This window comes from Saccoglossus kowalevskii, chromosome 9 (assembly GCF_978046115.1).
Source record: "Saccoglossus kowalevskii chromosome 9, keSacKowa6.1, whole genome shotgun sequence".
NCBI classification, from domain to species: Eukaryota; Metazoa; Hemichordata; class Enteropneusta; family Harrimaniidae; genus Saccoglossus; species Saccoglossus kowalevskii.
The window spans coordinates 18,200,031-18,344,209 of record NC_140649.1 but is presented as its reverse complement, the minus strand read 5'-3'; the positions used below and the strand labels follow the sequence as shown (position 1 = coordinate 18,344,209).

The 144,179-nt window shown below is 35.3% G+C and overlaps 5 protein-coding genes, 3 long non-coding RNA genes and 1 other non-coding gene across 14 annotated transcripts in view; 5 read left to right on the top strand and 4 right to left on the bottom strand.

The window, feature by feature from the left end:
* LOC100369089 (E3 ubiquitin-protein ligase TRIM23-like) overlaps positions 1–16,757 on the bottom strand; it is a 21,890-nt gene extending 5,133 nt beyond the window's left edge. Inside the window, exons 1-8 of the mRNA XM_085503258.1 lie at positions 16,671–16,757; positions 10,397–10,678; positions 9,619–9,894; positions 7,372–7,554; positions 2,890–3,105; positions 1,817–1,951; positions 1,021–1,150; positions 649–759 (exon numbers count right to left, since the gene is read on the bottom strand). Of these exons, the coding sequence (XP_085359384.1) occupies positions 649–759; positions 1,021–1,150; positions 1,817–1,951; positions 2,890–3,105; positions 7,372–7,554; positions 9,619–9,894; positions 10,397–10,678; positions 16,671–16,745 (1,408 nt within the window). The 5' untranslated portion in view covers positions 16,746–16,757. The remainder of the gene's footprint in view (positions 1–648; positions 760–1,020; positions 1,151–1,816; positions 1,952–2,889; positions 3,106–7,371; positions 7,555–9,618; positions 9,895–10,396; positions 10,679–16,670) is intronic.
* Positions 16,743–36,529, top strand: LOC100368944 (trafficking protein particle complex subunit 13-like). Its single transcript, XM_085503259.1, has 10 exons — positions 16,743–17,041; positions 18,672–18,840; positions 19,333–19,548; positions 23,463–23,535; positions 23,866–23,910; positions 31,691–31,824; positions 32,617–32,797; positions 33,204–33,304; positions 34,091–34,241; positions 35,075–36,529. Exons 1-10 carry the CDS (start codon positions 16,999–17,001, stop codon positions 35,177–35,179), a joined length of 1,218 nt encoding a protein of 405 aa, XP_085359385.1. The 5' UTR covers positions 16,743–16,998; the 3' UTR covers positions 35,180–36,529.
* On the bottom strand, positions 17,366–17,437 carry TRNAE-UUC (transfer RNA glutamic acid (anticodon UUC)). Its single transcript has one exon. It is a non-coding gene; the product is annotated as a tRNA-Glu (tRNA).
* Positions 36,530–40,692: 4,163 nt separating the features above from the next.
* LOC102808227 (palmitoyltransferase ZDHHC21-like) lies at positions 40,693–57,409 on the top strand. Of its 2 annotated transcripts, none has more exons than XM_085503256.1 (8): positions 40,693–40,765; positions 43,526–43,815; positions 45,571–45,669; positions 46,066–46,177; positions 47,639–47,783; positions 49,500–49,616; positions 50,382–50,452; positions 55,688–57,409. In XM_085503256.1, exons 2-8 carry the CDS (start codon positions 43,566–43,568, stop codon positions 55,851–55,853), a joined length of 960 nt encoding a protein of 319 aa, XP_085359382.1. In that variant the 5' UTR covers positions 40,693–40,765; positions 43,526–43,565; the 3' UTR covers positions 55,854–57,409. The 2 variants fall into 2 exon arrangements, with proteins under 2 accessions (XP_085359382.1, XP_085359383.1); XM_085503257.1 differs by having other exon boundaries at positions 49,500–49,534; positions 55,688–55,820.
* A 9,885-nt stretch (positions 57,410–67,294) lies between these two features.
* LOC102808102 (nuclear factor 1 X-type-like) lies at positions 67,295–106,227 on the top strand. Of its 5 annotated transcripts, none has more exons than XM_085503252.1 (13): positions 67,295–67,553; positions 67,944–68,484; positions 79,372–79,437; positions 92,167–92,247; positions 94,220–94,519; positions 95,369–95,548; positions 96,533–96,681; positions 97,159–97,281; positions 97,440–97,635; positions 98,612–98,781; positions 99,105–99,282; positions 99,803–99,874; positions 100,320–106,227. In XM_085503252.1, the coding sequence occupies exons 1-13, from the start codon at positions 67,545–67,547 to the stop codon at positions 100,409–100,411; spliced, it is 2,157 nt and encodes a 718-aa protein (XP_085359378.1). In that variant the 5' UTR covers positions 67,295–67,544; the 3' UTR covers positions 100,412–106,227. The 5 variants fall into 5 exon arrangements, with proteins under 5 accessions (XP_085359378.1, XP_085359379.1, XP_085359377.1 ...); XM_085503253.1 differs by having other exon boundaries at positions 95,366–95,548; positions 97,440–97,626; XM_085503251.1 differs by having other exon boundaries at positions 95,366–95,548.
* On the top strand, positions 79,446–83,726 carry LOC146738933 (uncharacterized). The gene is made up of 2 exons (XR_014930388.1): positions 79,446–79,817; positions 80,674–83,726. It is a non-coding gene; the product is annotated as an uncharacterized LOC146738933 (long non-coding RNA).
* LOC146738932 (uncharacterized) lies at positions 83,827–85,125 on the bottom strand. The gene is made up of 2 exons (XR_014930385.1): positions 84,767–85,125; positions 83,827–84,273 (listed from the first exon to the last, which is right to left on the bottom strand). It is a non-coding gene; the product is annotated as an uncharacterized LOC146738932 (long non-coding RNA).
* On the top strand, positions 85,217–89,719 carry LOC146738931 (uncharacterized). Its single transcript, XR_014930387.1, has 2 exons — positions 85,217–86,066; positions 86,352–89,719. It is a non-coding gene; the product is annotated as an uncharacterized LOC146738931 (long non-coding RNA).
* Positions 106,228–107,287: 1,060 nt separating the features above from the next.
* Positions 107,288–135,629, bottom strand: LOC102807974 (uncharacterized). Its single transcript, XM_085503250.1, has 10 exons — positions 135,346–135,629; positions 133,694–133,808; positions 132,420–132,537; positions 128,858–128,983; positions 128,576–128,641; positions 126,309–126,603; positions 122,594–122,660; positions 120,156–120,329; positions 119,831–120,060; positions 107,288–112,364 (listed from the first exon to the last, which is right to left on the bottom strand). Coding segments are annotated over exons 1-10 (3,891 nt in total). The 5' UTR covers positions 135,348–135,629; the 3' UTR covers positions 107,288–109,666.
* Positions 135,630–144,179: the final 8,550 nt, after the last annotated feature.

Below are 144,179 nucleotides of genomic sequence, written 5' to 3'. Positions count from 1 at the left end.
GCTCATGCAAGTGTGTATAACAATTGTTGTCACTGAGTGTTGTTTACAGACGCCGACAAATGAAAACACTCAAGACAAAACAAACACCAGAGTTGCATCTTTATCACTATTAAATATAATTGTAGCCGATCCCGGCATTTATTTTGCGTAAATCAAAATAGTACTCGCAAAAACTTCATGTATACACTGGCAACTTGTGGTTACTTGAAATCAGACATGCGCACTTCTCAGGTCCCATGCCTACTATGACACGTAAAAGTGAGCGTAGTCCCTCATTACCAGACGCGCCCATCTTACAAGGTCATAGGGTTCAAACTGCGTGAATATTTAATTAAATACGGTTGCGTCATTTTCAACAAACGTCCTGCTCATGTGAATCCAGATTGGATTCTTTAACTTAAGTTAGACCACAGTCCCTATATCAGAGGTGATAGAGGGACTGTGCCACGCTTACTTTTAAAAGTGAGTGCACTCAAGCTTTCCATTGTTTGGCTCCACGCTTACTTTTGAAAGTGAACGCACGCTCAACTCGTATCTTCATGAAAACTGAGACGCTTAGTTACCACGCTCAACTACCACATAGAGACCTATTTACATACATATGACCTTGGTCTGTAGCAAACAATCCAATACAAGATGACTACTAACCTTGTGTATTCAGATAGTAATGTTTCCATAGGGGGCGTAGCTTAGTATTGCCACCAACATCCCAAATAGTGAACTTGAGATTCTTGTATTCCACAGTCTCAACATTAAAACCTTTAAATAAACACACAATAAATATAAATATAAGAGATAGTATGCATAATGTTCCCTCCCCTTTCAAATAATACATTACAACAATTTTAGTTTTGAGCATTCAGGCTAATACTAGTTGTGTGCCTGCATGTGATTTTTTGGCATGAATTCCGGGCAAAAATTTTATTTGTAAATATTAAATTTTTAAAACCAACTAACTTCTAGAATAAGAACCCATTTCTGGAGACAGAAGGTTTTGTTGTACACGTAAGATTAACTTACCAATAGTAGGTATAGTTTGTATGAACTCATTCTGCTTCAGTTTAAACAATATAGTAGTTTTGCCAGCATTATCCAACCCCAAAGTCACCACTCTCATTTCTAACTTTGGACCAATATGAACTCTATTGTCCTGTATTTAAATCACACAAAAGAATTATTTATTTTAACAAAGAACCAAGGAAGCCCAAGCTCTTATAAATCCTTTAAATACCACAGTTGTTTCTACCTAATTACTGTGTGCAATACTGTAAAATACTTTACTTTAGCTGGAATTAATTGTCACTGAAAAAACTTTTTGGGTGTTTTGTATGGAATTTACTTTCACTGATTTTTGACGAGTGGAATGTAAAATACAGAAAATAGCGAAAATAAAGTATTTCACAGTATTTTGCATATTGTTAGGTATTTTTCTCTAATTTCATTGTTCATTTGAACTAAATACATGCACACAGTTTGCATCAATAAATTTAGTAGGATGTTATGTCTTTGACGGCCCACAGCTTAACAAAGTAACCACTGTATTAAATACAGGTACCATATTTACTACGAAATATTTACTACATATTTATTACGTAAATAGATATGATACAATACCATATTTTTTGTTTTAGTAATACCGGGTATATGCACTTACATAAATGACAGAGGTGTGTCGATGTTCACACAAAGTTATATTTTAATGATCCAGCATCTAATTTTGGGTTTGTATGTTTTTCTTACTGGAGACTCAAATTAGATAATATGGTATCATTAGATTCTGAGCACATGGAAAGCTGTAATAGTAAGTGATGCTTACCTTAGTAAATGTCATTGGTATAGTAGCATCTACTGGGATATGCTCTGATAACTCTGTCAACAGCTGTTGTTGTTGATGCAAAGTTTCCACCAAGTTATTCACATCATGCTTAGCCATAACCACTCTGGCATTGTCCTGTACATGGAGTTACTACATTAGTTATTATTAGCAACTTTCTTTACATCATAAACCAATTCATGAATTTCCAAGATCATGACTTTCACAAAAATAGAGATATCTTCCCCAAATGAACAAATCTGTATCTACATTGTGAATCTCAAAGCAATCTGGCAGGAGGTTTTGGAGAAGAAGTAAAAAATATGCAAAAGTGAGCACAAAAACCCAAAAAATATTTATTAAAAATAGACACTTGCATATGGTCTCATAAAATTAGTAAATCAGAGTCTAGTACATGTCAAGAACGTTCATGCCAAATTTCAATGCAATCTGACAAGCAGTTGTTGAAAAAATCATTTTTGAACAAAAATATTCCCAACAAATAGAGATTTGGATGTGATGTCATGAAATGAACAAATCTGACAGAGGACAACCTAAGGTAGCTGTGCTATATGATTTGGGAGAAGAAGTTATAAAAGTTGACGGACGGCATATGCTGTACAATAGACAGGCGACGACTAGTCATCTTTGATGACAGCGGAGCTCAAAAAGCAGTATGTGAATCAATCATCTGTAATTACTGTATCGTGTTTACCCGGTAATTGAAATTAAACAAAAAATCAACAAGAACAATAAGATGGGATACCATTTTGTATTATATTAAAAATAGCCTATAGTCGGTCAAATTTTACCAAATCCAAAATTAAAATTGGTTAGTTCATCAGAATTCAAAAGTGCAGCTTTTATGAAGTACTTGTTCATTTTTTACCTTTGTTCTAAGAGTGTCCTAGATGTGGAATGTTTATACAAAGTTTGAATAGTATTGCCTCAGGCACTCCCAAGAAACAATAAATGACAAAATGATTTTTGTTCACTGATGAGCGCAGATCTAGCAGCATAGTCAGTTTGCGGTGTGCAATGTTTAAAGGGAATATGATTGGAAGCAAACGCCTTACCTGCTGTAATACCCTTTCCCATTGTAAGCAAATAGCGCTAGTTTGAGACAGTACTATAGCCAAGTCTTCTTGTTGTTGTCGCAAAGTTCGCAATTTCTCTCTCACATGTGTATCCACTACACTAATAGCAACCTCTTCCTGTCTATAGAGTGCTTCATGTAATTCATTAAAATAATCACGCACACGAGTTCTAGACATCTCTGCGGTACCCGTCACCTATAGTATCATAATATAAATAGGTAAAAGATATAAATATGCATTGTGTAACAAATCATTGTAACTGACTCTAACAATAATTTAGCGTCCTTTGACACCAAGTAACTGAGATAAAAAGCAATTACAGACATCATTTCAATATTTGGATACAAAGATGTTTTTGTCTAAAATGGCTGCTGGTTGGCCATATTCAATGTGATCACAAACTAAAATCATGAGCATAGGAATTTTAAAATGTTCAAGCACCATTATGTTAATGTAATCAACTCTTGCCACTTTTCACACAATAAACCAACTTAATTGATTTTATTTTTTTCAATTTTGAGCTGCAGCCTATGGAAACATTACATACCTACATTTGGTTGAAAATTAATAATAATAATAATAATAACTTTATTTAATTAAGCGCAACAATTCCAACATATGAAGATCAAAGGCGCTGATACAATAAACAATCAGTCAAATATTAAAAGCACATTTAAATAAGTGCGTTTTCAGTCTGGATTTAAAAATGTCTACTGAAGGACTAGAACGAACAGACAGAGGTAATTCATTAAAAAGTTTAGGACCTAAATTTTCAAAAGCACGGTCTTTGTATAACACCTTGGACTTTTTACTACACACCTGACGAGTTTTAATAAGAAACTTTGATTCAGATCTTAAACTACGACTAGGTACATAAAATTCGATTAATTCACATAGATAATTTGGGGCAAAACCATACAAAGATTTATACACTAGTAAAAGTAATTTGAAATTGATTCTTTGTACAACTGGTAACCAATGAAGTTTAATAAAAATGTCTGTAATGTGGTCATATTTTCGAGCACGAGTGACAAGGCGGGCTGCTGCATTTTGTACACGAATAAGAGGTTTTATCTTAGTTACAGGGAGACCAGACAATAATGAATTACAGCTGTCTAAGCGAGAAGATATGAATGCATGTACCAACTTTTCAGTATCAGATTGGGATAATGATTTACGAATACGATTAATATTTCTTAGATGGGAATATCCAGATCTACAAATAGTAGAAATGTGTGTTTCCATAGATAGCTGCGAATCAAACAAGACACCTAAGTTTCTAGCACTTGACGAAGCACTAACCAATTCTTCACCAATTGCGATACTAGACAAAGGACACGAGTCTTGTGAGAATCTCCGAGACGACATGCACACAAATTCAGTTTTCGACACATTCAAAAGTAGGAAATTACAAGACATCCAATCGCTAACGTCTTGAATACATGTCTGAAGTATCACCCGGGCGCGAATTTGATCATCTTCAGAAACCGATAAATAAATCTGTGTGTCATCGGCGTAAAAATGATATTTTACGCCGTGACGTCGCAATAACTCGCCCAATGGACGCATGTACATTGAGAACAATAATGGCCCTAAGACGGAGCCCTGTGGAACACCGGTTTCTAATATAGACGTCATATCAGAAAATACATTTCCAATTTTCACTTTTTGAATGCGGTTACTCAAATACGACTCAAACCATTTGATGATGAGACCATTTAAACCAAAATTTGATCTCAACCTATCGATGAGAATCCTGTGATTCACAGTATCAAAAGCGGCTGAAAGATCCAAAAGTACGAGAGCAACTGAATTCTTAGAATTATCAATACTGCAATACTGCAATACTGCAAATTAACAAAGAAATTATAAAATAATATGGAAAAATATTGAAAAAGTTAAACCCAAATGTTGGCAGCATTCCAAGGGTTACATTTGTTAGAAATATTTGGTTAATTGCTAGCTACATGTAGAGTACTGTAAAAGACTTTATTTTACCTGGAATTTATTTTCGCTGAATAGACTTTTTGGGTGTTTTGTATGGAGTTTATATTTACTGATTTTTTGATGAGTTGAATATAAAATATAGGAACAACAGTATATATTTAGTGGATTTTATTTTCACTGAATCATTCCTTCAGCAAAAATTAATTCCAAGTGAAATCAAAGAAAGCTTAGAAAGAACTCCCGTGTGCTGAGAGTATTGAAGACATATTAAAAATTAATTCAAAATTACTTGTACTTGAGATATTGATGGAATAGCTGAAAACTAATTATGTAAATCAGGTAACTGATATGAACAGATTTAAGTGTAAAACTAATAAGGTCTGCACAATGTACCAAGTTTCATTGAAATGTGATTAGAACCCAAAAAATATTAATTATTATGCTAATTAGAGAGTTAATATGAACAGATTTTAACCCAAAATTAATCAGGCTGCCTATTGTCCTAGAGCATTTATGTACCAAGTTTTATTCAAATGTGATGATCAATACTTGAGATATCAGTATTAATTAATTATGTTAATTAAGTGATTAAGAAGCATACATATTTACCAAAAACTAATATGGTGTATAGTCCTAGGTTCATTGAAATGTGATGGGTACTCTTTAAAAGTTTCATTGAAATCCAATGAGTGGTTTGTAGACATCAGTGCAACAGCCATAGAACAGCAAAACATTAACTCATTATGCAAATTAGGTAATTAATAGGCACACTTATTTATCCCAAAATTAATCTGGTCTCTGCATAGTCCTAGAAAATGTCACAAGTCTCATTGAAATGTGATGATTAGTATCAGGTGAAAAGCTAAAAATTAACTAATTATGCTAATAAGGTGATTAATATGCACAAATATTTACCCAAAAACTAATTAGGTCTCTGCACAGTCCTCAAGTAACTATGTACTAAGTTTCATTGAAATGTGATCATTACTACTTGAAATATCAAAAGCTGAAAATTAATTAATTATGCAAATTAGGTAATTAATATGTACTGATATTACCCTAAACACTACCAGGTCTGTGCAGTGTCATATGACATCTATGTACCAAGTTTTATTGAAATGTTATGATTAGTACTTGAGATATCAGTGGAAAAGCCGAAAATTGATTAATCATTATGTAAATTAAGTAATTAATAATATTAACAGATTTTTACCCAAAACTAATCAAATCTGCGCATTAGTTCAGAGCATCCATGTGCCAAGTTTAATTGAAATCCAATGAGTGGTTCTTCAAAAATCAGTGGAACAGTCATAGAACAACTTAAAATCAGTTAATTATCATGCAAATTAGGTAATTAATATTTATAGATTTTTACCCAAAACTAATCAAATTTGCGTATTGGTTCAGAGCATCCCTGTGCCAAGTTTCATTGAAATCCAATGAGTGGTTCTTCAAATATCAGTGGAGCAGTCATGGAACAGCTTGAAATCAGTTAATTATCATTCAAATTAGATAATTAATATTTATGGATTTTTACCCAAAACTAATCAAATCTGCGCACTACTTCAGAGCATCCATGTGCCAAGTTTCATCAAAATCCAATGAGTGGTTCTTCAGATATCGGTGGAACAGTCTTGGAACAGCTAAAAATCAGCTAATTATCATGCAAATTAGGTAATTAATATTTATAGATTTTTACCCAAAACTAATCAAATTTGCGTATTGGTTCAGAGCATCCCTGTGCCAAGTTTCATTGAAATCCAATGAGTGGTTCTTCAAATATCAGTGGAACAGTCATGGAACAGCTTGAAATCAGTTAATTATCATTCAAATTAGATAATTAATATTCATAGATTTTTACCCAAAACTAATCAAATCTGCGCACTACTTCAGAGCATCCATGTGCCAAGTTTCATCAAAATCCAATGAGTGGTTCTTCAGATATCAGTGGAACAGTCTTGGAACAGCTAAAAATCAGCTAATTATCATGCAAATTAGGTAATTAATATTCATAAATTTTTACCAAAACCTAATCAACTCTGCGCATTATCCCAGAGCATCTATGTACCAAGTTTCACCAAAATTTGATTAGTGGTTCTTGAGATAACAGTGGAACAAAAACAGTGACATACATACATACATACATACATACATACATACATACATACATACATACATACATACATACATACATACATACAGACAGGGTAACTGCAAAGACTCCCTTTTGTGCTTTCGCACACAGGAGTCAAAAAAAGTATCCTACAGTCATTTATCAGAGATCAGCTATACAGTGCTCTCTATTGAAGATTATGTAAATTCCCTTGTGTTGCATTTACATAATGTCAACTAGTAGTACCGGTAGCCTCATTCTGGCTTTCTCACCATAATGTGACATTTTTCATACCCCAGATACCATTTCTTTTCTACCTTTGAGTGTGTTGGCGTATTTGTAGCATTTGACTCCTTGAATACAGGAAATTGTTTGCAAGTTACAACTATGAGGTGACTGACCTGTCTGAGCTCTGCCATTCCATCAGGCTGTTCTAGCATTTGCATTCCCCCCTCAACCTGTTGTATAATTGTAGTTAAGCGTTTTGCGGATTCTGTGACTTCTTCAGTAAAGACTCGGATATGCTGTGTTGCCTCAATAATAGACGTACGCACATTGTCAGCCTCACTTTCTACCAGCGTATGCTGCGGATATAAACAGAAACAATTTTATTGACAGTCTCCACTAATGCACTAAACGAGTGGTATAACAATAGCCAAACAAATAATACTGTAAATGTATTAATTATTCACTGGGTTTTAATTTTGCTCTTTTTGCTGATAAGTAAACTCATTGCTTCTGTGACAAAATTGTGAAATTAAAAACATAGTAAACATGCTCAAAACATCAAAATAGTGAAATTAAATGTAAGTGAAAATAAATGGTTTTATAGTTTTTCAATAAGGGTGTGTTAATAAGGCTGTGCAAAACTTTCTGTTTGCAAAATTCTTTGTTTGACGTCAGCATGTTCAAAGAACTCAAATTTTGGGAAAAAGAACAAGTTTGCAAATAAGGTCAGCATACTGTTAAGTAAGTTTGTGATAAATGTAACAACTTATTAAACAATGACATACGTGTATACATGAGTATGTACTCATAAATTTAATAATTTTCCCCATATCTGAGTACCCATAATGTAATAATTTCCCCCATATCTGAGTAGCCATAAATTTAATAATTTTCCTATATCTGATACCCATAATGTAATAATTTCCCCCATATCTGAGTACCCATAAATTTGATAATTTTCCCATATCTGAGTACCCATAAATGTAATAATTTTCCCATATCTAATACCCATAAATTTAATAATTTTCCCATATCTGATACCCGAAAATTCAATAATTTTCCCATATCTAATACCCATTAATGTAATAATTTTCCCATATCAGAGTACCCATAATGTAATAATTTTCCCATATCAGAGTACCCATAAATGTAATAATTTTCCCATATCTGAGTACCCATGAATTTAATAATTTTCCCATATCTGAGTACCCATAAATTTAATAATTTTCCCATATCTGAGTACCCATAAATGTAATAATTTTCCCATATCTGATACCCATAATGTAATAATTTTCCCATATCTGAGTACCCATAAATTTAATAATTTTTCCCATATCTGATACCCATAATGTAATGATTTTCCCATATCTGAGTACCCATAAATTTAATAATTTTCCCATATCTGAGTACCCATAAATTTAATAATTTTCCCATATCTGAGTACCCATACATTTAATAATTTTCCCATATCTGATACCCATAAATGTAATAATTTTCCCATATCTGATACCCATAATGTAATAATTTTTCCATATCTGATACCCAAAAATTTAATAATTTTCCCATATCTGATATCCATAATGTAATAATTTTCTCATATCTGAGTACCCATAAATGTAATAATTTTCCTGTATCTAATACCCATAAATGTAATAATTTTCCCATATCTGATACCATAAATGTAATAATTTTCCCATATCTGAGTACCCATAAATTTAATAATTTTCCCATATCTGAGTACCCATAAATTTAATAATTTTCCCATATCTGATACCCAAAAATTTTATAATTTTCCTATATCTGATACCCAAAAATTTAATAATTTTCCCATATCTGATACCCATAAATGTAATAATTTTCCCATATCTGATACCCATAATGTAATAATTTTTCCATATCTGATACCCAAAAATTTAATAATTTTCCCATATCTGATATCCATAATGTAATAATTTTCTCATATCTGAGTACCCATAAATGTAATAATTTTCCTGTATCTAATACCCATAAATGTAATAATTTTCCCATATCTGATACCATAAATGTAATAATTTTCCCATATCTGAATACCCATAAATTTAATAATTTTCCCATATCTGAGTACCCATAAATTTAATAATTTTCCCATATCTGATACCCAAAATTTTTATAATTTTCCTATATCTGATACCCAAAAATTTAATAATTTTCCAATATCTGATACCCATAATGTAATAATTTTCCCATATCTGAGTACCCATAAATTTAATAATTTTCCCATAAATGAGTACCCATTAATTTAATAATTTCCCCATATCTGATACCCAAAAATTTAATAATTTTCCTATATCTGATACCCATAATGTAATAATTTTCCCCAAACCTGAGTACCCACAAATTTAATAATTTCCCCATATATGACGATGTGCATCTTATTTTACCTTATGTCCTCGATGGCTTCCATAATCTTTACAGAATATACAGATGAGAGGATTTCTTTCACAATCTTTCTCAAGGCAGCAGAATTCTAACAGCTGTGTTGGATGGTCTGGACATGTTGGCCTCTCTCTCGGCTTTTCTGATAATGGAACTCGTTTATGTTTGGCTAATGTTCGTGTTGAATGAGATGATTCAGAGCACTCTGAACATAGATGTGTACTGCAGATTAAACAATAAACACTAGCTGTGTGTTCTTCATTTTCATCGCAGGAAATAACCTAATAATTAAAGCAAACAAAAACAATGAAATGCCAATAACCATGGTAACATATCTAGGAATTAAACCTGGTACAGCAATTGGGGAGAATAATGCTAGAGTATGTGTATTATCTTTGATTTGATTATTTTATTTGTCTCTCAAATTTATAAGAGATTAACATAGACCCTAGAACATCAATGCATTAACACATCGTGGTCCACAACCTTAATTAATATGCTTTAAATAGTACCATATATTGAATGATATATTACAATCATATCAGAGTTATTGTGATGTGGGGTTTGCAAAATATAAAAAAATTACGAGTTTGAGCTAAAAATTTTGTAAACTTTCAAAGGCAACATGGATACCTAAATACCATGGATACCTACATGCTTCTTTTACAACCCAAGCTGTTGACCTGGAAATGAATCAATGTAGATCACCCCCCTTTTTATAATACATATGGTAGCTACGGTACAAGATAACCCAAAACCAAGCACTGAAAGGAAAGTACATACCTCATTGTCATTGGTGCTCTCATTTTGCTCAGCTGCTGTCAGATCTCGTGATAACTGCAGTTTTTCCAATAACTCCAGAAGGGCAAAATTCTTCTTTAAACCCCATATTCCAGAATCACCAAGTTCGGTGACTTGTCTGTCAAGTGGGCAGTGAAGCGATCGTCCATGTGTTGGTAGTCTTGTCAAACAGTCATGGCAAAATGTGTGTCCACATAGTAATAGTCTTGGCACCTTATCACCTTGTAATGTGAACACCTCACCACAAACACCACACTCCAATACCTATGTAGAGAAATTACAATGGTTATCACCTTGTAATGTGAACACCTCACCACACTCCAATACCTATGTAGAGAAATTACAATGGTTATCACCTTGTAATGTGAACACCTCACCACACTCAAATACCTATGTAGAGAAATTACAATGGTTATCACCTTGTAATGTGAACACCTCACCACAAACACCACACTCCAATACCTATGTAGAGAAATTACAATGGTTATCACCTTGTAATGTGAACACCTCACCACAAACACCACACTCCAATACCTATGTAGAGAAATTACAATGGTTATCACCTTGTAATGTGAACACCTCACCACAAACACCACACTCCAATACCTATGTAGAGAAATTACAATGGTTATCACCTTGTAATGTGAACACCTCACCACAAACACCACACTCCAATACCTATGTAGAGAAATTACAATGGTTATCACCTTGTAATGTGAACACCTCACCACAAACACCACACTCCAATACCTATGTAGAGAAATTACAATGGTTATCACCTTGTAATGTGAACACCTCACCACACTCCAATACCTATGTAGAGAAATTACAATGGTTATCACCTTGTAATGTGAACACCTCACCACACTCCAATACCTATGTAGAGAAATTACAATGGTTATCACCTTGTAATGTGAACACCTCACCACACTCCAATACCTATGTAGAGAAATTACAATGGTTATCACCTTGTAATGTGAACACCTCACCACAAACACCACACTCCAATACCTATGTAGAGAAATTACAATGGTTATCACCTTGTAATGTGAACACCTCACCACACTCCAATACCTATGTAGAGAAATTACAATGGTTATCACCTTGTAATGTGAACACCTCACCACACTCCAATACCTATGTAGAGAAATTACAATGGTTATCACCTTGTAATGTGAACACCTCACCACACTCCAATACCTATGTAGAGAAATTACAATGGTTATCACCTTGTAATGTGAACACCTCACCACACTCAAATACCTATGTAGAGAAATTACAATGGTTATTACCTTGTAATGTGAACACCTCACCACACTCCAATACCTATGTAGAGAAATTACAATGGTTATCACCTTGTAATGTGAACACCTCACCACAAACACCACACTCCATACCTATGTAGAGAAATTACAACGGTTATCACCTTGTAATGTGAACACCTCACCACACTCCAATACCTATGTAGAGAAATTACAATGGTTATCACCTTGTAATGTGAACACCTCACCACAAACACCACACTCAAATACCTATGTAGAGAAATTACAATGGTTATCACCTTGTAATGTGAACACCTCACCACACTCCAATACCTATGTAGAGAAATTACAATGGTTATCACCTTGTAATGTGAACACCTCACCACAAACACCACACTCAAATACCTATGTAGAGAAATTACAATGGTTATCACCTTGTAATGTGAACACCTCACCACACTCCAATACCTATGTAGAGAAATTACAATGGTTATCACCTTGTAATGTGAACACCTCACCACACTCCAATACCTATGTAGAGAAATTACAATGGTTATCACCTTGTAATGTGAACACCTCACCACACTCCAATACCTATGTAGAGAAATTACAATGGTTATCACCTTGTAATGTGAACACCTCACCACACTCCAATACCTATGTAGAGAAATTACAATGGTTATCACCTTGTAATGTGAACACCTCACCACAAACACCACACTCAAATACCTATGTAGAGAAATTACAATGGTTATCACCTTGTAATGTGAACACCTCACCACACTCCAATACCTATGTAGAGAAATTACAATGGTTATCACCTTGTAATGTGAACACCTCACCACAAACACCACACTCCATACCTATGTAGAGAAATTACAATGGTTATCACCTTGTAATGTGAACACCTCACCACACTCCAATACCTATGTAGAGAAATTACAATGGTTATCACCTTGTAATGTGAACACCTCACCACACTCCAATACCTATGTAGAGAAATTACAATGGTTATCACCTTGTAATGTGAACACCTCACCACACTCAAATACCTATGTAGAGAAATTACAATGGTTATCACCTTGTAATGTGAACACCTCACCACAAACACCACACTCAAATACCTATGTAGAGAAATTACAATGGTTATCACCTTGTAATGTGAACACCTCACCACACTCCAATACCTATGTAGAGAAATTACAATGGTTATCACCTTGTAATGTGAACACCTCACCACAAACACCACACTCAAATACCTATGTAGAGAAATTACAATGGTTATCACCTTGTAATGTGAACACCTCACCACACTCCAATACCTATGTAGAGAAATTACAATGGTTATCACCTTGTAATGTGAACACCTCACCACACTCCAATACCTATGTAGAGAAATTACAATGGTTATCACCTTGTAATGTGAACACCTCACCACACTCCAATACCTATGTAGAGAAATTACAATGGTTATCACCTTGTAATGTGAACACCTCACCACACTCCAATACCTATGTAGAGAAATTACAATGGTTATCACCTTGTAATGTGAACACCTCACCACAAACACCACACTCAAATACCTATGTAGAGAAATTACAATGGTTATCACCTTGTAATGTGAACACCTCACCACACTCCAATACCTATGTAGAGAAATTACAATGGTTATCACCTTGTAATGTGAACACCTCACCACACTCCAATACCTATGTAGAGAAATTACAATGGTTATCACCTTGTAATATGAACACCTCACCACAAACACCACACTCCATACCTATGTAGAGAAATTACAATGGTTATCACCTTGTAATGTGAACACCTCACCACACTCCAATACCTATGTAGAGAAATTACAATGGTTATCACCTTGTAATGTGAACACCTCATCACACTCCAATACCTATGTAGAGAAATTACAATGGTTATCACCTTGTAATGTGAACACCTCACCACACTCCAATACCTATGTAGAGAAATTACAATGGTTATCACCTTGTAATGTGAACACCTCACCACAAACACCACACTCCATACCTATGTAGAGAAATTACAATGGTTATCACCTTGTAATGTGAACACCTCACCACACTCCAATACCTATGTAGAGAAATTACAATGGTTATCACCTTGTAATGTGAACACCTCACCACAAACACCACACTCCATACCTATGTAGAGAAATTACAATGGTTATCACCTTGTAATGTGAACACCTCACCACACTCCAATACCTATGTAGAGAAATTACAATGGTTATCACCTTGTAATGTGAACACCTCATCACACTCCAATACCTATGTAGAGAAATTACAATGGTTATCACCTTGTAATGTGAACACCTCACCACACTCCAATACCTATGTAGAGAAATTACAATGGTTATCACCTTGTAATGTGAACACCTCACCACACTCAAATACCTATGTAGAGAAATTACAATGGTTATCACCTTGTAATGTGAACACCTCACCACACTCAAATACCTATGTAGAGAAATTACAATGGTTATCACCTTGTAATGTGAACACCTCACCACACTCAAATACCTATGTAGAGAAATTACAATGGTTATCACCTTGTAATGTGAACACCTCATCACACTCCAATACCTATGTAGAGAAATTACAATGGTTATCACCTTGTAATGTGAACACCTCATCACAAACACCACACTCAAATACCTATGTAGAGAAATTACAATGGTTATCACCTTGTAATGTGAACACCTCACCACACTCAAATACCTATGTAGAGAAATTACAATGGTTATCACCTTGTAATGTGAACACCTCACCACACTCAAATACCTATGTAGAGAAATTACAATGGTTATCACCTTGTAATGTGAACACCTCATCACACTCCAATACCTATGTAGAGAAATTACAATGGTTATCACCTTGTAATGTGAACACCTCATCACAAACACCACACTCCAATACCTATGTAGAGAAATTACAATGGTTATCACCTTGTAATGTGAACACCTCATCACAAACACCACACTCAAATACCTATGTAGAGAAATTACAATGGTTATCACCTTGTAATGTGAACACCTCATCACAAACACCACACTCCAATACCTGTGTAGAGAAATTACAATGGTTATCACCTTGTAATGTGAACACCTCACCACAAACACCACACTCCAATACCTATGTAGAGAAATTACAATGGTTATCACCTTGTAATGTGAACACCTCATCACAAACACCACACTCCAATACCTATGTAGAGAAATTACAATGGTTATCACCTTGTAATGTGAACACCTCATCACAAACACCACACTCCAATAACTATGTAGAGAAATTACAATGGTTATCACCTTGTAATGTGAACACCTCATCACAAACACCACACTCCAATACCTATGTAGAGAAATTACAATGGTTATCACCTTGTAATGTGAACACCTCACCACAAACACCACACTCCAATACCTATGTAGAGAAATTACAATGGTTATCACCTTGTAATGTGAACACCTCATCACAAACACCACACTCCAATACCTATGTAGAGAAATTACAATGGTTATCACCTTGTAATGTGAACACCTCATCACAAACACCACACTCCAATAACTATGTAGAGAAATTACAATGGTTATCACCTTGTAATGTGAACACCTCATCACAAACACCACACTCCAATACCTGTGCAGAAGCATTGAACGTCATCGGATTAGTGGAGCTAAAATTGTGTGATTGATTGCTTTTTTTTTTTCCTTGCTTGAAGTTCCCTGGCCAATCAAAAATCATGATTTACACAAAGGTAATATGATTAACATACGACACCAGTTTTACCATAAAAAAGCACTTGGGTTTATCCAATAGTGATTTTCAGACAGTTTGAAAATTTCAGGAAAAATAACTTTAGAAAAGCAATTTGCCACACTAAAACATGCCAACATTTTTGAAAATAGTAATTTTAATGACAGAATCTGTCTGCTCTATTTTCTCTAAAACGGGCAAAACATGTGCTGACCAAAAACAAGTCGGTGTAGCCATTTCCGGCACAGGTGATTTTCAGACAGTTTGAAAATGTCAGAATAATGACTTTTGAACACTGATTTGCTAACTAACAAACGCCAACATTTTTTAAAAACTTTGAAACTTATATATATGCATACAAAATAATCTTGTGTTATTTTTTTGGCACATATTTTTTGCAGTGAGTTTGCCTCTTTGAAAAAGCTGCATTTAACCAACTTACATGACATTCTATGTTATTTCTACCCCAGCATTTGAAAAACATTATTTTCAACACAAATAAAACTCCTGCTACCTTAAATTACCAATATTATGATGCTGGCTATTCTGAAATCATTTAGTGCATATTATAATGTCACTCACTGAGAACCAAAAAAAAAAAGTTGAGGATTTTTTTAATTTCATTGCAGCAAACAGCACGATTAGTTTTGTTTTATATTGTTTGTGTGAAATTTTTTAATTTCTAAATCGAACCACTGATCATAAACTTAATTTTGATTAATAACATTTTTGTATTTACTAAAGTCAAATATTGGTTAGCTGCAGTTATGAAGCTCGCTTGGTTTCTCTGTGGATCATTTCGTTTGTCATGGTGTTAACTTAACGAACGAAATGATGTATCCATTGAAAACATGTCGAGCAGCTTCGAAAACTATTTTGTTATATCCAATTTATTTAAAAAAAATATTTGGGCATTTATCTATTTTTTGTTCTGATGGAGTGTATAAGACGTTAATCGACTGGGATCTGAATGAAGAAGCAGGAAAGATTACTATAATAAACTATACGCATACATGCAGTATGAATGATAGCAAGTGAATTGTCATGGAAGTAAATAACAACACAGTTATTGGGGGAGGAGGCTGTGTTTGAGTTATGACGTCCGTCAGATGAGCCACCGGCCTCGGGTGCAAACGTGGTTATTGTCAAAATGAAACCGTGCATTATGAAGAGGTAGATTAAAAACGCGTCAAGATTATTACAACTTACGTTGGTGTTTCCGTTTCTCGACCTACGAGCCGAAAATCTGCTGCCACAGCTCACTTGGCCGAGAGCGGCAGCCATTTTTGCAATACCACTTAACTTACTGTAGAAACTCCGAACACATCATCAAAGCCAACGTCGCCAATTTGCGTAGCGCCTATTGTCCAGAGTTCTGTCTTTTCACTCGCCCTTCTGATGTTTTAGATGTTGAACAACGGTATATCTAAGATTGGTGGGATACAAAAAGGAAGAAAAGATAGAATATTAGAGTAGTAGAAAAAAATAAATAATACAATTATTTCAAGTAACTTAAGGTGCTTCACAAATAACCAAAATGGAGGGCAGTCGAGAAAAAGAGCACTTGCTCGCTCTCAAAGGTTTGTTTTTTTATTTATTATTTTTAAAATTGAATACATATTAGGTGCTCAACTCGATACAGTCAGACACCGACAATTTGAAGTAAGTAAATATGTGAGACTAGGGACCACAGCGAGTATGCTTTCATAGGTACTTAAACGTTAAGTTAATCAATATTCAATACAACACATTTATTGACTATCAGTATCACACGCGCACTGATCGAGAGGGTGGAAATGGTTACTTCGGGCCCCTCACCCTTAATCATAATTAAAAATATATTTTCTCACAAGCTATCTTTAGCACTTTAATTTCTCAAGAGATGATAACTTGCAAAAAGTTAATTCCCTAGCCGGGAATCGAACCCGGGCCCTGTGGGTGAAAGCCACATATCCTAACCACTAGACCACTAGGGATATCTTAAACCTACTCTTTACCTTGTCAATCCAGTGCCCTCCCTCCCTCCCAAATATTAATGCAAACGATGGATGTAAAGAGGGTATAAACAACTTAAAAAAGAAAATTATTCACAACAATGCCATGAACTTTCTTATGTTACTTTTTGATGAGCTTTTTATCAGACCATTTATTACGTATGGCAGTAATGTTTGTGGTGATGAAAGTAGTATAAAATCAGGAATGTGGATCTCTCATTCTGCAGATTTGTACTTGGCATCTCTTAAAAACACATGAAAATTGGCAATCAATGTGAGATATTCTGTTCAAATATTAATTAAAAATAAATAATATGACCGAATTATATCTTCAAGTGTGATTCTTTCAACATCATGCATGCATAAAGTTCACACGAAATTAAATAAATTATTTGGCTGTAATAGACTGCACCATATGTGATTAGCTTTGGCCAATGAAATATTGGACATAAAACTAAAACAAGTAACTTCTCAGTATCCTCATTTTTTTTTTATTATTATTCTGAAGTTGTCATTAAATTTATAATTTTTTATCAAAACTGATTTTTTCTTTCTGTTCTGACTTAGAACAATCCCAACAAGCTTTAAGGCTTATGACATTTGGTGGGGGGTGAAGGGACTGGGGGACGGTCGATTCGTCCCAAATCACATTCGTCCCAAGTCGTTTCGTCCCACAAGTTAATTCGTCCCAAGTCGATTCGTCCCACAAGTTGATTCGTCCCACAAGTTGATTCGTCCCAAAGTCGATTCGTCCCACGCACTGTTTTTGCCGACGTTATATACAAATACACCTTATATGCAACGTAGAGTTATTAGTTAATAAAAACAAATACACCTTACACGCAACGTACAAGTTATTAGTTAATAAATACAAATACACCGTACACGCAACGTAGAGTTATTAGTTAATAAATAAATACAAATACACCGTTCACGCAACGTGGAGTTATTAATTAGCGTGTCAGTAACAGTTGGCATAGAAATTGACCCTGCTCAAGATCGTAATGCTGACCAAAAATTAAATAAATTGGACGAATGTGAATTGGGACGAATGTGAATTGGAACGAATCGACTCGTGGGACGAATGTGAATTGGGACGAATCGACTTGTGGGACGAATGTGAATTGGGACGAGTTGACTGTGAATCAAGGGACTTACACAAATTAGCATGAAATCCAAGTTTGATTGACACTGTACTATTATTCATATATTTTAGTAATGAGGTTGACAAAGCCTTCATTTATGACAACTATACCAGTATTATCAGAAGATAGGGATCTTCCTGGAAATCTGTTTCTTCAAGCTTTACAAACAGACTTGTCAAGTAATAAAGGAATTGAAAATTTTGCTATGGGAGAACTGTTAACACTGCCACAAAATTTTGGGTAAGTACCATGGAAATACTAATAAAGTTATGTCTGCATGACACTTTGTAAATCACAACTGTAATTAGTGTACCTGATACCATGTAAATCACAGCCATCTTGGATGTACCTGTGAAGTTGTCTGTACCTGGTACCATGTGAATCACAGCCATGTTGTACGTAACTGGTACCATGTAAATAATAGCTAAGTTGGATGTACCTTGTATTATGTAAATACAGCCCTGTTGGATGTACCTGGTACAAGTATTAAAATCATAGCGAAGTTGGATGTACCTGGTAAATCACAGCCATGTCGGTTATACCTGGTACGATGTAAATTTCTGCCATGCTGGTTGTACCTCATACCCATGTAAATCATAGCAAACTTGGGGTGTACTTGGTACCATGCGATTCATAACCAAGTTGAGTGGACCTGGTACCATGTAAACTCAGCTAAATTGAGTGTATCGTTGACTATATCAATTCAATGACTTGTTTTTTTCTAATGTGTAGAAATATATTCCTAGGAGAGACATTTTCCTGTTATATCAGTGTACATAATGATAGTAGCCAGAGCGTCAGTGACATATTGGTGAAAACTGATTTACAAACAAGTTCACAACGATTAACGTTATCTGGTGGAAATGTCTCACCAAGTCCAAATTTATCGCCTGAGAATTGCATTGATGAAGTGATACATCATGAAGTCAAAGAACTTGGTACACACATGTAAGTTTATGATCTAAAGTAAATTTCAGTTCATCTATGCTAATTACATAACACAGAGTCAAAGAACTCAGTACACACTAGAGAAAATTCATCTATGGCCATTACATAACAGAGTCAAAGAACTCCGTACACACTAAAGAAAATTCATCTATGGCCATTACATAACACAGAATCAAAGAACTCTACACACTAGTGTAAATTCATCTATGGCCATTACATAACACAGAGTCAAAGAACTCCGTACACACTAGAGTAAATTCAACTATGGCCATTACATAACACAGAGTAGAATAACTCTGTACACACTGGAGTAAATTCATCTATGGCCATAACGTAATACAGAGTCAAAGAACTACGTACACACTAGAGTAAATTCAACTATGGCCATTACATAACACAGAGTCAAAGAACTCCGTACACACTAGAGTAAATTCATCTATGGCCATTACATAACACAGTAAAATAACTCTGTACTCACTGGAGTAAATTCATCTATGGCCATAACGTAATACAGAGTCAAAGAACTTTGTACACACTAGAGTAAATTCAACTATGGCCATTACATAACACAGAATCAAAGAACTTCGTACACACTAGAGAAAATTTATCTATGGCCATTACATAACACAGAATCAAAAAACTCTACACACTAGTGTAAATTCATCTATGGCCATAACGTATTAATACAGAGTAAAATAACTCTGTACACACTGGAGTAAATTCATCTATGGCCATAACGTAATACAGAGTCAAAGAACTACGTACACACTAGAGTAAATTCAACTATGGCCATTACATAACACAGAGTCAAAGAACTCCGTACACACTAGAGAAAATTCCTCTATGGCCATTACACAACACAGAATCAAAAAACTCTACACACTAGTGTAAATTCATCTATGGCCATAACGTAATACAGAGTAAAATAACTGTACACACTGGAGTAAATTCATCTATGGCCATAACGTAATACAGAGTCAAAGAACTCCGTACACACTAGAGTAAATTCAACTATGGCCATTACATAACACAGAATCAAAGAACTTTGTACACACTAGAGTAAATTCAACTATGGCCATTACATAACACAGAATCAAAGAACTTCGTACACACTAGAGAAAATTTATCTATGGCCATTACATAACACAGAATCAAAAAACTCTACACACTAGTGTAAATTCATCTATGGCCATAACGTAATACAGAGTAAAATAACTCTGTACACACTGGAGTAAATTCATCTATGGCCATAACGTAATACAGAGTCAAAGAACTACGTACACAGTAGAGTAAATTCAACTATGGCCATTACATAACACAAAATCAAAGAACTCTACACACTAGTGTAAATTCATCTATGGCCATAACGTAATACAGAGTCAAAGAACTATGTACACAGTAGAGTAAATTCAACTATGGCCATTACATAACACAGAATCAAAGAACTCTACACACTAGTGTAAATTCATCTATGGCCATTACATAACACAGAGTCAAAGAACTCCGTACACACTAGAGTAAATTCAACTATGGCCATTACATAACACAGAATCAAAGAACTCTACACACTAGTGTAAATTCAACTATGGCCATTACATAACACAGAATCAAAGAACTCTACACACTAGAGTAAATTCATCTATGGCCATTTTGTAACAGTGAGTCAAAGAACCCTGTACACACCGGTGTAAATTCATCTATGGCCATTGCATAACACAGAATCAAAGAACTCTACACACTAGTGTAAATTCAACTATGGCCATTACATAACACAGAGTCAAAGAACTCCGTACACACTAGAGTAAATTCAACTATGGCCATTACATAACACAGAATCAAAGAACTTTGTACACACTAGAGTAAATTCAACTATGGCCATTACATAACACAGAATCAAAGAACTTCGTACACACTAGAGAAAATTTATCTATGGCCATTACATAACACAGAATCAAAAAACTCTACACACTAGAGTAAATTCATCTATGGCCATTTTGTAACAGTGAGTCAAAGAACCCTGTACACACCGGTGTAAATTCATCTATGGCCATTGCATAACACAGAATCAAAGAACTCTACACACTAGTGTAAATTCAACTATGGCCATTACATAACACAGAGTCAAAGAACTCCGTACACACTAGAGTAAATTCAACTATGGCCATTACATAACACAGAATCAAAGAACTTTGTACACACTAGAGTAAATTCAACTATGGCCATTACATAACACAGAATCAAAGAACTTCGTACACACTAGAGAAAATTTATCTATGGCCATTACATAACACAGAATCAAAAAACTCTACACACTAGTGTAAATTCATTTATGGCCATAACGTAATACAGAGTAAAATAACTCTGTACACACTGGAGTAAATTCATCTATGGCCATAACGTAATACAGAGTCAAAGAACTACGTACACACTAGAGTAAATTCAACTATGGCCATTACATAACACAGAGTCAAAGAACTCCGTACACACTAGAGAAAATTCATCTATGGCCATTACACAACACAGAATCAAAAAACTCTACACACTAGTGTAAATTCATCTATGGCCATAACGTAATACAGAGTCAAAGAACTATGTACACAGTAGAGTAAATTCAACTCAGGCCATTACATAACACAGAATCAAAAAACTCTACACACTAGTGTAAATTCATCTATGGCCATTACATAACACAGAGTCAAAGAACTCCGTACACACTAGAGTAAATTCAACTATGGCCATTACATAACACAGAATCAAAGAACTCTACACACTAGTGTAAATTCAACTATGGCCATTACATAACACAGAATCAAAGAACTCTACACACTAGAGTAAATTCATCTATGGCCATTTTGTAACAGTGAGTCAAAGAACCCTGTACACACCGGTGTAAATTCATCTATGGCCATTGCATAACACAGAATCAAAGAACTCTACACACTAGTGTAAATTCAACTATGGCCATTACATAACACAGAGTCAAAGAACTCCGTACACACTAGAGTAAATTCAACTATGGCCATTACATAACACAGAATCAAAGAACTCTACACACTAGTGTAAATTCAACTATGGCCATTACATAACACAGAATCAAAGAACTCCGTACACACTAGAGAAAATTCAACTATGGCCATTACATAACACAGAGTCAAAGAACTCCGTACACACTAGAGAAAATTCATCTATGGCCATTACACAACACAGAATCAAAAAACTCTACACACTAGTGTAAATTCATCTATGGCCATAACGTAATACAGAGTCAAAGAACTATGTACACAGTAGAGTAAATTCAACTATGGCCATTACATAACACAGAATCAAAGAACTCTACACACTAGTGTAAATTCATCTATGGCCATTACATAACACAGAGTCAAAGAACTCCGTACACACTAGAGTAAATTCAACTATGGCCATTACATAACACAGAATCAAAGAACTCTACACACTAGTGTAAATTCAACTATGGCCATTACATAACACAGAATCAAAGAACTCTACACACTAGAGTAAATTCATCTATGGCCATTTTGTAACAGTGAGTCAAAGAACCCTGTACACACCGGTGTAAATTCATCTATGGCCATTGCATAACACAGAATCAAAGAACTCTACACACTAGTGTAAATTCAACTATGGCCATTATATAACACAGAATCAAAGAACTCTACACACTAGAGTAAATTCATCTATGGCCATTTTGTAACAGTGAGTCAAAGAACCCTGTACACACTGGTGTAAATTCATCTATGGCCATAACATAACACAGAGTCAAAGATATTAGAAATTCTATTATATTTGGTGGCAGAGACATAATAATAGCAAGTGTGATAACAACTGAAAGATGCACATACCCGGTATCACACAGTAGCTGTATCTTGAATGAGAAATATTGTTATTTATTACAGACTAGTATGTGCAGTGAGTTACAGTATAAGTAGCGGAGAAAAAATGTATTTTAGAAAGTTTTTTAAATTTCAGGTATGTATAAATTGAAATTTCTGTGAGCTATATCATTAGATTATCAGAAAAAAATGTTATTTTTACACTGGCTTATATGATGAGATTATTAGTTTCCTCAAAAGAAGTTCAAAAACGAGAACTTATTTGGTCTCTGTTCGTCCCGAGTCGTATTTCAGAACCCTCTGGACCTAATTCATTCATTCTTTGCATGTGCCTAGTACTTTACGTGTGACATATGCACATACAGTGGTTTAGTGATTTGATCCAAGCCATTTTGTCAGTTTTTGTTCAAATTTGGTGTTGTATGCATGTATGCATATATAATGTATATTATATTACTTTCTGTAGGTACTAAAACCATTAGATGTCAAAACTAAATTCTACAATGCTGAAGTAAGTATAATGTTATAAATACTTGCTGTTACCTCTGTTGGCCTATCAGGAATAATAATGGATATCAGATCAGATTTCCTCACTTCGACCAGAAGCCCCCAATTTAGAAAACTTAAATTATAGTAATTAATTTTTTTTTCATCTTTGATCTTGACAGCATATTTAGCATTTAAATATTTTTGAAATGTATCTATTTTTTCTAAGATTGTATTTTCATTCAAAAAATTAAAACAACGTTTCATATTTCTTCATCATGTATGAAATTTGAAACATGTATTTCAGCTGACTTTCTTTTTGTTTGGTTTAATTTATAAAATTGTTGTTCGACACACAGGTGCCTGATACTCATGAAGAAGGAACAATTTTTCTGACGGGCTTACTGACACACCTGCTTGCTTATGCTCTAACAGCTAAGACTTCAGGTTAAATGCTATACCTATAAAGTCTGCTGATCTTGTATTTGTGCTGCTTTGATTTGATTGGATGGCATAGTATTGAAATAAATCCTCTGTTTTAACTCGTTAGTTAATGAATTAGTATGATTGTGCAATTATCATGTATGATAGATCTAATATAGGATGCGGTGAACAGTATATTATTTTGCCACTAGAAATGTTTGTGTTTTACAGTGAAGATTGCTGAGATTCTGTCGGAGATTGCTCTCGATGTTGTAAAATTAGAACAACTGATCACCTAGTTCATTTTAAAATATTGTTGATTACCTACAGACTTTTCAGTATTTACTTTTATTTCTATGTGAAAATATGTCAGGACCATGGACAAAGTCTGTTAGTAATCAAGAATATTTTGAAACAAAGTAACTACTTAGTAATCAGTTTTTCTAATCTAACAATATCAAAAGCAATCTCAATGACAGAATCTCAGTGGTTTTCATTGTTGATATAAATGGCGACTGACATCTCATCGTGAGCAAGGGTGCCATGTGACTTGTTTACTCTCCCATCATCATGTCCATGCACTGTTACAAATACAATGAATTACCTACATGTACTTTAAAACGCTTTATTTTTGCTGGGAATTAATTTTCGCTGAATGAATAATTCAGTTAAAATAAAATCCAGCGAATGTGCCTTTTTTCCCATATTTTACATTCCACCTGTCAAAAATCAGTGAAAATAAAATTCAGCGAATATGCCTTTTTTCCCATATTTTACATTCCACCTGTCAAAAATCAGTGAAAATAAAATTCACCGAATATGCCTTTTTTCCCATATTTTACATTTCACCTGTCAAAAATCAGTGAATATGCCTTTTTTCCCATATTTTACATTACACCTGTCAAAAATCAGTGAAAATATAATTCAGCGAATATGCCTTTTTTCCCATATTTCACATTCCACCTGTCAAAAATCAGTGAAAATATAATTCAGCGAATATGCCTTTTTTCCCATATTTCACATTCCACCTGTCAAAAATCAGTGAAAATATAATTCAGCGAATATGCCTTTTTTCCCATATTTTACATTTCACCTGTCAAAAATCAGTGAAAATATAATTCAGCGAATATGCCTTTTTTCCCATATTTCACATTCCACCTGTCAAAAATCAGTGAAAATATAATTCAGCGAATATGCCTTTTTTCCCATATTTCACATTCCACCTGTCAAAAATCAGTGAAAATATAATTCAGCGAATATGCCTTTTTTCCCATATTTTACATTTCACCTGTCAAAAATCAGTGAAAATAAAATTCAGCGAATATGCCTTTTTTCCCATATTATACATTCCACCTGTCAAAAATCAGTGAAAATAAAATCCAAAACACCCAAAAAGTCTATTCAGCGAAAATTAATTCCAGTTAAAAAGTATTTTACAGTAAAAGTGGAAATGATGAGGGGAGAGAAGTGTTATTTTTAGTGTTCAAATTTGGGCACACTCACAAAATCAGTTTGCAATGTACCCCGGTATACCCCAGCTGTTTATTAGACATGTATTACACCAGTAGTTTTTGTGAAGGCATTTATTAGACTAATATATGTACACCAAATGTAATGGCTAATTTACTCTTGAGTGTTAAAATGGCTGTGAAGTTAGCATCCAATTCAGTTTTAGCATTGGATTCTAATTGTGAATACATCATGCATGCTTTGACCGACTGGTTAATTGTAGAATAGGGCAGAATAAAACCCAATATAATTTTAATAACTGTAGTTATGCTAACTGTATTAACAATATATATATTTAATATTCTTTCCTGAATTTTACAAATGATGATTGTCTATATCTAGGACTGTGTAGTAAGTTGTAGTCTATCATTTAGATTTAATTCTCTCTTTTTCTTTCTATCTTTCTTGGATATCTTCACATAGATTGTCTGCATGATGCTTGATGTTATTAGTAATCCCCTCAGTACAATTACTGTAGTATAAAGAATGCATTATTATTCAAAGCATGTAACTTACATTGCCACATAGGGCATGAGTATGATTTGAATAGAGCTGATATGTGACTTATATTTCCACATAGGGCATGAGTATGATTTGAATAGAGCTGACATATGACTTGTATTGCCACATAGGGCATGAGTATGATTTGAATAGAGCTGATATGTGACTTATATTTCCACATAGGACATGAGTATGATTTGAATAGAGCTGACATGTGACTTGTAATTCCACATAGGGCATGAGTATGATTTGAATAGAGCTGACATGTGACATATTGTTCCACATAGGGCATGAGTATGATTTGAATAGAGCTGGCACGTGACTTATATTTCCACATAGGGCATATGAGTATGATTTGAACAGAGCTGACATGTAACTTATATTTCCACATAGGGCATGAGTATGATTTGAATAGAGCTGACATGTGACATATATTTCCACACAGGGCATGAGTATGATTTGAATAGAGCCGACATGTGACTTGTATTGCCACATAGGGCATGGGCATGAGTATGATTTGAATAGAGCTGACATGTAACTTATATTGTCACATAGGGCATGAGTATGATTTGAATAGAGCTGATATGTGACGTATATTTCCATATAGGGTATGATTTGAATAGAGTTGACATTTGACATATATTGCCACATAGGAGCATAGTTATGGATTGCATCAAAGTGTCATTGTGAGAATGTTGCAATTAATTTATCAAGGGGTCATTGTGAGAATGTTGCAATTAATTTATCAAGGGGTCATTGTGAGAATGTTGCAATTAATTTATCAAGGGGTCATTGTGAGAATGTTGCAATTAATTTATCAAGGGGTCATTGTGAGTTTGTTGCAATTAATTTATCAAGGGGTCATTGTGAGATTGTTGCAATTAATTTATCAAGGGGTCATTGTGAGATTGTTGCAATTAATTTATCAAGGGGTCATTGTGAGATTGTTGCAATTAATTTATCAAGGGGTCATTGTGAGTTTGTTGCAATTAATTTATCAAGGGGTCATTGTGAGATTGTTGCAATTAATTTATCAAGGGGTCATTGTGAGATTGTTGCAATTAATTTATCAAGGGGTCATTGTGAGATTGTTGCAATTAATTTATCAAGGGGTCATTGTGAGTTTGTTGCAGTTAATTTATCAAGGGGTCATTGTGAGATTGTTGCAATTAATTTATCAAGGGGTCATTGTGAGATTGTTGCAATTAATTTATCAAGGGGTCATTGTGAATTTGTTGCAGTTAATTTATCAAGGGTATTTGTGAGTTTGTTGCAATTAATGTTTCAAAGGGACATATATTATCTCATTTGCACCTATACATGGTAGAATATTCTAGTATGGATATCAAAAACTGATGTAATACTTTTTATTGTCAAATTTAAAGCTCAAAATCTTAAACTCTTACAAAAGAAGGTAAAATCTATTACATGATTTTAAAAAGGCATTCAACATCCTATAGATTGAGAGACATATGATTATGCAGACAGTCTATGTGTTATCTGGTAATAGCTGGTGATGGAAATACTACTTCTAAATTATTTGGTTCATTTGTAACTATTTATTTATGGTGCACTCTAAGTGGTGATATAACATATGGTGGACATGTCAAGTATTATGTATTGTTTTATTCAAATGTATACATTATGTGTCATTTTATGGTGAATTTTGGTTTATTTTGAAAATTAAATTCTCAATATAGCTTTAGATAGTTGTATGTTCATCATTGTATCTAAAATATGATGTACAATACAGGCTATACAGGTACCTTAGGTTGTATACTGTATCGTTGTATCTACAATATGATGTACAATACAGGCTATACAGCTACCTTAGGTTGTATACAGTATAGTTGTATCTACAGTATGATGTACAATACAGGCTATACAGCTACCTTAGGTTGTATACTGTATAGTTGTATCTAAAATATGATGTACAATACAGGCTATACAGCTACCTTAGTTTGTATACTGTATAGTTGTATCTACAGTATGATGTACAATACAGGCTATACAGCTACCTTAGGTTGTATACTGTATAGTTGTATCTACAATATGATGTACAATACAGGCTATACAGCTACCTTAGGTTATATACTGTATAGTTGTATCTATAATATGATGTACAATACAGGCTATACAGCTACCTTAGGTTGTATACTGTATAGTTGTATCTACAATATGATGTACAATACAGGCTTCACAGCTACCTCAGGTTGTATACTGTATAGTTGTATCTACAATATGATGTACAATACAGGCTATACAGCTACCTTAGGTTGTATACTGTATAGTTGTATCTACAATATGATGTACAATACAGGCTATACAGCCACCTTGGGTTGTATACTGTATAGTTGTATCTACAGTATGATGTACAATACAGGCTATACAGCTACCTTAGGTTGTATACTGTATAGTTGTATCTAAAATATGATGTACAATACAGGCTATACAGCTACTTTAGGTTGTATACTGTATAGTTGTATCTACAATATGATGTACAATACAGGCTATACAGCTACTTTAGTTTGTATACTGTATAGTTGTATCTACAATATGATGTACAATACAGGCTATACAGCCACCTTAGGTTGTATACTGTATAGTTGTATCTACAATATGATGTACAATACAGGCTATATAGCTACCTTAGGTTGTATACTGTATAGTTGTATCTACAATATGATGTACAATACAGGCTTCACAGCTACCTCAGGTTGTATACTGTATAGTTGTATCTACAATATGATGTGCAATACAGGCTATACAGCTACCTTAGGTTGTATACTGTATAGTTGTATCTACAATATGATGTACAATACAGGCTATACAGCTACCTTAGGTTGTATACTGTATAGTTGTATCTACAGTATGATGTACAATACAGGCTATACAGCTACCTTGGGTTGTATACTGTATAGTTGTATCTATAATATGATGTACAATACAAGCTATACAGCTACCTTAGGTTGTATACTGTATAGTTGTATCTACAATATGATGTACAATACAGGCTATACAGCTACCTTAGGTTGTATACTGTATAGTTGTATCTACAATATGATGTACAATACATGCTATACAGCTACCTTAGGTTGTATACTGTATAGTTGTATCTACAGTATGATGTACAATACAGGCTATACAGCTACCCTGGGTTGTATACTGTATAGTTGTATCTATAATATGATGTACAATACAAGCTATACAGCTACCTTAGGTTGTATACTGTATAGTTGTATCTACAATATGATGTACAATACAGGCTATACAGCTACCTTAGGTTGTATACTGTATAGTTGTATCTACAATATGATGTACAATACAGGCTATACAGCTACCTTAGGTTGTATACTGTATAGTTGTATCTACAATATGATGTACAATACAGGCTATACAGCTACCTTAGGTTGTATACTGTATAGTTGTATCTACAATATGTCGTACAATACAGGCTATACAGCTACCTTAGGTTGTATACTGTATAGTTGTATCTACAATATGATGTACAATACATGCTATACAGCTACCTTAGGTTGTATACTTTATAGTTGTATCTACAATATGATGTACAATACAGGCTATACAGCTACCTTAGGTTGTATACTGTATAGTTGTATCTACAATATGATGTACAATACAGGCTATACAGCTACCTTAGGTTGTATACTGTATAGTTGTATCTACAATATGATGTACAATACAGGCTATACAGCTACCTTAGGTTGTATACTGTATAGTTGTATCTACAATATGATGTACAATACAGGCTATACAGCTACCTTAGGTTGTATACTGTATAGTTGTATCTACAATATGATGTACAATACAGGCTATACAGCTACCTTAGGTTGTATACTGTATAGCTGTATCTACAGTATGATGTTTAATACAGGCTATACAGCTACCTTAGGTTGTATACTTTATAGTTGTATCTACAATATGATGTACAATACAGGCTATACAGCTACCTTAGGTTGTATACTGTATAGTTGTATCTACAGTATGATGTACAATACAGGCTATACAGCTACCTTAGGTTGTATACTGTATAGTTGTATCTACAGTATGATGTACAATACAGGCTATACAGCTACCTTGGGTTGTATACTGTATAGTTGTATCTATGATATGATGTACAATACAAGCTATACAGCTACCTTAGGTTGTATACTGTATAGTTGTATCTACAATATGATGTACAATACAGGCTATACAGCTACCTTAGGTTGTATACTGTGTAGTTGTATCTACAGTATGATGTACAATACAGGCTATACAGCTACCTTAGGTTGTATACTGTATAGTTGTATCTACAATATGATGTACAATACAGGCTATACAGCTACCTTAGGTTGTATACTGTATAGTTGTATCTACAATATGATGTACAATACAGGCTATACAGCTACCTTAGGTTGTATACTGTATAGTTGTATCTACAGTATGATGTACAATACAGGCTATACAGCTACCTTAGGTTGTATACTGTATAATTGTATCTATAATATGATGTACAATACAGGCTATACAGCTACCTTAGGTTGTATACTGTATAGTTGTATCTGCAATATGATGTACAATACAGGCTATACAGCCACCTTTGGTTGTATACTGTATAGTTGTATCTATAATATGATGTACAATACAGGCTATACAGCTACCTTTGGTTGTATACTGTATAGTTGTATCTACAATATGATGTACAATACAGGCTATACAGCTACCTTAGGTTGTATACTGTACAGTTGTAGCTACAGTATAATGTACAATACAGGCTATACAGCTACCTTAGTTTGTATACTGTATAGTTGTATCTACAATATGACGTACAATACAGGCTATACAGCTACCTTAGGTTGTATACTGTATAGTTGTATCTACAATATGATGTACAATACAGGCTATACAGCTACCTTAGGTTGTATACTGTATAGTTGTATCTACAATATGATGTACAATACAGGCTATACAGCTACCTTAGGTTGTATACTGTATAGTTGTATCTACAGTATGATGTACAATACAGGCTATACAGCTACCTTAGATTGTATACTGTACAGTTGTAGCTACAATATGATGTACAATACAGGCTATACAGCTGCCTTAGGTTGTATACTGTATAGTTGTATCTACAATATGATGTACAATACAGGCTATACAGCTACCTTAGGTTGTATACTGTATAGTTGTATCTACAATATGATGTACAATACAGGCTATACAGCTACCTTAGGTTGTATACTGTAAAGTTGTATCTACAATGTGATGTACAATACAGGCTATACAGCTACCTTAGGTTGTATACTGTAAAGTTGTATCTACAATGTGATGTAAAATGTACATATCAAACTATTTTTGTCTGTTTCTAGTCTAATGAGGTTTACCTTGAAGCACAAATACAGAATATTACTAATAGTCCAATGGTTATGGAAAGAGTCACATTAGAGCCATCTATCCTATATAATTCACAGGAATTAAATAGCATATTGAGCAAAGAAAACAGGTATGATAAATGTTTAAGAAAATTTCATTTGTCATGTATCACCTTTGATGCGTAATTCATAGACTGCTTTATTAGGCATGCCATACTTAATACACTTGTCTACAAATTTTCCATCAATTTATTTTGAGTGGCAACCACAGTAAGCTTTGTTGATCATTGTGCATTTGTGGAAATTATGATAATAGATAATAAGTTGTTAACACATGTCATCAGTGATCTATGACACAAGAGACTTGTTCAGTGTAGAATCAGCTTGAAGTAAAATAAGTTGGAGATGCACCTCTGTTTTGAGAAAACACAGAAAAATTCATAGAACATATAAATGAACAGAAAATATAATAAATCAAAAAGTGACTAGCCATTATTCTTGAAAAAAAATGATCTTCTCTTCTGTAAATAATAAAGATTATTGCAACCATTTCTTCGCCAAGAAGAGCTATTGATCATTGATGTTGATGCATTAGAAAACACAAATGTGGGTTTTGGTGGGGTGGAGTCTACTAGGGGCATATTTAGAAGAGTGTGTCTCAACCTAAAGCTATCACTACTCATTCACCCAAGTACCACAACATTTTAATGATGTTGATGTAGATGTTTTGATTTTGACACCTTTTTCTCTTTCTTGCTCTTAAAAATTTACTGCCAAATACGATGCAATACAGGTAGTATTTTATTGGTGATTTGTGTAAAACATTATTGAATATGTATGTCAATTGTATAAAAGTGAGATTGGGTCTTACTATTCTTAACCAGTTGCATCTGTTTACATTTTATAAATCATTTGGTTTACAGTGAAACAACTTTTGGTAATTTAAGTTATTTGAATGCAATGGATACAAGACAGTATCTGTATTGCCTAACACCGAAATCATCTGACAATAAAGGTGTGACTAACATCGGAAAGTTGGATATTGTCTGGAAAACCCATCTTGGGGAAAAAGGCAGATTACAAACAAGTCAGTTACAGAGAATGGTAAGATTATACTTACTGAAGTATGCTACCCACTACGCTACGCTACGCTACGCTACGCTACACTACGCTACACTACGCTACACTACGCTACACTACACTACACTACACTACACTACACTACACTACACTACACTACACAACACTGCACTACATACACTGCACTACATACACTGCACTACACTACATACACTACACTACATACACTGCACTACACTACACTACACTACACTACACTAGCTAAATTACATTTATACTCCTCTATACTACACTATGCTACACACTGCTGTGCTATGCTACAATACTACACTCTATAGTGCTTGATTACATATCATCAAAGTACACTGTACTTATTTCTACATGTATACTAATATACATAATCATTGCGTTTGTATTTTTATTTGTTTAGGCACCTGGTTATGGTGACATAAGATTGACTATTGAACAGATACCAGATGGTGTGCAATTAGAAAAACCATTTACAGTTATTTGCAAAGTTATAAACTGTTGGTAAATAAGTAATGTATGGATTCTAATATATTACACCCAGAGTAGGTATGTTTGTGGCACAAGCACAGTAGATCATTATAGGGCTAGTGTTCACTATGCTGAAAGTCTCTCAGTCAGTGAACCTGTGTGAGTGAATTTTCCAAAGAGTTGCTTCTGTTTCAACATTTTCAAATTTAAGATACCCGGTAGTTTGTATGTGCCTCCTGGTTTTTCACAGTGCAGTTGTAAAGCAATTTTAACTAGGCACCAGAGAGTCTGTTTGCTTGATCTTGTAATCTTCCTGATAACAACGGAATATGCAGAACAATCTCTAGCTGGCAAACCGTTTTTATTTCCCATAGATAGACTTATAAATAGACCATTCCCACCTATATCTTTGAAATGCTTAAACTGATTATGTTCAAACACAGATACACCATGCATTTTGTGGTACCTATGCATGTTCACTCATTTTATGTTTCTATTCAGATTCAGAATTTTTAAATACACTAGAAATTATTGATATTAGTTGTGACGGGTTGCATAGAATGATTAATATAAAACCAATATATTAAAAAGCATGTATTAAAAATCAGGGTACCTGAACTTTTGTTTGTATGGAAACAGTGACTTTGCGATTTGCCTGTAGCATTTTAAATGCTACTTTGGCAGCCATTTTCATAATTCAAAATCTAGTTTTGAAATTTAAAACAACCAATTATGAAGGAAATTTAGCAAAGTTTCAGGAAATTCCTATTCCATAAGTATTTTAGTTTTAACCATTTATATCTTATTTCTGTTTTTCAGTGAGCGTACCATGGATTTGTTATTAATATTAAGGAATCATAATCCTGGCCTGCATTGGTGTGGTATATCTGGTAGGCAGCTTGGAAAGCTATCACCCAGTGAAAGTATGATGCTTACTTTGAATTTACTTGCATCAGCACCTGGTCTTCAGGTGAGTTAGTCTTAGTAATGAAAAGTTATCACCCAGTGAAAGTATGATGCTTACTTTGAATTTACTTACATCAGCATCTGGTCTTCAGGTGAGTTAGTCTTAGTAATGAAAAACTATCACCCAGTGAAAGTATGATGCTTACTTTGAATTTACTTGCATCAGCACCTGGTCTTCAGGTGAGTTAGTCTTAGTAATGGAAAGCTATCACCCAGTGAAAGTATGATGCTTACTTTGAATTTACTTGCATCAGCACCTGGTCTTCAGGTGAGTTAGTCTTAGTAATGAAAAGTTATCACCCAGTGAAAGTATGATGCTTACTTTGAATTTACTTGCATCAGCACCTGGTCCTCAGGTGAGTTAGTCTTAGTAATGAAAAGTTATCACCCAGTGAAAGTATGATGCTTACTTTGAATTTACTTGCATCAGCAGCTGGTCTTCAGGTGAGTTAGTCATAGTAATGTAAAACTATCACCCAGTGAAAGTATGATGCTTACTTTGAATTTACTTGCATCAGCACCTGGTCTTCAGGTGAGTTAGTCTTAGTAATGAAAAGTTATCACCCAGTGAAAGTATGATGCTTACTTTGAATTTACTTGCATCAGCACCTGGTCTTCAGGTGAGTTAGTCTAAGTAATAAAAAGTTATCACCCAGTGAAAGTATGATGCTTACTTTGAATTTACTTGCATCAGCACCTGGTCTTCAGGTGAGTTAGTCTAAGTAATAAAAAGTTATCACCCAGTGAAAGTATGATGCTTACTTTGAATTTTAGTATACTTACTTATGCATCAGTCTTATTTTACTGTTATTGAGTATTTATCATCTTGTCTTTCAGAGTATATCAGGACTGAGACTAACAGACACCTATCTGAAGAGAACATATGAACATGATGACATAGCACAAATATTTGTATATTCACAAACTGATTCAGCAATGTAGTATTCAGTCTACAGTGTGATAGCTGTATCTTTGGTGTATAATCTGATCGCAGTATCATTGGTCTACTATCTGATAGTATCCTACATGTACAATCTGTTGACAGTATCATTGGTCTACTATCTGATAGTATCCTACATGTACAATCTGTTGACAGTATCATTGATTCTCAGTCTACAATCTGTTGGAAGTATCCTCAATATACAATCTGATTGCATCTTCCTCGGTCTGCAATTTGTTAGCAGTATTCTCAGTCTACAAGTTGTTGGCAGTATCTGCAGTCTACAAGTTGTTGACAGTATCTGCAGTCTACAAGTTGTTGGCACTATCTGCAGTCTACAAGTTGTTGGCAGTATCTGCAGTCTACAAGTTGTTGGCAGTATCTGCAGTCTACAAGTTGTTGGCAGTATCTGCAGTCTACAAGTTGTTGGCAGTATCTGCAGTCTACAAGTTGTTGACAGTATCTGCAGTCTACAAGTTGTTGGCCATATCTGCAGTCTACAAGTTGTTGGCAGTATCTGCAGTCTACAAGTTGTTGGCAGTATCTGCAGTCTACAAGTTGTTGGCACTATCTGCAGTCTACAAGTTGTTGGCAGTATCTGCAGTCTACAAGTTGTTGGCAGCTAGTATCTGCAGTCTACAAGTTGTTGACAGTATCTGCAGTCTACAAGTTGTTGGCCATATCTGAAGTCTACAATCTCTTACCAGTACCTGCAGTCTACAATATGTTACCAGTATCTGCAGTCTACAATTCGTAGTACCGGTATCATCCGTCTGTGCTATTAATTAGACATGAATATATTTGTCCAAAACTAGCCATTTTATACAAGATTTAAAATTATGTATCTCACAATTGTTACGGTATATATTGGACATTTGCTGAGTGACATATTGGTCCTGTGTGTGTGATAGGACACTGTATTGCAGCCTTTCTTTTACAATATTCTACGAATCATCATTTTAAATTCCAATTCTTGTGTATTAAAGTATGAATATATTACAATTATAATCATAAATCATTTCTTTCTGTTTGTATTTTTTGGGGGTCCTGAATATGAATTTTCTCAGAGTGCATGTTTACCAAGACCTCAATACATTTATAGGAATAATCAGAAGAGTACAGCTTTAATTATAGTGACAACACTATACTCTATATCATCCAAAAAATAATGCCTTCTTCATATGCAAATTGTTCTTACCCACCACTGTACTGTGATCGTGATGTCACTTGGTAACACACATTGAACTTTTTTTAATGTTAAGCCAGCTACTACGATTCCAGTCCTCTTTCCCTAATTTTATGTTTTTGTTCTTTCTAGTGTGTATGATTGAATAAAATAGAATATGAAATTATTCTTCTCACAATACTCACTGAGAATTTACAGTCTAATTTGCTAATACATTAGCAAAAAGTGTGATTTCGAAATCTCTAACTTAGTAAGTCCTTGAACAATATGAGACCATAAAGGAATATATAACTGTCATTCTATATTTGACTGGGTGAGGAATGTATGTGGCTTTTTGCTTTTTATATCTTGTTTTGTACTGAGTAAAGCTGCTCGGGTCATGACTACTCGTCCACATTTTATCTTCAGTCTATTTCCCTCCTTTCTCACACAATCACCTGTAACATGTATAACTGTCATTGTACCATACTGGCCCCACATTCATTGGAAATATTTATGGTAGTAATTACTGTTGCCACCATGTATACACGTGTTGAAACTCTCCTGAGCAAAATGTTGAATATAATTAATCTGTGTTCTATTGCATAAGAATTGAGAAGAAAAAATCATTGATATTATACATATGCAAACACTCCTGTTATCCCTTTCAGTGCTCTGGTTCTTATACAAACATGTGCTATGACTTTTAACGAATCGTTTAAAATCATTTTGTTGGACAATATAGTAATTTACACAGTTTCTCTGTCTTCCTCCTTACCAAAGTTTCTAACTGTATCGCTCACATCGTCTTTTACTCAGTATCAGACAAAGTTTATATGACAGTATTTGGTAATTGTTGTGCTGAGTAATTGCATGAAGTATCAACATCTGTTTATTATACAAAAGTTCAATTTTTCACTTTTCAGTTATTTCAACTGACTAGTTAGTTCATTATTTCATTTCTTAACAGAGTTCTCGTATATGTATAGAAAGTGGGGAAAAGGGGACTCTGAAAGTACTATCTGAAGTTCTATTCCAAGAAACAAAACAACTTTTGCAGTATATAATGTTAGGATTTGAATTAGTAAATTATTCCTTTCACATAATACATATAACATTAACAAAATGTCTGGCAAAACTTGACCAGAATATTCATCTTTCAATCATGTATACAACAGGATAAGTAATTTTAGTGAATACTGATGGTTTGTTTCGGTTAAAACAGATTATTTCTTACGATGTTTATTTTATTCATGTTCTTCTGAATGTCGGCTTTACCAATAGCTCACTGATTGGCTAACAAAGTAGCAATATTGATAGTTGACATCGTGTAATGTGTACCGGTAATCAGTATTTCTATTTTGTTAGCTATATTCTTTAATGCTGGCTTGTTTTTTTTGTTCACAGTAACAAGCTTGCATGAAAGTAGAATATATCATCCTGTCATCGGTAGTTCCCTAAATTGGAAAATATAAATGTTATCGACCATCTTCTAATCACGATGGAGGATGTGATCATTATGATTGTCAATATTGATTGTTATTGGGTATTTTCAAACACAATCATGATTGTGACTAGTTCACTTACAATCGTGAACACGCCTCTGATCCCGTTCTAGCAGCATTTTTGAGATAATTCAATTTTTGCAACTCGCATAAAGTGAGTCTTCGCAGAAAATGTGTCTGTGTATGTATATGTATATAACAGTCATTGGTAGCATAGTGATTGTAGCATCAGACTCATTATCGGTAGACCTAAGTTCAAATCCTACCTCAGGCTGAACATCAAAAGGGTCAACCCCTACCCTGGGTGAATGTGCCACAGACTCAATGGGAAGGCCAATTCCATTTCACTAACGAATGCGACCTTATCAGTCAGGTTAGGTCGAACTGACTTACGATGGGTATAATGTAACCTCGTGCTACCTACCTCATAGCCATATTGTCCAAGCGATTGAGCAATAGGCAACTCACCAACCCGCATTGAACCAGCGTGGTGAGTTACGGTTCAACCCCACATAATAAAGCTGTTGTGGAGGCCACCCGCCAGCAGTGGCGTGAAAGGCTGAGATGATGATGATGCATGTATGTATATGTATAAAACAATACTGGTAGACAAAAAAAATATTCAAACTCTGGGAACAATGAAACCACAATTGTTTGCACACAATGACACAGATAGGCCAAAAATATCAAAATGTGAGCCACACTGTAAGTGGCCTTCAAAAAACGAGACTATTTTAATGCTGCATAATACACCAGACAGCTGTCAATAGACTTCATTTAAATACATGCTAATCAGTAAGTATGACTTTCATAATGGTGTCCTCTGTGTAAAAAAGACGATGTGAAATAAAGAACTGATCTCAACTATAGAGGGCCTGAATTACTGAGTATTGTTTTTAAGAAATTGTATTGATATATATAAATCTGTTCCACCAATATTTCGAAACCAAATTTGCAGACCTGTTTAGTATTTGATTGATATCTATGCATATTAATGACCTAATTTGCATATTAATAATTCAATTTAAGCCTTTTAACTTTTTTTTTTGCTGAAGAACTACTTCACATATTTAAAGAAGCTTGATACATAGATGGTCAGGAATAAAGTGCAAACCTGATTAGTTTTTGGTTGCATTCTACATATTAATTACCTAATTTGCATCATTTGGGAGAAAGGTAGAACCCAAGTATCCTCATGCCATGGACAAATAGTCAAAAAATATGGTGGGGGTGGTGTTATGTCGGTCATTGGCTGTAGTAGATACGTACATGAAACTATGGTTATCATGAAGACATCCGACAAAAAGTATGACTAACATATCACATTACCATATATGGTCATTTGATATTAATAATAACTATTACAGATACACTTGTACAACTAATGCTATGATTGAGGCATCAGATAAGAGATGACCATATATGGTCATGTGAATAGGCATAACTTTAATATCTCCGCAGCATATACGCATGCAACCAAGGCTATAATGAAAGCACTGGACAGGAGATGATTTATATGCCTGTTGACAATATATGATGTCATTGACATTGTAGCTATATTTAATTATCTAATTTACATAAATTAGCTTATGTAAACATGGTCTTTCCACAGATATATCAATAACTAGTCAGATTTGAATGAATGAAACTGGTTAAATATGTGCTCTCGTTTATAGTTGAATTAACCAATTTACATAAATTAGCCCACTGATATTTTCACATTTCAATGAAACTAATTAGTACTTTGAGGCTCAGCTATAATTTATAACCATAATAATGTCTTTATTGCATCCTTAGAAATAACATTTTTCTATTCGTTACATAGCAATATGTATATAAACGTGTACCTCTGGTATACTTTTTATTAAACACATAAAATTCCCCAGGGGGGATTAAAATGGTTACATTTACACTAAACAAAACTAGACTAATAATACAAAACACTAAGACTAAAGTAGACTGTAGTGATTAAAAAAAAATAATAATTGAAATTAAAAAAAACATGAATAGTAATATATCCATCAATAGCAATAATAAAGGTAGAAGAAACCATTGTTAAAAAGTAATAACAATAATAATGCGTTAATACATTAAGGGTTACAAATCTTGGCTGTCTTAAGTCGAGGGCAGTTTTAATGAATTGTCCAAGTGTGATATGTAACGAGGTTAACTTATTGTCAGTGCAAATTTTTCATCAATTATAGAATTATTAATTTGTTTCTTACATTTCTCAAATATTGATTCTCTTTGGTTATTGTAAAATGAACAAGTCATTATGAAATGTTGTTCGTTTTCAATTTGATTTTTTGTGCAAAGTTCACATATTCTTTCTTTTACAGGTGTTTTTGGTTTGGAATGTCGTCCTGTTTCTATTTTTAAGTTGTGGTTGCTTAGTTAAAATTTACACAATGTTTGTCTTCGTTCAACATTTTTCAGTGATATCAAGTAGTTTTCTAATTCGAATTCATTTTTAAATTTTCTACCCTCTCGGTCATTATTCAATTCTTCTTTCCAGTATTGTTTAAACTGTTTTTCCAATTTTATTTGTAAATTTTTGTTTTCAGCAGTTCAAGTTGTTATTCTGTCCAAATTATTTGTGTATAAATGAAGGTAATAGTAAAAAAAAAGTCCTTGATTCAATACAATACTCAGAATTTAATACAATTACAATACAGTACAACTCCCGGATACAACTACAAACAAATCAGATGGTGGTGTACCAAAGAAAAACAACTTCTTCAGTTCAGAGGCGTAAATTTATCCTCGAATGTCTGTTATTTACATTTTGCAACCGCTTTACTCCCAAGATGCATTCGTAACATTTGACCCGAGGACAAAGTTCACATGACTGTGCCGTACCAGTATTTGTGAACACCTTGTTGATTTAAAACCAAGTCGGGACAACAAGCGACAGAAAGGTACGTATTCGGGATTGTCACGCTTAGTTGGTCGTCCAAATCCGTACAGCGTGACCGCCCGTTGTGTGCTCCGGCATACAATAAAATCTAACCGGGGTCGTGCAGCGTACAGTGCTGTGAAATAGTAGTAGTCGGACTTGCAGTTTAGCAGCTCTTATTGGCCGCTTAAGAGAGCTGCATAAACTGCAGCAATAGTCGGACTCGTTAACACCATGTAAGGTACTACCTGCCATGTTAACACCAACAGCCCGGCTTGCCATCCTACTTAGCACAGGGTGTGATCATGATAATGACCAACGAACTAAATCCATATTGTTTTTTTTCAAATATTGAATGTTGTTGATGTTTAACCCGAAAATTGTAATATTTAACTCACCGATTCAATGCATATAGCTAAGAGATGTCAACTTTGGGGTCAATCCTATATTTAGCCATTCTGAGTTGCATGTTTTTTAGTTCACGTCTACTGGGTGTGTACAATTTACTGGTAGTATACACAGCATAGGAAGTCCGCTTTAGCAATAGGTAAGGGGGAATATTAAATTGTGTTTTGTTTAAAAACAAACAGATGGGTGTGATTTAATTATCATATAACAAAAACGTTTGTTTTGGCAACAAGAATAATAGTAATGCATGCTTACATGAGTCATGGAGGTTTAAATATTTACCTTATGAAGAATTAATTAAGTGTAAAAAGTTAAAAATTCATCTATGATTGAGACATTCTTTAAAAACAATTGTAAAAGATGTACTAAGTTTCTGAATGATTATCACAGTGCCTATGACTTACCAATTTTTGTCTAAGGGATTACCTGGTGGCTAATTTCTTGGTAAATTTTTGATTATTTTTACTATTGAAAAAAAAAGTTTTTCAAAGTCTTAGTGCCCTGAATTACATGCGACGTTCATAATAATGTAGGCTGAATGATCGCATCTCATTTTTCTTTATTTGACTTAATTAGTAACCAAATAATTATGGGCATGCTACTAACAACTCATTGGACTGTTTTGATAGGTTGTAATTAAAAACTAAAGCATAAATAAGCAAAAAAACCAAGATTGGTTTCTTGTATATCATCACAAACAACTGCTCACCACACTTTTGAATGAATCTTGAACTACGAAATTAATAGTCAGGTAATCCTTTAGACAAACATTGGTAAGGCATGTATCACTGTATTCGTCTATATCTAAGCTTTCAGAAGGTATATAGGTTGTTGTAGTAGCATGCTAAGTTACTTTTTGAGAATCTTTGAATCACAACAATTTTCAACTTGTTTTTACCGCTGTTGCTATATTAATGTTGTACCTTTAAGTAATGGCCAGTTTGTTTGCACCTCGATCCATCTGTGAAGTACGGTACATACTGTATAGTAATTTACTGTAAAAAGGTTATTTATTCACTGCGTTTTAATTTTGCTTATTTCACTGACTGGAAAATGCGCTAAATTAAAACCCAGTGAATTATGTAAAATTTAGCATAGAACACATTATCTAAATGATAAAACTGTGAATTCGCCTGAAATGGTAAATCAGCGAAATTTAAACCCCGTGAATATCAGTCATTTTACAATAATTTGTAAGAGACAAAATTTCACAAGTCAGCTGAATTTTGTAGTACCGGTAGTGAAAATTTCTCTGAGATCCCATGACATGAAGTGTTGGTGACTTTTGCAAAATGATGTATTCACAGATGCCCGAAAATTACTGGCAGGAAAAGTTGAATGGATTACAGTTTTGGTTTCACAAAAGCACTTCGTCACCATGTTTTATTATTTTATTACGAACCGCCTATCTCATGTCAGAAGGTCGTAGCACCAGTCTCGCTATCTACAAGATGAGACTTAAATGGGATCTTGGCATGATGTCACCATACAGTACTATGCGCGTTGCAATCCCCAAGTAATGTACCTCTGATTATATATATACGTAGATGTCTACAACTTCTCACCTGCTGGCTTTCAGTTGTTTTTGTCTGTCATTTTAGACAAACATTACACATTTAAGACAAGTACAAAAATTGATAGGCAAAATGTCTACAAACAATTTCTACAAGTTTGGTTGAAAATTACCAGTAAATTACAAAATAATCATAAATAATTGTAATTCCGTGGTTACAGTTTTGGAACTGCAATCTTGATAACTCTGCCGCTCAATCACTGGTAGCATAGTGGTTGATGCATCAGACTCATGATTGGTAGACCCAAGTTCAAATCCTACCTTAGGCTGAACACCAAGAAGAGTCTACCCCTACCCTGGGTGAGTGTGTCACAGACTCAATGGGAAGGCCAATTCCACTGGCAGAGATTTATTCACTAACGAATGCGACTTTGGGGGAACCTTGGTTAAGGTCCACAGGTGCTTGTGTTCGACTGAGCCTGGTTGACGCCAGAATAACGCATTCAATTGCCATTTGATAGAGAGATGGACGCACAGCCCTGTCATGTGTGTAGTCTCAAAACATGAATATGGCTTCTGTGGCAAAAATGCACTATATGTCTCACTGTAGCAGTGTCCAGAACTGTAGCCGGGCACACAAAAAATTTAAATAAAAAAAAAAACCCTGCCGCCCACTCTTGAAGTCAATGCTGATTGGATGATGCTGAGCTAACTGATTTAAATAAATCTCACCATGATGTCAAAATACTATTTCTGGATTGGTCATTTAGAATTCTATAACATCCTTACTAATGTGTGTTTTTTTTAGTCTAAATTTTGGCCTATAATATTATACCGTTTCTTGTTTGTATTTTTTGTTAGATTCTGATGCTGGGCTGTTGAAGATTGTTGTCATAGCAACATGGATTCAGCTGGAGGATTTCAGTCTTCTAACTTAGTAGTTTCTAATTTACTGGTGTCTGGACAGAAATCAAAACCGAATGTCATCAAATTACCGTGTGGATTGTATTTTCTTAAAGATCCTGATCTAAGTGGTTATTATTGTCTGGGATTCATTGTGTACGGACTTAGTTATGGCGCCTATGTACTTCCAAATATTGTTATTTACCCAATGTATCAACAAGGAGTTATTGATGTGGTTATCGTATCTGGTGAGTTTTTATTTTATTTTTAAAATAATTATTGTCAAGTCAGAGTTCCAAGACATAATGCATGTCACTGTTGTCTTTCCCAATTTTTTTTAATGTAAATTGCAAGTGCTAATGGTACATTCCTACATCCCTTCAGATTCACGCAAATTCCATACAAGGTTTCGACTATTTTGCAGTCAAGTGAAGTGTGTATTAACCATTTCCAATTGTACAGACTGTTGCTTCATGGAAAACACTTATTCAAAATAGTGACGCTCAAAAAAGTTTGGCTGGATTATGTTAATATTCAGTTATTGGCGTCGTCCGGGGCCAATATCAAGAATTATTGTCCTAAAGTGACTGTTACTGCTTAGAGGCTATAATTCTTGATATTGGCCAAAGCCAAGGACCATAACTGTTTTATTATCCTGAAAGAGAACAACAGTAAGCGAAGCAAAACTGATATGAAACACAAACTTTCTCAGTTAAAATCAAAATTATCCATCAGTAGAGAAATGCATCTGAAAGTGTCATCCAATTTTGTTATCGCAATGACAATCTGAGTGTCCCGGATTTTATATATAACAATAACACAGAACAGGATGTCAGAGGAAACTAACATGCTGGGAGAAGCCAAATGATCATGTGACCACTTTTGACCAATAACATTGACTGTCATATTGACTCAAATTGTCATATATCAGCTGAGAAGCATGTAATAAAAATATTATAGCCTGAATATTGGCTTTCATGCCATCACACAAGGAAATGATTTGTCCTCATTAGTCTGGCAATTGATTCCGTTCGCTCTGACACAATTGTGAAATGTCTATATTTGGCTAGAAATGTACAATAGTGCACTATCATCCCAGTTGAATACACTGTCATTGCTATATTTGTTTTCTGACATCAAAACCACAACATTGCCAGCTAATTTGTTAACTGGTTTCCTATGCACATCTGCAGATAGTTGTGAAAATGGAACAAATTAGATCAAATCAACTTTAGGAAATGGCAAACTAATAATAAGACGAACATGTTGAATATCAATAAAAGATACAATTTCCATTCAAATTATTTCATCTACATGTTATTGTGTAAATTGATGTATGTAGGATGCGTTCACATGTGTATTTCAAAAAATGGATCTATATCTATGACAGACAATGTTTGTGGTTGCTTTGACGATGTGAATTAAAGAACCTGTTCATTTTACAATTGACATTCATGTACAATTTGCAAAAACTCAATCCCTACGTCCATTCAAACCAATGGTTGTACTACCCTATTCACTCTTATCATGCAGCAATTGCTGAAAAATTTGTGTTTGAAGGTTTGCTTTTGGGTCTCCTGCAATGCTTCAATCTGTAAAATTCACTGCTGATAGCATTCATTTATGCAGAATTGAGTATTAAAATGCATGATTAGAGCGAAAAGGTCCCCCCCCCCATTGATGAAATATTTAATAAATAGTATATACACTGATTCAGTGAATGACACTTTGGGTGAATGTAAATAATAATGTATTGGTTTGCGTTTTTACGCAATTATAATTATAAAAATGTTGAAAATGGGAACCCCTTACCCTTGACAATTTCAAAAAGGGACCCCTGCCTATTTCATAGATCCCTCGGGTGCCTTGCATATACCTGTAAGTACCGGTATAAGTAGATTCCTACTTGTGATCTCCACATATTTTTCTCACAGGTTAATGTATTTTTTATGCTCAGTCTGCAAGACAAATGTACAAACTCTGTGCTGTTTATATTTCTACAGGTTATTTTTTTGTTACATTGATGACATTGATATCGTTATTCCGAGCAGTGACCAGTGATCCTGGTCGTATTCCACTTGACACACGGACTACCTCACCAGGTTGGTTACATGATGAAAATTTTTTGTTTTGAGGAGGTTCATACTGAATAAAAATTATAGTTTTCATTATTATAGGCTAATGTCACCGGGATACTGAAAATGAAAAAAAAGTAAAACATGTTATGGAATATAATAACAAATTTTGCATTTTTGCACTGGTTTAAAAAAAAAAATATCTAAAAAAAATTCCTATAATATTGATATGAATCCTAATTTTAAAAACATTATGATAACTTAGTGAGTTTCCAGTGTGACCATAGACCACCCGGTGGATGCTTCACCAGGACTAATTTCACTACCATACTTTTTCTGAATGAAAACATTTCTAGAGTTTATAGTATTCAATTTTGCCACTGAATGATGTACGGTATATTTCATATGAATGTTCTGTTTCAGAGAATCTCAATTGGACCCATTGCCAGAAGTGTTTTATTGAAAGGCCTGTCAAGTCACACCATTGCAGACGATGTGCTCAGTGTGTACGTGTTATGGATCACCATTGTCCGTGGTCAGTCTTGTTCATTTCAACTTACTTTTCCTAAGCCACAAAAATCCTATTTTGTGTAAATTCCATGCACATGTCATCCGATTGATTTCTGATCAATGGCGTCTCAGAATTGAGTCAATGCTTGGGAAATATGCAAGATTATTGCCCTATTCTAAAAGACGTGAGTAACAAATGCAAATTTGGCTGCTATCAAGCGGTTTTCTAGTAAAAAACTGCAAGAGGGAGCACTTAAATTCAGCGATGCCACCAAGTGTGGGAGATAAAGTTCTCCCTACCGTGTGTGGAGTTTTTGATAATTCTAAGATACAATTGAGCATTCTATGGCTTCCTTGGGGCCAAAATTACTACCAGACAGGTCAGGTCACAGTTGAAGACTGTGGCCACATATGATTCCTGGTCATTCAGAATTTTATGGTTGCCAGAGAATCTGCTCCCCAGGGTAAGGGGGTGTATGGCCATGGCATAAACAAATCTCTGGTGCTATTAAAAAGACTAACACCAACCAATTTTTTGACATGCTTAATCACTTGCATATAGTACTTGTAGAAATATATATTTGTCTTATTACTATAGAATCAATTTGTAATTCTTGTCGGGATTCAACAGTATCCCAGAAATCCCCGGGTTGTACCAAGGTTGGATAATAAATAAGGGTCTGTGATACGTGTGAAAGAGATGGCTAGTTTTTCTAGCGTCCTTACATATTTAGAGAGTGACGTCATGAGTATGGCAATAACCTTGTTCATTTAAGTTGTCACAATAAAACTTTAAGTGTTAAGCGTTCATGGTATTGTATGATAAAATTTATCAGAACAAATATTGGTTACCTTGCACCTGGAACTCTCACAGAATCTTATATTGTTATATATAGTCATAAAATTTTCATACTATTTATCTGTTATCTACCTTTTGGTACTGCAATTACCTAAAAACAGGGGAGTCATTATCTGAGCATGAAGCAGATATTGTTTACCCATGAGCCTTTGCATTTTAGGAGTGCATTGTTATCATCACTTAGGACTCAATTACCGCATGCCACAGTTGACAACCCCTTTGCTTTAAATTTAAGACATTTCACCACACATGCACGAGATATATGGTCTCATATAAACAAAGATGGCGACTTTGGCTGTTGGCGCAGATTAACGAGTACAAACTGAGACGCTACGAAGCTTTAATTAGAAATTTTTAGGTGATTGGAAGGTGTCAAAGAAGTCATCGGCGGTAATCAGTGCAAGTCTCACCCAGGTCAAACCTCATACATGTGATTGCCATTAGAAGAGCACATTGGATTGTGGAAAAATCAATGTTTATCAACACAAATGTCGCACATGCGCAGTGCAACAACCACCGCCCTTTAATGATCAAACTATGATTAGTAAGCACAATTATTTTTGTTTGTTTTTAATAGTTCTACAGTATAATTGTATGTAAATGGTATTGTATGTTATTGTTTTCCAGGATAAACAACTGTGTTGGAGAGGATAACAAGTGGATCTTTGTTTTATTGGTGTTTTATGGTGCTTTAATGAGTTTCTATGCTCTTATTCTTATTGTCTGTCATTTTTATATTTTCCCAAAATGTCAAGTAGATATATGCAATCCAGTAAGTAATATTTATTTATTTGTTTATTATACTCTCTTCTCTATCAATAATGCCTTCAATAGTACTATCAATTGTTTTGTCATTATCAAAAATGCCCTCTATGGTGCCAATAATTGCCTTTTCATTATCAATAATGCTCTCTATGGTGCCAATAATTGCCTTTTCATTATCAATAATACTATCTATGGTTCCAATAATTGCCTTTTCATTATCAATAATGCCCTCTATGGTGCCAATAATTGCCTTTTCATTATCAATAATGCTCTCTATGGTGCCAATAATTGCTTTTTCATTGTCAGTAATGCCCTCTATGGTGCCAATAATTGCCTTTTCATTGTCAATAATGCCCTCTATGGTGCCAATGATTGCCTTTTCATTGTCAATAGTGCCCTCTATGGTGCCAATAATTGCCTTTTCATTGTCAATAATGCCCTCTATGGTGCCAATAATTGCCTTTTCATTATCAATAATGCTCTCTGTGGTGCCAATAATTGCTTTTTCGTTGTCAATAGTGCCCTCTATGGTGTCAATAATGCCCTCTATGGTGCCAATAATTGCCTTTTCATTATCAATAACGCCCTCTATGGTGCCAATAAATTGCCTTTTTCATGGTCAATAATGCCCTCTATGGTGCCAATAATTGCCTTTTCATTGTCAATAATGCCCTCTATGGTCCCAATGATTGCCTTTTCATTGTCAATAGTGCCCTCTATGGTGCCAATAATTGCCTTTTCATTATCCATAATGCCCTCTATGGTCCCAATAATTGCCTTTTCATTATCAATAATGCTCTCTGTGGTGCCAATAATTGCTTTTTCGTTGTCAATAGTGCCCTCTATGGTGTCAATAATGCCCTCTATGGTGCCAATAATTGCCTTTTCATTATCAATAACGCCCTCTATGGTGCCAATAATTGCCTTTTTCATGGTCAATAATGCCCTCTATGGTGCCAATAATTGCCTTTTCATTATCCATAATGCCCTCTATGGTCCCAATAATTGCCTTTTCATTGTCAATAATGCTTTCTATGGTGTTAATAATTGCCTTTTTATTATCCATAATGCCTTCTATGGTCCCAATAATTGCCTTTTCCTTGTCAATAATGCTTTCTATGGTACCAATAATTGCCTTTTCATTATCAATAATGCCCTCTATGGTGCCAACGATTGCCTTTCATTGTCAATAATGCCCTCTATGGTGCCAATCATTTCTTTTTCATTGTCAATAATGCTTTCTATGATACCAATAATTGCCTTTTCATTATCAATAATGCCCTCTATGGTGCCAATAATTGTCTTTCATTGTCAATAATGCCCTCTATGGTGCCAATAATTTTCTTTTCATTGTCAATAATGCTCTCTATGGTGCCAATAATTGCCTTTTCATTATCAATCATGGCCTCTATGTTGCCAATAATTGCCTTTTCATTGTCAATAATGGCCTCTATGTTGCCAATACTTGCCTTTTCATTGTCAATAATGCCTTCTATGGTCCCAATAATTGCCTTTTCATTATCAATAATGCTCTCTATGATGCCAACATTCCCTATTGTGTGTCAATAATACCCTCTACATTACCACCACATATTTTCCAATGGTTGATCACTGCAGTCTAACAAATCATGACTACAATTTAGATAAGGCTTACAACATTAGGAGAGTTCAAAAGAACATCTCATACAAAGTTGACTAACAAGGTATTATTTTGTATTCACAGGATGTGTTCATGTTTCGACATCAACGTTGGTTTATGTATGTTGGTTTTATACTAGATTTAGCTTTATTGCTCATATGTTCAACACAGTTTCTCACTCAAGTTATAAATATTTTTCTAGTATGTATTATATATTTTCTAGTATGTATTATATATTTTCTAGTATGTATTATATATTTTCTCATTCTCATATTGTATATTTAAGTGACAATAGCTGTGATTTTGAACATTTTGTTGTTGAAATATAAACATAAAGATGTTATAGTCACAATTGCATGGACAATAATGACCCTACACAAGACTATATCACATAAAATGGCTGACTAGTCGCCATGGTTGAAATCGGTCACATGATAGAGGCCATAGAAAATTATGACACACGATGAGCACAAAATAAAAACATCATTAAGAGGCCGTCAGAGAGAGACTTAGCAACTTATTTTACATGATTTTGCCCAGGGCCCCGGTAAGTTTTCATCTTGTACTATGATCCCTGAGATTTGCTTGACAAGACTGGATTTCAATAGAGGGTGCCCTCTGGAGACCTGGGTGTAAACAAGCGGCCATCTTTTTCACTTGTGTATAACCATGGTACCGGTATATAGCATATATGCTATGACTTCAGAGTCCCAATTACAATTACAATTCGGACTAATGACAGAGGAAATATTTAATTAAAAATAAAAACTAGAGAGAAAAAAACAGATTACTTACTGACGTGCATCGTACTTTGGAAACTCATGAACAATTTGAATGTGTTTTTACATGTGTTGTAGTGGGCCTAATCATGAATATGAAACAGTATGACGACTATAGCATTTTAAGTATTTTGAGATTGTTATCGTACATGACCAACTGCTGATATTAATTGATTTATATTCACAGAATCGTACAACGTTGGAACAGATTATAGAGTCAGCCAATTATTACAGGCGTATGCAGCAGGGACAGACATGGTGAGTAAACTAGATTAATATTGGTCAAGTTCAAGCATCATTTCAAGTTCAAGATTTTGACTCCCGCTATGAAGATTATTCTTTGAATTTGAATTTGAAGAATGCCCACTTGCGAGTATCTTGCATCACGTCTTCCATCTTAGTAGCTATATATAAATGTCCATGGATAATTGAATTATGCACATGATAAATTCCTGTCTTTAAAATGTGAGAGGGTGGTTACAATCTGATTAAAATCTGATCTAGTGTACGGGCTTTAATTATTTTGGCTATAAACTTATTTTAATTTGTTATTACTTTTGTTATTAATGCCTTTTTATTTTATTATTTTACTTTGATTTACTTTGATTCCACCCTACCTACATCTGATCCGACGCTTATGTAAGTCCGGTTCAAATCTCGCGTAAATAACAGCCAATCACAGCCTCCCTTTTATACAGGCTGTCGGTTGCTTACTTTTCAGTGTAGCGATACTCTACGGGCAATCTTTCTGTACATTATATATTGCCCACTTGAATAAACCATTAACAGAAAATTGCTAGTATATTTTTATTTACAAAAGAAATTCCACAGCATTTTACAATTTTTGTCATTACATTGAATATTGTTTTCAGCCAAGGTTCGTTTATTCAGTCATCGCTTCAATTTTACATAAAAAACTGAGCATAATTATCTAGAATGGAAGCAAAAAAAATAAGTAAATCGTAATGATTAGAACACTGTAAACAGCTATAGTAAACAACGCAAACTAAATTTTATTATAAGTGGTGTACCAGGGAGTATGTTACAATTCAACTGCCATGTTTTCTGAACTTAAAATTTTGTCATTAAATGTGAGGGGCTTGGGTCGTTGCAAGAAAAGGAAAAATGTGTTTAGGTGGGTTAATAATCAAGGCTCTAGTATTGCTTTTTTGCAAGAAACGCATAGCAGTACAGATGTGGTTAAATTTTGGAGTAAGCAGTGTAGGGGAAAGATGTTTTTTAGCCATGGTGTTTCCAACAGTAAGGGGGTGTTGACTATCTTTCGAAACATCGACTATGAGGTTTTAGATACAATATGTGACCCAGGCGGCAGGTATTTAATTCATGATGTTATGTTATATGTTATATGGTCCCTCATATTGGAAATTGAATACTAGCTTATTGAGAGACACTGATTATATTGAGCTTATTGAAACCCAGTTCCCTAGTTGGCTAAAAGAAGGCGAGGATATTGAGGACCCGCGTATGGTATGGGACTGGCTTAAATATTGTATTAAGAAAACCTCAATAACTTTTAGTAAAGAAAAAAAGAAAAAACAAACAGTAAAAATAGAAAATCTGGAGCGAAAATTAAAAATTCTAGATGATCAAATTTGCCTAAACCCTACTGCTGAAGTATTACATGAATTTAGTCAAATAAAACAATCATTACAACAGGAATACGACGAAATAGCAGAGGGGCAGATTGTTAGAGCTAGGGCCAACTGGCATGAGTTAGGTGAGAAAAATACTAAGTATTTTTTGCAATTAGAAAAAATGAACGCTAGGAGATCTCAAATAAACAAACTTACTAGAGCAAATGGGTTAGAGGTGAGGTCCCAGAAGGAAATAAATAATGAAATTAAAATGTATTATGAAAATTTGTATGCCTCTAAACTTGACCAAAATGAAAGGGCGAGGAAGGAAAATGCTTACTTTTTTGATAATCCAGACATTCCAAAACTCACTGAAGATCAGGCAAACATTTGTGAAGGCCTCATCTCTGTCGAAGAAGCCTGGGAGGTGATTAAAACTTTTGTACCAAATAAAACTCCAGGTAATGACGGTCTGCCAGCAGATTTTTATAAAAAATTTTGGCCATTGGTTAAAAAATTTATGGTGAAGGCTCTAAATACGTCCTTTGAGAAAGGCAGGCTATCCACATCTCAACGACAAGCTGTAATAATATTGCTGGAGAAAAAAGGAAGGGATAATAGCAAGATCCAAAATTGGCGGCCTATATCACTCCTCAATTCAGATTATAAGATTGGTACAAAATGTATAGCTAAAAGATTAGAAAAAGTCCTTCCACTGTTAATACATATAACCCAATCGGCTTTTGTCAAAAATAGATTTATAGGAGATGTTGTGAGATTGGTTGACTGTGTAATGGAGTACATGGACGAGGAGGACATCCCTGGTTTGTTACTAACAGTAGACTTTGAAAAAGCTTTTGATACTGTGGAGTGGCCTTTCCTCTTTAGAGCATTGGAGACTTATAATTTTGGCCCAAGTTTTATAAAATGGATAAAAGTATTTTACTCTGACATCTCCAGTTGTGTTATGAACAAAGGCACCAGTACAGGATATTTCTCTCTGGGGCGAGGAGTTAGGCAGGGGGATCCAATTTCTCCCCTGTTGTTCATTTTGGGGTTGGAGATATTTCTGTGCTCACTGCGGTCCAGTCAGGATATTGAAGGGGTTGTGGTTCCGGGTTTTGGTTCTTTTAAAAGTGCAGCGTTTGCAGACGATCTGACATGCTTCCTTAGTGACCTCCCCTCATGTAGAAAACTGTTTGAAATATTGGGCAATTTCAAAAAAATATCTGGGTTAGCAATTAACCAGGATAAGTGTGAAGCAATGTGGATTGGAAACAAAAGCAAATGTAAAGAGAAACCCCTTGCGGTAAAATGGCCAAATATGATTCAAATTGTTGGTGTTTACTTTTCAAATGACAGAAAAATGGCAACGGATAGAAATGTCACAATCCCCATAGAGAAACTAAAAGTATCTTTACACTTCTGGAAAATGAGAGACCTAACACTGCTTGGCAGAATCCAAATTATTAAAGCTATGGGTATTTCAAGAGTTCAGTATGTTCTTAGTCTCTCAGATTGCCCTAATAGATACCTGAAAGAAATAAACAAAATGCTATTTGCATTTCTTTGGAAAGGGAAAGATAAGGTGGCCAGGAAAACAATGATAGGGGACATTTGTGTAGGTGGCCTAAAAATACCAGATATTTTTGCAATAGTGAAGGCTCAACGAATAGATTGGCTACGTCGTCTGTTTGACAGTGATATAGTCCACCCTTGGAAATGGATTTTGCAGAAGAAACTGTCTCGAGTTGGGGGAATAGAAACTCTTTTAAAGAGTAATTTTAATATTAATGTTCTTCCCATTACTGTGAGGGGTTTCTTTCGTAGTATGTTAGAGTCGTGGCTAGCAGTCACGGCTCCGCCAGATGGTGAAAAGCATCCCCTAAATCATATTATATTTTTGGGAGATTTCAGTGAGGCTGGTTTCCACTATGTTGGAAATCTTTTTGATAATAAGGGCCAACTTCTTCAGTGGGGTGAAGTGGAAAAAAGGGGAATACCTCGCAAGAGATTTTTGGATTGGTTTGGAATTGTGGCCGCACTACCACGAGAATGGAAAAGGGAAGTAGATATAAACAAATTTGCTAACCCTGAGGATGATATTTGTGGGCGTTCAAATTCATTTGAAACAATGTAAAACTAAGTTGGTGACCCCTGAAGTGATAAAGCAATATTTTATTTCGCCAAGATCTGATATTTATCATGTTAAAACATTAAACTCCAATATTACTGAATGGGAAAGTATTTACTTAGCACCATTTAGACTTACAATAGAGTCAAAGCTCAGGGAATTTCAATGGAAAATCAGCCACAATATCCTGGTAACCAACTCTGTTCTTTGTAAGATGACCCCACCAAAGATTGAATCAGGAGCCTGTACGTTCTGTAAGGGGCCTGATGAAAATCTGCTTCATCTTTTCTATGAATGTCCAGTAGTAAAATTATTTTGGGATACATTCTTTGAGATATGGGGGACAAAACTGAGTTTCCCTCGGGTGAACGACCCAGAATGCTTCTTGTTTGGTGATAGTCTTCTCCCCCTCCTGTTAAACTTTTTGCTTTTGGTAGCCAGGAGGTTTATTTATATTTGCAGATGTCGGGGTAACAAACCAAAATTTTAGGAATTTAAAGACTTCGTGCAGAGGGTACAGAAAACTGAGTACTTGATTGCAAACAGAAAAGGTAAATTGGGAAAACATTTAAAAAAATGGGGAAAATTTATGAAAATTGTAGCAACGACCCAGCATATCAGCATGAATTCCTGAAAAAATTGTAATATTTTTGTGAAGACTTTGTACTTTGTTGTGCAATGTAATTTTTTTGGTACACATACATGTAACTACGTAAAGTGCTTATGTAAATTGACTCAATAAAAAAAAAAAAAAAAAATGTTTTAAATACAAAAAAAAAAAAAAAAAAAAACAACAACGCAAACTGATTTTAAATTGTATAACGGTCACCGGCCCACGGCATTGACGCAGAAAATTGGAGAAAAACAATATTTCCTGATCAATTACGATGTGTTCCAAATAAAAAATATTTTATTCCAGTCCAAATCAGCTCAATTACTTTAATAAAGAGTTATTGTATAATGTACAAAATGTTGACACATTTTGATGAATATTTACAGCTACGGCTTCAATACCGTAGACAATTTTGGCCCGATCGTCAACAAAACATCACCCGTCTCCAGGGCAAGCGACTGGAAAAAGACACCGGTGTTTGGTCTAACCGGTGGAAACAAAATCGTCACTCCCAGAGTAACTACGTAACTACTATGATTTAAACTCAAACCATTCGAGCCACAATATTAACATAAAAATGACTTTTGTTGCATTTGACAATAATAAACCTACCGAAAAGCCGTGTTATTCTCGGTCGCTAACGTCGGTATAATCCGCCATTTTATTTGAGTGTGTTTGCCACCTGACTCTGCCCGGTGACGTCATCATGTGCACTAAAGAAGGAGGTCTGTGATTCATTGACTAAAATCGACGATAGTGGGTCTCGTTGAAATCCTGTTACATAAGCATTGAATTGAAAAAAAAACACAAAATCAAAATCAAAGTAAAAATTAATAAAATAAAAAGACATTAATAACAAAAGTAATAAAAAATTAAATTAAAATAAGTTTATAGCCCAAATAATTAAAGCCCGTACACTACATCAGATTTTAATCAGATTGAGGATGGTTAGCGATCAAATGATATTGCAATTTAAATAAATTCCATTTTCCACATATTTTCACCACTTGCAAACTTCATGGGGGCTGGGTTATGCGAATTATTCTTGGTCCCTCCCTAAGTGGTCTCTGTACAGATTTGACCTTGAGTCTTGTACATATATGGAATTTGTAATTTCTCTGTACAAGTAATTCTCATTTTTTTTTTTATAGCAATCACTCGCACAAGAGTGATAGCGGGCGAATGTCAGCATTTGAATCATTCCAAGAAGTGTGGGGAAGTGGAAACGTTTTATGTTGGTTGAATCCATTACGACGGAGGAGAGCATCACCGCGTTTTGTATACAATGAACATGTACATGCATTACAGCATGTCTAACGCATCAAGCATTGCAATGTACACACTGATGACATATTGTCTATCTGGTGGTATCTATAAAACTCTATTCGTGGCTATATTTGGATGAAACCCACAAAACTGCAGGCAATTACTGACATGGTGTGGTTGTCTGTAAATTATACTGAAAAATGAACATCCCACTGGCTCAAAAATCGCAATTTTCATGGGTGTTTTGACATGTGTGAAAAGTAGTACGGTGACCATACTTTTTTCTCTCAAGATTTTGTGATCAAAACCATAAGATAAAAACTACATGGTAAGTAAAAGCCAAGGTAATCTGGGGATTAGATTTAAAGGTAGCCTCCTACATTTATATATTTTTTCATTCAAAACAATATTGGTAATGACAGTGCTACTGTTGATTGTCAGTGCTACTGTTGATTCACCTTGTAGATGATTGAGTCATGTATTGAATGGTGTCAAGCGCCCTCTATCGATGGATGTCTACTAGTTGGTCTTAATGCCAATTGCCATTGATCACTGCAATATTTTTTTAAATCAAATCTAACTTTTCTGTGATATTATTAAAATTTATTATTAGTATATTAAATAATATATTTTTCATCTGGTCGAACCAAACTGCTCAGAAGGAAATAAAAATTAAATGTGTTTATTGCCACTAGAGGGCGCTATAACAAATACTGGTAACTACCTTTTTAGCTCCGCTGTTGGCTTATTCAAAATCCATCGTTCGTGTAAACATTTTTTTGACTTCTTGAAAACTACAAGCCTGATTGCTTTGATACCTAATTTATATGTACCTTGGGCAGACCTCGCTTTGATTTGTTTATTTTGTGACAATATCTTTAATTTAATCTCTAATTTTGATGAATATTTTTGTCATTTTTCGTAAAAAGTGATATTTTCAACTTTGTTGAAAACCGCGAGTCTGATTGTTTTGATATTATACACATAGGGAACTACAGGTAGGCCCCTGTTAGATTTGTTCATTTCTCTAATTTTGATGAATAGTTTTGTAATTTTTTGGTAAAAAGTGATATTTTCTAATTCTTGTAAAAAAAACCAAGTCTGATTGATTTGATGTTATAAACGCAAGTACTACAGGTAGATTTCTCTCAGATTTGTTCATTTTCTAGTCGATATCTTCAGTTAATATCTTTAATTGAAACGTGTATTGCTGACAGCGGAGCTATCTCAGCCGAGAGGCTGCTTGATTTTACTGAGGTCTGTATTTTCTAAATGTTGATATCCTTCAATTTTGTATTCATTTTTTTCATTTAAAGTGGGAAAAGTATTGAGAATCATGCTGACAATTGTTGTAATGGATTTCATTTCAGCCTCAGTTCACAACCCTCTATATGTTTTTTTCTCTAATTGGAAATCTTATTTGTATAGCAATGGAATTCTAGAGCACTAGACTGTTTACTAAATGCAAACTAATCAAGAATTAGTTTTTATTGAAGTAGAATTGATACAAATGTTTAGGGATTCATGCTAACCCAATGAAGCCTTATAGATCATCAATAATAATGCAATAAAATAAATATATTTACATATTGTAATGATTATAAGAATTTATTTGTGTTACTTGGAAATATCCACATTTAGCCATGTTAACGATCCTCCATGCTTTCTTGATAATAGCCATATGAATATTCCACTGAGATTCCTTAAAAATGGCCATATGGACATTCCACTGAGATTCCTTAAAAATGGCCATATGGACATTCCACAGAGATTCCTTAAAAATGGCCATATGGACATTCCACTGAGATTCCTTAAAAATGGCCATATGGACATTCCACTGAGATTCCTTAAAAATGGCCATATGGACATTCCACTGAGATTCCTTAAAAATGGCCATATGGACATTCCACAGAGATTCCTTAAAAATGGCCATATGGACATTCCACTGAGATTCCTTAAAAATGGCCATATGGACATTCCACTGAGATTCCTTAAAAATGGCCATATGGACATTCCACTGAGATTCCTTAAAAATGGCCATATGGACATTCCACAGAAATTCCTTAAAAATGGCCATATGGACATTCCACTGAGATTCCTTAAAAATGGCCATATGGACATTCCACGGAGATTCCTTAAAAATGGCCATATGGACATTCCACAGAGATTCCTTAAAAATGGCCATATGGACATTCCACTGAGATTCCTTAAAAATGGCCATATGGACATTCCACAGAGATTCCTTACAAATGGCCATATGGACATTCCACAGAGATTCCTTAAAAATGGCCATATGGACATTCCACTGAGATTCCTTAAAAATGGCCATATGGACATTCCACTGAGATTCCTTAAAAATGGCCATATGGACATTCCACAGAGATTCCTTTAAAATGGCCATATGGACATTCCACTGAGATTCCTTAAAAATGGCCATATGGACATTCCACAGAGATTCCTTAAAAATGGCCATATGGACATTCCACTGAGATTCCTTAAAAATGGCCATATGGACATTCCACTGAGATTCCTTAAAAATGGCCATATGGACATTCCACTGAGATTCCTTAAAAATGGCCATATGGACATTCCACAGAAATTCCTTAAAAATGGCCATATGGACATTCCACTGAGATTCCTTAAAAATGGCCATATGGACATTCCACGGAGATTCCTTAAAAATGGCCATATGGACATTCCACAGAGATTCCTTAAAAATGGCCATATGGACATTCCACTGAGATTCCTTAAAAATGGCCATATGGACATTCCACAGAGATTCCTTACAAATGGCCATATGGACATTCCACAGAGATTCCTTAAAAATGGCCATATGGACATTCCACTGAGATTCCTTAAAAATGGCCATATGGACATTCCACTGAGATTCCTTAAAAATGGCCATATGGACATTCCACAGAGATTCCTTTAAAATGGCCATATGGACATTCCACTGAGATTCCTTAAAAATGGCCATATGGACATTCCACAGAGATTCCTTAAACATGGCCATATGGACATTCCACTGAGATTCCTTAAAAATGGCCATGTGGACATTCCACAGAGATTCCTTAAAAATAGCCATATGAACATTCCACTGAGATTCCTTAAAATGGCCATATGGACATTCCACAGAGATTCCTTAAAAATGGCCATATGGACATTCCACAGAGATTCCTTAAAAATGGCCATATGGACATTCCACTGTGCTTCCTTGAAAATGGCCACATTAACATTCCACTGTGATTCCTTGAAAATGGTCATATGAACATTCCACTGTGCTTTCTAGAAAATGGCAATATGGACATTCCCCTGAGATTCCTTGAAAATGGCCACATCAAAATTCCTCAGACTTCTTTCTTAAAAATGGTCATATAAACATTCCACTGTGATTCCTTGAAAATGGCAATATGAACATTCCACTGTGATTCCTTGAAAATGGCCACATTAACATTCCATTGTGCTTCCGTGAAAATGGCCATATGAACATTCCACTGAGATTCCTTGAAAATGGCCATATGAACATTCCACTGAAATTCCTTAAAATAAGATTCTGAAACTAACAAAATAATAAGTTTATTCACCGGCCTTTGAGTACAAGAAAACTTTAATCAGTAAATGGTCGTCCGCTAAATACAGATAATCAGAAATCTGTAATCAGCGAAACAAGAGTCTTACACGTACAATATTCACAACTGTCCGACGAAACATGACCAGTATATTCACCTTTCAATAGTATATATAACGACATAAAACATATGCCGAAAATATTGGGTCTTTAATTAGTAACGGTTCGTTTCGCTAATTACAGATAATCAACATTCTGTAACCAACAAGGGTCCTACAGGTATATTATTTACAGCTGTTGGACGAAACTTGACCAGTACATTCACCTTTCAGTGTTTTTGTTAACGGGGTTGAAAAAAATAGAACGTCACATTGCAAAAAAGAAAAGGAAATTGGGTAAGCACAATAAAAACGTGAGGGAATCTGCGACTCATAGACACCGACCAAACCATTGAAGACTGAATACTAGTATTGTACAATATTTTTCTTGTATTTCTATTCACACAATTGTACTATAGATACAGCTCCAACTCGTATTTCCACGATTCCTATGTCAGAGACGACTCAATAAAAATGTTTAAAACACAAATAAATAGTTCTAAGTAAATATTCAGCAAATTATAAGATTTCACATTCTATGAAACGAGTGGGGTGGGTGGGGCTTGACTTTTCAGATTGTATATAAATACACCGTGATACCTTCCCTCTAAAGATGCTGCCCTGAAAGCAATGAAATGGTCATAAATGTTTCATCATTTTATTTGATACCAGTGAAATTGGTACAATAAATGTTGGTATTTATGTTCAAGACGCCTTCAATGATCCTTCTTGTCCTATTTGAGGAAGATGCAGACGTTTTAGCAAATCAATTTCAGGGTACAGTAATTGTTTTCATAGCAGAATTGTTTTAAACTATGTCAATCGATATATTTTATGAAAGCTTATACTTAAAAATCAATGTGATATCTGATGTGGCCAGCATGTGCCAATTTTCTTCGAAATAGAGCAACAGAAAAATAATCATTATGTAATTTATTTAAAAATTTCATGTCTCTATTTTTATATTCTAGAATACTCTAGAACTTATAAAGAATTGTAGACATGGTATTGTTCAATTATGCCACAACTACAGTCTCTGAAAAAAGGTGAAGGAATCCGGTACGTGTTGGTTAAGTTTCACTCATTTGATTGACGACGTGCGTCACGGTGCGTGTGACCCATCTTGAATTGTCAGAAAATGGAATGAATTTAAACCCGGCGATAAATACATGAATAGTTAACACTGACGTATCCTGAAATTTGTTGCTATTGAATCTCCTCAATTTCTTATTTTTATTTTCTTTGCGAGCCGACCGGGCAGAACCTGACAGGTGTTTTAATTAGTTAATTAGGAAACCAAGATGATCTCCCGTGTCCACAAAACTATATATTTTCGGAAAGCTTATTGTATGAATTTTAAAATTTTGTTAGTATTTTTTTTTTATGGACACTGTAGTTTGAAATATGCACAAAAATGTGCTTTTTTGGTCAAAAGTGATTTAAAAAAAAATAATAGCTTCTAGACCATGCTTCTGTTTCCTGTCACAACTGGTTTATGGGGACATCTGTTTACTATGAAGAAAGTGCCGTCTTGAAAACTGTCTACCAGTTGTCAATTTTGCAGGGCAGCAGCTCAAATTTCACTACTTCAAGTTTATGCATAAATTAACACCCAGGCTAGTTGTCTGTACGATTGTTGTAACATTGTTCAACCAAAAACAATGCCCCGACGACGTTTTGAAGATAAACACATTGTCAATCATTTGTGAACATTTCAAAACAAAAGCGTCTAGGAGCTATTTTTTTTTAAGTTCTGGAATGTGCACTAAAAAGCAGCTGAGATAATTGCTAATTTGCATAACAATTCACTCAGTAAGAAGTTTGCTCATAATTAAAATGGCTGTAACAGTTCCAAATTTAAATGTATTATCGGTTTATTAAAAGTCAAATATAGTGCATAATATGGAGATCCCGTCATTTCTTTTTTTCACCATGTTTCTTTTTTATTATTTATGTACAGCCTTGCTAAATCTTGCTAAGCATTCAAAAGTGAGAATGTTTGCACCTGTTATCTATATTTTAAAATCGTGTTTTGAGTATGCCCCACTATTCACAATTCTACAAAATTTTAACAGTCTATATACTGTCTCTACCTTAAATCCGTGCATGGTTACGGGCACAAACCCACAGTCTACTGTTTAACGTTGTAAATTGTATTAATTCATTGTTTTTGGTCCTTTTCGTTATTGGAAATTTCTGTAACATTAAAGTATAACAGTTCAATATCGTTCGTATTATTGTATTATTGTGGCTTATAAACAGGGTTAATAAGTTCGTTGACTAAAAAATGATAAACTATTTGGAGTTATAATTATAATTTTCATGTGATATCGATTATCAATTTTGGCAGGAAGGACTGACTCGTTATTTTAAACCAGATCTGTAAACAAACAAAAAATACAATACACCTTTGAAACAAGCAGGCATAACTGGAATAATGTATTCGAGGATATTTTTTGAAAAAAATCTAATTACTACTAAACAGGTTATATGTAATCGAGCAAAATTGCTGTTTCCGAGAAACGAGTCAATTTGTCATGTTCAGGCTTAAAGCGGGGGGGGGGGAGTCTTCGCCTACGCATGTGTCAAGTGGCCATAGCGTGTTATTGTTTACAAACAAGCGTCTACCCATGAGCCTTTGCGTTCTTAGCGTGTGTTGTTATCATCACTTGGGACTCAATTCCCGCGCGTGCGCAAGTGACGACCCCCCCGCTTTAATATGTCGCTGAATATATTATTTGTATTACTCCTATAAAATTTTCAGTTTCATTTATCTCTGTGCTTTAAGCTTATAAATTTTGTCAAATGTTATGCATATTTTATAGCATTATAGTACATGTATATATACTTCATTATTGTATTATATCTAGCTTACATAACTTTTTTACCATCTGGAATATCAAATATCATTTAATACTTCAAGAAAGGAATCAATTTGGCAACTATCGCATTGTTCCACTGGCCTGACGAGTCGCGTGAGTTGCGCCCTCTGCGGTGCTCCAAGCCCAACAGGTCTGATGCCGTTCGGTCGTCGAGGGCCTACTCACGCCTACATGTCAGGCTAGCCTTTCCACATTCTAACGTTAAACTAACGTATATTCGTAGATAGAAGGTAATATTACCTTCCATGATGAACGTAAGCAAGGTCGTAACGTTCCAATGATTCGCGCCCTTTAGTCAGGAAGCGCTGTTGTGGCGTTGTGGGGGGACACAAGGGCCGTTCAAAGCGTCGATGTAGTTTTGATCTGCAGACGTCCGAGGTTTATGTTTATGAGTGATTTTACTATAGTGGGTGGTGAACGACTACATAACTAAAACCAGTGGTTGATTTAAACGACATTGCGTTCACCCATACGCGTAACTTTGACTGACGTCACGAGAAGCATTCCGACGCTGGAGGGCATAACTTATTTTAGCATAAAGTATAGATCACTTTTCCGGAAATCGAAGATACGGCATTTCGCATGCGCGCGCATACCGTTTTGGGATGTAACGTAAACTTAGACGCGTGACATTGTGTTTTCTGGGTGTACCAATCGACGTCACAGAGATAAAATTCCCTTCTATTGACTACCAGCAAACTGGCATGTTTGTATTTTCTGCCATGACAAACCAGGAGTATTTTTGCGCCCCAGTCCCGCTACTTTCGGGAAAGTGGTCTATTACGCAGTTTTGTTGACGAGACACAGATAGATTGTTCAAAGGTTAATGAATTGTAAAACAGGACACCCAGATACCCAACTAAAGTCGACAAAATGGCATTATCTCACATTGTCCGTTGCTTACAAGTTTTTATTTTAGCAAAAGTGAAATTAATCACGAACATGTTCGCGATCACTCTTTTCAAACACTGCTTTCGTATTTATTATTTCGTATTTTTTGCAATATTTATGTTTTTTTTTTAATATTCGAACAAAACAAGACGAGACGAAGTGGGTGTTGTTGTTTTTACGTTTTGTGTTTCTGTGGTATCGTTTAATAGGTGTATTTTGCATATATTCTTCGAAAGCCTGCATTCTTCCGAATGCCTACCATTCAAAAATAGTTAACGCGTTTGAAGGGTCATTACTCCGTGACAGATCAGTTGTTTTCAAAAACCTCGCATATTTCAGTGCATGTTTGAGTGGTATAACTAAAGTACCCATCGATGCACTCAAGCCTTCTCCAAAACAACAGTTCATGGGTGTTTTGATTTTTTCAAACACGCTTTTGGGCAGCAGCTCGGCCTAATTTGAATTTGTTGAAAAAAAGTGGCCACCGCGTAAACAAACATATTTTATGTATACAACGTATTTTATATGCGTTGTATACGTCGCTATGAGTCCCATATCGAACAAGACGCGACGCGACGACCATGGCCATTTAAGCGCATTGTATACATCGCTATGTGAGTCCCATGTCAAACACGACGCGGCGCGACGACCACCACCCTCAAAAGAATATGTTTATTAATACAGCCCGAGACATTAAAATACATCACTAAATACAAGTGCGGGCATTGACCCTACAATATTCTAGAGTCTATGGTGTTAATGGGATTCCTTTTTCATCTTAAAGGGCGGTGGTCGTCACGCAGCGCGTGTTCGAATTTCAAGTAAATAAACAATGTATTTTAAACGCGTTGTGTACGTTGCTATGAGTCCCATATCGAACGGGACGCGGCGCGACGACCACCGCCCTATAAATGATATCAATTAAATTCGATGTATTCATAAAGTAAACAGCATGGCCATTCTCATCAGTGAGCCAAGCAGATTTGGTGTGATTAGCGACCAATTTTGCAGATTGACTATGCTCATCAGTGAACTACTCAGATTGTCAGCAGTGAACCAATCAGATTGTCAGCAGTGAACCAATCAGATTGTCAGCAGTGAACCAATCAGATTGTCAGCAGTGAACCAGTCAGATTGTCAGCAGTGAACCAGTCAGATTGTCAGCAGTGAACCAGTCAGATTGTCAGCAGTGAACCAATCAGATTGTCAGCAGTGAACCAGTCAGATTGTCAGCAGTGAACCAATCAGATTGTCAGCAGTGAACCAGTCAGATTGTCAGCAGTGAACCAATCAGATTGTCAGCATTGAACCAGATTGTCAGCAGTGAACCAATCAGATTGTCAGCAGTGAACCAATCAGATTGTCAGCAGTGAACCAATCAGATTGTCAGCAGTGAACCAGTCAGATTGTCCGCAGTGAACCAATCAGATTGTCAGCAGTGAACCAATCAGATTGTCAGTTGTAAACCAATCAGATTGTCAGTTGTAAACCAATCACTGACAGATAGATATTCTCAACAGTGAAGAAATAAAACAACCCTTCCCTAACAGTCATGATATGCCAATCAGAGAGCAGTTTGATTGGTGTATCAAATTATGGCTTGTATATAAGCTTCGACTGAAATGTGAAACGCTTCCAACATCGCACGGACATCCACCCCCACAATTGTTACAGGTATCAGGGAACGTGGACACTAAACAAGTGAATAAAACTTGTATTACAAAGATTGGCCTGTGGAAGATACGCCCACAGGCCGGGCTTATTGCCTAACATGCCTACCCACTATAGAAGACGAAATAGAAATGAACATCAGCCTAAATTTGGGTTTAAAGCGCGGTGGTCGTTGCGCAGCTCGTGTTCGAATTTCAAGTAAATAAACAATGTATTTTACACGCGTTGTATACGTCGCTATGAGTCTCATATCGAACAGGACGCGGCACGACGACTGCCGCCCTTTAATCTGTCGACAAAGCTAGTTTATAATAACAATGTTAGATTGTAATGGTAATTTATAATAGTAATTTAATCAGTTAATAATGGCAACGGTAGATGGTCATTGTCGTTTAATATGATATCATAATATTTTTTTATAATGATATTTTCTTTTCATAATAAATTTGGTAAAGTTATTTTATAATGATCGTGATAATTTCAAGCTTGCATAGTTTATAATGGTCATCTATTTTCGTTTATAAAAATACCCAGTATATTGCAAGTAATGCTGATTAATACTAATTAAATAATCCAAAATAATGGCGACTTTAGTTGATAATGGTAATTCTATTTAAAATTCCAATACTAATATATCATGGTATTGTAAATGTGTAATGGTGATGGTATCTTAAAATCACAGATAATGGATGACGTCATCGTCAGGCAATTGTAATATATGACAATTCCATTTCTACTGCCTGAAACAGGTCGGGTCTGAATCTCAACCTCATCACCTATCCCGGTTATTGTGAGGTCACAAAATACACATGTATCAAAAGTACTACTTAAAGAATACAGTAAGAATATACTATATACGATGATGTCACCATAGAGTAAACGTGTATTATATCTGACGTGGTCACGGAGCTTTTCAGCTCAATGCTGTGGTTAGCAGTAGATATATATTGTATTTGGAACATGTATGTCTATTAGCATTTATCAGAGAATGCGATTAAAGGCATTAGCAATGTCGTCCATTAAACGCTCTGGCTTGGGAGATGATGATGGAAAACTGTGTAGACTTTAATTTTAAACTAGATCCCCGAAATACGTTGCTGTAATGGCGTTGTTTCTCTATCAAATGTATTTCTTGTATATAAATAACTTATTTTGAATCATTTGTCCATGCAGATTCTCTTTTTAACCCCCCAGTTTCCAATCATGGCAACTTGTCACAGCACAAATAGGTGTATACATGTATATGACGTACATGAAAATTAAAAACCTCAAATAGAATAACGCAAATCGTTGTATTTATGAAAGTGACTGAAAGTACACGCAATGAAAAAGTATTGAGTATTCCGAATTAACATAACATATAGTTGTTCCTTAACTTACAGTCCCTCAATGTGAAAAGTTGTATTTCATATCAATAACTTTTGTGTTCAATCTGAAATCTTGTGATCGCGGTTTATTTTCAATTTGACAGTCTTCTAACTAATGTATGAAACCTATAACCTATATAATCTGCACCTTGGTTTCGTCAACAAGCTTTTGTATATATCGCGAAACACAGTCCCTCAACAACGTGGGACTGTACGCGAAATTAACATATAATGCTGGGCGCGTTTCCAAAACCACAGCTTCCTGTTTACCGCATAGCTCTTACGAGTTGTACAAAATGGCTTCAGTGTTCACAAACTTTGCAGCGTACAAGAGTCAATGACATCCAAAGTAGATTCAGTTACGAACCAGCTCTCTCACATCAGTTACATGGTGAGTGGTTGGTTGCTTAAAAGTGGGCGTGACCGTGATTGAACGCCTAGTTTGGCACAGTGCCACGGACATGACTGCACATACACATTTTCGCGGCACTCGCACGTGTCACTGACACGATGTGCGAAACAAACCGGTGTATTTAAATTTATAGGAACGCATCTTTCGGAGGTTAAACAGACCACCATCGGGTGCTCATAAATGATTTGAATGATCCATGTAAAATGTCTCAATAATAACGTAGATACTCCGAACAGAAAATATTAACCGCTACGTTGCTTAATCGCCGATAGTTGCGCCGATAGTCAACGAATGGAAGAATTCTAAAAAGTGACAGGCATAAAGTCTTGATATTGCATATAATCAGTTGATTCTCCCTTGTCGGATGTGTAGCAATGCACGTATATCATACGATCTACAAAATTCAATGACTAGTGTTTTAACTGGACAATGGGGTGCATCGCAATTAACTGTTTTGTAATGTAAACACAGTGATCAAAACGTCAATTCTTCTAATGTCGGTGCGATCGATAAAGTGTCTATCAAATATTATAATGAGTAAACGACAGACTGAGACTGATCTGTGATTGGCCAGAGAAGCGATTGATATGCAAATTAGGTCACGGGAATCAACAACAAGAGGAAAACAAAAGATTGCAACACATAACATTTATTCTTACTACGCCATCGAAGACTGAACACATCGTCCTCTGTTTGGGCGCGATTATCGAGAAAACTGTCAGTTTGATCTACAGCCGACGTTGTCAAACCAACCGTCCACCTCGTGATCTCTTATTTGACGTGGAATTCGAGTCGGTCAAAGGCGGAATAACCATGAAACGTTGCGTCTAAAAATAGTTGATGTCATCATAACATGGCGATGGTAGGTGCTTCATGTGTTTGTCATAGTGAAATTACACCGATGTGCCGAAATTTTTTCTGTATATGCTCTGAGGGGTTATTGGTTGAGCCAGTTATGATGCCATCTGGTCGACCATATGATGCTCTATTTTTGTATGTATTAGTTTTGAAGATATCATGGAAATAAGTACCGAACAGCGGCCTAAAACTTGAGGTCCATTGAAGGTCATTTCAAATTGTGTCAGGAATTGTGTATCACCACAACTCGCCGGCATTTGCCGGGTGCCTTCCCACTGAAATCAATGTTATTGCACATATTATCTTTCTCATTATTTCATACTAAATATTTCATATGGCGAAGTTTTATTTGCAAATAATATTTCGTATTTATTTTATTTTATTTATTTTTTAGGATGAATTTCATCCTTTCATCGAAGCCCTTCTCCCACATGTCAAAGCATTCGCATACATATGGTTCAATCTGCAAGCCAGAAAACGAAAATACTTAAAGAAACATGACAAACGTATGTCACCCGAGGAAGAGCGTCAGACCAAAGACGAACTGTTAAATGAAAAACCAGAGGTGAAACAGAAATGGGCTTCGCGGTTGCTAGCCAAACTGCGGAAGGACATACGTCCAGAATTTCGTGAGGACTTCGTATTGAGTATTACAGGCAAAAAGCCACCGATGTGTGTTATGAGCAATCCTGACCAAAAAGGGAAAATAAGGCGAATAGACTGTCTTCGGCAAGCTGATAAAGTTTGGAGGTTAGACTTAGTAATGGTGGTGCTATTTAAAGCAATACCGCTCGAGAGTACAGACGGGGAGAGACTTGTCAAGTCGCATTCGTGTCATAACGCACTTTTATGCGTGCAGCCAGATCATATAAGTGTCTCTGTACGAGAACTCGATTTATTTCTGGCAAGTTATATCATACAGGCACCTGGCACAGGTAAGTTTCTGTATATATATTCAATACTTTGTGTGTGACTCTGTGGACTCTGAAGACTGTTACAAATTTATTGGCGGTATACATGTACATACATGCTTTAGTTCTCCCCACTCTACGCCCAGCCATTGTATTGTTTGTTTGTCTTTCGGTATAACAATGTAAAACTAAAGGTACGGCTTGGGACGAGTACACTGAAGCCGGTTACGATTATGCAGGTGAAAATAAAATAACAATAGACAACAATTGAAGTGAAACTTGGTAAAATCTCTGAATATAATTATTGTAAAATGGCAAAATTGACAGCAATTTTGATGCTTGAAAATTCAATATTGTTGAACTTTGGGTGGTAGTTTCATTTGTGATCTGTGTTACTCAGAAATATTTTTACTGTGGAGAATGTAGTAACTGCTGCTGTAATACTCTTGTTGCAACAACGAGCAGAGACGCAGTAAATAATTTAATTTAAGACGCAGTAAATAATTGGACTTTCGATTTGCTTTTTTACAAACTAAATGTAGACATGATGTCTATTGTTTTATTACTTGCCTGGTGTGATCTCAAGGGGGATAGGTAAACGTTTCAACTTGTTTTAGGGGTCTCATTACAAGCAATTGAAATAACTGAAAATACTAGTAATCAATGTATTGTGTTAGCATCAAGACAAGTGCCATTGTCACCTGTGCTGATTGTTTTATTTGCTTCTACAAGAGTACTTTACAAGGTTGTAGGAATTATTATTTAAGTTCACTGTGACATGATTTAACTTGACGTCAGGATTTAAAGTTTTTTATATTCAAATTATAATAAAAATGATTTCTGAGAAAGGATTAGTAATTTGTAGGATTAAAATGTAAAAAAATAATAATAAAAGTAGTGGCAGTAAAAGCTGTCACATACTTGGTGCAGCACTAACTAGTTGTTTTGCCAGTTGGGCTTTGACCTCTCACATTTGTGGTTCATTGGTAATTTTGAAGTATTTGTTAAGGCTACACCACCGCTGATGAAGTTGTAATTCGGGAGTTTAGCAAGTTCTTTTTTTTTAAAACTATTTGTACCCATTTATAGGTCACTGGGTCACTCTGACTACTATATTTGGATCATTCTATTCACTATATTTAGATGTAGGCAAGGTTCCAAAATTATTGTACAAAGAAAACAATGTAGGCGCAAGGAAGTGGGGAAGAGTGCCAAGATGTGGGTACTATTCTTGTCTTATTATCAACGCAACAATGGTCCTACTACGTTGCATACTGCATGGGTTTATATTATCGTCGCCTAGTAATACAAGGAATTTGATAATATTTATAAACTATGTCTTACTTTTTTACTATTTTGTATACTTGTCTTAAACTAGTAAGATTTTATAACATGTGAAATCTTTCTTCGTATCAATACTTGCATCTATGTATTTCCCTTTTTTTTTAGTTACTACAATCTCTGACGTTTAGTAATCCAGGTGATTAGAGTTTGTGAATTGTTTTTGGTATTGGTTTTAAAATATCAGGCTCTGCTTTGAGCCTATTTCTTGCTATATCATGGCAGCTAGTATTAGTTGAGAAAAAACATTTATAGAGTTGGATAGTGTATTTTTTTTTTAGGAATTTGTTGCCTTTCGATTGTGTTCCATTGATGGTGTCAGTTTGCTTTTATGTAGTCATGTGACACATGGCAGTGTTTGCATAGTTTGCAATACTGTGAGCGGCTTCTAATTTGGGATTTTTTTTTAGTTGAGTTGAGTGAAAAAATGGGATAAGTTGTAGCAGTGTAGATTTCACTGGGATCCTCTTTGTCTGGGAATAACAGTATTTTTTTTAGATTTTGTATGGAGCCACAGCAACTTTTGCAACAGTCACATTTTGTCCCTGTGATTCTTTTCAAATTATATAATAGCATTTCTAACAGTGAAAATTTAACTGTTTACACTTATAACCACACCCCTCATAATGTGGCAAACTGAAAGCAGATTATGTAGTGCATTTCAAGTGTTCTAGGGGAGCAACTGTCCAATCCATCCATAGTGCGTAGGAGAGTAAGACCCCTTATCTAGTTCACAAATAACTTTTGTAAGCTGAGACACTTTTGTTAGTCAATTATTAGTGCATACCAGCGGCTCCTTGGTGAATCATACATGTTTCGTTTTCAAAGGTTACAGTTGATGTGAGAGGAGGTCCTTTTGTTTTGAGAACGTTCACTGCACAGCACTTTCTGGTTTGATTGAAGAAAGACTGACTGTTTATGCACATCGATAATTCTAGTTTCATTTTACAACTGAGTAATTACTTCATAAGTTTTCATTGATACTTTATGAGGAAAATTGGAAAGTAAAACTAAAAGTTTGAGAAATCTAAGATTTACTAATATTGTTAATAAATTACCTAATATAAAACTGTAAGTTGAAGTTGTTTATTGAACTCTGCAACAGAGTAGAAATGTGGATGTTTTATACCAAGTGATGTAAAACTTTTGAAATTTGTTGATTAATTTTGCTCAGTTTAAAATATTTGTGTGTGTGCATCCTTATGAGATTTGTAGTTAATTTATCAGTTTTCTCATTTAAAATATTGTTTATGCAGAAAAGTTAAAGAAAATTACAATACAGTGTTATAAAAATGTTACAAAATACATGATGACATGAACGTTTTTAAATATAAAAAACTTATAAATATTATATTAACAAAGAAAAATACCTAGACATGTACGAAATGTTGCACTGCAAATAATTGCATTCAAAACATTAAAGCTTTGGATGGAGATAATATTATTGTCTGTTTATATGTGATTTGTCTTGTTTTCCATATTGTTTTTTAAATGTTTCTGTGCCAGGCGACAGTTCCACATATTGAATGTCACTGTTGTCTCTCCCAATTTTTTTTTTGTATGTGTAAATTGCAAGTACTAGTGCTGACACATAGTGCATTTTAGCACAGAAGCCACATTTATGTTTGGGACTACATGACAGGGATCTCTCTGCGCTATCCTGGCATCAACCAGGCCCAGTCAAACACAAGCACCTGTGGATCTTACCCAAATCTTTCTCTTCAGTACTTAGGTGATACATTCTCTATTTCTGTACTTTCTTTGTTAATTTTATTATTTCCCATTACCAATAAGTTCAGATCACAAATTTCTAAAAAAGTATGAAAAACAATTATGCAGGTTTATTTTGTAAAAATAAAGGTGACAAATGTTAACATAGTCTTTCAACGGGTTTAAGAAGAGCCTGTCTGTCAATCCCTGACCATTGTGGGACACCAATGTTAGTATTGTGAACATTTTTTTTTATTTATTGCCTTGGAAACATGAGTGATGACTATAATGGAGTTTGGCCTCTAATAACCAGTGTGAGTAGAGAGAATTGACGTATACAGGATGTGTATGCTAGTATCCATTTCAAAGAGGAAACAGAGAATTATAGGGCAATCAGTAAAAGCTGTCCATGCAGCATCATTGTCATGGCCATGCTTGCACAATAACATTTCATTTTATATTTGTATTTCAAGGTCAAAGATGTTAGTGTAATCACAGTGATATATTCTACCGTCAAAAAGATAATTCTAAGACCAAATCTAATATTTTATTTTATTAGTGGTGTATGCATTCATGACGTACATGTATGTATATTACAGGTGTGTTTCTATGGAGAAAATAAGTTTCAAGTTTATACCACATTTATTTTTGATTTATATGTGCCTATGATTTGAAGCAAATATAGAAAAATCTGTCTAATCTGAACCCTGTGTAAAGTACAGATTTGTCAAACTGAACACATGTTTTTTATGGTTATTCCCAGTACTTCAAATATTAGACTGTATCCTCTATACACAGTGAGATTAGGTTGAAATTTCTCAAAATTGAGTACCACACACCAGGACTTTTAAATGTCATAAGGCCTGCCAGAGTTACCAACCCAAGATTATTTTTCATTCTAAATTAAGTTAATTTTTCAGTCATCACTTGCATATAGATCTGAAAAATATTGCATTCTCTATTTCATGATCAAGTCATCGGAGAAGAACGACGACGATCAATTTCATCCAATAATACTATTCAGTAAAATTGCATTTCGAAATTTTAATTTAAGCAGACCATCTACCAATTTTTAATGTAAGTTTTGCTGGTCCCAGTGGAAAGTTGCTCATTTTGGACATACATGTACAGGCAGTCAGAAATTTCAAACACCCGTATGCTAGAATACGCAATGATGGAATTTAATGTGAAATACGAACATTATAATATTAAGTCTTTGTGTCCATAGTAACAACGACAGACAATATAAATTTATAATAATTAAAATGAATTGCAATCTTTTATTATTCGATGAATGTATTAAATCATTACACCAAATCATCATGTTCAGTATGAGTCCCATGCGATGTATACAACCCACATAAAATAAGTTGTTAGTTTATTTGAAATTTGGTAATGCTGCATGATTGACTGGTGATTGAGTCATCAGTAACACATAGACATGCACAAGGCTTGATCTCTCTGTAGATAGACGCGATAGTTTAATGTTTTCCCCACATGTGCAGTGGCTGGTTGGTGAGTTCCAGCCATTCGCATCTGGTTATTCTTATTAGCTGTTATTAAATATACATGTGACAGGTTAACATAAAAATGTATGGACAACGTTGTCATAGTAGATTGTGATCCAGCGCTAAATTGTGGATGATATTTATTGTGCCTGATCGTTAGTGGGTTGTATATAAAGAGACTGTTGTCTGTTACTGGTCCGAAAGTGCGTTGCACATACATGAAAACATAATTATCAGACCCTATAAATCAGCCGAAATGCTACTTTATAATCCCTTTACGTGCATCCATCATGTTTTTGCATCAAGCGTATGGCTATCGGATGATGTAAGCAGCAAACAAAGAACTGACAATATATTGTGTGTATATTTGTCTCAAATTTGACCTTTTCATGTATTGAAATGATGTTCCCTTGCTATAGCTAATGTTCCTTACACATGTGTTTTTTTTGGCTAGCACATTACTTTAGCTAATTCAGCTGATCCATAAATTAAGATGTCGCTAATTAGAATAGAGAACATTCTCACAATGAAATTATTGGCGCTTACGCTAAATTAATTCGTGCATTGCGTCAAATTCGCTAAAATGGCATGTAGCTATTTCAAAGTGTTTTACAGTTGACTGCAACACACACCTTAGTTTGTTTTGTCTTATTCAGTTACATCTTTCTCTGAGCTTTATTTTTGTTTCTAATTTAACCCTTTTCATTTTTTCTGAAGGATGTTTCGAACAATGTGTGTGATGTGGATTCATGTTAAGTTTTATTAATCACTTATATTTGTCTTGCTTCGAACAATGTGTGTGATGTGGGTTCATGTTAAGTTTTATTAATCACTTATATTTGTCTTGCTGTGCATCTTCAACTAAATGCCCAATCCTGGTGACTAATTTGCATAATATTTGCATCCAATTTGCATGTGTATTACAAGTAAACTGTATTTTATTGTAAACGTGGCTTTAACCACAGGATTGATTAATAAGACCTTGGGAGAACATTACAATGATGTTACCATATATAATCTTGTTGTTATCTTGATGGGGCTTATCAGTGTGATTATTACATAATGGCTACTACATTCTGGCACATGTCAATCAACTATTAATCAAATTAATTTCCTGATAAGATTACCCACAATGCTTTTCTGTTGATCCTATATATTGAATGTTGGTACCATATTTGCTCTATTAGAAGCGCATACATTCATGTGAATGATACAGACGTGGGACTATGGTCAGAATAAAGCCGTATTTTAATGATCCAGTATAAATTAAAGGAATTTTTGTCTTATTTCTAAATTGCGAATGTGCTTCTAATAGAGCAAAAGTGTTAAATTGTGATTTCTCTGTAAAGTATATAAGGTTCGATGAGGGTACTGAGTTAATGCCAAATAAGATGACATTGACTTAGCTTATGTATTGTATTTTATTCTAAACCATAATAGAAATAGAAAAGCAATAAAGATGATTATGACCACTAAAAATAATGTTGGAAATATTTAGACTTTTTTGCAAAGAACACTAAGGCATAACTCTTTATGGGTATACACTGCAGAAGCAAGTTCTTTCTTCTTTTTCTTTGGAATGTAAAGTTGAATATTTTTGAATCACAAATAAAAAAACAGAAATTCGTCTCTTAAGTAAATTCATAGTTAATTTTAGATGACCCAGGGGCTGGTTTAGTGGTTAGTGGGACTTGTCACTTTGACCTTAATGAACTATGTGTTGTGTTAACTGTTGTGCATTATCACTACCCTGACATTACATGTACTCTGCTGAATGACCTTGAGTGAAAACAGCTGATGAAATAAACATGCTACACTCACTGCATAGTAATGTGTATGTCTTCGTTATAAAACCTTGAATATTTACATCATTTAAATGCCAAGTACTGTACCATATTATTACAAATGGCACTGCATTTCAAACAGTTACGGAAATAATAAAAATTTAAATTTTTTTTTTCTTCAAAAATTAAAGTCTCAATCATAAGACCACTATGGCAAAATAAGGTCCAATAGTGAATACATTAAAATGGGTGTAGATATAATGACATTAGTGTTGATGCCTACAGTGTGTGTCCATTTTATTGTGATCAACAACAAATATAATACAAAGGCCTTTCTTTCTTAATTGGAGCCTTTATAGAGAGCAAAATGAAAAGATAGATTATACTTTTTTACATAATATAATAATAATAATAATAATAATAATAATAATAATGATAATAATAATAACTTTATTGCCTCAGTGTAAAAAGATTTACATAAGATAAGTACAGCAAAAAAAGAGTTGATTATTTAATCAGCATCTGGCTGTCTCGAATTGTATAAAATAACAAAGCAATTATAGAATTTAAAGTTTCTTGTTTGAAACAAGATAAATAGAATATTTGCTGCATCAACCAAATAACCCATAAACTGTTATGGACAAGTGATGTAATATTTGTAGATGTATTTTTATTGAACACTAGTTAGTCCCCCCCCCTTCTGTAGATTGCTTAGTCCTTTATGAGTAGCCCCTTCCTCCACTATGGACTGATTGGTCTATTGTTAGCAGTGCCCTCCTCCACTATGGACTGATTGGTCCCTTGTGAATAGTACTCCTTAAAGGGGCACTTCCAATTAAGCCTAATCTCACAACAGATTTACTCTCTAGATTAAAATTACAATGAATAACAAAAGATAGATTAACTTTGTAAACAACATAAACAATAGTGTCCCATGATTCTTTGGTGCAATCCCTGGGATTGAGCTGTTCCCCTTTAAGTATGGATTGATAGGTTCCTTTTGGGTATTCCTTTGTAATATAATTTAGTCTCCCTCCACCACTATTGATTGGTTGGTCCCTTGTAATATAATTTAGTCTCCCTCCTTCACTGTTGATTGGTCTTTCCTAATTAGCTGTCCTCTTCACCACTATGGATTGATTGACTGGATGTGATGTGATTTAGCCTCCCTTCTTCACCATAGATTGGTCTGTCATTTTTGAGCTGTCCCTCCTCCACCATGGATTGATTTGTCCTTAGTGATATGATTTAGTTTTCCTCCTTCACTATGGGTTGGTCTTCCCGAGTGAGCTGTCTCCTTCACTGTAGATTGATTGGCCCCTTGTGTTGTGATTTAGTCGCCCTCCCTCCTTCACTATACATTGGTCTGTCCCTTATGATTCACCTCCCCCCTACTATGGTATGATTTTTCCCTTATTAGTGGATCTCTGAGTACATGTCTGTGCTATGAAGCCACAGGAAATGGCCTTGAATCGGTCATTCACATGTCTCTATCCCTTGTAATATGGATGGCCTTGAGAACTGTAAACCATACATCTATGTGGATGGACCAGTAGAACTGAAAATAACATATCACATGTCAATAACTGGTTATTGCCAGTAAACACCTTTTATTCATTTTAATTATGAATATTCATGAGTTCATACTGAGCATGCTCAGTTGGAAATTCAATTCTATCATTGTATTCCATGAGGAGGGATCAATTTGCATATAACTTGCACATCAGTGTCAATATAAATGTGGCAGAAAAAAAATATAAACAAAGTCCTATCACTTTAATTGACATACCACTCTCACATTAACTTTTACCAGTTATATTGATGATGTCACTTTAATTATCTTCATAAATAAACAATTTGTTGTTGACAAACTGTCTATCAACTTAAAATAGTTTACAGGGAGAAACATTCTCAAAGATACAAGCTGTGTATAGATCGTATAGCTGGCAAGTTCTTATAAATATTGCATTACAATACTTATGTCACAGTTGATATTCTAAAATGAAAGTTTTTGTAGTTAGCTGACTTTCAAGTACACTAAATAAATAAAATAAAATAAAATGAACTAATGTGTAATTTAAAAAACAAATAATTTAATCTTTAGCTGCTTATAACTGTTATTTGTGTCACATTGCATGATGGGTATTTTTGTAGGTACCAAGGTAAATACAAGATGGATACCATCATCATTATGCGATCCTAATTTCTACCATAGACCCTCCACTTACATACTAGTACTTGTACTGTAGTGGGTTTTTTTACTTGAAATATTAAACTATTGTTGGTATTCCTGGTATATTTTTTAGGAAGCTGTGATGTTCAATATAGACAAGTGTCAAAAAAAATGTATTTACATCAATGTCATTTGTCAATCATTTTGTGATGATATCTTCAATTCTCTAATTTTAATGATTATTTTTGTCTTTTTTGGTAAAAAGTGATATTTTCAACTTCTTTTTAAAAACTGCAAGTCTGATTGCTTTGATACTACTTTTTTAAGTACTACATGTGGATCTCTCTCAGATTTGTTTATTTCGAGATGATATCTTTAAATTCCCTAATTTTAATGAATATTTTTTTTTTGTGGTAAAAAGTGATATTTTCGACTTCTTTTTAAAAACCTCAAGTCTAATTGCTTTGATACTATACCAATAGGTACCTCAGGTAGACCTCACTCAGATTTGTTCATTTCATGATGATATCTTCAATTCTATAATTATAATGAATATTTTTGTCAATTTTGGTAAAAAGTGATATTTTTGAATTCTTGTTGAAAACAGCAAGTCCGATTGCTTTGATACTATACATATTGTTCATTTTCTAATGATATCTTCAGTTTTTTAATTGAAATGTGCATTGCTACGGCGGAGCTATCTCAGCGGACAGACTGCTTTTAAAAAATTACTTTTTATTCATTTCAGCAGCTGTGACAATGCTGGTGAAAATAAATGAACTTTATGGTGAATATTCCTTCTAGGTCATGATGACCTTACTGTTTTCATGCAGAGTTGGCATATCGCCAATTTCGTGTACACTTCTGTTGATGATGATGACAGTGATTTGCTGTAGTAATCTCTTGAATGATATCATTTATTTTGAAATGTATCTGTACAGTTTATTGAACTTAGCTACGATGTAATGACATATACTGTCGTATTGTTAAAATTCAATGACGAATATATATTAGTGTCGAATATTTTCACCTGTATTTTATTTTTTAGAGAGGTGTTATCATTAATTAAGCATCAAAGTCGACTTTTGTTACCTTTACGAAAATAAAATTCACTTACAGTGTATTTGTTTTTCATATTTTTTCCCCCCGAAATTTTGATTCAGCCAATAGGAAATTCTGTCTATAAGGTCTAAAATTAAGTGAGAGAAAAATACATAAAAGTTTGCAAAAATGTCAGCCTAAATTTCGATTGTTATTTCACCCAAAAGGTTAATGTTTTGACAATGAAGTTTGAGATATCTGATCAGTTTGCATATTCTGCAAAATTAAAGTCAATAATACATAAAATAATAGAAACAGCCATCTTCTTATGTTTATACCCAAATACTGTGGTTATTTTGCATAAAAATCTACTCTAATTTAAATATGTATTTTGTAACAATAGCAAAATTAACATATCAACAACTCTAATTGTTTCATAAAACATCAAGCTTGCAATTTCTTTGACCAAGTATGGTATTTCCATCATGCTTAAAACAGACCTGAGTTTGTTTTAGTCCTCTTATTGCTAGTTACTGAACAAGCTGCTCTCTGATTGGTCTGATCGTTAGATGTCAGGATTAGGTAGCCAATAAGGCACAATCTTGTAAATAACTTTGATTCAACATTGAATATGAAGCTTGAACTGTAAAATTATTGTCTCTGCAAAACTATATTTTGATGACTGGAGGTGTGGGTACCTTGAAGTAAATTTGCTATGAGAATAATTAAGTTTAACCTGGAAGGGGGGGGGGGCTTTAAACAAAATGCTGTAACAACATGATTATGTTGGAAATATAATTATGTAGTTATAGTCAAGGAGAGCACCACTATTTTAAACTTTGAATGAAAAATGTGTGAATGAAAGAGAATGTTTGGACTCTTAAAGCTCTGCATGTGTAGGAAGCCAGGTTAATACACTCTTTTGTGTCACCCATTGTATCTGTTGTTCATTTATTAGTAATGGACTTTGTAAAGTTAGCCATAAACTATGGCCTCACCTAGTGATCTGTCATGACTTGTGTGACCTGACCTGACCTCTCAGTGTTAAAAGTCACAAGGGTCACAGTAAAAGACCTTGAAATACTTTTTCCCATTGTTTTTAATCTTTTTGATGAATTGTTTATTGTATCACCTGATTTGTCGATCTAGGTTGGTTGATCTACTTTTGGATTAATGTATTGAGTCACGTACATATTGTTCTTGTTCTATATACCGGATAAAGCACATCTGAAATGACCGTGTCTTAAATCCTGAATGATGTTGTGCTTGTACTTTAGTGATAATATGACATATATTAAAAATGCATTTAATTAAGTAGACAATATTAAACAGTTCAATTTTTTGTCTTTTATAGAAAATATTCCTGTTCAGTGTGGTATGAATTTATCCATGCGAAGCAGTAGTGATCCTGATATGGCAGGTAATTAGGGGAGAATGGGTATAGATGGATATAAAGACTCGGGATGTACCAGGTCATAGGCTGAACTGATTGAGGGAGGGGGCTTATAATGACAGGTAATTAGGGGAGAATGGGTATAGATGGATATAAAGACTCGGGATGTACCAGGTCATAGGCTGAACTGATTGAGGGAGGGGGCTTATAATGACAGGTAATTAGGGGAGAATAGATATAGATGGATATAAAGACTGGGGATGTACCAGGTCATAGGCTGAACTGTTTGAGGGAGGGGGCTTATAATGACAGGTAATTAGGGGAGAATAGATATAGATGGATATAAAGACTCGGGATGTACCAGGTCATAGGCTGAACTGATTGAGGGAGGGGGCTTATAATGACAGGTAATTAGGGGAGAGTAGGTATAGATGGATATAAAGACTGGGGATTTACCAGGTCATAGGCTGAACTGTTTGAGGGAGGGGGGCTTATAATGACAGGTAACTAGGGGAGAATGGGTATAGATGGATATAAAGACTGGGGATGTACCAGGTCATAGGCTGAACTGATTGAGGGAGGGGGCCTGTAATGACAGGTAATTAGGGGAGAATAGGTATAGATGGATATAAAGACTGGGGATGTACCAGGTCATAGGCTGAACTGATTGAGGGAGGGGGCCTGTAATGACAGGTAATTAGGGGAGAATAGGTATAGATGGATATAAAGACTGGGGATGTACCAGGTCATAGGCTGAACTTATTGAGGGAAGGGGCCTGTAATGACAGGTAATTAGGGGAGAATAGGTATAGATGGATATAAAGACTGGGGATGTACCAGGTCATAGGCTGAACTGATTGAGGGAGGGGGCCTGTAATGACAGGTAATTAGGGGAGAATAGGTATAGATGGATATAAAGACTGGGGATGTACCAGGTCATAGGCTGAACTTATTGAGGGAAGGGGCCTGTAATGACAGGTAATTAGGGAAGAATAGGTATAGATGGATATAAAGACTGGGGATGTACCAGGTCATAGGCTGAACTGATTGAGGGAGGGGGCCTGTAATGACAGGTAATTAGGGGAGAATAGGTATAGATGGATATAAAGACTGGGGATGTACCAGGTCATAGGCTGAACTGATTGAGGGAGGGGGCCTGTAATGACAGGTAATTAGGGGAGAATAGGTATAGATGGATATAAAGACTGGGGATGTACCAGGTCATAGGCTGAACTGATTGAGGGAGGGGGCCTGTAATGACAGGTAATTAGGGGAGAATAGGTATAGATGGATATAAAGACTGGGGATGTACCAGGTCATAGGCTGAACTGATAGAGCAAGGGGGCTTATAATGACAGGTAATTAGGGGAGAATAGGTATAGATGGATATAAAGACACGGGATGTGCCAGGTCATAGGCTGAACTGATTGAGGGAGGGGGCCTGTAATGACAGGTAATTAGGGGAGAATAGGTATAGATGGATATAAAGACTGGGGATGTACCAGGTCATAGGCTGAACTGATTGAGGGAGGGGGCCTGTAATGACAGGTAATTAGGGGAGAATAGGTATAGATGGATATAAAGACTGGGGATGTACCAGGTCATAGGCTGAACTTATTGAGGGAAGGGGCCTGTAATGACAGGTAATTAGGGGAGAATAGGTATAGATGGATATAAAGACTGGGGATGTACCAGGTCATAGGCTGAACTGATTGAGGGAGGGGGCCTGTAATGACAGGTAATTAGGGGAGAATAGGTATAGATGGATATAAAGACTGGGGATGTACCAGGTCATAGGCTGAACTTATTGAGGGAAGGGGCCTGTAATGACAGGTAATTAGGGGAGAATAGGTATAGATGGATATAAAGACTGGGGATGTACCAGGTCATAGGCTGAACTGATTGAGGGAGGGGGCCTGTAATGACAGGTAATTAGGGGAGAATAGGTATAGATGGATATAAAGACTGGGGATGTACCAGGTCATAGGCTGAACTGATTGAGGGAGGGGGCCTGTAATGACAGGTAATTAGGGGAGAATAGGTATAGATGGATATAAAGACTGGGGATGTACCAGGTCATAGGCTGAACTGATTGAGGGAGGGGGCCTGTAATGACAGGTAATTAGGGGAGAATAGGTATAGATGGATATAAAGACTGGGGATGTACCAGGTCATAGGCTGAACTTATTGAGGGAAGGGGCCTGTAATGACAGGTAATTAGGGGAGAATAGGTATAGATGGATATAAAGACTGGGGATGTACCAGGTCATAGGCTGAACTGATTGAGGGAGGGGGCCTGTAATGACAGGTAATTAGGGGAGAATAGGTATAGATGGATATAAAGACTGGGGATGTACCAGGTCATAGGCTGAACTGATTGAGGGAGGGGGCCTGTAATGACAGGTAATTAGGGGAGAATAGGTATAGATGGATATAAAGACTGGGGATGTACCAGGTCATAGGCTGAACTGATTGAGGGAGGGGGCCTGTAATGACAGGTAATTAGGGGAGAATAGGTATAGATGGATATAAAGACTGGGGATGTACCAGGTCATAGGCTGAATTGATTGAGGGAGGGGGCCTGTAATGACAGGTAATTAGGGGAGAATAGGTATAGATGGATATAAAGACTGGGGATGTACCAGGTCATAGGCTGAACTGATTGAGGGAGGGGGCCTGTAATGACAGGTAATTAGGGGAGAATAGGTATAGATGGATATAAAGACTGGGGATGTACCAGGTCATAGGCTGAACTGATTGAGGGAGGGGGCTTATAATGACAGGTAATTAGGGGAGAATAGGTATAGATGGATATAAAGACTCGGGATGTACCAGGTCATAGGCTGAACTGATAGAGCAAGGGGCCTGTAATGACAGGTAATTAGGGGAGAATAGGTATAGATGGATATAAAGACTGGGGATGTACCAGGTCATAGGCAGAACTGATTGAGGGAGGGGGCCTGTAATGACAGGTAATTAGGGGAGAATAGGTATAGATGGATATAAAGACTGGGGATGTACCAGGTCATAGGCTGAATTGATTGAGGGAGGGGGCCTGTAATGACAGGTAATTAGGGGAGAATAGGTATAGATGGATATAAAGACTGGGGATGTACCAGGTCATAGGCTGAACTGATTGAGGGAGGGGGCCTGTAATGACAGGTAATTAGGGGAGAATAGATATAGATGGATATAAAGACTGGGGATGTACCAGGTCATAGGCTGAACTGATTGAGGGAGGGGGCTTATAATGACAGGTAATTAGGGGAGAATAGGTATAGATGGATATAAAGACTCGGGATGTACCAGGTCATAGGCTGAACTGATAGAGCAAGGGGGCTTATAATGACAGGTAATTAGGGGAGAATAGGTATAGATGGATATAAAGACTCGGGATGTACCAGGTCATAGGCTGAACTGATAGAGCAAGGGGCCTGTAATGACAGGTAATTAGGGGAGAATAGGTATAGATGGATATAAAGACTGGGGATGTACCAGGTCATAGGCTGAACTGATAGAGCAAGGGGGCTTATAATGACAGATAATTAGGGGAGAATAGGTATAGATGGATATAAAGACACGGGATGTGCCAGGTCATAGGCTGAACTGATTGAGGGAGGGGGCTTATAATGACAGGTAATCAGGGGAGAATAGGTATAGATGGATATAAAGACTGGGGATGTACCAGGTCATAGGCTGAACTGATTGAGGGAGGGGGCTTATAATGACAGGTAATTAGGGGAGAATAGGTATAGATGGATATAAAGACTGGGGATGTACCAGGTCATAGGCTGAACTGATTGAGGGAGGGGGCCTGTAATGACAGGTAATTAGGGGAGAATAGGTATAGATGGATATAAAGACTGGGGATGTACCAGGTCATAGGCTGAACTGATTGAGGGAGGGGGCTTATAATGACAGGTAATTAGGGGAGAATAGGTATAGATGGATATAAAGACTGGGGATGTACCAGGTCATAGGCTGAACTGATAGAGCAAGGGGGCTTATAATGACAGGTAATTAGGGGAGAATAGGTATAGATGGATATAAAGACTGGGGATGTACCAGGTCATAGGCTGAACTGATTGAGGGAGGGGGCCTGTAATGACAGGTAATTAGGGGAGAATAGGTATAGATGGATATAAAGACTGGGGATGTACCAGGTCATAGGCTGAACTGATTGAGGGAGGGGGCCTGTAATGACAGGTAATTAGGGGAGAATAGGTATAGATGGATATAAAGACTGGGGATGTACCAGGTCATAGGCTGAACTGATAGAGCAAGGGGGCTTATAATGACAGGTAATTAGGGGAGAATAGGTATAGATGGATATAAAGACTGGGGATGTACCAGGTCATAGGCAATCTGATTAAAATCTGATGTAGTGTACGGGCTTTAATTATTTTGGCTATAAACTTATTTTAATTTTATTTTTTATTACTTTTGTTATTAATGCCTTTTTATTTTATTATTTTACTTTGATTTTGATTTTTTTTAATTCCGCCCTACATACATCTGATCCGACGCCTACGTAAGTCCCGTTCAAATCTCGCGTAAGTAACAGCCAATCACAGGCCCCCTTTTATAGAGGCTGTCGGTTGCTTACTTTTCAGTGTAGCGATACTCTACGGGCAATCTTTCTGTACATTATATTTTGCCCACTTGAATAAACCATTAATAGAAAATTGCTAGTATATTTTTATTTACAAAAGAAATTCCACAGCATTTTCCAATTGTTGTCATTACATTGAATATTTTGTTCACTTCCAACAAATGTGTACACTTCCTGATACATCTTCGCCAGCCAAGGTTCGTTTATTCAGTCATCGCTTCAATTTTACATCAAACACTGAGCATAATTATCTAGAATGGAAGCAAAAAAATAAGTAAATCGTAATGATTAGAACACTGTAAACAGCTATAGTAAACAATGCAAATTTTAAATTGTATAACGGTCACCGGCCCACGGCATCGACGCAGAAAATTGGAGCAATAAAATATTTCCTGATCAATTGCGATGTGTTCCAAATAAAAAATATTTTATTCCAGTCCAAATCAGCTCAATTACTTTAATAAAGAGTTATTGTATAATGTACAAAATGTTGATACATTTTGATGAATATTTACAGCTACGGCTTCAATACCGTAGACGGTTTTGACCCGATCGTCAACAAAACATCACCCGTCTCCAGGGCAAGCGACTGGAAAAAGACACCGGTGTTCGGTCGAACCGGTGGAAACAAAATCGTCACTCGCAGAATAACTACGCAAAGTAACGATCTAAACTCGAACCATTCGAGCCACAATATAAACATAAAAAAATGACTTTCGTTGCATTTGACAATGATAAACTTACCGAAAAGCCGTGTTCTTCTCGGTCCTAACGTCGGTATAATCCGCCATTTTATGTTTGAGTGTGTTTGCCACCTGACTCTGCCCAGTGACGTCATCATGTGCGCTATAGAAGAAGGTCTGTGATTCGTTGACTAAAATCGTCGACAGTGGGTCTCGTTGAAATCTCGTTACATAGGCATCGGCTCAGATGTATGTAGGGCGGAATTTTAAAAAAATCACAAAATCAAAATCAAAGTAAAATAATAAAATAAAAAGGCATTAATAACAAAAGTAATAAAACATAAAATTAAAATAAGTTTATAGCCAAAATAATTAAAGCCCGTACACTACATCAGATTTTAATCAGATTGGGTCATAGGCTGAACTGATTGAGGGAGGGGGCCTGTAATGACAGGTAATTAGGGGAGAATAGGTATAGATGGATATAAAGACTGGGGATGTACCAGGTCATAGGCTGAACTTATTGAGGGAGGGGGCTTATAATGACAGGTAATTAGGGGAGAATAGGTATAGATGGATATAAAGACTGGGGATGTACCAGGTCATAGGCTGAACTGATTGAGGGAGGGGGCCTGTAATGACAGGTAATTAGGGGAGAATAGGTATAGATGGATATAAAGACTGGGGATGTACCAGGTCATAGGCTGAACTGATTGAGGGAGGGGGCCTGTAATGACAGGTAATTAGGGGAGAATAGGTATAGATGGATATAAAGACTGGGGATGTACCAGGTCATAGGCTGAACTGATTGAGGGAGGGGGCTTATAATGACAGGTAATTAGGGGAGAATAGGTATAGATGGATATAAAGACTGGGGATGTACCAGGTCATAGGCTGAACTGATTGAGGGAGGGGGCCTGTAATGACAGGTAATTAGGGGAGAATAGGTATAGATGGATATAAAGACTGGGGATGTACCAGGTCATAGGCTGAACTGATTGAGGGAAGGGGCCTGTAATGACAGGTAATTAGGGGAGAATAGGTATAGATGGATATAAAGACTGGGGATGTACCAGGTCATAGGCTGAACTGATTGAGGGAGGGGGCCTGTAATGACAGGTAATTAGGGGAGAATAGGTATAGATGGATATAAAGACTGGGGATGTACCAGGTCATAGGCTGAACTGATAGAGCAAGGGGGCTTATAATGACAGGTAATTAGGGGAGAATAGGTATAGATGGATATAAAGACTGGGGATGTACCAGGTCATAGGCTGAACTGATTGAGGGAGGGGGCTTATAATGACAGGTAATTAGGGGAGAATAGGTATAGATGGATATAAAGACTGGGGATGTACCAGGTCATAGGCTGAACTGATTGAGGGAGGGGGCCTGTAATGACAGGTAATTAGGGGAGAATAGGTATAGATGGATATAAAGACTGGGGATGTACCAGGTCATAGGCTGAACTTATTGAGGGAAGGGGCCTGTAATGACAGGTAATTAGGGGAGAATAGGTATAGATGGATATAAAGACTGGGGATGTACCAGGTCATAGGCTGAACTTATTGAGGGAGGGGGCCTGTAATGACAGGTGATTAGGGGAGAATAGGTATAGATGGATATAAAGACTGGGGATGTACCAGGTCATAGGCTGAACTGATAGAGCAAGGGGGCCTGTAATGACAGGTAATTAGGGGAGAATAGGTATAGATGGATATAAAGACTGGGGATGTACCAGGTCATAGGCTGAACTTATTGAGGGAGGGGGCCTGTAATGACAGGTAATTAGGGGAGAATAGGTATAGATGGATATAAAGACACGGGATGTGCCAGGTCATAGGCTGAACTGATAGAGCAAGGGGGCTTATAATGACAGGTAATTAGGGGAGAATAGGTATAGATGGATATAAAGACACGGGATGTGCCAGGTCATAGGCTGAACTGATTGAGGGAGGGGGCTTATAATGACAGGTAATCAGGGGAGAATAGGTATAGATGGATATAAAGACTGGGGATGTACCAGGTCATAGGCTGAACTTATTGAGGGAGGGGGCCTGTAATGACAGGTAATTAGGGGAGAATGGGTATAGATGGATATAAAGACTGGGGATGTACCAGGTCATAGGCTGAACTGATTGAGGGAGGGGGCCTGTAATGACAGGTAATTAGGGGAGAATAGGTATAGATGGATATAAAGACTGGGGATGTACCAGGTCATAGACTGAATTGATTGAGGGAGGGGGCCTGTAATGACAGGTAATTAGGGGAGAATAGGTATAGATGGATATAAAGACTGGGGATGTACCAGGTCATAGGCTGAACTGATTGAGGGAGGGGGCCTGTAATGACAGGTAATTAGGGGAGAATAGGTATAGATGGATATAAAGACTGGGGATGTACCAGGTCATAGGCTGAACTGATTGAGGGAGGGGGCTTATAATGACAGGTAATTAGGGGAGAATAGGTATAGATGGATATAAAGACTCGGGATGTACCAGGTCATAGGCTGAACTGATAGAGCAAGGGGCCTGTAATGACAGGTAATTAGGGGAGAATAGGTATAGATGGATATAAAGACTGGGGATGTACCAGGTCATAGGCAGAACTGATTGAGGGAGGGGGCCTGTAATGACAGGTAATTAGGGGAGAATAGGTATAGATGGATATAAAGACTGGGGATGTACCAGGTCATAGGCTGAATTGATTGAGGGAGGGGGCCTGTAATGACAGGTAATTAGGGGAGAATAGGTATAGATGGATATAAAGACTGGGGATGTACCAGGTCATAGGCTGAACTGATTGAGGGAGGGGGCCTGTAATGACAGGTAATTAGGGGAGAATAGATATAGATGGATATAAAGACTGGGGATGTACCAGGTCATAGGCTGAACTGATTGAGGGAGGGGGCTTATAATGACAGGTAATTAGGGGAGAATAGGTATAGATGGATATAAAGACTCGGGATGTACCAGGTCATAGGCTGAACTGATAGAGCAAGGGGCCTGTAATGACAGGTAATTAGGGCAGAATAGGTATAGATGGATATAAAGACTGGGGATGTACCAGGTCATAGGCTGAACTGATTGAGGGAGGGGGCTTATAATGACAGGTAATTAGGGGAGAATAGGTATAGATGGATATAAAGACTGGGGATGTACCAGGTCATAGGCTGAACTGATTGAGGGAGGGGGCTTATAATGACAGGTAATTAGGGGAGAATAGGTATAGATGGATATAAAGACTCGGGATGTACCAGGTCATAGGCTGAACTGATAGAGCAAGGGGCCTGTAATGACAGGTAATTATGGGAGAATAGGTATAGATGGATATAAAGACTGGGGATGTACCAGGTCATAGGCTGAACTGATAGAGCAAGGGGCCTGTAATGACAGGTAATTAGGGGAGAATAGGTATAGATGGATATAAAGACTGGGGATGTACCAGGTCATAGGCTGAACTGATTGAGGGAGGGGGCCTGTAATGACAGGTAATTAGGGGAGAATAGGTATAGATGGATATAAAGACTGGGGATGTACCAGGTCATAGGCTGAACTTATTGAGGGAGGGGGCTTATAATGACAGGTAATTAGGGGAGAATAGGTATAGATGGATATAAAGACTGGGGATGTACCAGGTCATAGGCTGAACTGATTGAGGGAGGGGGCCTGTAATGACAGGTAATTAGGGGAGAATAGGTATAGATGGATATAAAGACTGGGGATGTACCAGGTCATAGGCTGAACTGATTGAGGGAGGGGGCCTGTAATGACAGGTAATTAGGGGAGAATAGGTATAGATGGATATAAAGACTGGGGATGTACCAGGTCATAGGCTGAACTGATTGAGGGAGGGGGCTTATAATGACAGGTAATTAGGGGAGAATAGGTATAGATGGATATAAAGACTGGGGATGTACCAGGTCATAGGCTGAACTGATTGAGGGAGGGGGCCTGTAATGACAGGTAATTAGGGGAGAATAGGTATAGATGGATATAAAGACTGGGGATGTACCAGGTCATAGGCTGAACTGATTGAGGGAAGGGGCCTGTAATGACAGGTAATTAGGGGAGAATAGGTATAGATGGATATAAAGACTGGGGATGTACCAGGTCATAGGCTGAACTGATTGAGGGAGGGGGCCTGTAATGACAGGTAATTAGGGGAGAATAGGTATAGATGGATATAAAGACTGGGGATGTACCAGGTCATAGGCTGAACTGATTGAGGGAGGGGGCTTATAATGACAGGTAATTAGGGGAGAATAGGTATAGATGGATATAAAGACTGGGGATGTACCAGGTCATAGGCTGAACTGATTGAGGGAGGGGGCCTGTAATGACAGGTAATTAGGGGAGAATAGGTATAGATGGATATAAAGACTGGGGATGTACCAGGTCATAGGCTGAACTTATTGAGGGAAGGGGCCTGTAATGACAGGTAATTAGGGGAGAATAGGTATAGATGGATATAAAGACTGGGGATGTACCAGGTCATAGGCTGAACTTATTGAGGGAGGGGGCCTGTAATGACAGGTAATTAGGGGAGAATAGGTATAGATGGATATAAAGACTGGGGATGTACCAGGTCATAGGCTGAACTGATAGAGCAAGGGGGCCTGTAATGACAGGTAATTAGGGGAGAATAGGTATAGATGGATATAAAGACTGGGGATGTACCAGGTCATAGGCTGAACTTATTGAGGGAGGGGGCCTGTAATGACAGGTAATTAGGGGAGAATAGGTATAGATGGATATAAAGACACGGGATGTGCCAGGTCATAGGCTGAACTGATAGAGCAAGGGGGCTTATAATGACAGGTAATTAGGGGAGAATAGGTATAGATGGATATAAAGACACGGGATGTGCCAGGTCATAGGCTGAACTGATTGAGGGAGGGGGCTTATAATGACAGGTAATCAGGGGAGAATAGGTATAGATGGATATAAAGACTGGGGATGTACCAGGTCATAGGCTGAACTTATTGAGGGAGGGGGCCTGTAATGACAGGTAATTAGGGGAGAATGGGTATAGATGGATATAAAGACTGGGGATGTACCAGGGCTTATAATGTGGTATTGTAAGAATATTACACAACCAAACCATCTGTGTGAATAGTATGGTAAATGTAACAATCATTAATGGTAGGTAATTAATTAGAAACTTGTGTTTGGATTAATGTGTGTCCCAGGTCGATTGTTTTAGGGAGTCAGGCTTATAATATTGTACTGTTTCTTCAAAGGAATTGACGAATAGTCATTAATGTATCCCACAATGCAATTTTCATTTGACCTCCTTTTGGTTGTTGATTTAATGCTTCCATTGATCACGTCTGGTCCCATGCCAGCTGAGCTGCTCATCTCAATAGTGTTATAAAACCTGCTTGTCAGCTGCCAGCAAAATATATTACCATACAAGTCATACTTGATTAATTCCTGTGGGCATTTACACTAGTCATGTGCTGTTTTGTTAATCTATTGAATATATGACTTAATTGTTTTCTTATTGATAATCACACTGCATATAACTGCACCATATATAAGTAGGGCTTTGCATCTGTTCATTTGCATGTTTGCAACACAGTTGCATATTTATATATTCACAACACATGTATGCTTAAATTAAATGGCCGTGTGCATCGTGCAGTGTATTTTACACACGTTGGATTTGTCATGTGGGACTGATCCATATAATTCATTTCATAATAATTCTACATTCATGACGAGTAGACAGAATTAACAGCTTTCTGAAACTACAATAGATTTGCTAAGAAAACGGATCATGGGGACTCATTGATAGCAATTACACTGTCAAATCTCGTTCAAAAATATAGTGGATTCTGATTCACCAACCAATACACCACTCCATCAACTAGAATAAGAATATAATCTTCATTTATTCAACAATAATGTGATAGATATCTCAGTGGAGCTGGTTGAACTTCTCGTTTTGCTGAAATCGCTACGAGAGAAGCCTCATGAGGAGGAAGAAAAATTCCATGGATGAAAAAAAACCTCCTTGTGTGGTTTTTTTGTCTAGTGAATTGCTTTTTTGCACCATCAAGCACTCTTAATAATGAATGAATTAACTACATCTTTGTATCTGTCATTTCAACCTTTTTAACTTTTTATTGTGCCTGTAGTAAACACTAAAATTCACTATAGTTATTATTTATAAAAAATATTAATATTAAAATTAATAAAATTAAGCCAAAGAGTCAAGAGACCTTTTTTTCCCTTTCGAACAATGTTCTATTATCTATACTGTCATTGCTTCTACTGTTCAATGTAAGTATGGTAGATTCTATTGCGATTTTAGAGAAACCTTTAGCTTATATGTTCTACAAGTGTTTGTGTTCAAGTCTTTGTTGGCATCATAGTAGAAGAAAATATATGATTTCTGTATGTAGAGTTTGCACTTCACTTGTCGCTTGCACATGAACAAAAAAACAGCCATGTCAGGAAACAGTACATATATTTAATGGTGTTCAGTGTTCAGAGCTGTTTCACACAACGAATACAATTTTTCAGGCAGCCATGCACTGCTGATATCTGTTATTTCATCCTATCACTATTCATTATGTTTTTAATCTGATTTTTCTGGCACTAATGTCCTCAACTTCAGGCATTTATAATTTAATTGGTGAAATGTTTAGTCTTGTAAAGACATACACAATCTTCCACCTCCTCTATACGCTAAATGTCTAAAGTTGATACTTACTTCGTGTATATAGGGGGGTCCACATAAAGATCGAACTGGTTTCACTTTATACTGCACAGTTTTTTTACATGCATTATGTACTTGTTTGATTAATATTCAAATTGTTAAAACATCATATCAGTTTTGAGAGATAGAAAGCCATGGAAGTCAAATCTAAAAACAGATAGACGTACTACCCATTTTATCATTGAATTAATCTTAGGTTTGTGTTGAACCAGAAAATTCAAATATGTGGTGTTAACCTTTTTCACCACCAGAATTTCTCACCCAAATTTATCTGCACTTTTTTCTGATATTCTTCAATATTTCTGGAAATAAACTCTAATTTTAGAGCCAACAGACAAAATTTGAGCCAATTTTCAGTTTTTACTCAACAAATTTGAATATTTTTGTTCAAATCTTCTGAAGCAAAGTACAGACTATAAACAGTATACTGTAGAATACTTTATTTTCACTTGGAATTTATTTTCGCTATTTTCGCTGAAAGGATGATTCCGTGAAAATAAAATCCAGCGAATATCCTTTTTTTCCATATATTTCACATTAAACTCATCAAAAATCAGTGAAAATAAATTCCATACAAAACGCCCCAAAAGCCTTTTCAGCGAAAATTAATTCCAGCGAAAATAAAGTATTCCACAGTATTTTGTGATTTTGTGATGAAAAGAGAAAACTGGTGGTAAAAATGGCAAATGATGAGATAGTATAGCTAATCTGGTATCTCTTTTGTACAATTTCTAGTGATGAATGGTCACTGTGGAGGTGAGAACTTCAGCTCCAGTGGTGTATTTACAGCTCAAGAATTAACAAGAATTACGAAAAGTAAGTATATTATTGCTTTCTTTGCATGGACATGCATGGATTTGTTTCCAACTTGGCATCACAGTTCACTCAAGTAAACTGAGCAAATATACCACATTTATCTATTAGAATTACATCTCATTTAACGTATTGCATGCAATGAATCACCAAAATATGACTTATTTTTATCATAGACACTGCTGTGTTATTTATGTATAATCACACTACAAATAGAGCAAATACAGAATATATGCTATTTTTGCAAACTATTATGGCGGACTGGTTACCATTTTGTTCTTTGAAAAGCACTTGTATTTATATTGTATGCTTTGATCAATTTGAAGTATAGCACAAAAAAATGTCATCTACCGTAGTTTTACAGTATGATCACGTTGGTGGTTGTTTTGTTATTAAAAATGCATTTGTTAAATTCTGCCTATGTGCCATTTTGATTGAAATATGACTGAACAAGGAAATGAATAAATTTGCATTTTGTTTTTGAAAGTACATTTTCATTTAAAACTTAGCACATTATTTGCCATTGACTTTTGGTTTATTTAGTATTATCGTTTGTCATTTGTCAATTTGTCATTGGTGATTCATTTGATAGCAGCATTTGTCATTGATAATTGAATCATTTGATAATGTATTCTTTGATGAATTATTAGTCCTCGTTCAGACGAAGTCCGAAAACGGGGACTTATAATTCGGTCTGTCCGTGCATCCGTGTGTCCGGAGTCATATCTCAGAATCCTTTGGACCGATTCCGTTCATTCTTTGCATGTGCCTAGTACTTTATGTGGGACATATGCACATGCAGTGGTTTAGCAATTCGATTCAAAATGGCCGACTAGCAGCCATCTTGTTTTTTGAAAATGTTGTATTTTGGACATGCTTTGTCAGTTTTCATTCGAACTTGGTACATTGATTATATATGTTAGGATACATGTCCATGATGATTTATTTCACAATTGAATCAAAGATGGCCAACTGGCAGCCATCTTGTTTTTTGAAAATGTTGTATTTTGGACATGCTTTGTCAGTTTTCATTCAAATTTAGTACATAGATCATACATGTTAGGATACATGTCCCCGACCATTCGTGAGTTCTTGAGTCTGTCTGTCCATCCGTCCATGTGTCCGTCCGTCCGTTCGTTCGTCAGTCTGTCCAGAGTCATATTTCAGAATCCTGTGGACCGATCCCGTTCATTCTTTGCATGTGCCTAGTACCTTATGTGGGACATATGCACATGCAGTGGTTTAGTGATTCGATTCAAAATGGCTGACTGGCAGCCATCTTGTTTTTTGAAAATGTTGTATTTTGGACATGCTTTGTCAGTTGTCATTCAAACTTGGTACATAGATTATACATGTTAGGATACATGTCCATGATTGGATCAAAGATGGTCGACTGGCAGGCATCTTGTTTTTTTTTTATGCGGCATCTTGGAGGTGCTCTGTCAGTTTTCATTCAAATTTGGCACATATATGTATTTATACATGTTAGGATGCATGTCCATGACAATTTGTTTCAAAATCTGGTCAAGGTAGGTCGATTGACAGCCATCTGACTTTTTGGCCTTACTACTATTATATTTGCACAATTTATGTACCATTTCATTCGTATTTGGCACATACATCATACATATCAGTGTGTTTCATAATCAGATCAAAGATGGCCGAATAACGGCTGTTTTTATTTTTGGCCATATTACTACTACACGGAACACATGTTTTGATGTAAATAAATAATCTGTTGTATATGCCACTTGGAACTCAAGTTTCAAGGACACGCTTGCGACAACCCCTCTGCTTTAATATGACAAGCACAAAGAGAACTTTCAAAAATTTAACGGGGACTGTGTCATTTTCAATGACTTGTTGATTATGATTATCATTGGCTGTTGACTCATTTGGTGGTGTCATTTGTCATTGATTTATTTGGTAATTTTGCTCATTTGATTATGCTTGTCCTTGTTTTTTTTTTTTATAGCTCCAATAATGGAAAACAGTGGTGCTCATCGTATGTCATCAACGCTTGGTGAATTAGACAGTCCTACTTTCTATAATTACAATACAGATCAATCATTGTCTCGCAATGTTGGTTTACGTCGCAGTGTATCTACTGCACAACCACAGAATCTTAAACGTATTAAGAGAAATCCTAGTAATCTATCTACTGAAGATGATGCTGATAGTGTCGGAGAAGAAACAGACAATGTTAACTTTTATGGACGATCACCAAACTCCCTCTCCAGTCAGTCTTCCAGTTGGCATAGTGATGTCGATCCAGGTTAGCATCATATAAAGTACTTATTAGTCCCTGTTCGAACGCAGTCCGAAAACGGATAATATGTAATATGGACACATGCCACTGTAATATGGACACATGCCACTGTAATATGGACACATGCCACTGTAATATGGACACATGCCACTGTAATATGGACACATGCCACTGTAATATGGACACATGCCACTGTAATATGGACACATGTCACTGTAATATGCACGCATGCCACTGTAATATGCACGCATGCCACTGTAATATGCACGCATGCCACTGTAATATGCACGCATGCCACTGTAATATGCACGCATGCCACTGTAATATGCACGCATGTGTAATATGCACGCATGCCACTGTAATATGCACGCATGCCACTGTAATATGCACGCATGCCACTGTAATATTCACACATGCCACAGTAGTATGCACGCATGCCACCATAATATGCACACATTTCACTACTGTGCTACACACACAGGCCACTGTACTACGCACACAGGCCACTGTACTACGCACACAGGCCACTGTACTACGCACACAGACCACTGTACTACGCACACAGACCACTGTACTACGCACACAGGCCACTGTACTACGCACACAGGCCACTGTACTACGCACACAGGCCACTGTACTACGCACACAGGTCACTGTACTACGCACACAGGTCACTGTACTACGCACACAGGCCACTGTACTACGCACACAGACCACTGTACTACACATACAGGCCACTGTAATAAGCACACATGCGACTGTAATAGAAATACAAGTGGCTATATGTTACACACACTTAGTTAGCATTGTGTTTTAGGTTTGAATATTAATGTGATATGTCATTTTTTTTAGCAGGAGCTAGTCCTGCCATGCCGTCTCCTAATGTTGCACATGTCACTAAAGTGAAGACTGAAAAAGCCAGTAGTTTTACCCAGACATCAGCTCATCCAGCACATAGTCCACACACAACCGCAGCTCCACAACCCATGTCTACACTTGATGCCCAGCAGCGAGTACAAAGTAACCGGATACCAGGTAATAACCATTATAACCATCAATATATACTTCAAAGTGTCAACAAATAATAATAAATATATCTATTAGAATACAATAACAAAGATTACATTATCCATGATTACATTGCAATTGTATAATTTGTTTTTTGCATCTACTTAAACAATTGGTATTGACTTTGTAACATCCAGGAAATAAAAAACAACAACACTAAACAGTACATGGACTAGTTGTTGCTTCCAGAGGCCAGTTGCGATTTAAATTTCCATTTTAGTCCTGACAAAGAATGAGCCAATCAATGAGTATGAATTTAAGTGATGAATGGGAAGGACTCAGAAGTTATGCTCAGGAAAAGTACAATACAAGCCATATTGTAGTTTTACATGTCTTGTTGTTTAAATGGTGATGATCGCTGTGCAGAGAATTTTTGAATTCCATGTAAATGAACATTAGGTTTACACACGTTTTCTATGAGTCCCATATCAAGTAGGACACGTTACTTTTTACATAGATAAGAGTAAAAGCAAAGAACGTTACCTCAGAATATAAAGTATCCCAAAAAACTCTAAAAATTTCGACCACTTTTAAATAATTGCGTTTAAAAAACAGTTGGGTTTTTAGAATACAAAATAGTGATAAATTTTCAGCCAGTGGATTTTTTGAGAGTAAAAATCCAACAAATATAAAAGTTGGGTTATATACAGTTGCAGAAATAGAATAGTTATAGAAAGTCATGTCTTTAAACAAATTTGAGTAAAAATAAGTGAACAATTTCTGGTGAGGTCAAAATTTTTGAGGTCAATAAATTACAAAAAACCGCCAAATAATTAGATGGTTGAATTTTTAGAGTAGGTGAGTTTTTACGGTACTTGAGACACATCATTTCATGCTACTGAAATGTCTCCAAATCCCTTCTGTTGAGTTGTTAATAAAACAAAGTATTGTCTACGTCTTTTTGATTGTCTACCATAATAATAACAACAACATTGTGTTTTATTTACTCAGCGACAACATATAGTGATTTCCAGCCGACAGGCTATTACCAGCAGTATCGTTTACAGCCCGTGCCACCGTCGCATACAGATACTCCATTGTCGGACTTTGTACAACTGGTATGTCAAGATGCTGCAAATCAACAAGCCTCCCAAAATCAGGTTAGTTAATAACAAATTCCGTCCATGAATATTGTATTTTAATTTTTTAAAAATCAACTTTTGTCATCATTCACATAACAAAATTTTACACTTTTTACTTTTTTTTCTCAAAATTTTGATAAAGACATGTAACTAATAGAAGATTAAGTCCATTTGGTCCAAAATGATATTATCGAAATATACTGTATATAAATAAGCGTATACCCCGCACTGTCTGGTAACCTATGATAATCAGGGGAGCACAATTTACTGTTTTCGTTTTAATAAATATTTGTCTGAGCTATTTTTCTTTCAAAATGTGTCTTAAATGCACACACATTTGTGAAAGTTTGATGAGTTTTAGACATTAGCTCTCAAAACAAAAATCCTGGCTGCTTCACTGATTTGTACAGCATGATGTCTTTTTTTACTGCTGCACTGGTATTTAAAAAAAAAAACTAACCCTGCAGTAACATGTACCTAATTGTATTTTCACAGCTGACTAAATCTACTAATGATGTGCCCACAACAAGTAGCACTGCAGCTCAATTGTCTGGATTCATACCTGTATCTGTACCGTCTTCACTTCGTAGTCTGCCAATCGATCTGCTCTATCATAATGTAAGCTACAGTTACTAACTGCTTGGCAATGGTTAGGTTACACAATTCGTGTAAAATTTTTTTTGCTTTTCATGTCTATTAGCATCATTTCAGGCTTTGCTGCCATCCAGTTCAAAACTTGTGCAATGATTAAATCACTTACGTGTTTGTTTTTTCAGCAAGCTAAAGGGACTCATTCTCCCAGTCCAACAAAAATTACAGGTTTCATCCCTGCGACAATGTTACCACCACCCCCTCCTCCACCAGTAGCTCGACCCGTTGCTATTGTATCTGGCGGTATAACACAGGCATGTAATACGATGTCAACTGCATCTTCAAGTGGAAGTCTCAATTTAGTAACAGCTGGTATGTATTGTAAGTTGGTTACAGTAAATTTGATAATTCATGGGGTATCCGGGGTGGGGGGAGCTAGTCACAAGATGTTGCTACGACGCGCACCACTGTACATGCATTTCTATGGGCTCTGTGCGCGCTGCTGTGGAACGCCGGTCGAGCCGGTGCAAATTCGAGAAAACAACACAAACTCAACTTTGAAGTAATCCTGAACAACCAAATTTATATAATATTACACATGTAGGGCTAATCTTGTTACACTGTTCAGAGGAGTCTCAACAACATTCTAAAGTACCGTTTTCTGCGAGTTTTGGGCCTTTGTTTTCACCGCGAGGGTTGCCAGGCGGTGAAAATACCCGGATGTCTGCCCCTGAGGATAGCAATGGCATTTTCTACTTACATCATCAACACATAGGTCAACTTTTGTTATCTTTTATAAATGTAAACTTGTCCACATTTGATATACACATTGATCAAGACTTGCCCTTTTGTCACCAAAATTAACTAAGAAGTATAGAAAGATACATACTAATGTTGCAGAAAACTTTAGACGGGAAATGATATGGTGAATGGGAGGACTCTAATGCTTGATACATGTAACATGATTATACTGATTATGAAACATGATTATACTGATTATAGAACATGATTATACTGATTATAGAACATGATTATACTGATTGCAGAACATGATTATACTGATTATAGAACATGATTATACTGATTATAGAACATGATTATACTGATTGCAGAACATGATTATACTGATTACTAAACATGATTGTACTGATTATGAAACATGATTATACTGATTACGATTACAGAATATGATTTTACTGATTACGATTACAGAACACGATTTTTACTGTTTACAGAACATGACAACTGATTACAGAACATGATTTAACTGATTATAGTACATGACTGTACTGATTACGAAACATGATTGTACTGGTCACAGAATATCACAGTAATAGAATATCTTATCTGTTACCAGGTCCATGTGTTACTACATTCAATACTACAAATACAGTGGCAGGTAATAGTGGTGTGAACAGTACTTCATCATGCCAATCCACTCCATCCCCGGGTAGTAGAACTATTATGACCAGTCCATTTACCGTATTAGGAAGGTCAGAAAATGGATTTGTACATGCACAGCAACAGGTGGGTATGTTTGCGCAAAGCGACATTGAATTTGTGCAAATTGGAATGCAAGAGGTGATGGTACATGTAGTACAATTGTCGCATAAAACTTACTTATGTTTTGGGAATACATGAAAGCTAGGGCATTCAACAATGCCCAGTAGAACACAAGCACTTGCAGACACTAACCAATATTCTCAGCCAGTGATTTCGATCCTCCGCATTGGGGCTTTGATGCACTTACATTGGGTTGACCAATTCTTGTTTTTTCATCAGCCTGTGTGCATTTGCAGGTCATAATTGCAATGAGATTATTTATTTATGACAAATATTTCTTATTTCAGCTGTTAAATTATCCTAATATAAGTCCTGTGAATATGCAAGCAATAAGTCCAACTACAATAGGATTATTGGCATCACCAGTGGTAACACCAAGAACAACACCACGATCTACTCCAATACCACGATGGACAACTCCACTGATTTCATTGGATGAAAGCAGTGATTACGCACTGTTAACTGGTAAGTACATGTAACCATGGGCACAATAACATGACGTGTAGTATAAAATCACTCACAAAATCTAGTCTTGGTATGTGATGTATGTCGCTCATCTCATGTGATATTTGACTTTTCATGTGATCCAAGTCATGTCATGTGGTGATGTTTGTCTTGTCATGTGATGCAAATCATGTCATGTGATCTAAGTTAACTAGTGTAATATCTTGTTTTGCTCCTGTAGAATATGACTGTAATTGTAGATGTAAAAAATATAAACGTTTCAATTTTTTGCTATAAACAAAAGAATAATGTCAGCTATAGTTTCTTGGAAAAAAAATCTGGTAATAACACTGTATTTATTGTGACACATGCACGGTGTTAGATAACTCACCTAGGTATGTTAAATTGAATAAAGTCTTGACTATTTCAATTTTCATATAGGTATAATCCCAGGAATGACAGCTGATGAGCCGTTCTTGGACCAAGGTGAGACACCTTGATTTTTACTGATCATGATTTTATTTTTCTCTTTCATCAAAAGAAAACAACGCATGGCAGTTCTGTACAAATGATCTTAAAGGTGATTGGCAGGCATTTTTGACAGCAAATTCAGGTATAGTTATGCTTTATGACATTTGATGTGACTGGTGATGGTCACATGGCTGTACTGATTGGTGGTTTTACTAAGTGGCCTAATTTAATGTGACTGGTGTTGGTCACATGGCTGTACTGGTTGATGGTTTTACTAAGTGGTCTAATTTGATGTGACTGGTGATGGTCACATGGCTGTACTGATTGGTGGTTTTACTAAGTGGTCTAATTTGATGTGACTGGTGTTGGTCACATGGCTGTACTGGTTGATGGTTTTACTAAGTGGTCTAATTTGATGTGACTGGTGATGGTCACATGGCTGTACTGATTGGTGGTTTTACTAAGTGGTCTAATTTGATGTGACTGGTGATTGTCACATGGCTGTACTGGTTGGTGGTTTCACCAAGCTGCTGCAATATTTCACAACTATTTGTAATGTAATGTAATATTTTATTCTAAACTTGCAGAGCGATCTGGATTTGTACCTGTGCAAATGCAGTCGGAGCCTATGGATACATCTGGTGGGGGTGGAAGTGTTCCAAGTACACCAACTAAATAACCACATCCAGTATATTACTGCTAATTAACAGAAAAAATTCTCTTTTTGATGTGTTTTTAATGATATGATTTGCAACATTTTATTTGTTCATGAATTGTACCATTTGTATTAGGAATACCCTACACTGGTTGTAGTTAAACCATACACCGATGGCGTATTACATCCATTTTCAGTTTTCACTGATACTTGCAAATGATAATTCCTTCATTTTAGTTGAGGTTTGTGTTCATGCAGTATCCTATTACTTATACAATGATTACTGTCATGTCAAATTTTATTGGAATAGTATCCAACACTTTGAAGTTAACATATTTGCATGAAGGTTAAAGGTCAAGGTCTTTCCTATTTGCATAGCAATAAATTTATTCAACAGGTATTCAATACTAAGAGGGTCTTTGTCGCTATTAGTGGTCCATGTATAGTAGACACTTAACTACAGACAACAGAAATGGAGTATAATAATGAATGAACTTAAGTACTGGGAATATTCAGAAAGAATTGCTGTATATATATATATATATATATCTATATTTGGAGAGTGCAATCTAGTTATCACATAGTGCTATGAAGTAAAATGATAGATGTTACACGGCTACATTGTACAGTGCAAGATCACACAGTGCATTAATCCTGTATTACCCAATGCAGTGCTGTTTGTATGTATAGTGTGGTATTGCACTGTGCTGTTTTGCGCAATGCAGTAATACATGGTGCTTTATTACACAATACAGTATTGCAGTGCTATATAATGCGGTATTGCACTCTGCTGTATTGTACAATGCAGTAATACATGGTGCTTTATTACACAATACAGTATTGCAGTGCTGTATAATGCGGTATTGCACTCTGCTGTATTGTACAATGCAGTAATACATGGTGCTTTATTACACAATACAGTATTGCAGTGCTGTATCATGCGGTATTGCACTCTGCTGTATTGTACAATGCAGTAATACATGGTACTTTATTACACAATACAGTATTGCAGTGCTGTATAATGCGGTATTGCACTGTGCTGTATTGTGCAATGCAGTATTGGGGTTCTGTATATGTAATACATAATATTGCACTGTGCTGTATTACACAATATAGTATTTCAGTGCTGTATAATGCAGTATTGTATTGTGCAATGCAGTAATACATGGTGCTGTATTGTGCAATGCAGTATTGGGGTTCTGTATGTGTAATGCATTATATTGCACAGTGCTGTATTGCAAAATGCATTATTTGACCATGATGTATTATTCAATACAGTGTTATAAATTGTATTTATTGCACAGTGCTGTATTGCACAGTGCTTTATTACATAATGCAGTATAGCACAGTGCTGTATTACATAATGCAGTATAGCACAGTGCTGTATTACATAATGCAGTATAGCACAGTGCTGTATTACATAATGCAGTATAGCACAGTGCTGTATTACATAATGCAGTATAGCACAGTGCTGTATTACATAATGCAGTATAGCACAGTGCTGTACAATCTGATTAAAATCTGATGTAGTGTACGGGCTTTAATTATTTTGGCTATAAACTTATTTTATTTTTTTTATTTTTTTTTATTAATGCCCTTTTATTTTATTATTTTACTTTGATTTTGAGATTTTTTTTTAATTCCGCCCTACCTACATCTGATCCTACGCCTATGTAAGTCCCGTTCAAATCTCGCGTAAGTAACAGCCAATCACAGCCCTCCTTTTATACAGGCTGTCGGTTGCTTACTTTTCAGTGTAGCGACACTCTACGGGCAATCTTTTTGTACATTATATTTTGCCCACTTGAATAAACCATTAATAGAAAATTGCTAGTATATTTTTATTTGCAAAAGAAATTCCACAGCATTTTACAATTTTTGTCATTACATTGAATATTTTTTTCACTTCCAACAAATGTGTACACTTCCAGATATAGCCCTGAGTACAGTCCTGTAGGTTGGCCTCCTTCCGCTGATCATTCGGCCCCCACAGTCCTGGGAAGTCGCATAGACCGGGGTTTCGACACCCGCCTACAAATTTATGGCGGAGAACCGTTCTGCAGTTTACATGATTGTAACCAGCTAAAACATCTATCAATCAAATCCAGCGATCACAAATACCCTTTTTGCGGCCGAAAAACGAACCTACAACACTGGAACGTTGGCAAAAACTAGTTTTACGCAACGAAACAACGTTTTGTTTATAAATACGTCAAGAACAAGATGGCGGTGTATACTTTCGGTTGACGTTGGAAAATGTCGATTTGATCGACTAGAGTAGAAAATCTTATGTAATTTCACTTCCAGTTAAGGCATACAGAATAGTTAGACGTGACGACCTGCTTATTTTTTAACTGCAAAGCTGAATGCCTCTTAAATCGCCCAATACATTCCTTCACAATAGTGTCGAATCCCTGCTCTATGCGACTTCTCAGGACTGTGGGGGCCGAATGATCAGCGGAAGGAGGCCAACCTACAGGACTGTACTCAGGGCTATTCCAGATACATCTTCGCCAGCCAAGGTTCGTTCATTCAGTCATCGCTTCAATTTTACATCACTGAGCATAATTATCTAGAATGGAAGCAAAAAAATAAGTATATCGTAATGATTAGAACACTGTAAACAGCTATAGTAAACAATGCAAACTGATTTTAAATTGTATAACGGTCACCGACCCACGGCATCGACGCAAACAATTGGAGCAAAAAATATTTCCTGATCAATTGCGTTGTGTTCCAATAAAAAATATTTTATTCCAGTCCAAATCAGCTCAATTACTTTAATAAAGAGTTATTGTATAATGTACAAAATGTTGATACAATTTGATGAATATTTACAGCTCTGCTTCAATGCCGTAGACGATGTTGGCCCGATCGTCAACAAAACATCACCCGTCTCCAGGGCAGGCGACTGGAAAAAGACACTGGTGTTCGGTCGAAACGGTGGAAACAAAATCGTCACTCCCAGAATAACTATGCAAAATAACGATCTAAAGTCGAACCATTCGAGCCACAATTTTAACATAAAAATGACTTTCGTTGCATTTGACAATGATAAACGTACCGAAAAGCCGTGTTATTCTCGGTCGCTAACGTCAGTATAATCCGCCATTTTATTTGACTGTGTTTGCCACCCGACTCCGCCCGGTGACGTCATCATGTGCGCTATAGAAGGAGGTCTGTGATTCGTTGACTAAAATCGTCGATAGTGGGTCTCATTGAAATCTTGTTACATAGGCGTCGGATCAGATGTAGGTAGGGCGGAATTAAAAAAAATCACAAAATCAAAATCAAAGTAAAATAATAAAATAAAAGGGCATTAATAACAAAAGTAATAAAAAATATAATTAAAATAAGTTTATAGCCAAAATAATTAAAGCCCGTACACTACATCAGATTTTAATCAGATTGAGTGCTGTATTACATAATGCAGTATAGCACAGTGCTGTATTACATAATGCAGTATAGCACAGTGCTGTATTACATAATGCAGTATAGCACAGTGCTGTATTACATAATGCAGTATAGCACAGTGCTGTATTACATAATGCAGTATAGCACAGTGCTGTATTACATAATGCAGTATAGCACAGTGCTGTATTACATAATGCAGTATAGCACAGTGCTGTATTACATATTGCAGTATTGCACAGTGCTGTATTACATAATGCAGTATAGCACAGTGCTGTATTACACACTATTATTCCACAGTGCTGTATTGTGTAATACACTATTACAGTGTTTAATTTTAAAATGCATTGTTGTGTAGTGCAGTATTATTTAATAATGTAGTATCGTACAAGTGCTGTATTTATACAGTACTGTATAGTATAGCATAGTATATTGTGTTTTGTCATGCGTGTGGTATAAAACAACAAGGTTAGTCTTCCAGAATTGACGAATACAAGTCATTGTGATTTAATTAATAAGGTAAGAAAAATATAAACGACTTTGTAGACAAATCAATGCCGTTATGTTTCCATATCTCATTGTCTTTGGTAATTATGAACTGAAAAATAATCCTAGCCATGATGACGCCCTCTTGGGGTGCGAGATTGTAACATTCAGGATATGCCTTGAGTGTTTCTGTAAGTTTTCACATATTTCAAGAATTTGTGTGTTTTTAACATTTATTCACATTTATCTTAATTCCTGTAGCAAGATGAAATCACAGTTTAATATATAATGATAATTATAACTTTATAACAGTTATTTTCTGCTATGTAAAAAAAAAAAACAATCTTTTTTTTTGTAAATTTTATTTTGGAACAAAAAAAATGCTGAAGAAGAAAAAGTTTTTGTTTTTTAATATTGTTAAGAGTTGTTTGTACAAAAATCATTTTTGTATATAGATGTATAATTGAAAGGGCAAAGAAACTAAATTTCTTGGTTTTTGTATTATTATAACAAGATTCGTGTTTTAACCATATTGGGCAGTTGCAAGCGTCAAACCAATGAATTTTGACTTTTCTTTTAAAAAAATTTAAAAAAAATTTTAGATGAAATAAATTGCATATTGTTGCAGCTGTTCTCTCCTTTCTGACAACTATAATGAAATCTGGGCAAACATTCCAATATATTTATACTAGTATTTTAAAGTTTTTTTGTTTTTTTTTTGCGAGAACTTATTTTAAAGAGGCATGAACTAGGTTTTTTTTTTTGTGCAATTTTTTTTCATATTTTTTAAATCCATGTAATACTGTTTGTAAATGAATTTGTGGTAACCAAGGAAACTCAAATGGAGTAACATATTAGGGTGTTTTTATGCTAATACATGACAGCTGGAAAATATCAATTCATTTTTCAAATTTTTTTTGCGTGATGTTATAATATTGTAAATATATTTCATACTTGCCATTTTAGTTCGCTATTTCATGGATAAAAAAAAATTGGAAATTATTTGTTAAAAAAGACTCAGCTTATGCCCCTTTGAACAAATATTTATTGAAGTTTTTTTTTATGCCAGATATTTCAAATTTTAATTACCCCTACAAAAAACCCAACTGATTTGATGTTTACATCATTGGTCTACTAATTCTTTAATTCCTCATAAAAGTATAGCAGTCCTAACTGCAAGTGTGAACCACTGACATCACATGTTAGGTTTAACTTTTTAGAATCGTGCTTATAAATAAAAAAAAAACTTATTGGAACCAGTGTTGTCATGGACTGTATTATTTTCAAACCTAAGATGATAATACAGCCAATGATCTCGCATCTCAACAATTTAGTAGTAATCTTTATATATATATGCAATAGACCGTACTTGAACCACATACCTTTTTCAGTACAGTATGGACCAACATTAGATTCAAAGAATATAATTTTTTGTGATTTTATTTGCTTGAGTGGCAGCTGCCCAAATTGGTGTAACCGAATTAAGAGTTAAAGATAAAACGAAACGATTGTAAATCTGTACAGAAGGGTTATGGGATACTTTTGAGTGACTGGTGTAAGTTTTCTTTTCTGCATGTTTTGGGATACTGTATAGTTCGTATAGGGCAAGAGTTAAATTGCTGAGGTGTGTGTGTGTGCAACCGACTTGAGGTCACAAGTTACATCTCATTAATTTTTAAATGCCAAACCAAGTTGGTGGTGAATCATGTAAAGTTGCAGGTGTTCTCAAATCATATTTTGTGACAGCAGACATGGTTTGACACAAGACTTTGTCACCAGTATGGTTATTGTGAATAGTTGTACAGATAGACTTGCAATACTGCCCTATTTTACATGCAGAAGTTTGTAATTGTTCCATTCTTTGAGTAATTATAATCAATTATATGCAATTTCTATGACTTGCCACTTTTTGCAACAGTATAAATTAAATGTCTTTAATTCTATCTCCTGTGTGGTCTGTTTTTCTTTGCATTGCCCGTAGTGTAGTGTAGTGTAAAGGGTAAGGTATAGTAAGAAGAAGATATAACTAGATTTCAACTTTGCACATGCAGTGTAGTTATGGTTCTATTCTAGCATTGGCTGCCCACTCTCTCATGGAACGTAGCTGCTATATAGCAAGAATGTGTACTATTTTTTTTTACCAAACCAAACCTATTGATGACCAGAAACATCGTTTTTGTGTAAAAATTGCAACGAAACTGCTTATATAGATACATTTTTATGTATGGCTGCTGTACGCATATAAATATCGTCTATTCGTACAACGTGGTGGGTTCCAGGCTAGATTCTCCCTATGTGTCCCCTCTCTACAAAGTGGCCATAGCTGTAACATTCTTTTTTTGTCATGAAACATTTTCTATGTAATTTATAACGGCCATCGAAATCTGGACACATAGCATATACTAGACATACTGACGTTGTACATTAAATCGCTTGCGAGTGGAAAAGATTGCAGATTCCAGAAGGCACTGTCGTGCAAAAACACACCTAACACTTGTCTAATTCATAGTGTTCGTTTTACCCAACTGGAACTCAAATTTACAGCTACTTTTAGAGCTGTGGTCAGAGAGGCTCGTCAGAGAGACGACTGTTAACGTACTAGTAGTGGTTGACAATTTGTGGGTAATTGTTGCGAGTATAATCACTTTTTTATGAAAATGAAACACCATGCCTTACATAGTCATTTTTACGTAATCTAAATGACATCAAAATTATATCCATATTGTAATTTATTTGCATTGACATAACAAAAAAAAAAACGAACGTTTGAATGAAATGTATCGACAGACGACCAAGATCTGGTTGGTTCCAGAATGGCAAAAATGCATGATTTTCATGAATTTTCAGCACTAAAATGGCTGCTATTTGGCCATCTTGAATTGGATTAAAAAAGAAAATACATGTGTGTATGCAAATTGTGCGTTTTTAGTTCGAATACAATTGGCCCAGGCTTGTTTGAGATACAGATGTACAGAAATGAAATTGTAAGTCCTTATCGTCAGATAAAGTTTGAAGAGAGTCTAAAAATGAAATTATTTCTTTATTTAGACCAATGTGTAACATGTATGCTGATAATAATGTAAGGTGTTGTGAAGACAGCTGTAGTTGAGAAAACAACACAAACTCAACTTTGAAGTAATCCTGAGCAACCAAATTTATACATGTTGCACATAATCTTGTTGCGCTGTTTAGGAGTTTCAACAACTATCCCAAAGTACAGTTTTCTGAGAGCTTTCGACCTTTGTTTTTAATGTGATGGTTGCCAGACGGCGAAAATACCCGGAATCCGCCGCTGAGAACACCTGAGAATAAGTAATGTTGTATACTGCCCTCTATAGGCAATACTGGTACTTCTTGGGGGCGCTGTTTGAAATATAGAAATATATGTGCACCAAAGCATTAAAAATGTCATACCTGAAGCGGTACTGTCTGTACAACAAGTTTGATTGAAATCAATCCATATGATCTCCCGATTTCAACCTTTCATTGGATGGCAAGTTGTTTGAAACAATCTAAAATTTCATTTTAACAATTGTGAGCACTGAATCTAAACTACCCTTGTTCATTGATATCAGGTACAATTTGGTAGGAATAAATCAGAAGGAGTAATAGACGTTACATAGTGAAGAATATAACATGAACTGTATTAATCACAAGGCCATCTCCAGAATATAAAATGAACTGTATTAACCCCAAGGCCCTTATTAAATACAACAATAACTGTATTAATCATAAAGCTCTCACTCTCATATAACATGAACTTTGTTAATCTCTCCCTCAAAGTATTTGACATGAACTGTATTAATCAAACCCTCACTGAAAATAACATGAACTGTATAAAAGTATGAACAATACTATATATCTGAACAAAATTTGCCAAAAAAAAAAATACTGGCCAAAATTCATCTGGGATCATATCAGACAAATAAAAAAAAGACTATCTTACAGATGGGGTAAAAGTAGAAATAACAAGGTTATTAGCAATTACTTATACAATTAACCAATTTATACCCAATGGAAAACTTAGAATTTTTCAACTTCATCAATTTACATGTGTATGTGATTTCAATGACTTTTGTCAACGATATTCTGATTGGTTTTAATTATTAATATGTGATTAGTAACTATTCTACAACCAGTAATAATAATATTTACACATACCGGTAATACCAGAGAAAACGTAATAACAATATACAATATACAATTTGAAAAAAAATTATAGTACAGTCAAACCTGTGTTTAGTGACCACTCAAGGGACCTTATTAAATGGTCTTTATATACAGGTGGGTACTATATATGGTAGTTGTTCGTACGTTATGCTGACTACAAGTGGTCACTATAGACAGTGGTCTATACTGTAAAACACACTGATATAGCTACATGTCATTTTAACGAATTTGATTTAATTTAGCTAAAGTACCAACAATCTCATTGTGAGAATATACTTTATCTTAAATTAGCGCCATCGTGTATTAGTGAAAATTAGCTAAAGAGACATGTTGTACATTATACAGAGGTGGTCGCTGACACTGGTTTGATTTTATAATTATTCATATACATGTAGTAGATTAAAACAAACATTCGTTGAATGCAAAAATATTAATACCTCACAAATTTTTTTTTTTTCCCATCCAGTTTTTTTATTTTTATCAATCTTACAATATAGTATGTTCCAAAATCATTTTCACAAAATAAAATTGTTGGCCGTCAGACAGCTATTCATTTGAATTGCTTCATTGTGATTTTCAAATTTTTTTTACTGAATCTGTTGGCCATCTAGCGGCCATTCAAAATGCAATTATTCATGGTTTCAAATTAGTTTTCACTAAAGCTGTTGGCCATCTGGCGGTCATTGCAATTCCTTAATTTTCATTGTTTCCTATCATTTCCACTAAAACTGTTGGCGGTTCAGCAGCCATTGCAATTGCTTAATTCTTATGATTTTTCCATAATTTTTCAGAAATGGGTTGGCTGTCTAGCAGCCACTACAATTGGTTACAGCAGACTCAAACCAGATTGTATGGGGAGTTAGCAAACTCTCCAGAAAAGTCTTTATGAACATCCCAATATGGGGACTTTCTTATTAGTGCTATCATTTTGTGACAATCTCACTCTCCTGGCGCTAATTGATTTTGGAGTAATCAACTTTTGTCTAGGTCAGTGCCATGACTAAGTTGTTGTCTGTTTTCATGTTGCAACATTGTTGCGACTATGCAAAGGAAGTTGTAAATTATTATTATCTTATCTGTGTGGAGGTAGTTGATGGCGTTATTGGAAAGTTAATAACGACTTTCCCAGGGAGGTTGAAAGTTACCCACACAAATCTTATTTTTATAATTTCCCCATCATTTTCCCCTATCAGCCTTGTCAATTGATTCATTTTATGATTTCTCATCACTTTTAACTAAAGCTGTTGGCCGTCTAGCAGCCATTCTAATCATCATAGTCGCTTCATGAGCTTTAGATGTATCAACTTTTCTTTTTGTAACTACTTTTTTAGTTTCTATGTGTGATTCAATCTCTTCTAGATTTATTAACATAATTTCTGTCTCAAAACTGTCATCACATGTCACAATAGGCACACTTTTTGTTGTATTTTTAAATTTTTGACCAGAATAGTTCACCGTTTCCATGGTTCCTAAATCCAACCCACAAGATTGTTTGCTCCTGGACTTGACAATATCCTGTAATTCGCTTGTCAGAACTGTATCTTCAGCTTTATAACCACTCTCAGATTTCTCAATTTTGTACTGCCTTGTGTGACCAAGCTCTGCTCTATGTTTTGCCTCAGGTTTTGTATTATCCAGTTGAGGAAATGGTACCAGACTCTGTTCTTGTTTTTGTTCAACTCTGCTCTGTTTTACGCTTATTTGATGCTTCTCAACATGAGGGCTCTGGGCTTGGCTTTCTTCATCTGCTGGTTTTTTCCATGATTGAGTTGCAATAGCAGCCCTACTTTTTATTTCAGGTTTATCTTCTATCTGTTCATATTTTACTATTAATTCTGCTTGATACTTCACAAAATTGTCATCTTTTAACATTGCTTTGACTTCATCACTAGCATGGACCTTTTTATCATCATTGGTGGATTCATCAATAGCATGCAACTTTCTGTCATCATCACTCTGGTGTGTATATGCCTTAGTAATGACATCACGTATTATTGTCTTGGTTACATCATTTGTTGTTGCCTTAGGTACAGGACTGCGTCTTAATGCTTTTAAATTAGTTGCCATAGCTTTTTGTTTTGCTTTGGGCGTTTTGTCATTTGTAGCTTTGGTTACCACACCCTCAGTTTCTGAAATTATCTTCTCATCTGTTGCCTTGGTTACTATATCATCAGTAAACTTAACTACTGAATCATCATATAAATGAGACTCTCCTGAAATTTGTACTGTTTCCGTGTTTTTGTTCAGACTGAGGAATGGTTTTCTGTCAGAATCCATCCCCGGTTTGTCCATTGCTGGTTGACAGTGAGAAGTCTTTGCTGTTTCAGGCTTAGTGTCCTTACTGATACGGGTCAGTGAGAAACTGGACAGCCGGGATGGAAGACTTTTTGTTTTCCTGTGAATATCAGATAAATCTTTGAACCGTACATGGCGTGATGTAGACAAACTCTGTTTCCTCAAGTTGACAGTCTGCAACTGACTGTTATCTGTCATTGGTATAAATGGCATTGAATACGGAGAGTAAAATTTATGCGTACTGTAGAGCGAAACTGGCGACGCATAACTTCCTTCATGTTTAATAGCTGAGGATGGTGCTTTAGCAGGATCTGATATTGCCATGGAAACTGGAGGCATATTCTCATCCACAAAGTGTTGTCTTTTCATCTGTGATCTCTTCATACTTGTATTCTGATCTTGTGCTGCCTTTTCCATCATTAATCTTGGTAATAAATGTAGTTTCTTGTTGCTATGGTGATCTTCTGAGTTAAAATCATTATGTATAGTTGTCGGTACACAGATTTCTGTTCTATCTTTGTTCAAACCAATGTTATTCAATTGATTATCATCCTGATTTTCTTGCTTATTTGTTCTGTTGTACAACTCTATAGTTGGTTTGTATGTTGCTGGTGATGTTGTGTTCTCAATGTATGCTGATGCTGGAGCATTCTGTGATACGATTGGCTCAGTGTATGCTGACGATGGAGTGTTGTGTGATACGATTGGCTTAACTTTTGCTGGTGATGGAGTGTTTTGTGCTACGATTGGCTCCATATATGCTGACGATGGAGTGTTCTGTGATATTATTGGCTCAGTGTATGCTGACGATGGAGTGTTGTGTGATATGATTGGCTTAACTTTTGCTGGTGATGGAGTGTTTTGTGCTACGATTTGCTCCATATATGCTGACGATGGAGTGTTCTGTGATATGATTGGCTCAATGTATGTTGACGATAGAGTATTGTGTGATACGATTGGCTTAACATTTACTGATGATGGAGTGTTCTGTGATATGATTGGTTCAAGGTATGCTGACAATGGCATTTTCTGTACCACGATTGGCTTAACATTTGCTGGTGATGTAGTGTTCTGTGATATGATTGGCTCCATGTATGCTGACGATGTTGTGTGCTGTGCTGCGATTGGTTTAACATTTGCTGGGGATGTCATGTCCTGAAAAACGATTGGATCTAACTTTGCCTTCTGTTCAAGTTTCTCTGATAAACTTGGATTCAACATTTCTCTTGATTTCCTGTTCAGCGATATAATTGGTCGTAAAGTTGTTTTATCTCCAGGATTTTTCTCAGAATGCCCAAAGATGCTTCGTATATTATGATATTTTATTTTCTCATCCAAATCATCATCATTGTCGCTTTCTTGTGAATTGTGTTTCCCCAATTCTACCAATCGAGTTGCATTTCCATCTATTGACTTTGATCGCCTCTTTTCTTTCCATCTCCTGAGATCATCAATATTATCACTATGTTTGTTAGGTATTTCCTCCAATACTTTTGTTACTTCTACATCACACTGGGTTGCTGTTTCACTTAGCTGTCTTCCCACATTCCACAGCTTTTTTTTCTTCATCATTTCTTCCCGCTCTTTTTCAATTTGATTCAAAGTTTGCTCATATCTGTAAAAATTAACAGAAAAGATTTTGAAATATTACTGCTGTAAATGTTTATTTTTGTATTCATATTATGCTCCTTATTCTTCCTATGATGAATTTGCGGGTCATTTTTTTTTAACCACAGTGTGAATTATTTGTCACTCATGATCTCTACATGATTTGTTATCAGTACAATTTTTTTTTCAAAATTCTGTCATTGTCCCTGAGTTTCTGACTAACCACTCCTAAAATAACAATTCAATTGACCTAGGTGTGTATATGTTGCTTTGTATAGTATGGGATGCATACAGTCGCCACGACGACCACCACCTCATGAGTTTTTACTCCCTGTGAAGATTACTAACTAATAGTTATTATTATACATCTGACACCGTAACGCAATAAGTTACAACGTGCCGTAATTTTGTGGTATTTTACAGGGTAATTTTTCATTCTACCATATAAGGAGTTGCAAATTCCAAATATGGAATGATTACGCATGTAAGCGTTCTCTAATAATAAAAACAAACATGGCTGCCACCAGGGTTTGACCGGACTCCACACGAAGAAGTTCGCTGATTCTGTTCTAAACTTTTTGTAGACTTGGAAGGAAAAGATGTAAAATAATAAGGTTATTATGAGGATACCTCAAAGTATGCACAAAGACAGTACGCCGTCGCATTGACCTGCGCTGCGCGTCGTCGATACTCCGGCTGTACAGTCTCCGTGCATACTTTGAGGTATTCTCGTAACAACCTCATATTATCATTCCTATAGTTTATAGTAACTACTTGTGCTTATCTACTGAAAACTAAATAAGTTATTGTAAAACAGAGGTCGATGACATGAACATCACAGTTGAGACGAGATATTGCATAAACTTTCCCTCTACATTTGTCAATTTATACTATATCAATATATACCCTGTCTATAAATATTACACTCTATATATACCCATCAATATATACCCTGTCTACAAATATTACACTCTATATATACCCATCAGTATATACTGTCAATAAATATTACACTCTATATACACCCATCAATATATACCCTGTCTATAAATATTACACTCTATATATACCCATCAATATATACCCTGTCTACAAATATTACACTCTATATATACCCATCAATATATACCCTGTCTATAAATATTACACTCTATATATACCCATCAATATATACCCTGTCTACAAATATTACACTCTATATATACCCATCAGTATATACCCTGTCTACAAATATTACACTCTATATATACCCATCAGTATATACCCTGTCTACAAATATTACACTCTATATATACCCATCAGTATATACCCTGTCTACAAATATTACACTCTATATATACCCATCAGTATATACCCTGTCTACAAATATTACACTCTATATATACCCATCAGTATATACTCTGTCAATAAATATTACACTCTATATATACCCATCAGTATATACTGTCAATAAATATTACACTCTATATACACCCATCAATATATACCCTGTCTACAAATATTACACTCTATATATACCCATCAGTATATACCCTGTCTACAAATATTACACTCTATATATACCCATCAGTATATACTCTGTCAATAAATATTACACTCTATATATACCCATCAGTATATACTGTCAATAAATATTACACTCTATATACACCCATCAATATATACCCTGTCTATAAATATTACACTCTATATATACCCATCAGTATATACCCGTCAATAAATATTACACTCTATATATACCCATCAGTATATACCCTGTCAATAAATATTACACTCTATATATACCCATCAGTATATACCCTGTCTATAAATATTACACTCTATATATACCCATCAGTATATACTCTGTCAATAAATATTACACTCTATATATACCCATCAGTATATACCCTGTCTATAAATATTACACTCTATATATACCCATCAGTATATACTCTGTCAATAAATATTACACTCTATATATACCCATCAGTATATACTGTCAATAAATATTACACTCCATATATACCCATCAGTATATACCCTGTCAATAAATATTACACTCTATATATACCCATCAATATATACCCTGTCAATAAATATTACACTCTATATATACCCATCAATATATACCCTGTCTATAAATATTACACTCTATATATACCCATCAGTATATACCCTGTCAATAAATATTACACTCTATATATACCCATCAGTATATACCCTGTCAATAAATATTACACTCTATATATACCCATCAGTATATACCCTGTCTATAAATATTACACTCTATATATACCCATCAGTATATACCCTGTCAATAAATATTACACTCTATATATACCCATCAGTATATACCCTGTCTATAAATATTACACTCTATATATACCCATCAGTATATACCCTGTCAATAAATATTACACTCTATATATACCCATCAGTATATACTCTGTCAATAAATATTACACTCTATATATACCCATCAGTATATACTGTCAATAAATATTACACTCCATATATACCCATCAGTATATACCCTGTCAATAAATATTACACTCTATATATACCCATCAATATATACCCTGTCAATAAATATTACACTCTATATATACCCATCAATATATACCCTGTCTATAAATATTACACTCTATATATACCCATCAGTATATACCCTGTCAATAAATATTACACTCTATATATACCCATCAGTATATACCCTGTCAATAAATATTACACTCTATATATACCCATCAGTATATACCCTGTCTATAAATATTACACTCTATATATACCCATCAGTATATACCCTGTCAATAAATATTACACTCTACATATACCCATCAGTATATACCCTGTCAATAAATATTACACTCTATATATACCCATCAATATATACCCTGTCAATAAATATTACACTCTATATATTCCCATCAATATATACCCTGTCTATAAATATTACACTCTATATATACCCATCAGTATATACCCTGTCAATAAATATTACACTCTATATATACCCATCAGTATATACCCTGTCAATAAATATTACACTCTATATATACCCATCAGTATATACCCTGTCTATAAATATTACACTCTATATATACCCATCAGTATATACCCTGTCAATAAATATTACACTCTACATATACCCATCAGTATATACCCTGTCAATAAACATTACACTCTATATATACCCATCAGTATATACTCTGTCAATAAATATTACACTCTATATATACCCATCAATATATACCCCGTCAATAAATATTACACTCTATATATACCCATCAGTATATACCCTGTCAATAAATATTACACTCTATATATACCCATCAGTATATACTCTGTCAATAAATATTACACTCTATATATACCCATCAGTATATACCCTGTCAATAAATATTACACTCTACATATACCCATCAGTATATACCCTGTCAATAAATATTACACTCTATATATACCCATCAGTATATACCCTGTCAATAAATATTACACTCTATATATACCCATCAGTATATACCCTGTCAATAAACATTACACTCTATATATACCCATCAGTATATACTCTGTCAATAAATATTACACTCTATATATACCCATCAATATATACCCCGTCAATAAATATTACACTCTATATATACCCATCAGTATATACCCTGTCAATAAATATTACACTCTATATATACCCATCAGTATATACTCTGTCAATAAATATTACACTCTATATATACCCATCAGTATATACCCTGTCAATAAATATTACACTCTATATATACCCATCAGTATATACCCCGTCAATAAATATTACACTCTATATATACCCATCAGTATATACTCTGTCAATAAATATTACACTCTATATATACCCATCAGTATATACCCTGTCAATAAACATTACACTCTATATATACCCATCAGTATATACTCTGTCAATAAATATTACACTCTATATATACCCATCAATATATACCACGTCAATAAATATTACACTCTATATATACCCATCAGTATATACCCCGTCAATAAATATTACACTCTATATATACCCATCAGTATATACTCTGTCAATAAATATTACACTCTATATATACCCATCAATATATACCCCGTCAAAAAATATTACACTCTATATATACCCATCAGTATATACCCCGTCAATAAATATTACACTCTATATATACCCATCAGTATATACCCTGTCAATAAATATTACACTCTATATATACCCATCAATATATACCCCATCAATAAATATTACACTCTATATATACCCATCAGTATATACCCCGTCAATAAATATTACACTCTATATATACCCATCAGTATATACGCTGTCAATAAATATTACACTCTATATATACCCATCAGTATATACCCTGTCAATAAATATTACACTCTATATATACCCATCAATATATACCCCGTCAATAAATATTACACTCTATACCGGTATATACCCATCAGTATATACCCCGTCAATAAATATTACACTCTATATATACCCATCAGTATATACCCCGTCAATAAATATTACACTCTATATATACCCATCAATATATACCCTGTCAATAAACATTACACTCTATATATACCCATCAGTATATACCCCGTCAATAAATATTACACTCTATATATACCCATCAATATATACCCTGTCAATAAACATTACACTCTATATATACCCATCAGTATATACGCTGTCAATAAATATTACACTCTATATATACCCATCAGTATATACCCTGTCAATAAATATTACACTCTATATATACCCATCAATATATACCCCGTCAATAAATATTACACTCTATACCGGTATATACCCATCAGTATATACCCCGTCAATAAATATTACACTATATATACCCATCAGTATATACCCCGTCAATAAATATTACACTCTATATATACCCATCAATATATACCCCGTCAATAAATATTACACTCTATATATACCCATCAGTATATACCCTGTCAATAAATATTACACTCTATATATACCCATCAGTATATACCCCGTCAATAAATATTACACTCTATATATACCCATCAGTATATACTCTGTCAATAAATATTACACTCTATATATACCCATCAGTATATACCCTGTCAATAAACATTACACTCTATATATACCCATCAGTATATACTCTGTCAATAAATATTACACTCTATATATACCCATCAATATATACCACGTCAATAAATATTACACTCTATATATACCCATCAGTATATACCCTGTCAATAAATATTACACTCTATATATACCCATCAGTATATACTCTGTCAATAAATATTACACTCTATATATACCCATCAATATATACCCCGTCAATAAATATTACACTCTATATATACCCATCAGTATATACCCCGTCAATAAATATTACACTCTATATATACCCATCAGTATATACTCTGTCAATAAATATTACACTCTATATATACCCATCAATATATACCCCGTCAAAAAATATTACACTCTATATATACCCATCAGTATATACCCCGTCAATAAATATTACACTCTATATATACCCATCAGTATATACTCTGTCAATAAATATTACACTCTATATATACCCATCAGTATATACCCTGTCAATAAATATTACACTCTATATATACCCATCAATATATACCCCATCAATAAATATTACACTCTATATATACCCATCAGTATATACCCCGTCAATAAATATTACACTCTATATATACCCATCAGTATATACGCTGTCAATAAATATTACACTCTATATATACCCATCAGTATATACCCTGTCAATAAATATTACACTCTATATATACCCATCAATATATACCCCGTCAATAAATATTACACTCTATACCGGTATATACCCATCAGTATATACCCCGTCAATAAATATTACACTCTATATATACCCATCAGTATATACCCCGTCAATAAATATTACACTCTATATATACCCATCAATATATACCCTGTCAATAAACATTACACTCTATATATACCCATCAGTATATACCCCGTCAATAAATATTACACTCTATATATACCCATCAATATATACCCTGTCAATAAACATTACACTCTATATATACCCATCAGTATATACGCTGTCAATAAATATTACACTCTATATATACCCATCAGTATATACCCTGTCAATAAATATTACACTCTATATATACCCATCAATATATACCCCGTCAATAAATATTACACTCTATACCGGTATATACCCATCAGTATATACCCCGTCAATAAATATTACACTCTATATATACCCATCAGTATATACCCCGTCAATAAATATTACACTCTATATATACCCATCAATATATACCCCGTCAATAAATATTACATTCTATATATACCCATCAGTATATACCCCGTCAATAAATATTACACTCTATATATACCCATCAATATATACCCTGTCAATAAACATTACACTCTATATATACCCATCAGTATATACTCTGTCAGCGTATACCCCGCTCCACATAATACCGTTTTATATATCCCAACATCAACGTTGATATATAAATCACTGGCACTAAACTATATTTTACTCCTAACCAGTGTTCTCTCTAATAGGATTTAATTTGTAGGGTTCCCGTAAAATAAGTTATGACCGCTTCTTGTTGACTGTAGGTGACTTCTTGAATTATTGAAATTTATTTCACCAAAAAAAAAAAAAAAGTTTTAAAACAATAAATGTAGAAATTGTACAGGTAGTAAATATATATATAAACAAATTCTACTTAGAGTACTTTCCTTTTTTTGGTGGGGATTACTGATATAGTTTTTCAGAACTAATCTGGTCTGTAATCTCTGTACTTCTACATGCACATGTTAAAATGTCGTGAATTTGAATTACTTTTATGTTTGTTTAGGCCAGACTTTTATTATCCCTTGTTTCGTGAACCCGCCGAATGAACAGGAGCCGAAAATGAAATAAAAATAAAATTTTATTTCACCGTAATTTCTCGTTGCAAGCGCAAAAAAATGCTAAAAAAATTTTTTTTTTTTATCTTCATTTTTTTACCGCCCGCCGCATAACAAATCCAAGTTGCATTTTTGTGGGAGTATCATGATCAAAGTACCGAAGTCTTGCACAGATGAGAAACAAGTTTATACATGGAATAAAATTGTATTTCATTTCTTCTCTCCGATCAATGATCTCACTTACAATTCTTTGAGAATCACACAAATCTAATGGAAAAAAAGAATTAATTTAATTTTTTTTTCGCCCTCCTCAAAAAAATTGCTTTATAAAAACTCGAGAAAGAAGGAATAAAAAAAGTCTGGCCATAACCAAATTACAAATTTCAAAACTGTAGTAAGATGATTTTCAAGACATGAGTATGTTAATGCGTGATTTTCCATTGAGTCAATGACATGTCAGGGAATGAGGGTAATTAGTTGAGTAAATAAGATATTTCTGTGTGTCAGTGAGGTGTTAATTGGCTCAGAGGGCGCACTGCAGGTAAACTAACCTATCTCTTGATTTCAACTCTTCTTCCTTCATTTGTTCGATCAATTCGGAATCTTTTTGACGTCTTCTATCATGTATGTCTTTTAGTTCTGTCTCCAAAGAATCAAAGAAATCTCCAACCATTTTCTTCTCATTATTTTCAAAAAGTTCATCTTTAAGTCTCTCCATCTTTTCTTTCAGTTTTTCTTCTTTCATCTTTTTATTTTTCTCTATTTTCTCATCAATAATTTTCTGTAATTTGTTAGATGTACAAACAATTAGAATTGACACTAGATTTAAAAAGTTATCATTTTATTTATTTGATTAAAATTTTTATTTTTATTTACCTGTGTAGAGTAGGAGTTAACAGTTTTTAAAACTTGCAGATAACTCAATAAATCAGTTTGTCCTTTACAACGTAAAACAGCATCAATATCAAGTTGTGGAGGAACCCCAAGATGATACTGTGCTGTTTCTACGGCGATTTCCAGTCTTTCCTCCGGAGTATGGAACAGGATTTCCTGAGATTGAAACAGAAATTTCAAATATAGAAAATATTGAATCTATAACTATCAAACTTTTTGTGTTTGTTATTTCACCGATCACCAAAAATTCTCAAAAAAACAAAATGCACTCAACTAGAAGAAACAAAACCCCTTTTGCAAGCAAAGATATGGGTTATAGGTCAGAGGTCATGGGTCACAGCATTATTCACAATCAAATCTAAGACACCTGGAAAAAGAAAAGAAAACTTGACAAGAAATCAAACATGCAGTTTATGACATTTTTATAGATGCATTTTATTTTCTTTGATTAAAAAAGATTTATCTAAATGTTGTTTTCAGATATTTTCAGAGTTCTGCCAATGCTCTGTGTAGTTGCTTCGGAGCATTGCACAATAGGTCACTCACATGTACCGGTATTAAACTATTTGGAGTTCCCATGGGTTAGGGTAAAAAATCAATATGGCGACTACATTGATGTATGTGAATTTCATTTATCCTATCTTAAAAACTTGTTCATTTTACAAATTTTGCACACAACCAGGTATGTATGACCTAGAAATAGTGCCGTATGCGAGTACCAAGTTGCGAGTCGCAAGTAGCAAAATATGCCATATGCTAGTGGTAAAAACGGCATGTGCGAGTGGTAAAATGTATCGTTTGCTAGTAGCAAAAAAGCCCTATGCGAGGGGTAATACAAAGGCTTGTAACGTTTGCTTATAATATAACAACGAACGTTCAATTGTGTTTTATCACAGTAAAATCAAATATTTACCATGGTTATGAAATGATGTGTACATGGTTGGTTAAGATTGGCATGATGCTGTTAAGGTTTTTACTTTAGGGGTGATTCATATATAAAAATAATTGTAGCAAATAGGTGTCAACGCGATCTAGCCTAGGTGTCAACGGGCGCACGCCGCCCTGTACTCAACATTACAGTCGACTAGTGTACGCGGATTACATTGCGAAGGTCGCAAATAAAAGCAGCTTTAACTACTATTTCCAGTGCTTTTTGTTTATTATTCATTTAAGTGTTTATATCAAAAAGTTTGTTCAGTCGTTTGCATAGAATCGATGTTTGCTCTTCACGAAATTGCACAGGAAACGTGAAAGCACAATAATTTAATAAACGGCCATGACCAGCCAGCACACTCCGCATAACATGTGAAAATTGTTTTTTCTTTCGGTAAAATTAGTATGAACCCGTGGTCAGCGATTAAAGAATCATAGAATTATAATTGTAGTTAGTAAAAACGGGTACATGTTCACCGAAGGGTCACAGAATTCTTGTGTCACACGCCGCCGATAAAATGAAGACAATGGCAGGTTTCAAAAGTAGTCACACCTCGGAGAGGTGTTAAATTTGCCACAACCCAAGTGTTAACTAGCACACAGTTCCATAATACATAGTATATAATATAGATATAATATAATGTTTACGAGACGTCCCTCACACTTGGAATTGTATTTACATGCAACCCGGATCAAATTTGAATTGAAACAAATTGAAACAAAGAAGCGTCTGCCGTTGCTTGGTCAGGATAGAGACAATTTTCATGGGTAAATGCTAGTAGAAGACTTAGTCTCAATGCCCCAAATACTTCGACCTTGGTACTTGCGACTTGCAACTTGGTACTCGCATACGGCACTATTTCTAGGTCGTACATACCTCACACAACTGCCTAAAAATAAATGTGTACATTTACTATAATTACATTTTCAAAACATAAAAAATATCACAAAATATGGTGCAAATATGGGACAATTTTTCATGTATTCCCATCTAAGAAAGCAACGAAGTATTCACAAAGATTTAAAAATAGGAATTTTTCTACTCTTCAATATTATACAAGACTTGCTGTGTTTTGAATCGTGGAAATATAGCAAAGTAACAGCATGTAAATTTCAAAACAAATTTGCTTATGCCTCAAAATAAATAACTCGTGACAAAAGATAGCATAATTCAGGAGAGGATACAAAAATTGTCAGTATAGTTGATAAAATTGATCGATTCTTAAGTATAAAAAAACATTTACACATTAAAAACAACAAAATAAAAATAAAAAAAGGTAAAGGCAAATATTAAATTATTCCATTCATATCATATAAACACTGTACACCCTAACATTCATACCATATAAACACTGTACACCCTAAGACACCACAACACTGTACCCCCTAAGACACCACAAAAAAGCCTTCAATACCAGAAACACCAGAGGATAGACAACAATAAGTATGACCTTTCACCCAACATTAGTTTGTTTGGCAGTTCCTACCTCATGTGATATTACGCCATTACATAACTGATTAACTATGGCACATAAGATAATACCGTCTTCAAATCTATGTAGTTGACCAAAAACAGGAATCAGAATCGAATGTGGAGACAAAAAAACAGTCTCGGTTGTGACAAATCAATTTCCATTTGGAATGGCACATCCACAAATAATAAAATGAAAGCATATATGCATTCATAATACATCACTTACACTGTGTAATCTAGTGTAGTAATACTTTAAATGTACTTACACTGTGTAATCTAGTGTAGTAATACTTTAAATGTACTTACACTGTGTAATCTAGTGCAGTAAAACTTTAAATGTACTTACACTGTGTAATCTAGTGTAGTAATACTTTAAATGTACTTACACTGTGTAATCTGATGTAGTAATACTTTAAATGTACTTACACTGTGTAATCTAGTGTAGTAATACTTTAAATGTACTTACACTGTGTAATCTAGTGTAGTAATACTTTAAATGTACTTACACTGTGTAATCTAGTGTAGTAATACTTTAAATGTACTTACAGTGTGTAATCTAGTGTAGTAATACTTTAAATGTACTTACACTGTGTAATATGGTGTAGTAATACTTTAAATGTACTTACACTGTATAATCTAGTGTAGTAATACTTTAAATGTACTTACACTGTGTAATCTGATATAGTAATACTTTAAATGTACTTACACTGTGTAATCTGGTGTAGTAATACTTTAAATGTACTTACACTGTATAATCTGATGTAGTAATACTTTAAATGTACCATACTTACACTGTGTAATCTGGTGTAGTAATACTTTAAATGTACTTACACTGTGTAATCTAGTGTAGTAATACTTTAAATGTACTTACACTGTGTAATCTAGTGTAGTAATACTTTAAATGTACTTACACTGTGTAATCTAGTGTAGTAATACTTTAAATGTACTTACACTGTGTAATCTAGTGTAGTAATACTTTAAATGTACTTACACTGTGTAATATGGTGTAGTAATACTTTAAATGTACTTACACTGTATAATCTGATGTAGTAATACTTTAAATGTACTTACACTGTGTAATCTGGTGTAGTAATACTTTAAATGTACTTACACTGTGTAATCTGGTGTAGTAATACTTTAAATGTACTTATACTGTGTAATCTGATGTAGTAATACTTTAAATGTACTTACACTGTAATCTGATGTAGTAATACTTTAAATGTACTTACACTGTGTAATCTAGTGTAGTAATACTTTAAATGTACTTACACTGTGTAATCTGGTGTAGTAATACTTTAAATGTACTTACACTGTGTAATCTGGTGTAGTAATACTTTAAATGTACTTACACTGTGTAATCTGGTGTAGTAATACTTTAAATGTACTTACACTGTGTAATCTAGTGTAGTAATACTTTAAATGTACTTACACTGTGTAATCTGGTGTAGTAATACTTTAAATGTACTTACACTGTGTAATCTGGTGTAGTAATACTTTAAATGTACTTACACTGTGTAATCTGGTGTAGTAATACTTTAAATGTACTTACACTGTGTAATCTGGTGTAGTAATACTTTAAATGTACTTACACTGTGTAATCTGGTGTAGTAATACTTTAAATGTACTTACACTGTGTAATCTGGTGTAGTAATACTTTAAATATACTTACACTGTGTAATCTGATATAGTAATACTTTAAATGTACTTATACTGTGTAATCTAGTGTAGTAATACTTTAAATGTACTTATACTGTGTAATCTGGTGTAGTAATACTTTAAATGTACTTACACTGTGTAATCTAGTGTAGTAATACTTTAAATGTACTTACACTGTGTAATCTAGTGTAGTAATACTTTAAATGTACTTATACTGTGTAATCTAGTGTAGTAATACTTTAAATGTACTTACACTGTGTAATCTGATGTAGTAATACTTTAAATGTACTTATACTGTGTAATCTAGTGTAGTAATACTTTAAATGTACTTACACTGTGTAATCTAGTGTAGTAATACTTTAAATGTACTTACACTGTGTAATCTAGTGTAGTAATACTTTAAATGTACTTACACTGTGTAATCTGATGTAGTAATACTTTAAATGTACTTACACTGTGTAATCTGGTGTAATAATACTTTAATTGTACTTACACTGTGTAATCTGATGTAGTAATACTTTAAATGTACTTACACTGTGTAATCTGGTGTAGTAATACTTTAAATGTAGTTACACTGTGTAATCTGGTGTAGTAATACTTTAAATGTACTTACACTGTGTAATACTTTAAATGTACTTAAACTGTGTAATCTAGTGTAGTAATACTTTAAATGTACTTACACTGTGTAATCTAGTGTAGTAATACTTTAAATGTACTTACACTGTGTAATATAGTGTAGTAATACTTTAAATGTACTTACACTGTGTAATCTAGTGTAGTAATACTTTAAATGTACTTACACTGTGTAATCTAGTGTAGTAATACTTTAAATGTACTTACACTGTGTAATATGGTGTAGTAATACTTTAAATGTACTTACACTGTATAATCTGATGTAGTAATACTTTAAATGTACTTACACTGTGTAATCTGGTGTAGTAATACTTTAAATGTACTTACACTGTGTAATCTGATATAGTAATACTTTAAATGTACTTATACTGTGTAATCTGGTGTTGCAATACTTTAAATGTACTTACACTGTGTAATCTGATAAAGTAATACTTTAGATATACTTACACTGTGTAATCTGATGTAGTAATACTTTAAATGTACTTACACTGTGTAATCTGATGTAGTAATACTTTAAATGTACTTACACTGTGTAATCTGGTGTAGTAATACTTTAAATGTACTTACACTGTGTAATCTGATGTAGTAATACTTTAAATGTACTTACACTGTGTAATCTGGTGTAGTAATACTTTAAATGTACTTACACTGTGTAATCTAGTGTAGTAATACTTTAAATGTACTTACACTGTGTAATCTGATGTAGTAATACTTTAAATGTACTTACACTGTGTAATCTGATGTAGTAATACTTTAAATGTACCATACTTACACTGTGTAATCTGATGTAGTAATACTTTAAATGTACTTACACTGTGTAATCTAGTGTAGTAATACTTTAAATGTACTTACACTATGTAATCTGATGTAGTAATACTTTAAATGTACTTACACTGTGTAATCTGTTGTAGTAATACTTTAAATGTACCATACTTACACTGTGTAATCTGGTGTAGTAATACTTTAAATGTACTTACACTGTGTAATCTAGTGTAGTAATACTTTAAATATACTTACACTGTGTAATCTGGTGTAGTAATACTTTAAATCTGATATAGTAATACTTTAAATGTACTTACACTGTGTAATCTGATATAGTAATACTTTAAATGTACTTACACTGTGTAATCTAGTGTAGTAATACTTTAAATGTACTTACACTGTGTAATCTAGTGTAGTAATACTTTAAATGTACTTATACTGTGTAATCTAGTGTAGTAATACTTTAAATATACTTACACTGTGTAATCTGATGTAGTAATACTTTAAATGTACTTACACTGTGTAATCTAGTGTAGTAATACTTTAAATGTACTTACACTGTGTAATCTGATGTAGTAATACTTTAAATGTACTTACACTGTGTAATCTGATGTAGTAATACTTTAAATGTACTTACACTGTGTAATCTGGTATAGTAATACTTTAAATGTACTTACACTGTGTAATCTGGTATTGTGATTCGTAACAGTTTTTGTACCCAACTTAAGACTGCCATATCTTCCTTGTACAAAATCACAAATCCACCCATATTTCGGTTTCCAAAAAGAGCATTGTAGTAACTATGGTAACCACATTCATATGTCTTTTTGTGTCTTGTCGTATTTCTCAGTGAAGGATTAGACATCCTTCTTTGCGACACAGGCACATGGCTTGAACTGCAAACTACTGGCCAAGAATGATTCACAAGTTTAGGCATCTTGGGATGATTTTGATTTCTTTTATCATAATTGCCTGGTTAAAAAAAAGTTATAAATTAGTATTAATTTGCAGCACATTTCATTGTTAATTTCAAATTCCATTTTCAACATTAAGATTCACACCTGGAAAGTGGGAGTGAGTCCTTAAATCAAATCCTTCAATGGGCCATTCCAGTTTATATCTGCACCCCCCTGTTGATGAGCTTGTGTGTTTACTTCATACAGAGTATAATTTCCATGGGTGTATAAGTCATACAAAGTTTTATTTCCAAATCACCATTCACCATACAGTAATGGAAATCCAAAACTATAGTTCCTACTTATGGTGTTGATGAGTTCCATTGTGCCACCATACAGAGTAGGATTTCCAAATATAACTTACATCATATGCTAATTTACCAAGTTCAAAATTTTACATTTGATAATGGAAATCCAAATTAGTCCTGATTCACGTTGTTGATAAGCTCATTCATGCTACCATCCTTATCTAATTTCAGTAATAACTATTTCATACTGGCCCAATTTTGTTACCATATACAGTCAGAATTCCAAGTTTTTTTTAGTCATACTGTTGGAAATCCAACCTCATCAACCGGTATGTGGCGAGATAAACTAGGCCATATTTTATTTAGTAGCCATAACTGCCTGGATTTCCAGGAATTTTTTTTCCATACTCGTCTGGATTTCCAGATTCTGTTTCTCCATATACAGTTGGAATTCCGGGGTATTTTCCACATCATACAGTGCTGGAAATCCGACCACATCAACAGGGGGGGGGGGGTGCAGATATAAACTGGAATGGCCCAATGGCAGAAATCAGTTTATCGAAGCTTGGAAAATGAGTAGTACCAAAATCCCAAATTTGATGAATTGCTCAGAGCAGAACTTTAATGTAGCGACAGAGGAAAATATTCATATATTTAATTATGACATTCTCTGCAATTTTCTGAAACCTTTGATAGAACTGTGAGCATTTTAAGTCAAGATATTTAAGACTTGTTCACACATGAGGGATAGATCACTTTGTTCATTATTATTTGTTATGGTTCATATGTTGCAGTAGTTTGAATTTATATTTCCCAACAACTCACATCCTATTCCCCTACCATTAGTCACTGCAAAAACATATTGTTTTTAACCCAGAGTTAAGACCATGTTAAGGTCACTGAAAATGTAATGAGCAACTACCAAATTGTCCCAAGTTTTTTTTTAAGATCCTGAAGTTCATTCAAGAATGCGTACAAGATGCAGACACACACATGTTGAAGAGGGACTGTAACTGTGTATGTGTGTCTGAAAAATGTTTGCATAGCAACCAGTATTTTTATTGCTTATAAAAGCACATTTACTGGTACATGCTAGTAAATAAAAACAAGCAGCCTCTCGGCTGAGATAGCTCCGCTGTTAGCAAGGCACATTTCGATTAAAGAACTGAAGATATCATTAGAAAATAAATAATATGTATAGTATGTATAGCAATCGGACTTGCTGTTTTCAACAAGAATTCAAAAATATCACTTTTTACCAAAAATGACATAAATATTCATCAAAAATAGATAATTGAAGATATCATCACGAAATGAACAAATCTGAGAGAGTTCCACATGTAGTACCTATATACGTAATAACAAAGCAATTGGACTTGCAGTTTTTAACAAGAAGTCGAAAATATCACTTTTTACCAAAAATTACAAAAATATTCACCAAAATTTGAGAATTGAAGATATCATCATGAAATGAAAAAATCTGAGAGAGGTCTACACAGGGTACATATACACCAAGTATCAAAGCATTCAGGCTTACAGTTTTCAAGAAGAAGTCGAAAAAGTAAAACATTGACACGGACGACGAACGACGGGCGACGACTGACAATCAATAATATGATAAGCTCTGCTCGACAAAGTCGTCAGCGGAGCTAAAAATTGACAAAATTAACAAACCATACTTTTTTATCTGGATTTTGTCAACCAACCAACATGTGTGATGAAAATAAATTGAGTGCTTACCATCGAATCGTAGTCGCAGTGCGTGGCACAATGCCAATATCGTCTTCAGATCACCACCAACGATATCTAACAACAAAAACAATCAGATCAATACAAGCAGCAGTCAAAAACACATGCACATTGATTTTTCAGATGTTTTATTTCATAAATAGTTTGAGTTAGTTTCTTCTAAAGTCAGTTCTGTTAGTCAAATAATCCAGACTAGTGACTGTGGTCTCCCCACACTCAGGGGACTATAAGTATCATACCACAAGATTTGAAAGTTTAAGTCTACGACCTTACCTGAAGCATGCATGTCAGTTATATAAACTCCTCGGTCACAAAGAAATTGTATACATCCTGCAATATTCTCCATCTTCTGAAATCTCATCACAGGGTTGTCATGGTGATATTCTGGCACCTCACAAGCTATCAGTAAATCAGAACAGAATGACATGTAAGTATGTGCATCTTAAATTGTACATGTTTAGAAAGTATGGGTGCTGCCAACAGTTTCTGTATCACATGGTATGTTTGTCTAACAGTTTTCTGTCTCATTTGGTAATCATGCAATAATCATTAATTTTTTCACCACCAGTTTCTTCTTTTCATCCCAAATTTACAAAATAATCCCATTTATAGTGTGCACTTGTCTTCAGAAGATTGAGACAAATATAGCCATATTTTTTGAGTAAAAACTGAAAATTTACTCACATTTTTTCTGTTGGCTTCAAAATTAAGGTTTATATCCAGAAATTTTGAAGAATATAAGCAGAAAAATTTGGGTGAGAAGGTGTGGTAGTGAAAAACATCCTCCAAATATCAATCTATATCACATTTATTTGAATTTGATTTGAAACCTGTAAAATTTGCATAGTTTCTAACAGTTTTGGTCATGAACGGATTTAGATGAACCTCAATTTTTTTTGCCATAATTAACAGAACATATCACATGCACTTTAAACCTGTGTGTGATCTTTTACCAATTGGTGAATTTCCATTCAACTGTGATCTCGCCATACATGTACGTGTGAAAGACGCAAATTGAACGTTTGTCGCAAAAATCAAATGATTCGATTTGAATTTTTCTGCTCATCTTTCAGAGAGGAATATGGTGTTGAGATATCAGTACTTCGGCAGAATAAGGCCAGACTTTTTTTATTCCTTGTTTCTCGAGTTTTTATAAGGCAATTTTTTTGAGGAGGGCGAAAAAATAAATAAAATTAAATCTTTTTTTCCATTAGATTTATGTGATTCTGAAAGAATTGTAAGTGAGATCATTGATCGGAGAGAAGAAATGAAATAAAATTTTATTCCATGTAAAACCTTGTTTCTCATCCGTGCGAGACTTTGGTATTTTGATCATGATACTCCCACGAAAATGCAACTTGGGTTTGTTATGCGGAGGGCGAAAAAAAATGAAGATACAAATAATTTTTTTTCAGCAATTTTTTGCACTTACAAGAAATTACGCTGAAATAAAAAATTTGTTTTATTTCATTTTCGGCCCCTGTTCATTCGGCGGGTTCGCGAAACAAAGGATAATATTAGTATGGCCTAAATGATCATCAAATGTGTACCGTATTAATTACATTAACCGTGGAAATCCAAAAAAATACTTTTAGCATATGTTGAATCCAATGCAATGTTTTGAAGCCACCTTTGTTTTTCCTGTTTTTATGTTCGAGTTCAAGCTTAATATAGAATGTTGCAGTGAGCAGAAAATGGTAGTCATGATGATACACAGTCAAATCTGTGCATAGCAACCACCTACGGGACCTTTTTACAATGGTCTTTCTAGATAGGTGGTTTTAACCTTATATGGAGGTTAAAACTATTACATTTGTTTGTCCAGTAGGTAGTGAGATGCTACTACACATTTATTTGACTAGAAGAAAATAAATATTACTTTATAAACAGAACGCTGATTATTATTTTGGTGTCTAAACAAAGGTGAATCTACAGTAATATTGCTGAAAGGGATGCCACATAAGACAGGTGGTCTTTATACACACGTTGCTCAAATGTTATGCTTTGGGACTGCTGCACTATAGAAATAGGTTTGACTGTAGTATCCTACTATGAACCTTGAATCATTATGGTTTGCAAAACAATGAGAAATCATTGTTGAGATATATAGATCTATCAAATACCCAAATTCTATTTCTTAATGAGAAAAAAAAAAAAATTATGTTGTAACAATCTGAATATATAACACTGTGGGTCAGGGTGAAACACAAATACATAATATAAAAAACTAAACAATGGTGATTAATTACCTCAATGACAAAACATGCAAATGAACATGTATCTTTCGTATATAGCAGACATTTTCTGCTTCATAAACTTTTCCCTCTATTAAGAAACTACTGGTGAGGTATTACTTAACAGGCAGCTATATTATCCTAATATACCCTTAGAAATGGGCTTAATAACTGGGTAATAATAACTAAGTTATTTATAATAAATGTTTACCATCTTGGCCTCCACACCAAATGATTTCATCGTAAAAGATATATTACAATTATTATGAGGATACTGCATAGTCGCAATGATCCCTTGATATGATGTTCATGCTGCACCATCATTGTGCATACTTTGCTGCATCCTCGAAATAACCATATATCACTAAAGTCATTTGTCTGATGTCTATATTTAGATTACATTTAACGATCTTATATATAAATAGCTACACAAACACTTTCATCGTTATAATATAGTCTTAATTATGCAGATCTATTATATCTTAATTGATCAAAAAACAGAAATTAAACAATCTAATTGTTCAATTAGTAAAACAAAATACAGGTTAATCATGAATTAAAATAACATCACAGTATAACTGTATACCTGTCAAATGACAGACTGCCCGGTAAAATGGCCTCGTGTATTTACTTGTAAAGAACAATACCAATACAATACAGCTGTTATCGCTACCAGCTGCTGGCATAGTTAGGCTATTCTTCTCATATTATAAATATTGTATTACATGCCCTATGAAATTTGAAAAATATTTTGACGATATTTTAACCTTTTGACTGCCAGATATATTTTCAGCCCAAAATTCAGCGCAAATATTTCCACATTTTGTAAAATTTTCAGTAAATCTCTTCATCATTTTAATTAATACAATCTCATATATTGCTATAAGTTTTGGATCAAAAGATTTGTAAATTTTTATCAATATTTCATGTGAAGAGGGGCAGACTGTATACAGTCATTTTATAGACAGTGCGAAAAGTTGACAATGGTGCTCAAAAGGAAAATAATATTAAGGTTATTACGGTATAAGGTTATGCCCTACCATAGGATCAATTGATCCTCTTTAATTATTTTACAGTTGTTTAAGTTCAATAACTATGAATTTGACATGCAATTATAACCACATTTGCTTTATTAGTAAGTAGCGCATGTGCTTATTTTAATAACAGATGCAAGCCCACGTTCAAAATAAAGCATACAATAAACGCAAACATTTTGCATCTACCATTGTAGTATGATAGGTCGTTCCATAAAAAGCTGTATCAGCACATGGTCAATCTGATCTCTGTACTGCCTAGGTGCATACTTTGCGGTATTCTTCTAATAACCTCATAGTATTGGTAGTAAAAGCATTTATTTTCACTGGCATTTAATATCACTATTTTAATGGTTTGAGCAATTTTACTGGGGTTTAAGTTCACGAACTCATGAGTTCTATTGTTATTTGGCATGTTCATTTGGGTTTAACTTAGCAGATGTCACATATCGGCGAAAATAACAAAATTAAAAAACCAGCGAATAATTAATCCTATACAGTATAAGCACTTCTATTAAAGATTTTTTCAAATAACGGTATGTGCAACTAAGAATGAAAAGTGCATACCCAGTTCTTCTGTTAGATGTAACAAAGTCATTCCATCACCAAGGTCATGTTCAAGGTCAGTAATCAATTTAGCATCAGGCATGTCTTGTAGATGACCATTTGCCCAATTCATGAATTCCTTTCAAGGAAACAAAATGATAATATATCACACAGTAATTTACAGAGCTGCTTGAAATTCCACACTATGTAGTTAAATGCTTTGATTTACACACAGCATTTCATCAGTGCTGAAGTATTGCTCCTCGCAATAATTTCCAAGAAATTATCTATTAAGTATTCATATGGTTCAGCTTGGTCTGTTTTAGGCTGAGCATTTCAAGCTCTAGACTTTTCGGCCATGTGTTGTGCGTGCAAGAGATGGTCTTTTCGGCCATGTGTTGTGCGTGCAAGAGATGGTCTTTTCAACCATGTGTTGTGCGTGCAAGAGATAGTCTTTTCGGCCATGTGTTGTGCGTGCAAGAGATGGTCTTTTCGACCATGTGTTGTGCGTGCAAGAGATAGTCTTTTCGGCCATGTGTTGTGCGTGCAAGAGAAAGTCTTTTCGGCTATGTGTTGTGTGTGCAAGAGATAGTCTTTTCAGCCATGTGTTGTGCGTGCAAGAGATAGTCTTTTCGGCCATGTGTTGTGCGTGCAAGAGATAGTCTTTTCAGCCATGTGTTGTGCGTGCAAGAGATAGTCTTTTCGGCCATGTGTTGTGCGTGCAAGAGATAGTCTTTTCGACCATGTGTTGTGCGTGCAAGAGATAGTCTTTTCAGCCATGTGTTGTGCGTGCAAGAGATAGTCTTTTCGGCCATGTGTTGTGCGTGCGAGAGATAGTCTTTTCGGCCATGTGTTGTGCGTGCAAGAGATAGTCTTTTCGGCCACATGTTGTGCGTGCAAGAGATGATCTTTTCGGCCACGTGTTAAGCGTTATATTTTCAATTTGCCCAGACTTGTAACGCACAAGTTATCAATACAGGAATAAATATGGCTTGTTTGTCGTACAAACATGATCAGTATGTAATACATGTAAACATGCCCATAATAACAAAAATCAGCATGTATGTACACAGCTCACAAAAATTCTGTAAAGACGTCATAAGTGGATAGTTAAATTTCAATCATACAGGAGTTCAACCCTGAAGGTTTATCGGAGCCGATCTCGGCCCAAACTGAATGCATTCCCACAGCCAATTTTGCAGGCTCAAGCCATGGAACCTGATAAAATGTTGTCACGTAAATGAGGTAAATACACCACACCTTGACGGAACCAGTATATATTGCAGCTTGCTTACCTTGATCTCGGTTTCCACAATATCACCGTGTACCGACGGATTGCCACATCTACCACTTATTTTGTATAACGGATTGGTATTCTTGTCTCGTCCCGTCACAATTTTAAAATGACTCCTAAAATTTAAATTTTAAATATCATTTTTAAGGTAATGTAATGAGACATTTAGATCCCTATCACTTTTTAACTATTTTTATAGAATAGAATTGACCATATGTTATTTTCACAGGGCCTTGTATGGCCACATGAAAATGATATTATATTATTATACATCTGTCATCGTAACACCATAAGTTACAGGGTGCTGTAATTTTGCAGTATTTTACAGGGTATTTCATTCTACCATATAAGGAAATGCGAATTCCAAATATGGAATGATTATGCATGTAAGTGTCCTCTAATAATAAAAACAAACATGGCTACCACCAGGGTTTGACCGAACTCCACACAAAAAATTTTGCTGATTCTGTTCTAAACTTTTTGTGTTTCGGCATTCCCATGGTGTATCCTTGGAAGGCCTTTAAAGACTCAGACAGCACGCCTTCACATCGACCTCTGTTGCGCGTTGGTCGATACTCACGTTGTACTGTTGTGCATAACCTCATTATCAATACTAGTGAATGTCATGATGTCATCACTGCACAATATTCAAAATAATGTATCCAATTAGCATCCAGGTCTAATACCCTGGCGAATGAACAAACATGGTCTTAGTACCATGATGACCATGGTATTTGATGGTCAACCATGAACTATCATGGCCAATTCCAAAAATACATGACCAAGGTCAAGAATTTCTATCTTGATTTGAACACTTGTGTGTATATTCATGACATCGAATATGACATTTAACATGACATTTATTGATATTCGACTGTCTCAAAGACAAATGAAAAGCATTAACAAAAGACAAAAATATCTGGTCAGCCAAAACGTTAACTATCTGCAGGTCAACTCTACTGCATGCATTCAGTGGCCGCCATATTTACGTATCTTGTAAGTATTGTAAGTTGTAAACACAAGTTTATGAGATCCTTATCTTTTTAATTACAGGACGCAACTTACGCCAACCTTTTTTTTAATGAGGAAACAAGAAATTTTGTTTGACACTCTGTTGCCTTTTTGGAAGAAAACTTGTTTATGAACCTGTTGCTGGTTCTCGGTGTTTCTTTACGCAAGTGATTGTTTTTATGTTCATGCAAAGGACGTTGGAAATCGGAGGATAACCTGTTTTTAGTTCTAAACCTCAGTGTTTTTATTTCAGTTTATCTTTGTGCTTTTCTCTTTCCTAATGAAGTTGGAATATACAGTGTGATAACAGCTTCCAAATTTTAAAAATTAGTAAGCCCCTGATTGTAAAATGGAAGAATAAATAAATAAATAAATAAATAAATAAATAAATAAATAAATAAATAAATAAATAAATAAATAAATAAATAAATAAATAAATAAATAAATAAATAAATAAATAAATAAATAAATAAATAAATTTGGAAAGATCGTACTACTGATTTATGGTATTGGATGTCCAACATTCAAATACATTATATTTGTCATTCACAAAATAACTTATTTTAATATACTGTATACATATTTATATACATAATTTGTTTACAAAATGGACAATTGGTGATCAGTGTGTCCTATACTTACATGTCGGTGTTGTAGAGATGAACTAGAGAATCAACATCATAATAGTTACGTTACAAGTGAATCGTGTGTCACACAAATTATTCCGTCACGTACTTTCCAAAGTGACAAATGCCATTTTGCGTAAAACAGGACAAACCTCGAAATACCGATAGGAAAGTTCATTCAAGTTATAGGGTGGGTAAACCCTAACGCAAAGCTTGGTGAATATATTTACACAGAAATTGTTTGTTTCATCGTGTAGAGTAACTCCACGAGGTATTGTATATCAAGTCCGGCTATAAGTTGTATCGAGCCGTACTGTACGGACTGATGTCAACGTTACCAACAAATCTGTCACAGCCTGCTGAGGTCACTGAAGGCGATCGCTAAAGAATGGTTGGAAGCTACAATGTTTGTAAGTTACATGGCAGCACGAATACAACGACTGAAAATAGAATACCTGTCCCCGGTGATCAAAAGTGCGGGTACAGATCTATAGATCTACGAGTTGCGAGGCTCTCGCGGGGGTTTTCATGGCGATTGACACGTTTGCTCATCTGTTGTTAATGTAGGGCGCCCCCTTGCGGCGATAACGTAATTTGCTTTGGTAAATTTGCAGTAGCGTAAAACTGTGAATCCTCGGGGGCGGACATCCGGGCATTTTCTACCGCCTGACAACCCTCGCGGTGAAAACAAAGACCAACAACTCGCAGAAAACGGTACTTTGCGATGGTTGTTGAGATTCCCCTGAACAGTGAAACAAGATTAGTCCTACGTGTGTAACTTATATGAATTTGGTTATTCAGAATTACTTCAAAGTTGAGTTTGTGTTGTTTTCTCGAGTTTTCACCGGCTCCACCGGCGTTCCACAGCAGCGCGCACAAAGCCCATAGAAATACGTGGTACAGTGGTGCGCGTCTTAGCAACGTAGACCGTCCGTGACGTAGCTCCGCCCCCGAGGATAGGTGATTTTCCGTACAATTGGGAGATCTCGCGAGATGCATGAAAGACGCGCGTCGAACGTCTGTGCCGCAAAAATCGAACGATTTGATTTTGAACTAGAATTTCTTTATTTCATAGCTTACATTGACCGGCCGATCTTCGACAGAGGAATATTGCTTCCGAATACCCTTACTTAATCGAAATTGCCTATCATCAAATGTGGACAGCACATTATTAAGCATGGAAATGTCCCCGAAATACTTTCGCGTTTGTCGAATCCCACGCGATGTTTGACGCGACTACGACGCTATGACCTTTGTTTGTCCTGTTTTTACGTTCGATTTCACGCATAACGCGTGATTCTCGCAGTGAACGGAAAATGGTCTATTGACATTACGTTATGCAGATAGTTTCTCCATTACTAGTATGTACTACTAGTATGTACTACTGGCCGTTATGTATACCGTAATATATGGATATCTATGGTACGATTTGTCTTAAGGTCATTCGCGGGTATTAGAACAGTTGTTCCAAAATTGCTCTTGCCTTTATATAGCTTCTTAAGTTCATATGAAAATTGTTTCAAAACACATTTGACATTTCACATTTTGTCACTGTGACACGATTTTTTTTCTAAATCTATCATTTCAAAAGGGTATGACATAATTCTAATTCTATAATTAACTAGGAATTTTGAAACAAAATATTGTGATAAAATTGACATTTATCATTTCGCCTCGTAACTTATATTTGGGTGATACACAAGTGCAGAATTCAAGAACTAAAAGTTGTAATGTGTTTATTATTCTATTATGATATTTTTGTAAACCCATAAATGCAGCTCCTAGAGGTAGTAACACATCATTATTTTTATTGTTTCCAGAATATCCGCCATGCAGTCTTTATTTTGATTTTTTTAAATTATATTAGTATCCTTTTTATTCTTTTATTCTTAAGAAGTTCTCAGTTTTGATCACAAACGTTTAGTGAGTGATAAAATCAGATACATATCTGTAAAAATGTTTATTTATGCACTCTTTGATTTTATTCGCTTCATTTCGAATTCCTAGTTAGGCCATACACTAAACAAGTAACCTGTAGAATGCTGTGTGGGTAATATTTTTATATTGATTTTTGTTGCATTTGCAGCAAATAGTTACCAAACAATGAAAGATCCATATGATTGGATATATCTCTCAGCTGGCTTCACATGCATAGTTCAAGACTGCCTAACCGGTGCTTATACCAGGATTTAGTTACAGCACCTAGGCGGTATGTGGTTACAGTTTCATGTTCCGAGTAATCGCAAAAAATTGACATGACAATAGAAATTCATGAAAGACTGGCACTCCCATGCAATTAACAGCGAGTGAAATTCCTGGGATTAAAACATATATTTTGAAGTAACTGATGTAGGCAATGAATAACTCCAAGTTGACATAAAGACGAGGTAGTTTATTTTTTCAGTGCTCAACTAGAGGCTGAAAATATAATTAATTTGTTTATTTCAATTTCTCCTAAAGTCAAATAGAATACACTGGTGAAACACGGTTGTAACCGTGGGTGAAAGGGTGTTTTGGGATGTAGTTTACATTGTGTATGGAGTGGTAGGGTCGGGTGTAATTTGTTCATTTCCAACTCTTATGAAGTCACATAGAATTTCACTTAATTTATTTTTGCTGACATGTTTTCAAGCATTACATGTGAATCCAATTTCACTGTGCTGTGTCTCAATAGAGTATGAGGAAATGGCATTTTCACTGAAATTTATTTCAGGGAAAAAATGTTTTCAGTGATAATGAAGTATTATGACAGAACCCCTCACCCTCCCCGTGGCTTTCATTGCGTATGGAAGTTATTTTCACGAGTGATGCGGTGTATCCTGCTGCCGTACTTTCACGAGCGAAGCCACGGGGAGGGTGTGGGGTTCTGTTATTATTACATATGTCCCATATTTGATTATTTCATATTAAAGAAAGAACGTGCAACAAACCGGGATAGCAATTTAGGTCGGGGAACCCAATTGCCCATTAATATGCTCCAAGATAGCTCTGTATACAGGTCTGTGAATGTGGAGGCGCTCCTATTCATCGGGACCTTATAAGAAGCCCAATGTAAATATCACCCCTACAGAGCCATGTACGCAGGGCTAGCTCCAAGACAGTCCTGCGACCTAGCGACGCGTGTCAGTGTAGAACGCGTGTCAGCTGTGTCAGTGTACGTGTGAAAATAATATAATCAGACCACAGTCACTTGGGGGCTGAAAATCAATAAATACTAATTTTCAAAAAAAATCATCCGCTATACGTATGTGATAGGTATTTTTGATGGTTAAAAACCTTTCACTTAGGTAACCGGGATTCGGTCGTTTCCACGCTAGGCTAACAAAAGACACACACAAGCTTCGTTCATGTTCCCAAAACGATTATCTGCCAAGTCCCTGGTTTTCACCCGAGACAGCATTAAATCCATCTTTATTTCTTGTCACCCCTTAACCAATTACAATCAGAATAAGAGACTCCAAGGCCTTGCCTTCAAACAAACAACCAATCACATCAAAGTTTTACACATCATAATCAATTAATTACTCGTCAAGCTGTCTAGAGAAAACATTTCTATACATTGTCAACACTAACTAATATTGATGGGGTAATAATCTCGCACTAACATTCCACCAAGATACTACCTTTTTTAAACTCGCAAACAACATTGGTTTAGAATTACAGCTACTGTCTTGTATCTTAAAAACTGCAGAGTCATAAGATGTTTTTGGTTGATTTCGACCAGCTCGCCATCTGGTCTTGTCATTAACCTTTATCAGTATATGTCATGACAACCACTGTCAAACTGACTGAAATATAAATCATGATACGTATATAATTTTTTTTTTTTTTGAAAATTAGTATTTATTGATTTTCAGCCCCCAAGTGACTGTGAATCAGACGTCTAATTTGAGTCGTCCAAATAAATAACTCTTGGATGTTTGAGCTTCATGTACGTCGCTAAATCGAGACCCATATCGAACAGGACGCGGCACGACGACTGTCGCCCTTTAGTTGGGACCACGACAGAACCAGAACTTAAACTGGGCGACTACGATTATGGATACACGGTTTATGTTGAAGTTAAAAGTTCCTCCACAGATCTGTGCATTGGCAAACATGCCGTGCAAGTGTCATGAATTTGTTTTTGCGTATCTGTTGGTCGACTTAATTAACTGATTATTAGCGAATTGCTGTGTTATGTCTGTCATCGTTTAGGCCTATTTGAAGTTTTGGACGGAACTTGGCTCAGTGATTTGGAACTAATTACGAGATAACCGCCGAATTCTGACAGTTGGTATTCATAGTTATTAATATAGTGAACGATTAATCAAAAGATATGACGTATTCAGTACTTAGTGTGATTGGCTTTATGATTGAAGGTTACGCCCTAGAGTCCTTTTTTACTGTTTTGTAATTGGTTAGAGTTTTGAAAATGAATAAAGAGAGTTTTGAGTTGGTTTTGGGGAACACAGCACGATAGACGCAGTCTAGAGCAGTCCTGGAGAGCCTTGGGGCGAGTGTTGACGTAGTCTAAGAGAGTCTTGGGTCAGCCTTGCGATAGTCTTGGGGATTTTTTCCCCAGGGCGCTGTGTCTTATAGAGTGCTCGATTGACCGACTAAGACGAGAGCTAAAACGTATTTCGTTGTGTGTGTCTTATTTGACTGTAAAGCTGAAGTGACTTTCCTGATCCCGTACCTCAAGGGGACGAGATAGAGAGACGAGACGAGATTCCCCCCTGACAAGTGTGGAGAACCCCGTGAGAAGGATTTTACCCCGTGATACAAGTGCGGTACTCCACTGACGGAATGACTTTCGTTGACATCGGTCGTCGCTGACTCATGAGCTGCCCACTACAACTTCGTTTGTGATGTTGCTTGCTGGTCGTGGATAGACTGAGTCTTGGTTATCGGTTAAATGTTGCTCATTTGGCGTAGGTAATCTTTATTTGGAACTGAGTAACGCCGCAACGTCGCCAGCAGAAACCTCCTGGTATCTCGATGTTGATGGTTGCGGCTCCATAGTAATCGCTGATTTTACTGCGGGTCCAGGCTGCGGGTGGATCTTCCGAGAGCCCTTCAAGATTTATAAAACTCAGTTTCCAGGTGGTCAACATACAATAAGTTCTCCCAATCCTAGTATTCTTTGTGATGTACATCTAACATGCCAAAAATGCTGGTGAACGATTTGAACCTGACAAAAATAGCAGACGGAAATGTGTTTACAAAATAAAAATAGTGATCACTTAAAATAGATACCAGGAAGGGGAGGGGGTAAAAAAAAAAGTTATATAACATTTTATTATTCAATACTTTATTAAAATACATAAGTTTGTCCAACTCCCTGTGATACAACACCTCAGACATAGCTCATTGTACTCGGCTTGAGTGTGGGCGCGAAGTTACTATTTGAATTTTTGATATCTTTTTTCATTAATGAGAAAGTTGACCCCAAAGTTAGAGTAACTGTTCACCAGGAATGGCTTTTTAACTCTTTGTTAGTCCCCGTTCGGACGCAGTCCGAAAACGGGGACTTATGTTTTGCCCTGTGTGCGTCCGTCCGTCCGTCCGTGCGTCCGTGCGTCCGTGATCACCTGTATCTCGAACATGCATGGACCGATTAAGTTCAAACTTCACTCATACATCACACATTATATGGGACATATGCACATGCATTTTTTTCATGATCCGATTAACGATAGCCGAATAGCGGCCATTTTAAGGCCGAAAATGCATCAAAATCGGATCTCAGTTATGCATGGACGGATTTCATTCAAATTTGGTACATACATTAAACATAATAGGACCTTGATGCACGTCATTTTTTTTTTCGGATCAAGTTCGAAATAGCCGACTGGCGGCCATTTTGTTTTAAAGAATTCAGTTCTGGATCCGTATCTGAGACATGTCTGGATTGATCAAGTTCAAACTTCACACACACAAGGTACATCATGTCACAAATATGTATGTGCATTTGTTTCATGATCTCATTAACGATAGCCAAATGGGGGCCGCTTTAAGGCCGAAAATGCATTGAAATCGCACATTTTCACCATTCCGGACCCAGATCTCAGTTATGCATGGACGGATTTCATTCAAATTTGGTACATACATTAAACATAATAGGACCTTGATGCACGTCATTTTTTTTTTCGGATCAAGTTCGAAATAGCCGACTGGCGGCCATTTTGTTTTAAAGAATTCAGTTCTGGATCCGTATCCGAGACATGTCTGGATTGATCAAGTTCAATTCACACACACAAGGTACATCATGTCACAAATATGTATGTGCATTTGTTTCATGATCTCATTAACGATAGCCAAATGGGGGCCGCTTTAAGGTCGAAAATGCATTGAAATCGCACATTTTCACCATTCCGGACCCGTATCTCAGTTATGCATGGATGGATTTTGTTCAAATTTGGTACATACATTAAACATAATAGGACCTTGATGCACGTCTTTTTTTTCGGATCAAGTTCGAAATGGCCGACTGGCGGCCATTTTGTTAAAGAATTCAGTTCTGGATCCGTATCCAAGACATGTCTGGATTGATCAAGTTCAAACTTCACACACACATGGTACATCATGTCACAAATAGATATGTGCATTTGTTTCATGATCTGCTTAACAATAGCGGAATGATGGCCATTTTAAGGCCGAAAATGCATCAAAATCACATATTTTCACAATTCCAGAACCGGATCTCAGTCATGCATGGATGGATTTTGTTCAGATTTAGCACAATGTGTTGTACATATGCAGGTGCATTTCGGTCATGATCTGCTTTGAATGTATATGTCACTCAAATATGAACGGAACGGGGACGTGTCATTGACAATGACTTGTTCATACTTGACAGGCGGGTCGTACCATCACTAATTGGAAAAACAATCCTGACCCACCGCTACCATGGCAAAGCCAAATCTGTTTTTTGAATACTTTCGCTCCAAATTTATTACCTCCTACCAGTCTTGTAATAGCAGTGGCCAAATGATCATGCCTTTTATTCTGGCTACGTTGCGCACTGGTAAGAGATCACTGGCGCCGACATTGTTACACTGTCAACGTAATCCCAACGCAACTTTGAATAAAATGTAAATGCTGCCTCCAATCTAGAAAATACTATCGCAAAACGGTTGGAAATAATATATTTAACAGCTGAATACGTCCTAGCAATAAAATAAAGTGACTTCTAAAGACTGAATGTTATTTTGCGAACCTCGTATAAGGTGCCCATTTTTAGTTATAAACCGACATTAGCTTCACGTTCATGTCCTACCATGGTAACAGCCGAAAACATATTGCTTGTTTTTTACCGGCTTGTTTTCAATGGCAACCGAAGTATTTTTATCCAGTTCAAATCGTTCAGCAACATTTTTGGCATATTAGGTGTACATCACATGGAATACTACGATTGAGAGAACTTGATGTATGTTGACTTGTTGAGTTTTATCATAGTACGAAGTACCAGGAGGTTTCTGCTGGCGACGTTGCGGCGTTACCCAGTTCCAAATAAAGATTACCAACGCCAAATGAGCAACATTTTAACTGGTAATCAAGATTCATTTAATCCATGGCTAACAAGCAACATCACAAGCGAAGTTGTAGCATGCAGTACTAGTAAGTCATCCCGTCAGTGGAGTACCGCTGTAGCACGGCATGTTTGCCTTCAGCATTGTATTCAAACGAATCACGTGGTGTGCCGTTCTCGTTCAAACCCGGGATTCGATCAGTAAAAAAACACATTGCAAATCATGCAAGTTCAAGATTTTCAAACCAATATACAAAAACAGAAATGCTCAGAGATGCAAAAGGGTTTCGATCAGTAAAAAAAACACATTGCAAATCATGCAAGTTCAAGATTTTCCAACTAATATACAAAAACAGAAATGCTCAGAGATGCAAAAGAAGGATAAATATTACTTTTCACTATACACATCTCTGTTGATACTATCCCTCACATATTCTACTCCCAATTACTCCTGCGTAAAATGCAAAAACCAGCAAAAAACGAATAACCCTGAAATGCACACAGCATACTGAATTTCAGAACAAATCGTGCATTACTTACAGCAGCAGAATACCACAGAAATATCAGACGAAACATGAAAACACTATTTATTGTATTTCAGCCTGAACCCTCTATATTGCCATTCAAGGAATTAACCCCATATGTGCATCCATTTTCCATCTTGGTATCACCCACCCCTGGAAACAAACTCTTAATACCACGCTGAAGCGTTTGGTAATTATACGTTGAAAAAAAACACGTCACATCAAATATCGCCCTCTAGCGGCAAAATACTTCTGTGACATAAGTGGGATGTGACACTGTATTTCATATTTCTATATTTCAAGTCACCTTGCTTTAGCGCCAACGAGTAACGAAAACCCGAGATGAAACTATGAGGTTCTTACTAGATACATGGTTGTAAAATGCATTTTACCTCCATGCAACCAGTAGGTGCTAATCTATTCTCGCCTAAGAGGACTACCCAACATGTTCATTTTGTGCACATCACGTACGCGCTTTTGGTTCATACACCGTTGCTGTATTGTTTATAATCAACAACTTGCATGTTTAGATTAGACATTACATATATTACATGAATTTGATTTTTTTATAAAATAGATTATTTACTAATTGTATTTAGTAGTTGCAAACCGTTATATTGGATCTGATATAGGGTTTTTGTTTTTAAATTATCGGTTTTTGAAGCAAGGGTGAAAATTTATCTCGCAGCACTAATGTTTGATTTCAATTCGTTCTAGGTATACCAGTTTTGACGTTAGTGTGTTATGAAATTGAGGTTTTGAAATTACAATGCTCAGTTTTATTCTGCAACGCCCTTTAAAGGTGAACTTGGT

Bases quoted from the DNA above. Each gene is read 5' to 3' on its own strand.
- LOC100368944 (XM_085503259.1), top strand. From the start codon at position 16,999: ATGGAGGGCAGTCGAGAAAAAGAGCACTTGCTCGCTCTCAAAG. The intron at 17,042-18,671 runs GTTTGTTTTTTT...CATATATTTTAG, and splicing joins GCACTTGCTCGCTCTCAAAG to TAATGAGGTTGACAAAGCCT. The intron at 19,549-23,462 runs GTAAGTTTATGA...TATTTATTACAG, and splicing joins AAAGAACTTGGTACACACAT to ACTAGTATGTGCAGTGAGTT.
- LOC102808227 (XM_085503256.1), top strand. From the start codon at position 43,566: ATGGATTCAGCTGGAGGATTTCAGTCTTCTAACTTAGTAGTTTCTAAT. The intron at 43,816-45,570 runs GTGAGTTTTTAT...ATATTTCTACAG, and splicing joins TGATGTGGTTATCGTATCTG to GTTATTTTTTTGTTACATTG. The intron at 45,670-46,065 runs GTTGGTTACATG...GTTCTGTTTCAG, and splicing joins CACACGGACTACCTCACCAG to AGAATCTCAATTGGACCCAT.
- LOC102808102 (XM_085503251.1), top strand. The intron at 92,248-94,219 runs GTAAGTATATTA...TTTTTTTTATAG, and splicing joins ATTAACAAGAATTACGAAAA to CTCCAATAATGGAAAACAGT. The intron at 96,682-97,158 runs GTTAGTTAATAA...GTATTTTCACAG, and splicing joins AACAAGCCTCCCAAAATCAG to CTGACTAAATCTACTAATGA.
- LOC102807974 (XM_085503250.1), bottom strand. The intron at 128,984-132,419 runs GTATGCACTTTT...ATTTACTGATAG, and splicing joins ACATCTAACAGAAGAACTGG to CTTGTGAGGTGCCAGAATAT. The intron at 128,642-128,857 runs GTAAGGTCGTAG...TTTTGTTGTTAG, and splicing joins AACTGACATGCATGCTTCAG to ATATCGTTGGTGGTGATCTG.